This window comes from Neospora caninum, chromosome XI, assembly GCF_000208865.1.
Source record: "Neospora caninum Liverpool complete genome, chromosome XI".
Taxonomy (NCBI): domain Eukaryota; phylum Apicomplexa; class Conoidasida; order Eucoccidiorida; family Sarcocystidae; genus Neospora; species Neospora caninum.
The window spans coordinates 3,058,177-3,166,801 of NC_018397.1; the positions used below are offsets into that span (position 1 = coordinate 3,058,177).

At 55.8% G+C, this 108,625-nt stretch overlaps 11 protein-coding genes across 11 annotated transcripts; 6 read left to right on the forward strand and 5 right to left on the reverse strand.

The window, feature by feature from the left end:
• Positions 1-2,941: 2,941 nt before the first annotated feature.
• On the forward strand, positions 2,942-3,523 carry NCLIV_056680 (hypothetical protein; the record flags this gene model as incomplete). The annotated part of the gene is made up of 1 exon (XM_003885223.1): positions 2,942-3,523. The coding sequence occupies one exon, from the start codon at positions 2,942-2,944 to the stop codon at positions 3,521-3,523; it is 582 nt and encodes a 193-aa protein (XP_003885272.1).
• A 3,405-nt stretch (positions 3,524-6,928) lies between these two features.
• Positions 6,929-9,942, reverse strand: NCLIV_056690 (hypothetical protein; the record flags this gene model as incomplete). The annotated part of the gene is made up of 6 exons (XM_003885224.1): positions 6,929-7,209; positions 7,606-7,689; positions 8,126-8,229; positions 8,771-8,942; positions 9,179-9,280; positions 9,825-9,942. 6 exons carry the CDS (start codon positions 9,940-9,942, stop codon positions 6,929-6,931), a joined length of 861 nt encoding a protein of 286 aa, XP_003885273.1.
• A 4,326-nt stretch (positions 9,943-14,268) lies between these two features.
• On the forward strand, positions 14,269-24,117 carry NCLIV_056700 (26S proteasome regulatory subunit rpn1, related; the record flags this gene model as incomplete). Its single annotated transcript, XM_003885225.1, has 15 exons — positions 14,269-14,292; positions 15,009-15,110; positions 15,644-15,713; positions 16,322-16,476; positions 17,010-17,090; positions 17,547-18,513; positions 18,760-18,915; positions 19,665-19,858; positions 20,138-20,270; positions 20,687-21,192; positions 21,786-21,963; positions 22,535-22,614; positions 22,943-23,094; positions 23,478-23,854; positions 24,038-24,117. 15 exons carry the CDS (start codon positions 14,269-14,271, stop codon positions 24,115-24,117), a joined length of 3,255 nt encoding a protein of 1,084 aa, XP_003885274.1.
• A 1,809-nt stretch (positions 24,118-25,926) lies between these two features.
• On the reverse strand, positions 25,927-30,516 carry NCLIV_056710 (conserved hypothetical protein; the record flags this gene model as incomplete). Its single annotated transcript, XM_003885226.1, has 5 exons — positions 25,927-26,132; positions 26,611-26,667; positions 26,875-27,073; positions 27,962-28,824; positions 29,250-30,516. The coding sequence occupies 5 exons, from the start codon at positions 30,514-30,516 to the stop codon at positions 25,927-25,929; spliced, it is 2,592 nt and encodes an 863-aa protein (XP_003885275.1).
• Positions 30,517-35,022: 4,506 nt separating this feature from the next.
• On the forward strand, positions 35,023-56,209 carry NCLIV_056720 (putative nucleoporin FG repeat-containing protein; the record flags this gene model as incomplete). The annotated part of the gene is made up of 11 exons (XM_003885227.1): positions 35,023-39,164; positions 39,803-40,237; positions 40,542-42,243; positions 42,639-50,524; positions 51,107-51,413; positions 51,900-52,478; positions 53,149-53,244; positions 53,748-53,953; positions 54,405-54,648; positions 54,943-55,238; positions 55,840-56,209. The coding sequence occupies 11 exons, from the start codon at positions 35,023-35,025 to the stop codon at positions 56,207-56,209; spliced, it is 16,263 nt and encodes a 5,420-aa protein (XP_003885276.1).
• A 1,957-nt stretch (positions 56,210-58,166) lies between these two features.
• Positions 58,167-59,162, reverse strand: NCLIV_056730 (conserved hypothetical protein; the record flags this gene model as incomplete). The annotated part of the gene is made up of 1 exon (XM_003885228.1): positions 58,167-59,162. One exon carries the CDS (start codon positions 59,160-59,162, stop codon positions 58,167-58,169), a length of 996 nt encoding a protein of 331 aa, XP_003885277.1.
• A 3,442-nt stretch (positions 59,163-62,604) lies between these two features.
• Positions 62,605-65,088, forward strand: NCLIV_056740 (hypothetical protein; the record flags this gene model as incomplete). Its single annotated transcript, XM_003885229.1, has 1 exon — positions 62,605-65,088. The coding sequence occupies one exon, from the start codon at positions 62,605-62,607 to the stop codon at positions 65,086-65,088; it is 2,484 nt and encodes an 827-aa protein (XP_003885278.1).
• Positions 65,089-66,851: 1,763 nt separating this feature from the next.
• Positions 66,852-67,283, reverse strand: NCLIV_056750 (Ap4s1 protein, related; the record flags this gene model as incomplete). The annotated part of the gene is made up of 1 exon (XM_003885230.1): positions 66,852-67,283. One exon carries the CDS (start codon positions 67,281-67,283, stop codon positions 66,852-66,854), a length of 432 nt encoding a protein of 143 aa, XP_003885279.1.
• Positions 67,284-70,140: 2,857 nt separating this feature from the next.
• Positions 70,141-78,084, forward strand: NCLIV_056760 (putative helix-hairpin-helix motif-containing protein; the record flags this gene model as incomplete). The annotated part of the gene is made up of 12 exons (XM_003885231.1): positions 70,141-70,199; positions 70,811-71,389; positions 72,059-72,148; positions 72,307-72,361; positions 73,126-73,264; positions 73,410-73,455; positions 74,219-74,334; positions 74,659-74,774; positions 75,058-75,738; positions 76,564-76,626; positions 77,169-77,390; positions 77,959-78,084. The coding sequence occupies 12 exons, from the start codon at positions 70,141-70,143 to the stop codon at positions 78,082-78,084; spliced, it is 2,292 nt and encodes a 763-aa protein (XP_003885280.1).
• Positions 78,085-81,628: 3,544 nt separating this feature from the next.
• Positions 81,629-95,175, forward strand: NCLIV_056770 (conserved hypothetical protein; the record flags this gene model as incomplete). The annotated part of the gene is made up of 20 exons (XM_003885232.1): positions 81,629-81,734; positions 82,235-82,253; positions 83,075-83,176; positions 83,571-83,616; positions 84,042-84,112; positions 84,556-84,651; positions 85,199-85,285; positions 85,960-86,046; positions 86,568-86,636; positions 87,224-87,313; positions 87,866-87,922; positions 88,536-88,707; positions 89,317-89,607; positions 89,960-90,004; positions 90,223-90,283; positions 90,656-90,849; positions 91,345-91,425; positions 92,056-92,186; positions 92,462-92,536; positions 93,012-95,175. 20 exons carry the CDS (start codon positions 81,629-81,631, stop codon positions 95,173-95,175), a joined length of 4,044 nt encoding a protein of 1,347 aa, XP_003885281.1.
• Positions 95,176-97,468: 2,293 nt separating this feature from the next.
• Positions 97,469-108,008, reverse strand: NCLIV_056780 (conserved hypothetical protein; the record flags this gene model as incomplete). Its single annotated transcript, XM_003885233.1, has 5 exons — positions 97,469-98,894; positions 99,287-105,454; positions 105,714-106,469; positions 106,892-107,143; positions 107,980-108,008. The coding sequence occupies 5 exons, from the start codon at positions 108,006-108,008 to the stop codon at positions 97,469-97,471; spliced, it is 8,631 nt and encodes a 2,876-aa protein (XP_003885282.1).
• Between the last annotated feature and the right edge of the window lie 617 nt (positions 108,009-108,625).

The window sequence follows — 108,625 nt, forward strand, 5'->3', positions numbered from 1 at the left end:
GATCAACCGAGTTCGGCTGCTGGTGTATATCTTGAATGTCTCTGTTTACGGGATCCAAGTTCTCTCGAACATCGCCCCCTAGGTATGGACTACATGTTGATCTCGTACCAGGATGCGACAGCCAGATGCAGGAATTGAAGGTGGGAATGTTTGGGGAGTTCATGGCATCAAGTGTGAAGACTGATAACAGGTGAGTGGTAGCCTCCCTTTCCGTCCTAGGTAATACCGTGGGAATTGGTTGCCCGAGGGCATAAGCTGACAGGCGAAATACGGGTACATGTGTTCGGTCGACTGCAGGCAGTTGGATTCACAGAGATCCCCTCTGCGAGTAGACAGTTACGCACCGGTTGACCGTACGGATGAGTCCGCCTAGGAGACGTTTCTGGTGGTCTTTCTGTGCTCAGGCAAACATCAGATCCAGAGAAGATCTCTTCTTGGCTTTACTTCTCCGCATCATCACGTACTACCCTTGAAGCTGTCTTTCCCGCTCTCCTGTCTCTCCGTCTTAGATGGAGCACCCCCACATTCCTCTCCTGTCTCTTCGTCTTAGATAGACCACCCCCACATTCCTCTCCTCTTGTCCACGGAGAATGAGACACGAGAGGAAGGTTGATCTAATGTAATACGGGTTCGAACTCTCTTTATCTTTGCTAGCTTGAAAATCGCAAATGTTGTGAAAAGCCTAGCCCACGTCCCCGAAGAAAAGAGAGTGACCTTGTATTCCAACCCATAAAATTAGCGGGGTTTGATGGAACTTTCACACCCAGATAATTCCATATCAGTCAGAAGGTTCGTAACTCCACTTCGTATCGTACTTGAATGGTACTATTTAGCATATTAGACGGCTCAAGCCTGTCACGAAAACCTAGCGTGACCGCATCTGTTTGACGCGGCATCGCTAAACTTCTTTTTGCATAGTTTGCAAAACGTCAACTTTTTGAAATGGGGTGCTACGAATAATTGTGGCAGCGATGAGAACGGCAATGCCTGGAACAGGAATGCTCAGTGGTGAACGAATCAGTCTAGAGGCTCACCAGTCTGCCTTCACACCTTGTGTGGAGTTTTATTCCTCAGTCAAGGCTGTTGCGGTTGTTCTTGTGTGGGTCTCTTGTATCTGTGAATATCACCCACTGGAAATTGTCATCTAAATACTCTTGCCCGTATGCGTGAAGTATCGGCCAGGCGATAGGCATGGGGAATAAGTGCAGAAGACTAGACGATAATCCGGCACTACGGATGGTATACTGGATGCATGTTCTATTGTATTTGCAGAGCATAGTTAACATGGTAACCATTGTGGAATTCTAACCAACTGAACAACGAGTAACCCGAAATCAAGAAAATCGGGGTAATGTGGGTTCTTCCTTGGCCGAGAACCTGGTAGATTACACAAAATATCGGTTCAACTCCCATTCCCTGGTCTACTCATGAACTATTCACGCGCTCGATGACTGGACATCGTTTCCTCTCCGCGACATCAGGGGAACCCCATATAGCGGCATTAGAATGGCAGGTGTGAGCGCCGGAACGGGGGAGCGTGGTCGCGTCCTGGTCAAGAAATATGGATTTCACGTATCTCATACTGTACGTTACAGAGTGACGGTCACCAAAGAATGCCGAGGTAGGTGGTTCTCATATTACTGTTGGGTAGCGGCCCCAACTTACCCCAGGCCCCTGGGCTTGTTGTGACACCATACAGCAATTCCTTTGCGTAGGCAATCAGTTGTGCACTAGAACTCTGATTCCCCTGAACGTGTATGCGCGGCGTACAGGGAACCGCATGCGTGTTATCCTATCTAGTGCGATATCTACTCCCACCCCGTTTGATTTTGCAGGCAAAACGAGCGTCCCTGCGTTCTTGCCGCCTGAATACGGCTATGTTTGCCCGGTGGCAAATCGCCTAAGGTGGCTGTTCAATCCGAATCACACCCCTATCTTCCTTCGAAAGCAACAGCACACACATACGAAGAATCTCTGCCGAAGGACAACCGGCCAAAGCTGATGATGCCAAGCAGGAGTGACCCTCAATTGACCCCCGAATTGCCGGCTTGACTTGTTTGGGCACGACTGGCAGACTTCCAGAACTAACGGAGGAGTGACTCGACAACAACCACTAAAGACGTAGGAAAGCATCAACCCGCGGGTGTATTTTGTATTTCATCGCTCAGGCGGCGAGGAAACGCGCGTAACATGTGCCGAGTATGTGCTTTATAATCTGCGCTGTGTCTGAACGCGCTGCCGCACGGACCCCGGTTTCCCTCGGGGCCATTCCTTGAATATTTAGTAAAAACGAGGAATCTCCACTAAAACACATGTTCGCCCAACTGATGGGCTACGGCTGCCCTAGGGGTCGTTTTCGGTGGATGGACCCGTTGGTGTAAGAAGGCTGTTTTCTTTTCCCCAGTGGAGTGACTCTTTTGAGGACATTTACGCGGCGTGGACGTGGGAACAGTCCTACTGATTTTGGCCCTTTTTTAAGCCGGAGGGGACGTTGTCCACGAATCTGCCTCGAGAGAGGCCTGCGGAGTCTCGAAAATAAGCCGATGCTCGAGAGTTGCATGCGAGTGGGCTGGGGACTTTTGCGGGCAGTTGTGGAATGCCAGGAGGGCGGGGCATCCTACTTCTCGCGTTATCCCGTGGAGGATTGTCGGAAAACGGCGAAGCAAGTTTGGGTTTTCCTTGCGGTTCACTCGCACAGTCGGGCAATAGTGTGCTTTTGTGTGGATTGTGGAACGGCTGCCGACGCCCTTTGTTTTTTGGCGCCCCTCTGTGCTCTCCCCACGCTCCCGTCGCGCATGTCTCTTCGTCGTGCTGCCGCATAGTTCCCGCACTCGACAGGGGCGTGGTTCCTGTGTAGAACGCTGAGTGGTGACAAGAGCAAGATCTTTGTTGCTCGTTTCCACAGTTTACCTCTTCGTTTTCGCTTTCTTCTCCAGTAAAGATGGCGCCGACCGCAGCAGCAGTGGCAAAGAAGAGGTTGAGGGCCCGCAAGCCCAAGCGGCAGCTGTACAAGTCGCCAGCAGGGGCGGCGAAAAGAATGGCGAAACTCCGATCGTCAATCACTCCGGGCACCGTTTTGATTCTCCTTTCTGGAGGCCACCGCGGCAAGCGCGTCGTCTTTTTGAAGCAACTGTCGCCGTCCGGACTGTTACTGGTTACCGGTCCGTTCAAGGTGAACGGCGTGCCGCTGCGCCGGGTCAATCAGCGTTACGTCATTGCCACCAGCACAAAGGTCGATATCTCCGGAGTTGATGTGTCGAGCATCAAGGACGAGCAGTTCGGCGCCTCCAAGAAGGAGAAGTTCGCGGAGCGCAAGCTGAGGAAGAAGCAAGATGAGGGAATGTTCGTGCAGCAAAGCGACAACAAGGCCAAGCAGGCTCTCCCCGCGCAATTCAAACAACTTCAAGACTCGGTCGACAAGGCACTGCTTGCTTCGCTTAGCAAGGACAAGCTGCTTACTCAGTACTTGAAGACACGCTTTACTCTCCGGGGCTCGATGCGCCCCCACGAGATCAAATTCTAATCGAGACCCGCGAAGGTGTGGTACAGCCTCTTGCGTGGAGCAACTGGAGTTCCTCATAACAGAAGGCGAATGGAGAGCAACTTGGGGGCTAGTGGTTAACCGCAGGCTTCCCTTTGTGCGCCGGAGAACGAGACCTACGCGCGGGGGTTTCGGTGTTACACGAGCGTCAGGTTGGCAGCCGTTGCAGGGGAGAGAGACTGGGTCTGAACACAAGATGTAAAGTTTGTCCTTGGCGGGTCCGCTGGGGACGACAGTGAGGACGAGGGCAGGGAGCAGGGCTGTTCCTGCTGGCGCGAAGCGTCAGCTGGCCAGCCGCGCGATGGGGGGGGGGAGGCATCACAGTCTGACGACTCTGCATGGTTTATTACGTCTTTCGTAACAACCGAAAACTCTGACGTGGAACTCATTCTTGGTGACTCTCTCTCAGGTTCCCCTCGTCTCTCTTGTTCTGAGGAAGTGCCTGAGAGATTCCGTTCCAGCCGACACCCCGCTGTGGCGAGGACCGCGAGACTGCTCGGTTGGAGTGAGCCAAAACAGATCGTGGGAATTGACTACGCGTGGACAATGCATTTTCAGACAGCTGTAGAACGATACAGAGATGATGCAGACGCGGATTCACCTTTTGCTGACATCGAAGCAGCAACCGTATTGTCGCCGGCCGTGCGCACTTCACAGCGCACCGTCGGTCGGTATCTAGATGTCTGAGCGTCTCTTCACAAGAGTAGCTTCCTCACAAACTGGTTCCCCTTTGAGCGGTACGCGGTACACTTTTAACACTCGAATCGAGTTGCGACTCCCTTCGCTGAAAAGAACAACCGAGACTACGCTCTTCACACTGGATGTGCTTAAAGGTTATCGGCGAGGCATTGGTGATAGACCTTGGGAAAAAGAGTAGGCAGTTCCAACGCAGTCGGAAGTTCCATGTGTCTGCATATACGTAGCCGGAAGTGTGCATTGTATGCTCGCTTTCTTGCCGAGGCCATGAATCCATGTCGAGCCTGTATGCCGACAAGGCGAGTTGACGCTCAGAGAAGAAAAGCGTGAACACGTTAAGCGGAACGTGAACGTGCACTACAATCGGCGAAGAATTCGCCGCGCGGCACCGGTTGCTACCAGTATCCACGAATTTAGAAAGTTCTATTTGATGGTGAAAGTATCTTCGTTGATCACACTCTGACGTCCGCCCCGGAAACCCTTTCAGTTGCTCTCTCCCTCTGTGCAGAAGGAGCACAGATTCCGCACGGCAACGACGGAAGCCTCAGTCGTCCCCAGAAGGCTGCAGAAAAACAAAATACGCGTTCCTTCTGTACACCTCTAAAAACGTCACCAAACTTCTCATTTGCGTCGCAGTGTGTCCCTGTTCCATTCCGCAGTGAAAGCAAAAACAGGGCGTTACGGGGAGAAGTCACCTTCCCCGACACCAGCAAAAACCAAAAGCCGCGCGAAACATCTGTGCACACGCACGTGTGACGATTTTTGCCCTATATGTAAATAGATAGATACATTCTCGAATGAACACGAGTAAACGCATCGTCACCCCTTGAGAATAACCACCATTCGGAGAAAGGAAAAAAGATTGTAGCGGATGATACCGCCGGGAGCAGACAGAAAGAAAATCGCACGTGGCGCAGAAACGAAGGCGCGAGACATTCCCGAAACGGCGAAGAAGATGTGCCAGAAAGAAGCAAGGGCCAACACACGAATCAAGCATATCAATGGAGATCCGTGTCCCTTTGACTTGCTCTCACGCGTTCATACCAGGAGGGATCGGATTCCAATATCTTCCCTCTTCCTGACGAGAAGGGAAACACTATCAGCTAGGCATACACACACACACACGCGACAGCGGCGGCAGAAAACGCTGTTGAATATGGAGATAAAAGCATGCAACTGCGGTGTTCTATCCACAAGTTACATCGCCTCAGCAGCAAGTTCCACAAGAAATTTGATGTTCCGCTGGACCGTGTCCTGCAAACCGGTTCCCGCCGTTCATTTTGTCCATTTTTAATTCAATCTCTCTGACTAGCCTCGGATACATGGACTACGTACACCTGTGTCGCTTCGCCACAAGATCCCGACCATCACATGCATGGGAAAAGGGACGTTCTAGGAAAGGTGGGCATTGCTTTCGCGCGTGTCTCGTTGACTCCCAAACCTAAACGGTCGGACACACGGGAAACCATCTGCTATCGGAACATGCGAGAATCGCCCTACACATGCGCAGGTACATCTTTTCCGTTGATCGCTCGAGTGGGCACCTTCAATGCAGGAGGCGTCGACTCCACACACCCCAAAGTCGAAGAAATCCCAGGCAGTCTGCCCGTCCACATTCACACACGAGCGAGAGTCTCACGGCAAGGTGATCACGTCTCTCTGCTGAAGCCCCACAAACACGTATGTCTATATGTGCACGGTGTAACGCCTTCGTTTGCAGGTCCGTGCTGCGGGAAGTCTCTATGCATTGCTGCAGCACACTTTCAGAAAAGCGCCGGAGAATTCAGTCTCTTCTCTGCGCAAGACGGCATCACTGAAAAATCAGTCCCTTCTTCACACACTGGATCTACAGAACCCCGCGTCAAGATCCGTTCCCTCTTGTGCGCGCCGTCAGCATCCACTCAACAGCGACGCTCGCCTTTGCTTCCTCGCGAGGGAAAACACGACGCCGCGCGTCCCCGCATGCTTTTTCCCCCGCTTGTGCGCGGCGTCCAAAAAAGTCCCTCCTGGCTGCCGCCTGGCTGTACCTCTACACGACAGACGGGCCGATCCCTCGTCTGCTGACCGGGAAAAAGAATCTTGCCGTACACCTTTCCTAGTGATACACAATTGACCGCGAGTGACTGTGGCGAGAGGAAGACGGAAGTTGTACGCGGCGGACTTGACCTGTCCCGTCGTCTTCTTCTTGTGTCACGGATCGATGGACGGTGCCTGTGTGCGTGCGCGCATATCGCATTGACGCGAAGCAGAGACAAGGCCAAACGGCCGCGTATACCGCCAGAGACACTCTCGAAGCACGACGCCGAGCGCAAAGAAGAAAAAACAGGCGCAATCCACTGGGCGATCACAAGGCCAAAAAAAAACAGACGCCGCAGTCTGGTCCACAAGCGTGATGCGACCACAACCGGCGAAAGGCACGCCGCCATCGCTGCACTCTACCACGAACGCAAAGGCGCCCGCACGCTGGAAACTGAAGACACAATGGGGGGGCAAGAGGTCGCCCGAAGCGCGGAGGCGAAGCACCAAGTATGAGAGCCTCTCTTTGTTCCCACAGCACACCGAACCTCAGGAAATAAGGCTACGGACAACACAGAGCAAACAACACACTTGCTGATCCCTGATCACACAAACTCTATCCAGAGACGCACGCACGACGAACACGCCTATCGACGTGCGCCGAGAGGTGGATGCTCAGATGTCGCCAGATTTACAGTAGACCTGCAGAATGAAGTCGTTCTTCCGCTGTAGCGGATTTCTCTGTGCGTTTGCACGGGCAAACTTACCATCTGGCTGGGTCACAACCTCCTCTGTAACCGTTACCCGCCGCCCGTTCACGATGCGAGTTGAAGTCGACGTCGACCGGCTGATGCCTCCTGGACCAGTTCGCGAGGAGCTGCTGGACGAGACAAAAGAGCTGCGGCTCATGTGGGAGGGACCGAAGGCAGGGCTTGAAAAGGAGTGCACGAAGCTCCCTGCAGAGAGTCACGGAAGCGCACACGAAAAGAAGGCCTTTGCAAGCAGACACCTAACAGAAACGACGCACGAGAACACGTCTCCACGAAAAACACATCCAGAGAGGAATGCACCTCGACGTTCTGCTATCTTCATGCCTCAAGCTCGTTTCTAGCCTCCTCGAGCTTCGCATGTGCATACACACGGCTGCGCCTGAGGCCTTTGCTCCTCGAGGACACAGAGCTACCGAGAACGGCATTGCGGGTTTTCCAGCACCAAAACGCAAGACGATTGGAGCATCGCAGGGGTGTAAGAGAACGGGGTACCCCTGACCACAACAGCGACAACGGAAGACAGCCACGTCCCCCCCCAAAGTCTGCCGAACACCCCCCTCCCTTCCCTTGCATGCGCCTCACCGCCGAACGGATCCCCTCCGAAAAAATCTGCGAAGGGGTCTCCACCAAACAAGCTTGCGGAGAGGCTTCCATGCCCACGACGCACTGCAGATCGGCAAAGAGCAGAGAACACAGGGAAGGCATCGTGAGAAAGAGTATGCCTTTCCCTGGGCATGCACGCACGCCGAAGAAATACGCGACAGAGCTGGAGCTATAGGGGAAGGCCGAACGGACAGCGGCGAATGCTCGACATGAGCGGTGTCGAAAAACACCGCGAAATCGCGTCATGTCAACAGAAGGGAAATTGACGGAAACGGCAACTGTCGACTCCGTCCTTTACGCTTGAAATTCTTGTCCTTGTAAGTGGAAGACAAACCCAGGACAAGACGCGTGGTGACTCAGAGATCTGGCAGTCTGTCGCTTCTGTGCTTCTGAGTCTTTTCCCTCAACAGATATTCGGTCGGGCAGGACAAGGTGAAAGTCTAGGCTTTCAGTTCGCGATACTTCCTCTGGGAATCCCGGCGACACACACTCGACTTACTTGCACCACCGTGCCTGGAGGAATGCCCAGCGCGAGCCAAACCAGAAGGGCCGAGGCCGAAATCTTGGCTGACCGTGTGGAAAAGATCATCACCGAACGGTCCTCTGCAGACATCGGCAAACAGTTTTTCACCAGCAGAACAACACTCCGTCTCTGTTCAGTCAGCTTGCTTGGTGTACCAGCATCCCCCACTCGACCGCAGGTGTACGTACACGGGGAGACTATTTTCGGTGTTTGCACGCAAAAAATTCGCGGCCACGCTCTCGCACTCAACCTCTCCTATTGAGCTCGAGTCTCACATGAGGCCCTTTTACAGAGCAGCTTTTCTGGGGACGCAGACGCTTGCATGCACGTGTACGAAAACGTAGGCGTGCACCCACGTGGAACACGGACAATCTAGAAACGCATTCCGTAAGTACTCGTTTCTCCGCATTTGAAGGGAAATACTACCGAAATGGGTAAACACCACACACCCGAAAATTCCAAGACATTTTACACGAAGAAGATGACACAGACGGCAGTGCACACGTTTCCGTGTACGTACATGTGCGCCTCCCACGTAAACATATATACACATAGTGCGAATTCATCCGCGTAATCCTACGAATACGTGGATAGACATCTGTGTGAGGCAAACACACTTACCCCGGGCCGAATGCCATCTCGAAAATACGCTGGGCATCGGCGAAATGGAAATTGCGGTGGAAGCGTTCGAATTCTGCGGCGGCCGCAGCGGCCTCCGCCTCTGCTTGCGCCGCCGAGTATCTGCTGCTCGTTCGTCTCGCGCGAGAACGGTGCACGCCGAAGTCGTCCGAAACTGCGCGGAGGGCGGAGCCGCAGACAGCGCGACACATGAATGTGCAAAAGCCCAGGCACAGTGAAGAGTGCACTAGACGCTGGGTTCGGAACTGACAAGACAGAAACAATAGCGCTGTCCGCGACGGAAAAAGGAGAGAAACAGAAAGTCTGAGAAACCGCCCTCGACAGAGGCATCCATCCGGGCGGGAACACACAAAGTGTAGCAAAGTCTCAGCGACGTCCACCAGCGCTTACGGTCGTATCTCCGGCGCTTCTCGGGATCAGACAGGACCTCGTAGGCTTCGGAAATCTCTTTGAAACGCGCCGTCGCTTCATCCTTTTTGTCTATGTTCTTATCTGCACGGTAGCGGACGCAAACAATAGGCACCACCGGTGTCAGCTATAAACCGTGATGAACGTGACGCCGCGAGCATCTCTCCCCCTATCTGGTGTATATACACGTCCGACCAGAACAAATAGGAGGCGCTCTCTTCCGACAGGAGAAGCTGGAAGCGTGGGTCCATCCACATATGTCAGGTTCCTCCATTTCCGTGTTTTTCCCCGCGGAAAGATCCAACCCCTTCGAACAGCCGGCTCCTTTTCGATGCAGGAGGCAGCCAAAGTCTAAGGGGAACATTTTCCCAGTTTCCCCCTTCTCGTGGCAACAGGGATCCAAAGCCACGCCAGATCGCTGCCATTCCTTTTCTTCCAAGATTCCATTTGTCCGGCGTCAGTTGTAGAATCCATCTGGCTCTGACGCCAGCACCAGCATCGAACCATTGGTAAGTCCACGCCAAATTCGGAGGAAACACGGGCTTCCATTGACGAACTTTACGAGGAAACCCGTTTCCTTTAGCTTATGAATCGAGCGAAATGGCCGGCACAGAAAGCCACAACATACCTGGGTGCCATCTGATTGCCAGCTTCCTGTAGCTTTTCTTGATTTCGTCTGCCGTCGCGGTCTTCGCGACACCCAAGACCTCGTAGTAGCAACGAGGGGGTGTGTAATGCGAGCTCATTGTGGCTAGAACTGTGCGATCTTCGTCCAGAAGCTCAAAACGTTAAAAAACAAGGTTTCCGGGTTGACAGCCTGGAGGAAAAAGCTGAGGCGCGCAAGAGGCAAACAGCAAGGCGGGTACCGAGCAAAATAACGGCGGCCGAGCGCCGCAAACTTCAAAAGGCGCCGCGATGATGAGTAGCAGAAAGGCCGGAACCCAAAAAACTTTTTAGCGACGACGACGGGAGAAAGACAAAGCCGGGCAGCCAGCGAATTTGGAACGCCAGAAGGGGAGAGAGTCACAGGACAGTGACAACCAAAACCCACATGCAACAAAGAACGCGAGGGCTTCCGGCGGGAAAAAGGACTTGCTACCCGAATTTGCTCCTCCTCGACGGGCAAACAGCATTTTCGCGTGACGAACGCTGACTTGCTCTCTAACTGCTTGAGAAAAGAACCGAGAGAAGAAGAGCCGCGTCCCATCATCTACGGGAAATCACTCGCAAAGACGCTGCGTGCGCGCTGTCGCTGCGTCCGTTTCATCGTCCTCGACGTTCCTTTTTATCTGTACTTTTTTCATCAAAATATGGTATGCGTCAAGCGTTGTTTCCATAGGGAACGTACCGACGTTTTTTGTCTGCCAACAAGAACTGAGTTGCTGTAGAGAGCACTCGGCCCTCTGGTTGACATTTCCATCTCGATACAGGCCAGTGGTTCACGATGTACATGCCGCCAACGTTTTTTATCACGTGTCTGTGCCAAGTTTGAGTTCGTTCTAGACTGGATATAGAGCGAAGTCTCCGTGCTCTTTCGAAGGGTTATGGGGTGGAGGAATAAAGCTCAGGAGCTTTTTCGGAACGTCGAAAATCTCATCGACTCTGAGGAGGTGCTTGTCAGCTCAAAAACGTACGGGAAACACGAGAACCAGCCTGATTTGGATTATGGTAAAACAAATGGATTCAGGAGACAAGGATGCGCAAGGGGCCAGCAGTAGGACATGGATAGTGCCTGCTGTTTATAGTGTCAACACGTTCCACAGTAAACACCTGCTGTAGGTTGTTGTGTGATTGAAAAGTATCCGACGACTGTTTTATATTCAACTTGAGAAAAAAACAGTGGTGCTCCGCGGATATACGGCCCTCAGTGGACATGTCCACTTTTCTTACCTTAAGGGCCGCGTGAAGTTCAGCGTCTGCACTAACGACTTGAACGGCAAAAATTGTGAGATATACGAACGGTTTGCGAAGGAAAAAGATAACCATACTAGCACAAGTGTCCGTAGGTGTGCGAGCGTTTTGATGCACCAATGTATTTGAACCAGCGTGGCAGGCGTAGTATCAGGAAAGCATTAGCGTTTCAAGTTCCCTGAAGGATTGAAACGCAAAACGTAGTCGGTTTTCAGGACCAAGCACCGCCGTACAGGACAATGCCACGGACCACCGGTGAACTTTTACTTGTGTGATTCCATAGTAGGTTGAGTTGCAATCATCATAACGACGAGGTAACGCTTGAGCCCAGCCACACCAGCTCGCCGCCTCAAGCGCCTTCGCTTTCCTCTCCTCGGTGGCAAGGAAACCCACTGGAGGAAGGACCATGCAGTTAGGAACACAACGCTACGGCACACTAGATACGGTGGAATTTGAGGAGCTGCTTTGTTGGACGGCTCGTCTTCGCCAGTGTGAGACTGGACCCGCCGATGAACACGATCACACGTCCTTCAAACTTTTGTTGTTGCTGAAATCCTGGGTGCAAAATCCACTGCCGCAAAACGGATATGGTCACTATAGAACGAATTTGACGCAAAACGCATCCTTTCAGAAAGCTCTTGAAATTATTCGCACTCGTTTCCTCGCAGCCCAAAAAGTAGGATTTCCTCGGTTTGCTGCTGGATTGGGTCTTCTACGCGTGTCCCGGTCAGCCGGAACTTATTAAACTTCTTGCTGTTAACCTCCGTATTTCCTTCTCAAGTCCAACATAGCCATGCTCCTTCAATGTTGCGCCTGCGACGAACTTGCTCAATCGCTGAGCGATCCGGAGACCAGCATGACAGAGAATTTTACCTTCATTTACTTTTTCTAAATCATATTTTAACTATCTCGTTGCTATCCCTGAAAATCCTACGAAGGCCGACGTCAGTTTGCTCTTTTTTTCACAGAAGATTCGTGGAGCTGAAGTGGGAACCCCGTCGACTCGGCGCAGCTGGCACCCATCGGCTCTGGTGCCATGCCAGTCTCCTCATAACAGAATTTTTTTAGTACGGAACGTATGCAGTAAACACATAACGAAACACTGCATCCCCAAATACGCTCATCATTGGACAGCACTAAGGCACCCCAAACTCCAGGCTCACTATTACTGGAGCGAGACTTTCAACGTTGGAACACTGTGTCCTGAACAGGACGTGAAAACAGCAATAAACCTGCTTAACCGTTAGATGCCACAGCTGTACCATCTGGCATTTTGGTGCGTAGCCGTTGTTACTGCCAGGCGATGATATGTACGCGTACTCACCCGCATGTGCTCCTCAAGGACTCGTTAACGTCGCGCGCTACTGCGTTGTCACCGTTGGTAGAAACAACAGTAGAAAATTCAATGGTGGGATGTCGCCTTGAGACGGGGAAGAAGACGATCAAAATCCTCTTCTGCGGCTGTTTCCGCGCTCCCTAAACGGTGACGCGTCCGCACATTCGGTGTGCTGGTACGGTTCCGTGTCCAAAACATGGCCTTCCCGGCACCCTCCGCAGAGAGGATCGCCCGAGGCTATCTCTAGAATGTAGCTAAGAGCAGAATGCCTTTTCTCGGCAGGGATTTGGGTGCTATTATGCCAGGCGGTGAAAACTAGCAGGCAGGCGACCTACGAATTCGGCGGCCTCTCTGCTCAACTTCCGTGCTTCCCCACTTCAACAAAGTTGAACCATCTTGAACTGCGAAGAACTTGAAAGTGCCGGCGTGTCAAGGCGAGTAAGGAAACGGCGAAAGGAGGTGAGGGATTCTCACCTGGTGAGTGACAGGGGAAGGCTCGGGGTTTGCCGTAGATTTACAGCGGCAGGATTCCACTAAGTTGCCGGCAAGCCATCTTTTCCGTGGATATGGACAAAGGAGCAGCGGAAGCCTGCGTCTATGGGCGACGAAATTTCTCTAACGCGTTTCTTCTTCTCTGTGCTACGTGCCAGTCCTCCCAGAGCGTTAGAGCACATCTTCTGGGGGAAGTCGGCGCGTGGCCTTTTTGTGACGGTAGTTCTCGCAGAGTGCGCTGTGACGTTACAAACGAAACCAAGTGTACCATCCGCCCCCCCGGCGACATGGTCACGCGAGGCAAAATGAGGGTCGCCAGAGATTCTTAGCACTTTTTCTTTTCTCATCCTTGTGAAAGGGAAACACCATCTGTGTGTGTTTAGTCAAATTTCGTCGGGACGCTCAGGGGAACACTTCGTTCCTTCCAGGCCTCTCTTGTCTCCTCCTCCCGGGGTTCGAAAACCCGGTGTCCTGGTGGTGGTTTCTTCGCTGCGGACCGCTTTTTCTCCTTTTTGCGGCGCATGTTGCTGCTGCGGCTCATCTGCTTCTCGGGTCTTTCGCTCACGTCTTTGTCCTCTTTCGCCGTTTTCTTCTTTTTTCCTCCGTCTTCCTCTGAGCCTTCTTCGTGTTCCGCCTGCGGCAGAGTCTGTGTGCCCCAAAATTTGGCAAACGCCTGCGCCCGGTCAGCCCTTGCACATCAACTGCTGCAGCTGTTCTTTGGCGTCCTCTCGAAAAAAGGGAGCACAGCCACTGCGCTTTTCTTGGTGTACGGCACCAGCAGTCTCTCATCTTCTCGTGTTTGTCTTTTCCCAGTTCTTCTTGCTGGTGGCTGCAGGAAGACAGAGACTTCACTCGCCCGTCCACTGCGCAGGCGACGTCTGTCGCTGTTCAGGAACCCGCTGGGAGGCACTGCTCAGCTGGTCCTCTTTGCCCAACGCTTTGACGGCTGAACCGAAAAATTCGAACTGAGGTAGAGTGACTGAACGGGAAAAGGATTCAGCGGGTGCGCTTGCTTCCCGTCGAGGCGCCGCGCCTTCTCTTTGAAAAAGGCACCGCAGTCGGTAACTCGTTGCATGCGGGCCTTCACACACACTGCGATCTACTGACATTTTGCTGGCCGTTTTTCTGGGCCAGCAGGGAGGACACACAATCTCACAGATGATCAACGGTACTGGAAGGTCTTCTGCCCTCCAGAGCAAAGACAGTCTTTTGCCAGTCCTCATCTTTCGCTCTCGGGGTTCCTTGCGTGTGCGCGCGCGCGACAGTCGTTGCGTTTTGACCCGACGCGCAGCGTCTGTACACTCGAGTCCAGTTTTCTGCTTTTCCTCTCACCATGGCGAATGACGAGGACAAGAAGGTAGGCCACCTTTCCGCCGTTCTTTCCTGCTCGCTCCTCTCTGACCCTTACGGACCGATGCCCGTTTTCGTGTAGAGCACTGTAATTCGGCAGACACAGAGGCGATTTCCTCTCCTCAGAGGCGCCTCTCTCTTCGAACAAAACGAGTTCTTACGCACGTATTGGCCGTTCTCTTTTCCGCGTGGCCTTGCGTGATTCTGCCGTCGGCCATGCTGCGATGCACTCATTGTGATACGTCACCGTACGCAGGAATCGAGGTCTTTTTTAGAGTCTCTTTTTTCCCGAGGGTCCACACGTGTTTACTGTGTACTGGACAAGACATGTACGCTTGCATGTACATATGAGTTCTTTTCCCTGTCTTAAGCCTTTTTACCGGTGTTCCTGTGTCTTTTTCTCCGCTCACGGAAGGCGATCCGTGTGCATGTCCACCCTTCTGCCTGCGGATGTGTTTGCCGTTGTGAATCCCCACCCCCACAAAACTTCTCGGGTATACCGCTGCTTTTTTTGCTCGCGCTTATACTTGAGACTTCCCTCGAAGACCGGGGCCGTTTACACCCGGTACTTATACTCATGTAGATATATATATCTATATGCAGAGATACGCATATCATGCATATATCCGCATGCATCTGTGTGACAGACAACTGCACGCCTCTTCTTTCTTCTCCCTTCAAATTCGACACTCGAAAGTTGCCTTCCTGCGTGTCTCTCTCCAGCTCGTGACGATCCAGGCGGCGGCCAAAGACCCTGCGCAAACAGGAAAGGAAGGGAAGAAGGAGAAAGATGGCGACAAGAAGAAGAAAGTCGATGACGAACTGGTACGCGCGCGTTCTCTCTTCTTTCCTCTCCCTCGACTGTCTCTTCTCATGTTTGTTTGAAATACCACAAGGACGCGCGAAATACACCACCACTTGGCATGGGAGCGAACGGACAGAAAGAGAAGTGGGATCTAGATGGCGGGAGTGAGAATCCATCTTTTTCTAGCTGAGTTTCCCGATGGTTCCCTCTTAGTGCATCCTCGCTCTTGACAGCACGGCAAGATCAGACGCTGCTTTCCTCGTGTGGGCAAGAACGAGGGCACTCGAATGCGAAGGAGTCACGTGCTTCTGGTCTCCTTTTTCGCTGCTCACTGATTTCTCTCCGCCGTTGCATCTAGGTATATCGGCTCGCCTTGCTCTCCTCCATTGCAGTCATATATATATATATATATATACATATAGGTCTATTTTTCTGTGCATTCGTGTGTATGCACTTTTACTTTGAGTTTATACGCGTGGTTTTGCAGGTGCACGCACGTGCATGTCCGTGTATCAAGGGCTTTTTGGTTCGCGTTGTGCCGTGTGCTATGCAGACAGAGGAAGACAAGAAGATCAAGGAGGACATCGAGCTCCTTGTTGAAAGACTGCAAGATCCGGAACCAGGTGAGCGAACGCTCAACTGCACGCAGAGAACTCGCGTTTTCCCCGCGCGACGTCCACGAGACCCGTTGAGCCTCCGCATGCAGACTGGGGAAGCGAGGATAAGGACACGTGCGGATGCTACAGCGAGATGCGGACCTGCGAAAAAGCAGCTACATGACTCGGGAAAAGTACCGCGCTTTTGTCAAAGTGTCAAGCATGGCATTCTTCGGCATTTGTTTGCATGCACTCTGCAAGCCATTGGTGCCTCGCGTAGCTGGGTCTCTCCTTCGCTCCACTGTTTTTGGTCTGTATTGTTCGCGTGTGCACGCTTCTCGCGATGAAATTCCCCGTTGTTCTGAAGCCGGTTTTTGCGTTCCGTTCTCCGTCCCGCCGTTTTTGTCCTTTCCAACTCCCTTTGGTGGTCCTCCCTCCTTTTCTGTTCCCTGTCCTCGCGGTAACTCACCCTCTGTCTCCGCACCTGTTCACCAATACTTTTGCTGCCTCCTCTTTTCCGTTCCCCTCGGACCTCTGGCTTTTTCTTGAGGTTTTCCCCCCCGTTCTTCTCTGTTCTTCGACGCGTTCGACCGCGCGCCTTTACACGGATGTTGTGCTCCTTTCCTTTTGCTCAGGCGTCGTTGCCCTCGCTCTCCAGACACTGTCTATACAGCTGAAGGCGGCCACGTCGTCGATGACGAGCGTGCCAAAGCCTCTTAAATTTCTGCGGCCTCACATTCCGGTTCTCATCGATCACTACCATCGCCTGGCGGCTGACGACGCAATCAAGGTGCGTGGGAAGAGGAAACTCCGAAACTGCGTTTCTGGTGCCTGCGGGCCCGCTGGCAGTTTACATGCTCCCGCCGTTCGCGGCGTGTCTCTGTTACTGGACGCCCTGAGTACGGAAACGGCCGGAACTGCCAAAGGGCTAGCATGTAGACATTTGTACAGCGTGTAGGGATGATCACTAATCCATATTTACATCGCTCTAGCACCCAAAAGACCCGTCCTCCTCAACACACACATTATACATATATATATATATATATATATGTATACGTGTATGCTTGTGCATTTTGTGTAGACCGACGTGTAGTCGCATGCATATCTGCTTGCATCCGAAAAGGGATGCCTGCATGTGTACGTGTCATGTGTCGAAGACGTTCAGTTGTCTTCTCTTTCGGCCTGTCTTTGTCTCGACCTCACAGCCTCCATGTACCAAGCTTGTCTCCTGTCTGCTTCGTTTCCTCCTTTCTCCATTTTTTGTCTTTGCCGTTTTCTCCTGCCTTGCTGTCCGCTCTATTCGGCGCGATCGACCCTCAGCCGGACTTCGCGATGGTCCTTGCGGTTCTCTGCACGACATGTGGAGACGGCCAGAGGCGCTCTCTGCACTTCTGCTTGGAGGTAAACGGAGAGTCTTCCAACAAAAAGACTTCACTGCATATATGTTTATGCATGCGGAGAGGACGATGTGGCATTCTGTGGTGGATTTTGGACATCAAAAAACTCGATCCCCCGATGTCTACGTCACACCCAAAGCGCGCGTGTAGATGTGTCTCTGCTTGCCTCGACGCTTCTCTCTGTCTCTCTCCCTTTGTCTCTCTCTCTCTCTCTGTCTCTCTCCCTTTGTCTCTCTCTCTCTCTCTGTCTCTGTCTCTCTGGCACTGTTTTTTCTCTGGCACAATTTGGTGTGTCTGTCTCTGCACGCTCGTCTCCACCCTTTCCTTCCCTGTTTTCTGACACTGCACGTCTCACTTTTCCGCGGCGCTGCGCCTCCTCACTTTCCTGCAAGAGTCTCTGCCTCTTTGCTGGCTCGCTTTCCTGCAAGAGTCTCTGCCTCTCTGCTGGCTCGCTTTCCAGGGCGGGTGCAAGGATATTGCGAGCTGGGGCTTTGAGTTCCTCCGCAACCTCGCGGGGGAGGTGGCTGCGGCGTACGCGGAGATCCACGGCGAAGAGAAGAAGGCGGGCGCTGTGGAAGAAGATTTGTTGGCCGAATCTTCCGCTGAGCAGCGGGAGAGTGCCTCAACCTCGGCCGATCGCCCCTCTGGGGACAAGGCACAGGAGGCGAAGGATGCGGAGGCGAAGGATGCGGGCGAGGCGAAGACGGCGCCGTCTGGGAAGAAGACATCTATGGCGCTCCAGATCTCGATGGAGGTGCCGTTGCCGACTCTCGCGCAGCTGAACCAAGTGGTGGATTTGATTGTCCCTTACTACATGGCACACAATGCGGAGTGCGACGCGATCGACTTGCTGTCGGAAGTCGAGCGCATCGAGAGCGTGGCTGCACACGTGGACGGCAACAACTTCCCGCGCGTCACGCTGTATCTTCTGGCGATGGCAAACTACGCGGCGTCGCTCGACGAGTACTCACGCTTCCTCACCGTCGCCTTCACGATCCTGTTCGATCAGAAGCAGTGGTTCGACGCCATGCGTGTGGCGTTGAAGCTGCCGAATGCAGCGACTGGGGAGAACGAGAAGATCAAGGCCGTCGTCGAGCACTGCCGCGCCGACGACCCGCTCATGGTCAAGCAGCTGGCCCTCCTCCTCGGGAGACAGGGCGTCGACTTTGACTTCGAGGACGAACAGACCCAGCGCCTGAACAGCGGCGAGGAACTGTCCAACTTCTTCCTCCTCCTCGCCAAGGAAATGGATGTGCTGGAACCAAAGGCCCCCGAAGACGTGTACAAAACCCACTTGGAAGACCCCGCCTCGAGCCGCAGGGGCGCGACGGGCGCTCTCGACAGCGCAAAACAAAACCTCGCATCGACCTTCGTCAACGCCTTCGTCAACGCCGGATCCTGCAAAGACAAACTCATGCTCGCCGATGGTACGGGACAGAAAAGAGTTAGAAAGAGACACAGAGGGCGGCAACGAGCACAAGAAGGAGGTTATGGAGGAAAGAGAGAGAAACGGAGAAAGAAATGCGGGCAAGAGAGTTAGTGGAATTCAGAAAGTCGCTTGCGTGTGGGGACAGAGATTGTTCACAAACCGCAATTTCCCTTCTGGTCTTTCGGTCGGCGTTCCGTCCCAGCTCCTTTCCGCTGCGGGGCTCTGACTGCTCGCTTCTCTTCAGGAGGTTCCTGGCTGTACAAGAACAAAGATCATGGGATGATCTCTGCGGCAGCTTCTCTGGGGGCGATTCTTCTGTGGAACGTCGACGAGGGATTGTCGCACCTGGACAAATACCAGTACTCCTCAGACGCGAACATCAAGGCAGGCGCCCTCCTGGGTAAGCAGGCCGACGGCAGAGAGACGCTGCCTGCGGGGCATCTGAAGACACGGGACGGTCTCACAGCTTCCTTCGCACGTTCCCACTCAGCGCTTCAGCCACGCGCGGCCTCAAATGGAACCCTAGGGGGACACTGCCCTTCTCGCTGATGGCGCGCGTCTGTCTCCGTGGATCGCGGGGCGAGGTGTCTCCGCACAAAGAATGCATGCGCTTGGGGGGGGGGGGGGGCTGATTTTTTTTTTGAGCCGTGGCAACTGGGAGGGGCTACGACCTCCCTGACAGTTTCCGACGTGCACAGGCCGGAAGCTTCTCATGCGACGCGAGGGCTTCTGCCCACAAGCTGAACTTCACGTGCCTGCTTGTCTTGCACACGTATATCTCTATGTATGACTATCTCTCTACAGCTATCTCTTTACAGCTATCTATCTATCTATATCTATCTCTCTACATATCTCTATATATAATATATATGCGCTTCCTTTTGGAGTCCAACACTGGGTCGCGGAAGAGCGTTCTGCAGCGGGCGCATCTGAGGCAATTTTTCGGTAATGAAGTCTGATGCCGATTGGGGCTTGCCTCACCACACATCCAGTTCGATGAAGATTTTCGCACCGACAAAAACACCACTAAAACGAAAAGGCGCCCAAGCATGTAAACACACATCTGCCTGTATGTACATTAATATGCACAGAGAGACATAACTCTGAATGTACAGAACCACACCTTGTCTTTCTGGTGCGTTCGCTCAGGTTTCGGCGTCTTGAGCAGCAACGTGCGCCACGAGTGTGACGCAGCGTTTGCTCTCCTAAAAGACCACCTGGAAGATTCCGCCGAGGGTGGCCGCAGTGCGCCGTGCCAGAAAGTCGGGGCGGTTGTCGGCCTCGGCTGCGCGCATGCAGGCACGAAGCGCGAAGATGTCATGGAGGCTGTCACGGTCGTGATTGTAAGTCTGTTTCCTGGGCACCCGGCTTGTCTCCCGAACTTCCTGGCTTCGCGTGGGCGCTCCGTTTTCACACTCTCCGCTGTCCCTGAATCTTCTTGTCGACGTCGGTGGCGATGTCCGTATATCTGCTTGCATATTTCTGCCCCACTTTCTTTGCATAGTTGCATGCGGATCCTCCGGTCTACCTGTCCATTTATCTGCGAACAAACGCAGAGCGGATACCGAGGAACGCCAGCGTCTCCATCGTTCGGCTTATAGACGGATGTATTTTTTCCTCAGGTCGATAGTTCCCTGCCTGTCGAGTGCAGCGCCTTCGCGGCTGTCTCGCTCGGCCTCGTCTTCGTCGGCAGCTGCAACCAGGAAGCGGCGGAGGCAATTCTCACGACGCTCATTGACCGCTCGTCTGTCGAGAGTGAGCCACGCGCTGTGCAGTCCGCTTTCACGACTCGAGCTCGAGACGTTGCGACACGAAAAAACGTGCACAAACCTGCCACGACATACCCGACAGACTGTTGCCGAGACAATTCTCAGGGATACCCACCACCCTCATGTATACATATATATATATATATATATATGTATATATAAATATATATATGTTCAGTAATATATATAGTATATGTGTAGGTATCGGATGAAAATTTGAAGATATGGATAACCTGATTTTGTAGGTATGCGGGTCTGAAGCTCGTTGTGTGTCAGTCTGGTGGGCGTACGCGTGTGGGGTGTGTGTTCTTTCCGTTCTTTCGAGCGTTTCCTGTCTCCTGTTTTTTTGCGCTCCATTCGCGGGTGTCTCCTGTGTGTCCCCTGGCACGTGCGCGCTCTCAGAGGGACTGGATTCGCCGCTGTGCTGCTACTTTGCGCTGGGTTTGGGTCTTCTCTTTCTCGGCGCCCGAGAGGCCTGCGAGCCGACGCTGACTGCCCTGGAGGCGCTGGCCTCTGCGGCGCCGGCGTCGGAGCCTCAGCAGCTGCGGGCGTGTCTCCTGGCCGCCTACGCCCAACGGACGGTCGAGGGCCTCGCCTACGCCGGCAGCGGAGACGTTTTGAAGGCCCAGAAATTCTTGAGCGTCTGCAGCGAGACGCGCGACAAGCAGTACTGGAGCGCTCTGCTCGGTCCAAAGACGGGAGAGGAGGGAGAGGGCGAGAAGGAAGAGAAGGACAAAGCGACGAAGGAGACCGACGCAGCGGCGGCGCAGAGCCGAAACCCCGAAGGGTCCGCAGAAGACGACGATGAAGAAGATGGCCGCAAATTAGACCAAGCTGTCGCTGTCATGAATCTGGCGCTCCTCGCCTTCGCCGAAGATGTCGGCGCCGAAATGAGTCTCCGCATGTTGGTAAGGCACCTGTCCTAGCTACAAACATCTACCTATATGCGGAAACATATTTGGAAATGCAGGTATACTGCCCGGCTTGATGTTAAAAATCAACTTCTAGACCGACGGTCATCATGTGATGTGCCCACCACACTAGGGAACCTAGGATAGAGATGCAACCCATTGCTATCGAATATAACGGTATGCTCCTGAATGTAACGGTACAAGCTGTAAACAAAGGACTCCCATGCATAGGTATGTACGTAGATGCCTGTAGGGAAGGGGGATGGGAATGGTCTTTGTCTCCTAGACATTTTTCGTTCTCATCGTAAGGCTTTTTCTGAGCTCGGCTTCCTCTCTGTTAGGTTTTCGATTCGTCCCCCTTTCCGCATTCTGCTCCCTTTTGTCCTGGTCTTCTTTGGCGACGCCGCCCCCCGTTCTGTCCGTGTCTCCGACTCCTCCCCGCTCTTCGTCCTTTCCCGTCTCGTCTTCCGGGGTCTCTGTCTCTCATCTCGTGCTTCATCTCCTCTCGTCTTTCTTTTCTTCTCGTCTTTCTTCTCGCTTGCTGTGGCCCACCGCTCGCGTCTTTCCTCTTCTTTTCGGCGGCCTTCTAGGATCATCTGCTCCAGTACGCGGACTTGCCTCAACGCCGGGCTGTGCCTCTCGCTCTCGCGCTCCACTCGCCTTCTCGCGCCAAGCAGGGAATCATCGACACACTCTCGAAGCTGTCCCACGACGTCGATGCGGAGGTGGCCCTCAACGCAATCTTTGCCATGGGCGTTGTCGGCGCAGGTAAACCGCACGAGAAGAAACGGCAAGAAAGGGAGAAGAACAGAGACTCTTGGACCTCACTTGGAATGCATCCATTCACAGGCTTCGGCTCAGCAGCCAAAAAACAGGGGCGGTTGAAGAGATCGGCGCTCTCCACGCTGTCTCTCCGCGGGTGCATGCATCTTTTTGGTGCTCGTTTTCGCTCCAAGGCTGGGAAGCGGAGGGAAAACGCACGGAAAGGGAGACGAGAACACTCTCGAGAGAAGTGCAAGTCGTCTCTGATGCGAGGTTTTTCACGCGGTTTGCGCGCGCGTCTCGCCTTCGATAGAGAGAGTCGGAGCAAACCGCGAGGGGTTGTCCTAGGATGAGAGAAGAAACAGCAGCAGCTTTTGCCTGCCGATGCCGGCTCGAAACGTCCATTCCGGGCCGTGAGAAATCGCTGGCGAGGGCACCCGCACACTTAACAGTTAGAGCAGAGCGTTCTTCTCAGTTTCCCTCTTCTCCGCATGTTTCCCTTATATGTGTATGTGTGCGTATATCTGTTTCGTTGCATGGACGTGTCGATGCGTTTCGACGCTTTTGTTTTGCTCAGGCACAAACAACGCGCGCATCGCTGGCCTTCTCCGCTCGCTTGCTTCCTTCTACGGGAGAGATGGAAACGCCCTCTTCGTGGTAGGTCTTTCTGTGCACGGCAAATCTGCAGATCCGCAGGTCACTTTCTCCAGAGACAGGAGAATCGGCCTCGCTTTTTGCTTTTCCCGTCTCTCCCTTACTTCTGTGTCGCGGCCTTCTCGCGACTCGGTGTGTGCACACCGGTCGTTATCTGTTTCCTGGCTTTTTCTCGCCTCCCAGAGTCTCTGTCGCCTCTGCTGAGTTTCGCTCTGGACATACACCGGAACCGGAGGAACCTCTGCTTCGCCCCTCTCTTGACTGCTCGACCTTGTTCTCTCCGTTCGCCGCTGAGCGTCTCCCGTTCTGTGCGTCTGCGCGCGCCATTCAGATTCGGCTCGCCCAAGGCCTTCTCTACATGGGAAAAGGCCTCCTGACCATCAATCCTGTCCACTCGGACAGATTCCTCGTCAACAATGTTGCCCTCGGCTGTCTCTGCGTCATCATGCACACTTGCCTCCACATGCGCACGACCATTCTCGGGTGAGAAGAACTGCCCCGCGCCGCTTTTTGCAGAAACCCGTCACTGCCAACATAACCAGAGAACTCAGCTTCGCCCAGAAGACACACACCCACACACAACGGTGCCAGGACGCACATTTTCAATCCTACAGAAAATATATATATATATATATATGTATGTATATATGTAGACTTGCAAAAGTATGTGCGTCTCACAGTCTATGCTGATCTAGGTCTATGCCTGTCTGGGTGTATATACATAGGTGCATAGATACATAGCTGTCTATCTATATATGGATAGATAGGTACACGTATAAATTCGATGTATGGGCATGTGTGTGTGTGTTTGTGTGTGTGTTTGTGTGTGTGTTTGTGTGTGGTTGTGGTTGCGCGTGTTTTTTCAGGAAGTACCACTATCTTTTGTATTACCTCTTCCCGGCGATGCAGCCGCGCATGCTGTTCACTGTTGCACCGATGAGTCAGTTGCCCCAAGCCCCGTCGAGCTCCACGGAGGGCGCGTCGGCGTCTCCTGAGGAGACAGGCGGGGCGGCAGGCACAAGTGGGACTCCAGAGGCACCGGAAGAGGCGATGGGCGAGGAGAAAGAAGTGGATTTGTCTGAGGAGGAGCTGAGGATGGCGTGCCTCTCTGCGAGGGTCGGAGAGGCCGTAGACATCGTCGGACAGGTTGGGAGACAGCCGAAAACCATCACAGCTTTCCAGACGCATACGACTCCAGTTCTGCTAAGCTACAGCGAACGCGCGGAACTCGCGACTGACGAGTGTAAGTCCCCTCGACAGGAGCGAGGCGGGAGGCAGAGGAACGGCACTTTGGTTTTTTCGTGTTTTCCCGTCTTCCCCGTCAGGCTGGTTGCTGACGCTGTCTTTGAGTTGCGCGCGTTGCTCCTTTCTCTAGAAACGGCGAGAGAAGAATGCTTTGAGGCGTCTCCGTTTCGTTTGCATTCAGATGTGCCGTTGGCGAAGGTCCTCGAGGGCGTGGTCATCGTGAAGAAGAATCCCGACTTCAAGCCTGCGAAGACAGCCTGAGAGATGTGCAGAAAACAGCAAACAGGGAGTGAGAGAGACGGAGGAGAAAGCGAGAAGAGCGGGAAGACAAATCCAACAGAAAAGGGAGAGGAGAGGGGAGAGCCAGAGCCTCGATACACTGAGGAAGGGGCTAGACGCAGGTGGAGAGGCCGAGAATGAAAGCAAAAGGAGAGAGAGGACGATACGGCGGAAGAGAGAGAGGTAGATCAAAGAAAACTGCGAGACTGCTGGCGAAAGCAGGAGAATGACCAGAGCGGTGTAGATACGGCAGAGAGGCGGGATAGTTCGAAATGAGACCGGTACAGCAACCAGAAAAGGAAGCCGGTAGAGAGAACACGAAACGATGAAAAGGGAAAGAGTGGAGGGTGTGATGCGAGAGACAGAATGTCGGGACAAGGAAACCGGGAGTGGAGAGAGCAAAAGTCGACAGTTTCTGACCCTTCTGTTCCCTGTGAAACTGGTCTCTCCAAAGGATTCATGCAGTCCTTGGTTCAGTCGTGTTTTCTCACACGTAGACGTGCTTGATTCATTTTTTGTTCTCTCCCGTTGAGCGCGTTGCTCCCGATTTCGTATGTGTCCCTTTTTGGTTCTGAAGGAGAAATGCGAGATGCGCAGGAAGACGTGTGTGGAGAGCGGGTGTCTAGACACCCGAACTCGAAACGAGAGGCATGCGCTCCAGTCTCGTGAAGCCTCGTTTTTTGAATGTTCTACGCCATGAAGCCGCGGAGATGCCGCTAAGTGGAGAGGGACTCGTGTCCACTCTTCATTTCCGTCAGACAAAGCGAAGTACTGGTGCTTTTTCTTCGTTCCAAAAACCGCCAAACCACAGAACAAAGGCCACACACACACACGAACCACTACAGGGAACGCCTCGAGAAGCAAGGTGTTGCGTGACGGCTTCCTCGGCGGCTTTGATTCTTCCACTTTCTAGGCGAACATACATTTTTCCGTAGGACATCGCACTGCCTGCAACTTCTAACGAATCCGAAGCGCGTATGACCCTATCTGAACAGAACACTGATGCCGTAAGTCTCAGTGGAAATTCTGTGGGTGTACACTATCTCGCACTGCTCGGTGCTCTGCCGTCTTTCCTCTCCACCAGTTTTAAAAATGACTCTCTTTAGCCGACTGCGACATCCTCTCTCTAAAGGTAGCGACGTGATTTAGAGTTCCATTCGGGTGTCGTTACAATTGAAACAGCTTGAAAGGAATCGCGATGAATTTCGAAGTCCGCAAAAAGTATGGAAAAGGGAGCAGTGCTCTGGCCACCGTCTTGCTCACTGCATATCACCCGTTCGAGTGACATTTGTTCCAGGTTTGCGTGACGGTCCCGGTTACCAGGTTCTTTCTTTAAGCAAACATATCGGCACAGAAACGGGATTTTTTGACGGCTTTGCCTCCTTGAGTAAGAACCGCGTTCCACAAAGGTCTTCAACAAAGGATTCTGACAGCGAAGACAGGGAACTTAGGAATGGAATGACGAGCTCCTCTCGCAGAAAACAGGTTTCTGTGTGTGAATAACCTGTACACGTGCAAACGCAGTATGCGATTGCAAGAACATCCGAGATGGGCCCACGCATAGCTACATACTTGCTGTTGGGGGGTTTTGTAGATTTCTGTTTTTTCTTTGAGTCTAGGACGGGCGGAAGGGAAATCTACGCGCTCTGCCGGGTGTATCGGCATGTCTCTTCCAGGAAACATTCTCCACGTAGAGGCATCCGCTGAAAAACCCGCCACAGAGAAAGGCGATCTTGTCGAGCTCAGCACTGACGGGGCGCCTTCCCCTTTCCTTTGGAAACTCTTGTCTCACTAGGAGGCCGAGTCGATCAATCTCCTCACGTCAGCCACGCAAGCACAGCGAAATCTCTCAACCATCTCAACACATATGGCGTGTCGCTCTCCCTGTTTTGCAGCTGCCTCGGCCACCGTTTCGTCCCTGCTTGGCGTCACATTGGTTTGCAAATCTTTCTCCCCGTTTTCACCGCGCACGCTGCGATCGAGGCGCCTTCGACATTCTGAGACAATTGGGTGCAAACAATAGAAAGCGAATGACGGATATCCCGTCTGACGTCACACTTTCTGTCCTCACTTGTTTGCAGAGGTTACAGAATCCTGGGTATGCAACGTGTCTGCACTGCTTTCCCCCCATCACTTCCATACACGTAAAAGACGCGCATCAAATATATATATATATATATGCATATATGCATGGTATTTTGCCCACAGGTTGACCACTAAGTATCCCTCTCGGGAGCCTGTGCCCCGAGCTAGATGCACGGAGGCGGAACATTACTAGATTCAGAACCATGTGTGCATATATATATATATATGTACATATAACTCTGTAGAATTATTTTTGCTTTTCTGTGTATGCCTACTCGTATGTATGAAAACTTCAAATAGACACAGAATGTGATGCATGCTTGTACGATCGTCCTCCGCATTCACTCTCAAGCTACCGAGGGGATACAGAACGAAGAACTTTCGGCTCACCTTCCAGATATTCTGCCTTCCGTTTAACCCATTCTTTGACCGGGAGTGCGTTTCCGCCTGCACGCATCACGGATGCGGTGTGGAAACCCATCACACAGCCAAATGTGTGTTGAATTGTCTCGAAGCCTGTGCACATCTATCCGTTTTCTCCTGTATACCTGTCTCCCGTACTTGCATGTGTGTCGAGTGCGGTCTCTGTTTCGAGCAGGTGTGACCTGGAGTTTTCTCGCGTCCTTTTATTTCTTGGGTTGAGCATGCATTTACCTTTCTTGTTCCTGTCCGAGCACGCTGTGATCATGCTGTGGAGAAGCCGCCGCAGCGCGAGGTCGAGGGCGGCCAAGATTTCCCCGCGCCAGGCTTTGCCTTCTTTGTCCTTGTTCTTCTCGCCTTCCTCGGCGTCTCGCAGCCCGCATGCGGGTCGCCAGCAGCCACCGTCTCGAAAGGCACTGGCGAAGACATCCGCCTGAAGAACCAGCCACCAAAAGACGGAGAAAACAGAAACGCAGCAGTCGACTTCAGACGCTTCTCCATTCGAAAAAGACGTCCATCGAACATTTATCTACATAGCCCGGGTTAGACATCCGCATTTAACTTCATATATATAGATACAACTAGATCTATATATATATATATATATATATATATATGCAAGTTTACATACACATTAATATATATATATATATATATATATACATATATACATATATATACATATATATATATATTGTATATATAAATATATGCATGCAAAAGGAGAGGGCATATGCGCGTGCACGGGGAGAGATTGATAGGTGTGACACACGTGTGTTCTCTGTAAAGTGAGCACCTCTTGACATGTGTACACGACAGAGCGACTTTCGCAAGAAAGGATGCAGGGAAGGGAACGGTTTGCACACAGGCACACCCGAGCACAAGACTATCGCCTAGTGTATACTGTGAGAAAACACGCGACACCTTCTCCTCAAAGGAATACATATGCATACATAGAAAAGGGTGAATAGGTAAGCAAGTAGGCAGGTGGACAGCTAGATGGCTAGGTAGAAAGAAAGGGAGATAGATAGACAGAGAGATAGACAGAAAGAGAGATAGGGCGATAGGGGAGATGGAGAGATAGACGTAGACGTATCCAGGCATTGCGAGAAGAATGCATCATGGCCTTTTTGGATCAGCAAGTGGAGAGACGAGATGTACAGATGCATGCATGTGAGCCCCGAGAGTTTCTCGCGAGTCTTGGGAGACGAGAGAGGCAGAGCAAACGCAGACAAAGGAACACAGGGAGACGCTCGGGACGAGAAGCATAGAATCGTGGGCGGATACTGTCAGAACTCACGCAAATTTCAACTGGAGGTACTCGGGCTTGATCCTCCCTGAGAAGAAGCCTCCAAGAGTGGCGACACGCCAGTCGCTCCCATTTCCTTGGGCCCTCTTTCTGCTTCTTTCCCCCCTTCTTCCTGTTCTTCCCTGCACTCTTCTCTCCACTCAGCCCGCTTTCTTCAGAAGATGCACATGCGTCACAAACCATCACGCAAAATGAAGAGACAGAAGAATCTTGCCGCGACGAACTGAACGTCGGCGTTGACCCACAGAGAGAACAAGAGAAAGACACAGCGGAAGGAGACACAGAGGAAGGAGACACAGCAGAAGGAGAGGCATTTGTGGATGAAGGGTGGTCTTCATCCAGTGGCGGCGACGCTGTCATGTCCTGGCTGCTGATCTGGCCTTGTTCGTTTCCGTCGTTTATCTTCGGTTCGTCTTCCTTCATGCTCGTTTCTTCTTTGATGCGCTCGCTGGGCGACGCTCTTTCGCGAGTACCCGCAGCATCTCTACCGAGGTCTCGCTGACGGCAAAAACTTTCGTAATGTCGAAGAAGCACCTGGCGCGGCGGGGGCGCAGCCGCATGTTCGTTTCCGTTCTCTGTCCGTCGGTCGTCTTTGCTTTGTTTTCTTTCGAGCGTCTTTTCTCGTTCAGCTTTCGCGCACAGTTCCAGTCGCCCCTTCTGAACTGCGCGAGACCCCGCTGCTGTCCGACCGCCTTCGCTCGCTGCGTCGGTGTCGCTCGCTTCTTTCGCTTTCGTTCTCGTCTGGGCCTTTTGCTCTCTGCCGCGCGCAGGCTCGCCTTTGTCCGAATACCTGGCAGACGCAAAACGGAGCGCGTTCCGTCCCAGGCAGTGGTGGAGAGGAACGTCGAGATACACCTGGTGGAAGGCGCAGCGGTCTGAGAAACGCATCAGCAAGGAAAAACTCTCGCGTTCTGCCGCCGAGAACTATAACCACGGCAAACGCGTGAGAAACACAAACGCGCAACAGCAAAGTAAAGCGAATACATGTGTAGATGAGGGGGAGACGTGGAGAGAGACTGGACTGACGGCCCCGCAGAGATACACGCACACGCACAGAGAGATAGATGGCGGCAGTGGAAACCGGGCCGATGCGTGCACGACGTTAAAACTATCACGCAGTCACGTATATAATTATATTTGGCTAGAGAAGAACAAGTAGGCAGCAACTGAGGCACACGCACATCCGCAGTTCTTCACCGAGTCATGTGCAAACCGTGGCATTTCGTGGATCCAGAAAGTGGGCCCCGACGAAGGGACAGGTGCGGCGACACCTCAAGAGAAGAGTGGACGCGAGGCGTACATTGCGAAGCAAGACGGAACAACTTTTTCCTCATGGAGGTGAGATGCATGGTGTCGTCCACGAGCAAAACAAGCAAGGGAGAAGAGGCAACTGCGTCCAAGGCAGAAGGGGGCGAAGCGGCGCAGGGAGACTCAAGGGAAGATGCGCGATGATGGGCATTGCCCCGCGACTCCTCGCTTCTTTTGCTCCCACCCAAGGCGTTACCCGTCACTTCCTCAAACCTCAGTGAGGAAGCTGCTGCTGCTAATGAGACCCCAGCTTCTGCCTTCTTCTGTGGTGGTCCTCGATGGCCTTCGTCTCTCTCCTTCAGATCCCTCCGCTCGCGCCGCTCCCCCCATGTATCTCCTCGTTCTCCCTCTTCTTCTCTTTCTTCTCCTTTGTTTCCGTTCAGTTCTTCTCCTTCCTCTCCTTTTTCCTCTCGCTCTTCTCTTTCTTCTTCACAAGCAGCCTGCCGTTTATACCACACCTCACGACGCTCCAGAATGTCTCGGATGCGGACGTGGGCGACCTGCCGAGCTCGCTTCCATGTTCCGGGGTCAAAGCAGGAAATGTCTCTGTCCCTTTCCTGCTCTTCCGTCAGCGTCTCGTTGCAAGTTTCCTTGACATATGCATGCTCGACGGCCCGCTTAGACGGTTCTCCGCTGGAAAGGTCAAGAGACGCGGATCTCCTCTCTGGAAAACGCCTGCGTCTGTTGCCGTCTCTTTGTTCTCCGCGACCGTCTCCCTGAGTCACGAAGAAGGAACGCAGGGGAGGAGAAGAAGGAGATGGAGAGGAAGAAGAGAGAGGTGGGGAGGAAGAAGATGGAGAGGAGTGGGGGGAGGAAGGCGCGGAAGACGAAGCAGGGAACGAAGATGAAATGTGTGGTGAGGAAGAGGAGGGGGAAGCATCCGAGCAAACGGCTACACACGAAAACGAACCGGACGGGACGTGTTCAGAACTTTCTTCTCGTTTTGCTTCGACGGGACCCTGCGGCCGCTGGACGCTTTTCGCCTGCGCATGCAGCACGTCCTGCTCGATGGCGTCGAAGCAGATGTGATGAATGGTTACGTGGCGCCGACACAGATGCCTTACGGCGCCTTCAGGATTTCCTTCGATCCCAAAACAACAAGCGTCGTTGAAGGAGCGAGAGAGGTTTTCTGCGAACTGAGGAGATGTTGAGAGAGCCCTACACAGGGTGGTCTTCCCTGACGCCGGCAGGCCGTACACCACAATCAGCATGCAGCTTGTCCTCCGGCCGGAAGGGAGAAAGGGAGACAAGCCTCTCATTCTTGAAGAGAGGTGCGGGCCAGGGATCTATTCAGCCGGAGAGACAGTGGACATGAAGAACGCAAAAACATCTATGTGCAAACATACTGTACACAGATGCTCAAACACTTGCTATCTATGCATATGTTCGTGCGTTGACAGTTGTCGTGAGACGTGCGGATATGTTGAAGAAGACATGCACACGTACACAGAGTTATGGATGATTTTACAGAGGCACATATGCGTAGGCAGGGATACTTGTGCAGCTCTGTCGATGGACAGCTTGAGATGTACACGCACTGCAGGGGGGACACGGCGACGCATATATCCTTCGTTTGGAAGGCATGCGTGGCGCCATAATCCATCCAGAAGCATGCAGATCGATGCTCGGCCTTTCGACTGGAAGCCACCATGCGTACGGGAACTTGACGTGAATTGCAGATTGAGCCACTGACCCTAAACCGTATACACAGGCGCCGGCGTCCGACGCCGCAACGGCAGAAATCATGGAGGAAGAATCCAAGACGAAAACTGTCAGAGGTCAGGGACGATACGTCAAATGCCTCAACAAGCCAAGACTTCTGGGGAAAAGGGATTTTCAGGTTAGGCTCGGCGAGCAAGCGAGATTTTCATTTGATGCTCCGCTATTTTTCGCAGTGTACATACAGCAAGACGTCACGGGTCTCGTCTCACTAGAATACCTACGCTGCGGAAGGAACGCTGGAGGCGCTCGGTTTTGTCTCCAGAAAAGGGAGAAAAAAAGTCCTTCTGCAGTCACTGAGTTAAGAAACCAATCGAAACGAAATGCGTAACACATGAGGAGACAGCGACATCGAATCATTTCTTGATCCCTGCCGCATTGCCGCTATAGGCGAGTTTGAAATTGGCGGGATAGGTGACCCGCGGCAAAGACTCTGTCTGCGGCGGGAAAAGTCGGAGTGTGCCGTGCCGTAGCCACAACGAACTGCAAGCAGTCATTAGTGGTGGTCTACTTGTTTTCACGCAAGTTGGTTCTAGACGAAAAGGACTTCGGGCCCAAGAGGGACGAAAAGGAAATGTGGCGCAGGAAGTGTGAGTTCCACACCGCAGCGACCTCCCTAGAAAGCGCATTGCCCAGCCACGATGGGGACCAGGCACACCTGGAAGCGGTCGACAGGGTATCATGGTAACGCTCCACCGCGCGACAACCAGCGCTCTTACCATTGTTCCCCTTACCCCTGGTGCACAGACTGATTGTTTGGTTAGAGTGTCAGAGGCAGGAGCAGTAAACTGTCAGATCTTGCTGCTCCGAATTCAAGGCCTTGCCAGGAGGTGCTCTGTCTTCTTACGCTCCCTCCCAGGCCCACCCAAAGCACCTTCGTGCAGGTGCTTACTGCCCATCTTCAGAATGGACATTTTCGGGTTTCCGGGACGGACGTAAAAAACACAGATTCTCGCCCGCGCGTAATATCTGGAGTCAATCGGTGTCGTCCAAACAGCTGCATTCCGTTCGACAGCGGCAGTTTTCTCTTGTAAGCTTGCTATATTCCGCAGGCGTCCTGGATCGCCGGTTCCTACCGTGTTCCATTCTGGAGCAAGTTATCGAGGATACAAGTTCTGTGCTCTTTTCAACGCATACTAGACTGCCCTGATGGAGTCACCAACAATCTTTCTCTGGCTACTCGCGCATGCACTTAACTCCGAAACGACTTGCACTAGCAGAGGCGGTGCAAGGAGATTTCTACGAAGCTTTCACTGAAGGATATAGTGAGCCTCGTTCTTTGCCCAGTCCTAGGAACATCGTTACATCGAAAGGCACAAGTTGCAGAACACCCCTCCGTTCTTGAGGCATTCCAGCTGTGTTGCTTGACGCACACAAACGTTCAGCGGAGGTCAACTGCGGGCTGAAAGCACACGTGTATTGGGGTGGGCAATCATATGGGAATTACTCCACTCGACGGGGGATGCGCTCTCCTGAGGTAGTGTAAAACAAGTCAGGAAGGCTGTCGGAGCTGTACAGACAAGGATGTTGATTTCCTCAGTTTGACGGGAGCTTTGAACGAAAAGAAGTCCTGTTCCGCACAGCTCAGGGGCATGCAAACGGATCATGATGAATGATCTGCCCAAATGCTCCGAATTGGAGTTTCAAAAACCGTCACTTTTTCCCAGGAAATCCATGTGGGAGACGAAAAGGCCCCCCCCCCCCCCCCCGCCCCGAACCGCTGTTTGTGCTGCACTCGGTGAAGGCCCGTTCGCTCTAGCAGTTTAAGCTGACACCTCACCGTTAACGAGCAATGGATGATTCTTCCACTACGAAGTTGGTAGGGCCACAGCGTGCGGCCGTTGCCTAGACATGCGATGCAGTCGGTGAAGGCAGAGGGGAAGTCGGAGGAGGAAGGACGCTGCGTGACACTATATCGACTCGAAAAGGGGGGAACATTCGGTCTATCCCGTTCACACGGAATTCGCGCGATATACGAGAAACCAAACGCGTTTCCGTGGTCTGCATGTAGTCATGCTGGCTGCAGCTCACGTTCGCTTGCACCGAGAAAGATGTACAAATTCTTTTTTTACCGATGTCTTATTGCCAGGACGCTCTACGGAGTGTTGACCTACCAACAAGAAGGGGGACCCAGATCGCTCGTGTTGAAGCTGTGCGAGAAACACACACATTCGAGCAGTCATGTGGCAACACGAACTCTCACAGAAGGGCTGTTAAACGCGTGCTTTTTCAAGATCTGATTCTTGATCGCTCGGCGCCTCTCTTCGCTGTCCGGTACGTTAACACCTCTAAACGCACAAACCATTGAGAACGTGCAGTAAAAACATCAGAGTCGGCAAAGAATTTTACGTGACTAGCCCTCTCATTCTCCTTCTCACAGTCGTCATCCTTTTTGTGTGCGGCATCGGCTGACCACGCCCTCCGGCCACAACCCAGATCGCGGCAAGGATCAGGTGCGCGTAGGCCGCACGCTGAAGAGTTCATCGTATAGTCAGTCATCTCGGGCTGAACCGCCTTTTTTTTCTAACAAGCATCGGCTTCCTCGTTATGTGACGTGGACAGCGGTTGCCCGTGAGGTTTTCCGCAGTTATGTCTCGGCTCTGGTTTGACATCAAATGGAGGTGTTTTTTCTGCAGCGTCAGGAACCAAGGCTGCCACGGGAAAATGCTCAAGAGGATGACTCCTACAAGGACGCGAAACGCACGGGATGCGACATGTGCTCGCGTGGAGTCAGGTGGAAAAGGTGAAACCGCCGTTCCTCAAAGCTTCCGCATTATCCGTGTCCTGTCTGTGTCCTTCACTAGCGGCGCGTTCCGCCGACCAGGGCACTACTCACTGAAACGGTTTCGCACTGTGCCGCTTTTCGACACCTCAACCGTTTGAAGTCTGTTCAACTCCAGTTCACTTTGCCCACGAGGACTGACTGGCATTCCATAGCTCAGGACCACGAGGACTGTCGTGTGTCTGCTTCCGAAAACTTTATAGAGTGTCTGTGGACGGGGGGGGGGGGGGGCGGCCTGGAGTAGCTGGAGGCAGCAATGTTCTCCACTTTCCTGCCACGAATCCGGTCACGCATTTCCCTGGTTTCCGATACAGAAAAAAGGTGTTCCAATCCTCGAACTCAAGTTCGTCCACGGTGCCCTGTCGGATGTGGAAACCAGAAGGTACTGGTTCGTGCTGGATATACGTGCCCGTGGATGATATGGGAAGCAGTAATCCACGATTCAAAACCATCTACAAGGCAGGCGGAAAAGAATCGTCTTGCGTTTCCACTGTCCTTCACATGTTTCCATGTCCCAGCGCAGAAACGCGGTACACACACACACAGTTAGCTGCCGGAAACGCGTCGAATCTGTCGTGGCCGCATGTGGCAGGCGACGGCGGCGCGCACATGCACACCACCTGGTTTCCGAGATATCCGGTGGGAAGGCGATAGGCGTTTTCCTCCCGTCAATTTATTTCTCCAGGCTTCCACGTTGTTTGTCTCTTTCTTCTGAGTGTCTCGTCTTTTCCAGATCCGCCTCTTTTAAGGTCTGAGGAAAGGAAGGGCGGAAAGCCCCAACACCGTTTCCTCCCGCCTTCGAGCACTGTGTCACGACTTGCCTCCCTCATCGCATGCGGCCACGGGGATGTGTTGTCTCGGGCCACTTTGTCCTCAAAGGCGCCAACTTTCGACTCGCGCTGCCAGGTTCTGTCTTTCCTTGTCCTACGCTGCACGGATCCCTCTCTAACACCTGCGAGGAAATCCCCTGTTTTCTTCAGACCCCCGCTCGTCCTCTGCGGAGGCCCAGAGGGACGGCGGGAATCGACGGAGAGAGAAGCCAGAGGAGAGACGAAGGGGAAACGAACAGGGCGGGAAGAACAGAATGCGAAATAACGAGTCTGTTCAAGAGGCAGACGGAGACGGCGGAAGGAACCTAACAAAGGGGAAGGGAGAGGGTAGAACTGGGGAGGTGGGACAGCAGAGAATTAAGACGGACGCGAAATAGAACACGGGAGGCAGCAAAGAAAGAAAAGTCAGAGAGAAAACCGGCAGTAAGAAGAAAATGACGCTTTTCGGCGGCGGCGGAGGGCCCTCAGGGGCCTCTCCTGGTCCCAACGCCCTCTTTGGAGCAACAGCCTCAGGCACGTCCTCGGGGCTCTCTGGAGCCTCCTCTTCCTCTCTCTTTGGCGCAGGAGGCTCCTCGTTGTTCAGCGGCGGATCCTCTTCAGTTTCCGGCGCTGGATTGACTGATAAGCCTGCGCAGGCGCATGGAAGTTTGTTTGGAAGCGGAACTTCCGGCTCTTCTTCGTCCTCTCTGTTCGGAAGTGGAGGCGCGACGGAGAAGCCCGCTGGCCTCTTTGGAAGTGCTGCGTCTCCTGCTTCGTCTTCTCTCTTCTCCGGTGGTGCAGCGGCTACAACAACATCCGGCATGTTTGGCGGAATTGCTTCCACTTCATCTTCCTCCTCTTCCTCTTCCTCCACTTCCTCTTCCTCCACTTCATCTTCCTCCTCTTCATCTTCCTCGTCTTCATCTTCATCTGTTTCGCCTTCGTGTTTTTCTTCATCTTCCTCTGCCTCATCTTCCTCATCATCTTCCTCTTCATCTTCATCTTCCTCATCATCTTCCTCTTCATCTTCCTCTTCATCTTCTTCATCTTCCTCGCTTTTCGGCGGTGGCGTAGGGCCGACTGGAGTTGCGTCTGGTGCAGGTTCTTCTCTTCCGGCTTCTTCCTCTTCTCTCTTTGGAGCGGGGCAAAGCAAGGCACCGGAGGCGCGGTCGTCTCTCGTTTCGTCCCCGTCCTTCGCTCCCTCTGCGGCTGTCTCGAGCAAGTCATCTGCTTCACCGCCCGTTCTCCCCCCCTCTGGGTCGGCCACCTCGACTGCCGCCTTGGCTGCGGGATCTTCTCCCGAAATTCGAAAGTGTCTCGTCAGCTACATGCACCTCAAATCAGTTCTGATTTCGCTCTCGCTCTCGGACTCTCCAGCCCAAGTCGAAGAGCTCTTTTCCTCGCCGCAACTCCTGCAGCGCTTCGCCTCGCTCCTCTCACCCTTTGACCCTTCCGTGGACCGCGCCCTTCCCCAGAATATCTCAGCCGATCTGCATGCGGCCATCTCGGCTGTTCGAAGGCAGTTCGCCCAGAGGGCTGCGCGCCAGAATTCCGTTCCCGGTTCGGCGGCCCCGGCGGAGGTTGCGCGAGACGGCTGGTTGGTGCCGTCTGAAGCGATGATCTATGAGGCTCTGTCTGTGTACCTTTTGCGCAAGTTCAACAAGCAGCAACAGCTTCTTTCGCCGCGGTTTTCAGCCCCGTTTCTCCAGGAGGCCGTCGACTCCGAGGATCCCGTCACGATGCGCGAAGTGGAGGACATCCTCATCGACGAACAAGTCGACTTCTTCTGGTGTCTCGGCTTCATCTTCCGCACTGCGGCGTCCGCGTCGCAGTCAGCCCCGGCCGGCGACACACGCCAGGGACAGAAGAGCGAGAAAAGCGACAGCCAGTCAGGCCAAACACAGGAATCACTTTGCTCTTCCTCGCTCGAGAAGGCTTGTTTCACGTTCGCGTGTCGCTTGGTGCGCGAGAAGAACATCGAGGAAGGCCTCTACCGGACCTACGAAGACTTGAGTCGGCGCTTCGACGGGCGAAAAGCGGCGGAGCTCAGAGCGCGCGGGGCGTCGAACCCGGAAAACCTGAAACGCGAGGCCTCGCACTCTTCCAGCTCACCCCTCCAGAGGGCGGCTGAGGAGCCTGAGACCGTGAAGGCTTTGGCAGCGACTCTGCGCATCCAGAAGGCGCTTCTCGTCTGTTTCGCGGCGTTCTATCGCGCCCAAAACGTCCTCGAGGCGTGCGCGGGAGACCGGACCGTCTCGGCCGGCACACTCCACCGCCTCGCGTCCATGGTGACAGACGACTCGTTTGTCGGCGCTCTGGCGGCGAGCAGCAGCGAAGATCGCCGCCTGCTGCACAGCTCGCGTCTTCTTCTCGCCGGCCAAGAGGTGGCTGATGCCTCGGCGCTTCTTCTGGTGGCGGCGTATCCGTTCGCGCCGTTTCGAGGCGGGCGGCGGGACGGAAGCCTCGAGACGAGCAACGCGTCCCGCGAGAAGATCCTTGCGCAGCTCGGCTCCGCTGACCACTTTGCTGCTCTCCATCGCGGTGTCATGACGCCTCTCTTGAACGCCTTCAAGCAGCACCTCGAGTGTGACGGCGGTGACAGTTCCGACCTTCTCGCCCTTTCTTTCGCCGACCTCGATCCGGCGCGCGAGTCGTCACAGGCCACGGAGAGTGGAGACAAGGTCGAGAACCGAGGCGCCGGATACGCGAGTGCAGCGGGGTATCCCGACGCGCTGTATGACCAGTTCATTGCCCACCCGAGCGTTGTGCCTCTCGTTCTCTTTGCGCATGCAACGGCCCTCGCGCTCCTCAACAGCCACCAGCGCAGCGACGGCTCGCTCTCTCCCGCGTCCTTCTCCTCCGCCTCGGGGAAAACTGCGAAAGACTGCGCCCTGAGTGAGACTGAAGTCAATGCGTTTCTCCAGCCTCTCCTGCTGTGTGGAGGGCCGTCGTTTGCGGCCGCGCTGGAGGCGCTTGTCATTGTCCGCGACGGCCTTCGCCAAGCCGGCTCGGCTGCGGCCGCCGCAGACCCCCTTCTGAGCATGCAGCGGGAGATTCTTCTCGAGTTCGTGCATCTGCTGCTTCTCCACCTTCCCCTCCACCATTTTCAGGGCTTCGAGCCTCTCGTCCATGCTCTCTCCGGCCTCGTCGACAGTCCCGGTATCTCTGAGGATCTCTGGCTCCGCTTCGCTCCTCGCTCCCGCGCCTTCTTGTTCTCTCCTTCCTCGACTGCGGCCTCGGCAGCGGACCTCGCTCGCCTGCCTCTCCCAGGAGACGCCAGCGAAGGCGACCAAGCGGCCTCGCTGTCTCTTCGAGGGCCTGCCTGCTCGACGTGCGGCGTGTGGGGCGACTTTGTCAGTTCCCTTCAGCGCGAGACGCGCCTCGCTCAGGGCGGGTGCGACTCGCGGCTCGCTTCCTGCCCTCGCTACGGTGGCCTGTACGTCTTGATCGACCTCCTGCGATGTGTCACTTTCCCCTTTGGTCTCCACCTCCTGCTTCAACTGGTGTCCGCCCTCGTCCCGCGCGCCCCCGCCTCGCGAGTCGTGGAGAAGGCCTCGGACGCGCAGGCCGAGGAAGCGAGTGAAGAAGACGAAGTTGTCGTCGACGCGACCTCTCTCGCGGCGTTCCTCGCTTTCCTCACGGAGCCGCTCCCTGGCATGCTTCTCCCTGCGATGCCCGAATTCTTCTTGCCGACCAGTGACGCACCCTGTCCGTCTTCCACCTCCGCAGAACATGTCTCCCCCCTCGAGAGCCTCGAGAGCAAAGAGCGGGCCTTCCAAAGGGGCGACGGCCTGCCGTCGCGCTCAGCGTCCGCCCCGTGCAGCGTGCCCTCGCCCCTCAGGTGTACGTACACCTCAGTCGGGCCAGTGCCACTGGAACTGTGTCTTGGCACGATGCTCGGCTTCCAGGAGCCACTCGAGAACGGGGAAGCGAACGACCGACAGCGCAGGCAGACGTTCTTCGATGCGTCCGCTGTGAGCGGCGGAGCCGAGTTCTGGTCGCTGCTGCCGCGCGGCGTGTCAGCTCAAGTGCAAGGCCTGCCGGTGTGGCGCCTGACCAGCGCCGCTGCGGCTGCATGCGCGTCGACCGCGGCGGCTGTCCGCTTGCAGTTTGAACGCGAGGGAGCAAAACGAGAAGACTCGCGAAACGCGCCGAACGCGTCCTTCTTGGCGAACGCCTCCCGGCCTCCGTGCCTCGAGGGCGAAGGCTGGTGGGGTGTCTCTACAGACGGGGCTCGAGCGCAGCCTGCCTTGCGCGCCGGCGACCCCCGACGCAGCGCGGTTTCCCGCTTCGGCAGCTTCGCCTCGTGTGCCTCAGCCTCGTCGTGCGGGCCTCAACCGTCGGGCCTTTCACCGCAAGGCGAGGGCTCCTCCGACGACGCCAGCGCCTTCATGCTCCTCCACGCCCTTCGCGTGCCGCTGGGGGGCGCGGGAGACACCGAAGAGATAGAAGGAACTGAGAAGCGAGAAGGGACAGATCGCGCAGACACGCAAGAGCTGCCCTCTCTCTCCCTCTTGAGGACTGCATGGTTTGTCCTCGATGCCGGCCTCCAGTTCCTCAGTCAAACAGGCAAACCCTTGCCGGAGGCGGCAGTCAGGTAAGCGGAGGCTGATGGAGATGGTGCCGCGAATCGAACTCTTATGAGTACAGGGATGAGAACAACAGGCCATCTCTGTCTTCTAGTTTTTCTTTTTTTAGCTCGTCGTCTCTCGTTTGTTCAAGGTTGCCTCTAGGGCTCTGACGCCCGCTTTGTCGGGTTTGTTGCCTGCTTTTGCCTCTCTACTCTCTTTACAAAAACAAACCTGTCTCGTCTCCTGGTTCGCTTTCCTTCCAGGCCGTCGTTTCTCCCCTTGCTGTCTCCGTTGTCTCCGTCGCCCCGCTCTATGTCCCTTCGATCTCGCTCCGAGGCTGCCTTCTTTCTGCTGTCGTTGGTCTGTTCTCTGTCCCATCGCTCGCGTTTTCCCCCCCTCCGTTTCCTCTTCCTGGGATCCGTTTTGTCGTTGCCTCGGGTTCTCGACATGTTTGTCGGGTATCTCTCCACTTCCCACAAACAGGGTTGCATCGTCTTCGCCAACCCTCTCTCCCGTTCGCTCTTCCTCTCTCCCTGTATCTATCTCTCTTCCTCTTTCCCTGCGTGTCTCTCTGCTTCTGTCCGTGTGTCTCTCGCTCATTTTCTCCTCTGTTTTTGGCTGACGTGCTCCCACGAACTCTTTGCCTTTTCTGTTCCGTCGCCAGGGCCTTCATCGCGGCCAGCGCGTTGTTCTGCCGTCTAGCAGCCTGGCCACCCGCCATGCGCCTCGTCGCAGAACTCGTGATTGCCGAAGACGTTTACGGCCTCAGCGGCCCATCTGCCGCCTTCGCCGTCAACGCAGCGACCGTGGCTGCCTCCAGCAGCGTCCGAGAGATCCTCGCGCTCTTCCCGCGGAAAGACGTGAGCCTGAAGACCAGCAAACCTGCATGCGCCGGCCGCCGAGAGAACGCCGCGCCCGAGGCGGGAGGCCGAGCAGCGCGGGAGACGCCTCCCTCTCCCGCCTTCGACGCGTTCGACACCAAAAGCAACGCTGCCGTCGCGCCGTTCGCTCTCATGCCGCGTCTCTTCGCGCTCGCCTGCCTCGCAGCGCAACAGCAACAGCTGAGATGCATCCTTCCAGAGGTCCTCACAGGGCTGAGGTAAGCGATCGCTCGGAAGGAGAGGAAGAACAAAGGAAACGAAACCGTGCTCGCCAGTGGTCTGTCTCCCGTTGCTCTGTCTTCCTGGCCTCCTCTCCGCTGCGTCTTTGTCCCATGCACTTGAAGCACATATATCTTCTATCTGCAAAAATACCCATATATATACAAACGTACTCATATGTGGTGACGTGTAGAAGGAGCGACGCGTTGGGTTGTTTGTCTATATTTGTGCGATTGTGGATGGGGCTACGCCGTATCTAGGAGGACGATGGCCACCCTCCGCACTGTTTGTGTGTTTTTTCAGGTGTTGTTTGACGCCCTGTTCTCTGCAGAATATTTTCCATGTTTTCCGCGTTTTGTGGCCGGGGCACGGCGACGCGCTGACAGGGGCGTCTTGCGTGTCTGTGTGTCGCTCTCTATTTTCTCGCGCGGCTTCGCCTCCGGATGGGCCTCGTCGCGACACTCCGCTGGCCTGCCGCCTGCCGCCGGTTCTTCTTCAGCCGCAGTCGTCGGACCTTCTCTCGGTTGATTTGTCTTCTCCCCCAGAGTCTGTGCACTCCTACTGGCAGTTGCTGATGCTTATCGCAGTGGGTTCGCGCAGGCGTCTGGACGTGGCGACAGACGAGGCGGCTCAGTTCCTGCGGCGTTCCGCTGCGTTTCGGCGCATTTTCTCTGCCTCCTTTGCGTCGCTTTCTCTGCCTGCGTCCTCTGCGCGTTTCACGCCCGAGTTCTTCTCCCCGCCGTTCCTCGATGCCTCTCTCTCTGCCTGGGAAACCCGCAGGGACGCGGGAGACAGAGGAGACACCGACCAACGAGAGGGGGCGTTCCTGTCTCCGTTTTCCCTGCGGAGGTTTCTCCACATTCTCGGCGAGGTCATGGAAGAAGAAAAGAGCGTCGGCACGTACCCCGTTCTGAAGAGCACACTCCTGTTGCTTCTCGGCCTCCTGCAGCTCTGCCCGCCAACCGCACTGACTCTGTCTTGGCAACAGCACGCAGCGTTGAGTGCGGCGACTGTCACAGAGAGTGCACGGGAGATTGTGCTTCGCGAGCGAGAGAGAACCCGTCGCGAGGGAGAAGACGCACTCGAGCAGGAAGAACACCCAATGTTCCTCGCCTTCCTCGCGCCTTTCCGTGAACTCGCGCGCATGCAGTTCGGCGGCCCCCAGGAGGCCCAAGACAGCGGGCTGAGCGTTCGCGACGCAGCCGACCCAGAGACCTGTGGACGAACCCTCGAAGAGAGCCACTGGGTGCTGTTTCCCACGCCGCGTGCCCTCAGGCCCGGAGACCGTCTCTTCAGGGGAACAGGGGACAGAGAGACAAGCCGTGTGGGGCCTTCGGGGGCCGGAGGCGATGTCCCCTCGGAGCGGACGCGCGAGGATCTCGCCTTCCTGGATGCGTGCGCAGCGTCGCCGAGCCTCGGGGCCTTCCTCGAGCGTCGGCAACTCGCGCAGCTGGAAGAGCAGAGAGACACTTTCGGGGCTCTCTGCGAATTCCTCTTCGGCTTCGTGTGGACGCGCCTCGCGGGGTGCACCTTCCAGCACTTTGCCCACCGCGCGGAAATCGTCGAGATCCTCCTCGCCACCACCACGGAGACACTCAGTCTCCTCCAGGGCGCGAATCGCCTGCCGGTCGCGGGCGAGGAGACAGACGGCGGGGCGCGCGACGCAGATCGCTGCGCGGAGTGCGCCGGCGCGGGCCGGCCGAAGAAGAGTCGCGGCAGAGACGGCGATGGAGACGAAAGATGGTCAGAGGCCCTTTCAACCTCTGAGCGAGAGAACGAGAGAGAACCGGAACTCGCCCACAGAGACCCAGACGCGCCAGGCGCCATCAAGGCGACTCTGACTCGCGGGGGGGGCTCCTGGGCGTTCACCGCCGCCGAGGCACAGCCTCCCCACACTCGGTTGAAAGACGAAAGAAGCAACAGACTACAAGTTCTCTTCTGGGACAAACACGCAGGCGTCTTCGCCAAACGCGCTGCCACTCTCGCCGTATACGGCCACGTCGAGGTACGCCTTCGCGGTTCATCTTCCCGCTTCCGTCGCCGCTCCTACATCTATATTTCTGTATAAATGTGCCCCCATTCTCATTCTCAGATCTACTTGTGCTCACATGTACATCTATCCACATACCCACAGTCGGATCTATGCCTTCATTCATATGCGCTCACATCTTCTTAGTGTACTGTTCTGTTTCTATCTCTCCTTTTCGGGATGTGTGTGTATCGCGTTCTGTAGCTTTCTGTCGTTTTTCGCATCCCCGGTCTTCCTGTGAAGGAGATGACAGGGACGACCCATGTTCACGCGGGAGTTTGATCGGTTTCCTTTTTCTGTTTTGCCTCCGTCCGTCAGTCGGATGAAACACAACTCAGCGAATGGACTGTTGCGTGTCTTTTCCCCTGCAGTTGACGAATCGGCTTTTGGAGCAGCTTTCTGCTTCAAACTTTCTTTCGTCTCTCGCCGCGCTTCTTCGCTGCGATTTCCTCGTGGAGCTGTGTCCGCCATACGCGCGCAGCCAGCTTCCCTCGGCGAGTTCTCCCTTTCTCTTCACCTTCGTCAATTCTCTCCTCCTGTCGATGGCCTCGCTCGACTTCCACTCTCTCTCTTCGACGGCGTGGATCACCCCTTTGGCGGCGACCCTGCTGAGCGCGCCGCCTCTGCACCCTGCTCGGCCTTTGCTGCCTCGTTCGTCTCCCGCGTCTTCGTTTTCTCCTGCGTCTTCGCTTCTACTCCTTCCTCCTCGAGGCGGCTGCGCTTCGAACGACTCAAGCGCCCGAATCCGTCGATGCTGCGCATTCTGTTCCTCCGTCTCTTCCTTTTCCTTCTCGTCTGTCTCTCCGGCCTTCCCCCTCGAACCGCTGCCCGCCGATGTGGCTTCGCGAGACGCGGCTGGCGGGGTCTGCTTCCCGACCGTGGTGGTGCTTTCCTCGCCTTGTTCTTCCTCCTCCGCGCTGCCGTCTGAGGCGTACTCTCCCGCCTCGTCTCTGGGCCGATGGAGCACGCACTGGGTCGGCTGTGCGCTCCGCGAAAACGTCCCGCTCTGTCTGTCGGCTTCCGGCTCCGCGGCGCTGGCGACCTTCCTCGCGTTTCAAGCCTCTCAGGCGTCGTCGCTCGTCCTCGACGCCGTCCCCGTCCTCCTCCCCGCGGAGGCTGCTCTGTGCGCGTCGGCCGTGACGAGTCCGAACACGGATCGTTCACAGAACATTCTCTGCCTCGTTGCACAGGCGTTTCTTCACCTCTTTCTCGCGACGGCGGCCTCGCCCACGGGGGCTGCTCTCGGCGCAGGCGAGGCCGCGGGCGCCTGTGGGGCGTCCGCGGACCTCGGCGGGCTGGGGGCGCCGCGAGATGCGGAGACAGCGAGCAGGAAGCGAAAGGGAGGCCCAGTGCCTGCCGCTGCGCCCGGCCCACTCCTCTCGCGTCTTCAGAGCCAGCTGAGCAAGCTGGCGTTCTCGCCGGCAGCAACTCTGCCGGAAGACTTTGGCATCTCCTCGTCGCCGCTGTGGCCTTGCGTTCCGGACCTCCTGCCGTCGTACCCTGGAGACGTCCTCGCCGCCCTGCAAGACCAGGAGGCGTTTCTCCTCTTGGCGGACCACGGCTGCCTGTCTGCCTCTGGGGTGTCTCCAGGGCTCTGCCGCGGTGGGGGGGGCCCAAGCGCCCGGACGAAGGCGCGCGCACCTGCCAACTTTGTCCAGTCCGTCTTTGCGCTCCTCGAAGCCTCGTCGCGGCTCAAGGTAGTCGCGGCGTCGCTCCTGAACCTCCTCACTGTGGCGTCTCTCGGGCTCCAGAGGGGCCGCGGAGACACAGAGACAGGCGGCCGCGCCGCGGACGGTTTCGCGGGCGAAGGCCTCGGGCGCGGCGCAGGCCTCGGGCGCGATGGGGCGCCTGCCTTCTCCCGCTTCTCCACGTCTTCGCCATTCTCCGTCTGCCTCACGTTTGCTCCGAGCGAGATCCAGAACTTGCTGGAGAGGTGGACGGCGGCTGCGCGCACAGGCACGGATGCTGGCGAGAAAGCTTCCGAGAAGGACAAGAGCCAGGGCGCCAGTCCGCGGCGGAGCCAGCTGCGATTCGTCGACCTGCTCGTCCCCAGCGGTGTGCTGAGCAAAGGCCTGAGAGATCTGTACGCCAAAGAGCCCATGAAGGAGTATCGCCTTCTTCTGGCGCAGCTGCTCCTTCTGCTGCTCTCGGGGTCCGCGCAGGCGGACGGCCCGCCGGCGCTCCAGCACGACCTCATTTTCATCGGCGGGGGTGGCGGCCTGCTGGACGAAGAGGCGACCGAAGAGCCGCTCCTCTGGACGTCGGTGAATTTTGCGCAGCAAGTGCTTCTCGATGTTCTCGAGTCTGCTGACGCGCCCATAGAGGACAGGGCGGCGGGGTCGGAACCGAAGAAGGGTCGGGGCAGGGGGGCTGCACCAACTCGCGTGGCGTCGCTGGGCGACCTGAAACTCTTGCGGATCGCTCTGCTGCTCCTCGAACAACTCTGCTTTTCTTCCGGCGCCCAGGCGGTCCATCTGCAACTCCTCCAGCAGACGGTGTTGGGAGTGAGAACAATGGCGTCTCTCGTCCGCGGCCGAAGAAAGAACGACGTGCAGAGCGCCGGGGGCGACGACTGTCTCGGCGCTGCCGCGCTCTGGGGAGGAAAGAGCCTTCCAGGGAAAAAGCCCGAAGACACGAGCCTGGGAGGGTGGAAGCTGCTGAATCGCGTGGCCCGCATGCTGCTCGCCACCTGGCAGAAAGTCGACTGGGCTCGGGCGCGCCTCTGGTTGAACACGACGCCGGTTCCAAACGGTTCGGAGAGTCCAGAGAGAGGAGCCTGCCACGCGCCAGACTCGGACGGGGTTCTTCTGCCCTTCGCAGCTGCCGACTTGCCTTCGCTCGACCCCTGCGGCCCGACGCTCTTCTCTCGGCTGATTTCTAGCGCCGGCTTCGACGCCCCGCTGTACTCCTCGCTGGGGTCTTCGGCCGCTGCCTGTCCGGCGGCCTTCTCGCGGCGCGCCAGCGGCCTGCGCCCCACAAGCTCCGCCCCAGGCAGAGACAGTGTGAAGAAGAGTGTGGGGAAGGGCTGCGCAGAGGCCGCGGCGGGCGTCGCCGATCGAGCAGGCGACGAGGCGTCGGCCTGCACGCCGGGGGCCTTCTCGAGATCCTCGTCGTCGTTCTTCCCCAGAGGCGGCGTCGCGGAGCTAGCGAGTGGCGACAAAGGGCCAGGGGGGACAGCCTCGTGGGGACTCGGCGACGAAGAAGAAGACGAACTCGGCTTCGTCGCCAGTCTCGCAGCGATCGAGCTGTGTGGGGCTTTCCAGGCACTTCTGCGGATTCTCGTCTCCCAGCTGCGTGCGCTGCCTCTCGCGCTTCGCGTGCAAGGGAAGCGCGACGCGAGCTCCCCTGACAAGAAGGCCTCAGCGTCGATTGCCCATCTTTTCGTTACGCAGGCGCCGTGCGTCGGCGACTACCGGGACTTCTTCAACTTGTTCTCTTTCCTCTCTTCCGACCCGAGCCTCCTCGCTGCGTTTTTCCCCTCGAAATTCCACAAGGCGCCGGCGCCCCACACCCCCTCTCGCTCTCTCGGCCTCGCGCCGCTGCCTTCCACGCAACGGAGCCTCGTCCGGCTTCTTCTCTGGCTTCGCTCGCGGGCCATCTCGCCGGCCTATCTCCAGCAGGCCCAGCCGGGGTCGGCAGCGTCTTCCTTTTCTCTCGTGCCTCTCCCTGGGAGCGGCGACTCGGCCTGCGTGGTCTCTGCCTCGCCCAGTTCGTCCAGCTCCTCACCTAGCTGCTCTTCCTTCCCTACTCAGTCTGGTTGCATGCGCGGCCTTCCGCGGCGCTGTACGCAGCCGGCGCCGGGTGGGGGGACGAACTTGGAGGGGTTCGCGGACTTTTGGGCCCGCCGCCGACTCCTCAGGGCGGCGCTCGAAGAAGGCGTCGGCGGAGAAGGCTGCGCAGTCCTCCAGGAGCTGGCATCGAGTGGCGAGTTGTCGGGAGAGACGGGAGGGTGGCGAAGCTCCGCAGACCCTGTCTTCTCGCCGCTCCTCTCCGTCTCTTTGGTCCGCGCTTGCGGAGTGCTGAGCAGTCCGGAGCAGTACGGCCCCGGCTTCATCTTTGACCGGCGAAGCCTCGTGCTGCTCGCCACCCACGTCACGCTTCAGGCCGTCCCCCTGTGTCGCCCCTTTTCTTCTCTGGAGAGAGCAAAGAGGAAACGAGGCGCGTCGCCTGACGGTCGATCTCGGAGAAAAAGCGACAGGCAAGTGGAGATGTACAGGCCGACGCCCTGGGGACGGGACGCAGACCCGTTCGGCAACTCCCACGAAGGGCGAGACCGACCGGACGCGTGGGGGACAAAGGTCGGAGACACTTGCGAGGGAAGTAAGGAGACAGCCGGAAGCAGAGGCGACGGTGGAAACTCGTGGGAGTCCGTTTCCGGATCGCTGGTGAGTGAGGCCTGGGCCGCAGGCGTGTTTGCGTGCCGCGTGGGAGTCGGCGAATCCCTCGCAGACGCTCAACTCTCGCTGCTCGCCGCCTTCCTCCAGCTGTTGTGCGTGAGCAGGGAACGCAGCGTCTTCCCCCTGTACTTACTCCCAGAGAAGAAAGTGGACGGCGACGCGTCCGATGAAAATGTGCGAAACTTGCTGGAGGGCGAAACCGACCGAGAGGCGTCGCCTGGCTTGGCGTCGCGGCTGAAGGCTCCAGAGTCGACCGTCTCCTCTCCTTTGAGTGGCGTCGAGCCCCCGTTCCAAGCGGCGATCTTCCCGGTCCTCTCGACCCTCGTGGAAATCTGTGAACGCGAGGCGTCTGTCGCCGACGCTTCCTTCGGGGTCATCTTCTTCAGAAGCGAGTTCTTCCGCCTGCTTCTCGCTCTCGCGCTGCAGCTGGTGACGTGCAACTGGACGACAGACGTTCGCACAGCTTCCTCGCCGCCTTCTCGCTGCTTCTTCCGGTCGGCCCAGTTCGGAACGTCCTCGCTCGGCCCGGCATCCGACAAAAACGAGCAGAACTCTCTTCCTTCCTCGCGCCCCGCCCTGTCCGCGGCTCTGCCGTTGAGCGCAGGAGGCAACCCCTCGCCGCTGCGTCATCCCGAAGAGATCGACGATTCGTGCTCGCAACGCGGCAGCGTGACGCCTTCGCGCCGAGGCGGCGAGCTGCTCGTTTCCTTCGCGCTCTCGCGCGACTCCGCCCTCGCCTCCGGGGCCGACGACGGGCCGTTTGTGGCTCGGTCGCCTCGAGAGCGAAGCCGCTCGCCGTCGCCCTCGGTGCCTCTCGTTGGCCACGCGGAACAGAATTACTTCCTCTCGCGTTTCTGTGCAAAGATCCACCCTCTGGCAGACGCGTCGGGCCGAGCCGGACGCGCGGCCTCGCTCTCGCCGCTGTGGCAAGACGAGGCACTGAAGAGCGCAGCGAAAGAGAGCGCGTACCCCCCACTCGCTTTCCTCTCCAAACCGCTTTTCTCCGCAGGCACCGGACTGCCGTGTTTCCCAAGCGCAGAGATCCTCGAAAACCTGGTGCACGCCGCTGAGGCTGCAGAAGCCGCCGAGGCGGCAGAGGCTGGAGCACCCGCGGGAATCAGCGGCGAGGTGGAGACGAGCGGCAGGGCCCAAAAGGGAGACGGAACGGTTTCGGCGAGCTTGAGGCTCCGCATGCGGGCGAGTGAGCTGCTGTTTGCCGTGCAGAAGTGTCTCCTTGCGGTGTTGCGAGAGAAGGTCGCGCAAGAGACAAACCGCGGGGGAGGTGTCGGCGGCCGGGGGCCCCAGCCTCTCTTAGAGGCCTTGGGTGCTCCGTGGGCAGGGAAACGACGCGGCGACGCTCTGAAGCCTCGCAAACCGTTCCGCTTGTCTGCCTTCTCTTCGCTCTGTTCCTTCTTCCCGCATACGCGGGCTTCGAACTCGCCGGACGGGGCTGGGGTGCATCTCGCTGGCCCGGGAACCTCCAGGCGGAGCGGCGTCTTCTCTTCTCGCTATCCACCCGTGGAGGGCGTCGATCTCTCTGCGCTGCTCGCAGCCGTCTGCGCTCCGGAGAAAAGAGAAGAAGAGTGGGAAGAAGGCCGTGGAGGCGTCGCGACGGTCTCTGCCCGGGGTGTGCGCTTCTCCCCCACCCCAGAGCCAGACGCCGGCGCAGGCCCTAGGGCGGCGGAGGTGGAGCTCGTGAGAGAGGCGAGGGCGCATGCAGATTTGAAAGCGAGAATTCCGCCGCGGCCAGTGGACAAGTTCCGAGCGCCTCCGGAAGAGGCGGACGTTCTCGACATGCTGGCTGCGCTCGACGGCTTCACTGTGTTCTCCACGCTCTGGAGTTTCCTCTCTTTTTCTGCGGACGACGCAGTGTGCAGCGGGCCTTCTCTGCGGGCACCTGGAAAGCCTGAAGAAAACGAGACGGTCCCCTCGCCTCTCGTCGCGTTCGGGGCCTCGGGTCTCGAGACGCAACTCACAGAACTCCTCGACCAAGTCCACACAATGTGGCGAGTGGTCTCGAGGCCGCAGGCGCTGGCGGGTGTCTCTGGAGACCGCGAAATCTTCCCGGGCGCCCTCGCTGTCTCCTCGCCCGCCTTCTTCGCGTGCTTCCCCGACGCCGCCTCGTCGGTCCCCGAAGAGACGCGGATTGCTGCCCTCCTCGCCTCGACGCCCGACGTCCCCTGTCTCCTCCGGGTCTCTGCGCTGCTGCATCTCAGCCTCCCACGCTTGTTCCTGAACGCCTTCCTGGCGCTGTTGAATGCTTCGGTGGCAGCAGCTCACGCGCAAAGCGGCGCGGCCGCGCAGAGTGGAGAGCGCAGGCTCCCGAGAGACAGCCCGGAAGACAAGAAGACCGACGCAGACCCGGGTGCAGGGACACCCCGCTTTCTGCATCCGTTCGCTTCGCGCCGCGTTTCCGAAGACGCGCCTTCGGCTGCGAGTCGCAGGCCGAGCGCCAGAATGGAAGACAGAGACACGAGCCTTCGCCGCGAAGACGCAGAAGGCCCCACCCTCGAACCCGTCGCCCCCCTCGTCGCCCTGGCGCTCCAGAGAGCGCTCGAACGTCTTGCGCTGCGGTCGCGCCGGAGTCGAGAGTTCGACCCTGCAGAAGACCTCTCGGAACCCCCGCTGTCGTTGAGCGCCCCCTTGAGCGCGTTTCTGCAGCTGCCTCTCGTCCGTTTCCTCTCCATTGGTTGCGCGTTGTCGGCCCAAATCCAGCTCCAGGTCGGACTCCTCAATGCGAGCTTCCCCTCGGTCGCGCCCGTCGTGACGCGCGAGTTGTGGGCGTCCCAGCAGCAACTGCTTCGTCACCCTCTGCCCCGATGTGTGTCTCTGTCTCCGCGTCCTGGCGCGTCCCGTGCGTGGATGGGCGACGCAAGTGCAGATGAGAAGAGACGCGAAGCGGCGCTCTTCTCGGCGAAAACGCCGCTGGTTCTCCAGAGCCCGAGCTTCTTGGTGGAGGAAGTTGCGTCGCGAACCGTCGCTTCTTACTTTGCCTTCTTCGCCCTCCTCCTGCAGTCTGGAGTCGCGCCGCGAACACCTGGAGGCGCCGCCGCGCTCTTCAGCAGCGCCGCGGCGTCCGCGGCTCCTCTCCTGGACGCCGATTCCGCGGGAGAAGACTTGTTCGAAGTGCGTGCGTCTCGAAGCAGAGACAGTTGCGGGCACGCTGTGGCCGAAGACGACAAAGCCCAGGCCCGAAACGAGAGCGAGCGGACAGCCGACTCTCTCCACACACCGCCCCCGCTGGGTTCCTCATCGTCGCTCTCGAAAGCGCTCAGGACCGCGCACCCGTCGCTGCCTGAGGCGCTCCTCGACGCGGACTTCTTCGTCGCGCTTCTCACTCTCCCGCCGTTCCAAACCTTTCTACATCCCGTCCGAACGCCCGCCTTCCTGCCGCTCCCGCCCTCGCACCCGCAAAGTGGACTTGCCTCAACTGTCTCCTCCACGTGGGTGCCAGCGTACGAGTCCCTGACGCTGTCGCGGTCCTCAGAGGCGTGTCGCAGCGGCGGCTGGGCACGTCAAGAATGGACAGATTCGTCTCTGAAGGTTCGGCGATCGCCATCGCATTTGCTTTTCTGCCGCCTTCTCGGACTGCTCGCTCTCGGTCTTCGCCAGCTAGGGCCGTCGTCGTGCTTCGCGCCTGCTGCCAGTTCAGCCGAGCGAGCGCGGCCGTGGGAAGACCGCGCCGGAGACAGCGGGAAGCGACAGACATGGGGCGAGAAGGCGAGAGCGGATCGCGAGAGACGACGGGTTTCTGGTCTTCTGCGAAGTCTGCAGCTCCTCGAAGGACGCATGCAGTTCGTTCTTGGGCCACACGGCTTCGCCCAGACCCCGCAACTGGCCACACTTGAAGAGGCGGCGTTGTATGCGCAGCTTCTGACGCTTCTGCCTCCTTGGCGAGCCATGGAGACTGATCAACAGGCAAGGAAGGGCGAGAAAGAGAGAAGGGGGAAAAACGGGAGGCGAGCGAGGAGGGAGGAAAGGGGGAGACGGGGGAAAACGTCCTAGCTCATGGTCGCAAGTCTGACGCGGTCCGGACGCGTCTCGTGGGGCTCTTGGGGAGGCGGGGTTTTGGGGGTGGAAGACGGGAAGCGGAGACCAAGGCACAGGTCGATGCGGAGTGGAAAGAAGAGCAGAAGAACGAGCATCATCACACGAGAGAGATAGAAAATAATGGAGACGCTGGAGATACCGTCCTTTCCGCTTGCGATACCTTTTCCGGCTCTTTGCCCGCTGAAGCCTCTCTAGACTGGAGCGCTTCGTCTCTAAACAGAGGCTTGCGATTGAAGTGTGTTTCTCCCTTTTGGAAAGTTCCACCATTCCTGGCGGCAGCGTTTTCCTTGTCGATTTATGTGCGTCTTATGTCTGCATGCGCTGTGCTCTCAGCAATTCGTCTGGCGATGGTTCCGTCTGCTCCTGGACTTTTCCCTCTCCGCGTCCCACAGCTTGCTGCTTTCTCTCGTCGACGGCACTTGCGTGCTGAGCCCCGTCTCGCTCTTGGAGTGTCTCGCCTCTCAGCCGCCTCGCTATTCTGCTTCGTTCTCTGCGCGCGTCTCGGGGGCGAGTCGCGTGGCGGCGGCCGGCGAGGAGCGAGAAGGTGAACGCAGGAGGGGCGGGAGAACCCCGTTCCGTGCGACCGCAGAGGAGAGCAGGCGACGAGCCGGCTGGGCCGAGGGCCTCTTCGCGGAAGATCCGCGCAGCGAAGAGGCGGGAGAGGCGCGGCGCGCGGCAGTGCCCTCGACGTTCGATCAAGTAGGCGCAAACAGAGGAAAAACGCGAAAGCACGAAACAAACGAAATCTATCGGCCAAGGGAAGCAAGAAGCACCAGAGAGAAACACGAGCACAAAAGGAACTCCATACGCATATACACCCAACAAGAAAAAAGGAAACTCGGAACCCACACAAACACATATACATATATACACTTGTATATACATATATATATATGTATATGTATGTATATGGATGTGTAATTTTTGATGGAGGGTGGGAAACGGTGGATACACACCCAAGGGGTGGGGACAGGGGCCAGAGCTTTTGCCTCTCTGTGTTTGGACGCAGAGACACTCGAAGGCAGGCGGACGTTCTGCGTTGCCTCTTTCTGTGAACACAGTCAGATGTGGAAGAGCACACAAGACAGCGCGGTGGATTTTCGCCAGAACCGAGCTCCCGGTGTCTGCATGCGCTTCCTGTGCGTCTTTTCGTTCCTGCCGTCCCTCGTGTTTTTTTCCTTTTAGAGAGGCATCTACCTGGTTCTTCAAATCTGCAACAGCACCGTTTCGGCCTTTTCAAAGTTCGGCTTTCTTCTCCCGGTCTCTCACACCTTTCCGCCGCCGCCGGCCTTCTTTCTTCCGGGGTGCTCGTGCTGCGCTGCGGCGCCGTCGCGAGAAGCTCGCCTCGTGGACTCCTCGCTCTGGTGTCGGCGTGTGCGGGTCATTTCCCCCAAGAGCTATCGTCGCCTCATCACCTCGCTCTTTGCGTCGTCTCAGTGTCCCGGCGAAGGCGAGAAAGAGAAGAGCCATTCCAGGCGGGGCGGAACGAAGCAGGGCGAGGGGAGACACCTGGAAGGAGGCCGAGGCGAGTCTTCGCCTTCACCCTGCCAAGAGCGAGAATGTGGGCGGGAGAGAGAACAAAGGAACAGTCCGCACGAGGAAGAGGAGGGACACCCGCGTCGGAGTGTGGGAGAATTGGAGATTCCCCCTCTGGAGCGCGAGGACAACGCACCTCCAGCGGACGAGACCGACTCCGAGAAGAGACTCTTCAGCGAGAGACGCGAGACCGGAATCCGCCGCGGCTTCCTACCAGCTGCTCACGAGGTAAGAAGGCCGAATGAAGATCCTGGAAGCGACCAAGACTGACGATTCTAACCGAGGTATTTTAACAGACAGCAAGGGGAAGAGGGTGAGACGAGAAATACACGCTCTGAGAAGTGCATCGTCGGAAAAAGTAGCATTCTCTGAAAGGTTTTGGTTCTTTCGGACTTGCCTCGCCCGAGCCCAGGGACGAGAGACCGAAGGATAGCGCCCACGACAGCGCAGTGTCTCCTTTCTTCTACCCGGCTGGGGAAATGCTGTCTGGGAGAGCCAAGACACAAGGCAAACTCTGCTTGTTTCCTAGCCACCGGAGAAGGTCGGGAAGAACGCGTGGTTGGTGCTTTCCTACTTTGAAGAAGAAACCGACCTTGTGTCGCTGGCGAGGAAACAACCGGAGCATACCTCACCGAGAGTTGTCTGTGCTGCTTCTGGCCTTTTGGCATAGAAGTGAGTGTGAAACGTTCTCTTTCTCTTTGTGTGCTCTGTTCTCGTATCTCTTTTTCTGCCCGCATGCACGCGCGTGCTCTATGCATCAGACGATTTGCCTCTGTGTGCAGTGTGTACGTACACGGAGAGAAGATCGCTATTCTCCGTTTTCTCGTCTGGTCCACCCTTGGAAACTGGAGAATATGTTAGAGTCGCGATCGCTGTCGCACGCTTGAACGCATTTCAGGTTGCGCAAACACTGGCGGCTCTCGTCGATGTTGCGAGGTCTTTGACGAAAATCCTCGAGGAGCTGTCGCGGGAGGATCGAACGCCTCCGCTGGCGGTAAGTGGAGGATGAAGAGGAGTCGAGGAGGGGCGGCACCAGAGGGAGGGGAAGGGAACAAGTCGCCTTCTTACAGCGACGGCGGGAAGCCGGGTGCGCACGCGCTAGGGAGAGTCGTGAGAAGACGTTGGCGCTTGTTTCCACATCTGTATCATTTTTTACAGAGGAATCACAAACAGCTGAATAGACAGATGCTGTGAACATCTAGATACGTGCATATATATCTATATGAAAAGATATGAATGTAGTTCGCGTTTACGGAGACACAAAAGTATATGCCGGTAGTCAAAGCGATATATTCTTTTCTTTCTTGCAAAAGGATTGACGAGGATGTGCTGGTTGGGTAGGCTGTACACTTAAAATTTCTCGTTTTTGTCTCGGTTTTCTCACGCGCAGGTGGCCGTGAAAGTTGCGCGCGATGGGGGCCGCATAAAAATTGACCTTGATCTGCAGATGAATCCGCGCCTTTTGTCCTCTATTTTTTTTTTTGTCTGTCCCCGCAGGTTCTGACAGCGAGCGACCGGCGTTTTCTTCCTCTGTCTCTCTTCCTGCGCTGCGAGGGGCCGTACATGAACCGCGTCTCTTCTCTCTCTTCTTCGCCCCGGCCTTCCCATCGCCATTTGTCCACAGAGCATCCCTCTCTCTTGACTTCCGCTTGGGCGCGGAGCCCAACCCCCGGTTCAGTGTCTCCTTCGCATAGCAGCGTCTGGTACGCGGAGAGACAGTGCTCGCAAGGCCACAACGGCATGTGTCACCAAGGATACACCCCGACCGCACGCACGCACTTGGCGGTTTCTGTGGGGCTACCGTAGTCGCATCGTTATGGGTCTCGCACATCCCTCTCGGAGGCGCCCAGTCAGTCGTCTAGCCAAAACGAGATTTGCGGATTTCGCGTCCGATCTGGAGACCGAATCCTCCAGGAAAACATCTCTGCGTGCGTGATTGTCCACGATCTGATCCATGTCCATGTACATCGACAGGCTTGTTGGTCTTCCTGCCTCTTCTCTTCGACGTATCTATCTCTATCTCTCTTTCTCTACATCTTTCTCTGTATCTGTATGTTGTCTGTCTTTATATCCTTCTCTAAATTTCTGTCTATTCGCACGTTTCTGTCGACTTTGCGTTTTCATCCATTCGTTTCGTTTTCTGGTTTTCTGCAGCGGAGCGGGGCGTGCGAGCAGCGTGGTGAGCCTGACGGCGGGTGTGTTTTTGAACGAGGAGACTCCGCGAGAAGTGGGGCGACGAGAAGCGAAAGATAATGGCGGATTCAAAGATGGAGCACGAATCGGAAGAGACGCAGGCTCCGCCATCTCCACGCGTCGCGGCGGGAGCACAGAACGACACGCAGGCGGCGCTGCAACGCTCTCAGCCGTCTGCGCTGTTGGCCGACAACGTGCCGAGCAAGTGAGAGAAGCAAAAAGGGACAGGCTGGCGAAGCGGGAAAAAGACACAACGGAAAAAGGAAGGCGCGCAAGCGACGGAGCGACAGACGGGACAGGGCTACACTTCAGGGGGGGGGGGGGGGGGGGCTGTGTTTCTGGTGTCTCTCTAGAGTGGATGCTCTCCATAACAGGATACCCTTAGTTCGTCGTTCGATTCCTCATCAGCTGTCTCTTCTACGTTCCCTTCTTTCCCCGAGTCGCCTTCTGCTCATGCTTTTCTCCGCCTCCCACCTCTGCGTTTTTCCCGTCTTCTCAGCGTCGAAGCCTGCAGCACCGGCGGCGCGGCTCGCCGACTGTCACGGCCTGTCGTCTGGATCGCGTCGTCTCACGCGGGCGCCTGAGCTTTTTCTCTCAGAAAGACCCGCTCTGTCGAGGGGGCGGCGAGCGTGTGCCTGTCAGCGCTGCTTCGCTGCTCGGTTCTTTCGGCGTCGGCGAAGAGGACGAAGAACTGGAAATCGTCTGCCCAGAGCTGCTGCTGCAAGACGCGCTGTGGGAGCTCCTGCGAGACACGGTTGAAAAGGCCATGGCAGCGGGAACGGAGATCGTTAACGCGTAAGAAACGCGCGATTTCTGAAGTTGTTTAGTGGAAGACGTTTAAGAGTCGGTGACCCCATAGGTAGAGAGGTAGAGGAACACTTGGACAAGTAGACAGGGTGGGCACTCTATACCCAACCTGCGGCGATTGCTTACGTTTCAGCGAAGATAAGCCGAACTTGGAACTCAAAATATGCAGACGCCAGAGCGGCGGGACGACTGGGCCGCGTAGCTCCGCACGTTTGGGAGACACGTTTTTATTCAGGGATGCAGATGGCCAGCAACGAGAATGGCTGCATCGCGGCGTTCCAGCGACACCAACAGTTACGGCAGATTTGTCCACATACTCTCGCATAGGGATTGGGGGGGCTCGTCAAGAGAGAAAGAGGGAGTCTCAAGGCCAGAGGATAGAGTCAGTGCCGGGTTGATCGTTGACGTTCCTTTGGAGAGGAAACACTCCCAGATGACCTTTTGCACCAGCTGCCGATGTATTTCCGGAGCTTCGACTACGTGTTGAATGGGTTTGGCCGTGAGTCAGCGGAGACCATGGAGAAGTCGCGTCGGTCGCGCGTTTCCAATGCATGCGGGTGTTCTTTCCCGCTGTGTGCTGATGTATCAGGTTTGTGGCGCAAAATATCTTACGACCTTACGCAGACACCGCGAAGCAGTTCCTGCCGCTGCTTATCCATCTGGGTGCTGTGTCTGGACACCCGTCGCCTTCCCCCCTTGCTGTCGCTTCTTTCCTTCCCGCTGGAGCTGCTCACCTTCTGCGTCCTTCGACTGGAGCCGAGGCGAGGGGCGAAGAGGCTCCAAGAGACCCTTCAGGGGCGACGAGCCGGAACTTTTACGCGACGCTTCTCGAGTATCTGCTCAAGCGCTACGCTGTAGAAGAGAGGATCTTCGAAGCAACACAAGGAGTTGGTTTTCCGTTCCTCCTCGATCTTCGCGGCGACGCGCCAGAGAAAGGGGGAAGCGACGCTGAAAGCTAGTGAAGGCGAAGGAACTAGGAAGAAGGACGAGAAGTTCTCTTCCATTTGTGAACGAAGCCAGACACATTCGTGGACGTAGCCCCTTTGGAAACGTAAGTGGGGGCGCCGCTGTTTTCTGCATGCATCTCGCAAACGGACGGTGCGTCGCGGGGTGTTTCCCTGTCTTCTTCGCAGACAAAAAGTTCATGGCGTGTCGTGTGTGTGCGAGAGGAAACGCCGTCCGGCTTGGCTCGACGCGTTTCAAACTCAAGTACGGGGGAGTACACTCGCTTGAGCTCCCGCTCATGGATTCAGTGTCCAGGACTACCTGGCGCTTAATAACGATTCCGTCTTCCAGCTTCCAATTAAACTACATATTAAAATGAGCGCTCTTCTGCACCGAGGCTTTTGAACCAGCCAGCAAAATTGGCCACACACCAACGGAGACGTGCCCCTCTTCACCGTCTCTTTTTTAGTGAGAAGTGACAGCGACGACAGCGAAAGAAATTCTCGTGGCCACTCGAGAGTTGATTAGGAGGGTTTGCCAGTCTTCAACCTTTCGCGTGCTGCAAAGCACTGAAGCTGCGTCTGCCTGAAACTGGTGTCACGAGGCGTCCTGCCACGTGGAGGGACCACAGCGCCCCGGCGGATACGCGACGCGCTCTGGATCCGCAAAGTGCGTAGATGTCCACGCAGAGAATCTTGTTGCTGCAATTTCTTTTTTGTGGACGGGCACTGCCTGAGGCGGCCGCCGTAAGGAACCACCTGCATGCCCCCAAACCCATTCGCGTTCAGCGCACGGGTTGCGGGCGTGCTTGTGTAAGGCGTTTCTTATGCGTGCGTTTCAGACCCCCCTGGGAGAAAAGTTCTTGCTGCCTTTGTATTTCCAAATAGCCAATCACGCCTACAAAAATCTGGTCGGAAGCACGCAGGACCCGCCTGGTTCACTTGACTGTGTCGAGGAATGCGACAGCGACGTTGTTCTCGACAGAAGTAGCGAAACAATCCTTCCCGTCTCTTAAAAAACAAACGCGCGTGCTCGAGTGCACACAAGCGTGCCGTCAGGAGGTGACAATTTTCACTGATACACGACGGGAAGGTGATGCAACATGAAGGGTGCTCTCTAAATGAGAGCCAGTTTCCGGTCCACTCCCATACACTTCTCGCATGCAGTATTTCTCGACCCCGAAGTTTGCAGGCGTTGTATCCGTCAGGCAGCTACCACGACTACAGCAGCGGTACAAAAAACCTGTCCCAACTTGAGGTTTTAGAATGCAGTGTGGGAATTGCATGAATTGCGACACGTGAAGCACTGATTTACAAATATAGTTACCACCTTTGAAAACGGCGTTTGACATTACCTGCTTGATTCAGCACTGCTTGTACGCTGGAAGGCATGCTAACTTGCACAGGCGAGGACGTCGACAAGAACTGACCACCGCTAGGCAAGCAGCAACGGAATCGCTAGTGACCGTCTTCCAGGCCGAAATTACAAATGACTACCGAGCCTCCGGGTTTTCCACCGAAATTTTTGTGTTTGAATCGGATGTGGTCTCAAGTCGACGCACAGCAGTCCCCCAGACAACAGGGTCATGCAAGGGAGCATCCGTCAGCTTGTTGACAATCGCGCTGCATTCAATTGCATACAGGGCTCCGGTCCGAAGATCCATCCAAAAGAGAGCACGACGCCTGCCACCTTGAATCGTCCACGTACATGCCAGTGCGAAGCGTCAAACTCTCCTTTCCTGCTGCGGGCCTATGGTCGGGAGGTGCGTGCCGGCAGGAGCTCAGACTCCTGAATCTGTTACTGAGGCTGCGGTTGCCGCTGTAGCATCGATCTCGACTGTGCCTGGTATCGGCGCCGCGTCCCGTAGACTCTCTCAATTCAGATCACCAACAGTTTCGGATCCAGGGGCGATTGGTTCGAAGCATTACGCAATTTCAGTAAACGTCCGTCGACAACGACACGTGGTCCGGCTCAGTCGGGATGGGCTCTCGCGGGAGAGGCAGTCGACGCTTGCGGAGGCGTAGCAGGGGCCTCAGATGGGGTCGAAGCATAGTACGACGGAGGGGGATGATATCTCGGTGAAATATCGAAAGCCTTTCTCAGGTCTTCGTGTTCAACATCACTTTCTAAATCGGCCTTCCGTAGAGCACGCCTCAGGGGCGGACCTCCACTCGGTGCGACCGGCGGGCTGCCACGTGGTGTCGAAGGCGGAGGGTCGCGCTTAAGGGAGTCACCTGATCCAGAGAGGATACTTGGGTCTGTACTGACATCTGTCGAATACGGTCGCCGCTCTCCTACTGGCCGCCACATTTCATGCCCAAAGTCTAAGACGAAATCTTCATCTTCATCTCTCCCCCACTTTGTCCAACCGTACCAACCTAGTCCACACACGAGCGCAGCTGTAGCCGCTCCCACAATCACCGTAGCCTTCCTCTGGTGGCGACTGAGCCACGCGAAAAAACCTGATGACTTGTTCCTCACTTGCATGTCATCATTATCACTGAACCACGTGGAGCTTTTCTTGCGCCTGCCCTTGTGAAACGGGACCAGCTGACTCGTGGTGCTCGCTACTCTTCCTGCGTTTCCACCTTCTTCCGGTTTAGGGATCCCGGATGCAAGACGAGCGTCACTTTCTTCAGCCAGCATATCCAGATACTCTTGCAGTATCACTTCCGCTCGGTGTCTACTGATGTTTTCAGAGACGGCTGACTGCGAGCGCTTCACCCCGTCTCCCGAGTCCTCCTCACGACGAGTCACCACATCTGGCTCATACGATTCGTTCCCTCGAGAAGCCTGACCGTTTTGGGGTGGTGCCCTTGCCCCGTCGCTCTTTTCTTGTATGTAGGCCTCTGCATCAGGTCTGGGAGACCTGGAAGAGATAGTCAACGTTAGCGTCTCATTGAGAGGAGCTGCCTCCGCTCCACACAAAATTTGCAGAAAACAGCCGACGAGAATAAAGCCCACCATGCCGGAAATAGACGGGGATCGCTTTCCACAGAAACAACTACTCAAGCACTTCGTAGTGTAGTTTCATGACGCCAGAAACGGCGTCGTACAACGAGGAATGAGCGAGTGTAGGCGATAAGGGAGAGACACCCGTGTTCGTGGCGGAAAAAAGAAAAAATGGAATGACAGAAAAACGCGGGGGTGTGAGGAGAGGCGTAGGTGCTCGCCGAAGCCATCCAGCGCAGGGACCGGATAGAGTAAGGACTGACTGGAAGAAAGAGCGTATAGAAGACGGCATGCTCGACAAAGTTGCTCGCGTGTCCAGACATTCTTCGTGTCTTCCGTGCCTCCCTTGTTTTCTGAGTCTCAGTATGCCCCCCAAAGGCATCACACTAGAGTCCGTGCATGAGAGCTGTATTGAGGCGTACCTCAATCAATCCTCGCTTGCTAATGCGGCAAAACAAAGCGGCCCGTTCTCCCGAGCTTTGATCCAACACGCGCGATCGATGCAGGGTGTTGCCAGCCTTGTCAACGATGTTCGTCACAAGGCGAGTGTACAGCATATGCTCAAAAGTTGTTCGTCACCGTCAACGCTTTCATGCTCCACGGAGTCGAAAAAAAAGATCTCCGCAGTGCAACCACGTCGGCTCCCATGGGCTGCGAGAAGAGAAATCACGGTGGAGAAAGCTTGGGAGCCCAAAACATTAGCATGTCGCGCCTGTGCGGCTGGAAGAAGGAGAGACCTGATGAATAGAGACGCAAGTTCAGAAAGGGGTGCCCTGGCAGCGACAGCTTGAAGACTGTCGAGAACTTTCCAAACCTTCGTTGTCTCTGACAGAAAACTAGGCCTTAAGAACCTTTCAGCATGCCCAAACCCTACAATGTATGGTCCCCCTACAGAAACATAAACAGAAGCTCGACCCCCATCAAGCGCATATCCGAGTACTCAGAGTCTCATGATGCTGTCTCTACTGCTGTGGCACGATCGCTGTATGCCGCGATGCTTCTCGGCAGACGAAACGGCGACGCGCGAGTACTTCACGGTCTACATGGCACAAACCAAGGTGACCCCCCCGAGCACGCATGGAAAACGGACGGACCAGCACGTGTCGAGAGTAGGCGTCGACTCCCTGCTGACCTCTTCCGTAGCAGAAATCTGTGGCAGAATGCTCTGAGCTTGGAGGGGCGCCGTTCCAGAAATTTCTTCCAACATCCATGGGCACAAAGGCATGCACCCCTGTCATCGCTGTCCACGCGCTTCATACCGCACAACAGTCCATTTTGCCGAGCTACTGGCAGACGCGCGCCTGCTATCGGGCACTCTGCTTAGAAGAAGATCGGCACTCTCAAGCTCTGGATGAAAACGCGTTAGCTGATCTTAGCGTTACCTGAACCCTCGAGCCGTTCATCAGCGACTCCCAACAACCATGCTTCCTTAGAGAGCTGTCGAAAAATTTAGCCCTTGCGTGTCCACACTGCAGATTCAAACCTTCCGCTCTGAAGCAGCGAACGGTTTCCTCGAGAAAGGCATTTCTGCGGAACAGGTCTTTTGCTCCATTCTCTAGGACGCCGTAAGTGCCTCACGGAGGAACATCCGACGGGCTGCATGTCGGTCTCGGGCAAAACGAAATGGAGAGAATTAACTCTCTGTCACGGGGTGCTTCCGGATACGTGGCCTTGACTGTCCACATTCGTACCGTTTTATTCGTGGCATCGTCCCTCTCTTTTTCTCGTTTCTACACCTGATGTGCGCCTACATTTTTGCCGAGCACTATACAGACTGCTGCGTTTCCATCTCTCAGACTTATACTCCAGGCCTCCGCAACCGGCGCCGGCCGAGCCCCTGACTAAAAAGTAGCGCAAGCGGCCGGGCATTCTCGACTCCACATGCGCTTTAACGCTCGCTGTGTGCATTCGTGTGTGTTGTGTACGTGAGTGGCGTTGCATTGCCTCTGTGTGTCTGTGCAAGAAACAGGACAGAGCACAGACTCGCTCCAACGCAAACCAAAGAGACTGGTCCACACTCTGGCAGGCTTCTCGCACACGGGATTTGCGCACTTGCAGGCCGCACCGAAGGGAAACTCTCATTGGTCCCCGAACGTTGGAACTCGAACACATGCAAATTTGCTGAAGGCGGAAATCAGAAAGGTGATCTTGTGCTGGCGGGACACAAGGAAAATCACCTATCGTGAGGAAAACCATTTCGCCTCTACAAACCCACGTTGTCTTGCCCCACTGCAAGCGCGTACACCCGACAGTGGACGGACGAGGCCGGTCCTCTAGGTTCCTTGGTGATTTTGTCGGAAAACAATTCCCCCCAAACCCGTCTCTCTTGTCACACTCTTGAGTGAGAAACAAACCACCTGCAGACGCGTGATATCCGTTACGAGTTCTTGAAAACAAGGCGAACGACGAGGAGGGCGATTGATCAAAACCCCCCGGACAAGATGGGGTGTTCCTGTTTACGTTTCCTTGGTGTACGCATGCGACAAGACACCATTTCCCCCTGCAAAAAAAACGTCTGGATTCCATAGGATCTGACTTCTCCCACTCTTTCAAGCTCTCTTACAAGCGTGCGTCCTTCGAATCCAGGCGCCCAAAACTCACCAACTTTTTTTCGTGTGCTGTCCGGCTCTCTACCCAGCGACTCGCTCGCCGTCATCGGCCTCGTCGAGGAACCGAAGAAACTTCCCAGTCTCTCTCTTCTCGGCCTTCTCTCAAACCCCAAAATTCCCTCAGAAGGAATTCCCTCTTTAATTTTCGGATCGGTGTGAATAGAGGTTCTCCCTGAAGCCCCGTGCTTTGCAAGGCTCGGTGCTGCTGGCTGTGTAGAAACGAGGTCGGCTTTCGGCCCTCGCGCAAGTCCTGGCGTGTCTCCCCCGCCCCGCGTCCCTCAGACTCGCCTCGATCGCCTTCTTTCGCGTTATTCGCCGGCGTTTCCGGGTGCCCCCCTCTTGCTTCCGTTTCTTTCTTGGTCCTTCCGGGCTCCGTGACCCCAGAGAGGCAGCAGTAACCGACTGAACATGGCGACTGGTTCCAGCGTCTGACCCACGAGGCACACGGCCATGAGCGTCCGTTCCAAGCTTCCCCTGAACAGAGACGGCTCCATTTCGGGACATGTTGTGTCTCTTTGCATCCGGTCGGCTCCAGAAACGACACCCGCTTTGGGGAGATGCCTGAAGGCGCGCCCCGACTGCAGATTCACGAGTCTTGAGAGACAAAGAAACGGGGTTCTCTTCGCGTCCCATCTTAGTCTTTGCCCTCTTGTTTTTCCCTGATACAGAAGCGCTGTCGTACGCAGTTTCCTCGGTAGCCCTGTGCGGAGAGAGACAGGCACGTGAGGACAGAGCCACCGGCGTGCTTCTCTGCGCCCAATCTGGTCCCTCTCCGTGGCACGACTGTGTTTACGGGAGCCGCCACGGTGTCCTCTGCGACTCCAAACGGCCTACGGGGGAGTGATGGGATGAGCGGTTCGCAACTGTGTTCGGCTTCTCCTCTGGAGGACGAGGCTCTCCTCCTAAGCGACGACGTTTGCCTGCTTCGGCCGTCCCCGCCTTTCCTGCTGCGCAGTGGAGAGAACTCCCAGGCGGACGATAGCCAAGCCACGTGTCTCCAGAACTTTTCTCAGTCGCAGTGGACGCCAGACAGCGCACACGGAAGCTACGCGTTTTGGCGTCAAAATGGACATCCGCACCGGAGCCGCCTTCTGGACAGCCAGTTCACCGACTCCCCCGGAGATCGGGTGTACATACACCCGACGTGGGATGAGTGGACGAATGCGAAACGCCGAAAGGAAGAACCCTCACACGAAGCACAAACAAGGAACTGCGGGAAATATGCCATTCCTCCCGAAGGGGAGCGGAGAAACCCTTGCGCTTCCTCCTCGTCTTGCGCTTCAATGCTGAAGAACCAAGCGTGGCATTTGGATTGTCGTCCCTCGTCTTCGCCGCTGTGTCCCCCGAGCCGAGAACGCGACGGGGACGAGGAACCGCATGTTTCGTCTTCTTTAGCGGCTCGTCAGTCCTCGAGTGCAGCAGGACACACCGTTTTTCCTTCCTGCCAGGCGCAGGCGCCTCCCTCGGAGCATCGGGCGTCTGTGCTCTCACGACTTGCAGCGGGGCCCCAAGGAGAAGGTTTCCCGCGGCGAGTAGTTCAACGAGGGCGCGAAGAAAATGAGGGAGGAGACGAGGCAGACCCCGCAGGGGACGGAGACAGCGGCTCGGTAGGCAGTGCCAGGGAGGAGAGGAAACTGGCGGGGCGGCAGAACACTCAGCGGAAAGCGAGACCGAGAGATTCAGCCACTGGAATCATTCTGCAGCATTTCCGAGGCCTCGGATTCTCGCAGGCAATGTACACCGAAGACGAAATGGACGAGGAAGAGGACGACCATGAGGGATGCCGAGAGGACCTAGAGGAGGAGCCAGCAGAGGAGGCGAAGGAACAGAAACCGAACGAAGCAGAAGTCGAGAATGCACAGGCCGCAGAAGAGGAGAGGGACGCCGACGTGCTTCCCCTCGATGTTTCCCCGTCACGACGACTTCGGAAGCCTCGCCTCGACCCAGCTTCTCCGTCTGTCTCATCCTTTGTCAATGCGTTGCCATCCAAGTCAGCTGTCCCCTCTCCTTCTCTCCGCCCGTCGTGTTCCATCACTTCTGCAGCCTCATCTCCTTCCTCGTCGGCCGCAGCTTCTCGCGCCGCTCCTGCCGCATGCGGCTCGTCCCGTGCAGAGCCGGAATCGAGGGATAGGCTGAGCAGCGCCTTGCATGCGTCCTGGCAGGCCGACGGGGGAGACGCAGCGTGCGAAAGGGAAGAAGGCGACGACGAGGATGACAAGAAAACCGAGAAGGCCGATGAAGAGGGAGAAGAGGCCTCCATCGGGAAGCCCGCAAGCCCCGAGCGTCCGGCTTTGGCTCCCTTCGAAACTTCCTCTCACTTTTCTGCGGCGGACGCTTTGCACCTGTCTTCCTTTGCGGCGTCTCTCCGTCCATCCTCTCCCTCGTCTTTCTCTCCCGCTTCGGCCGCGGCTTTACCTGCCTCCGCCTCTCCCTGTTCGTCCTCCTTCCGTCCAGTTTCGCCGTCCTCCGACCCCTGGGGCCACGGCCTCAGGAGTGGGCGGCCGTGGCTGTGCTGCCGGCGCGACTCTGAGGATTTGGACGATTTGCTGAACGTGGATGTCGACACCTGCGATGGAGAGACCCCTTCGTTTGCTTCGGCGGTCTTCAAGGCTTCTGCCTCCTCCGCTGCATCTGCCCCGCTGCAGTCGGCCGCGTCTTCTCTTCCTGCGTCCAGCCCCCGAGAACCTCTTCCTCCCTCCCGCCGCCCTTCGCTCTCGAGGGCTTCAGCATCCTCTACTTCTCGCTCTCTCTGTTCGTCCCTGTCCTCTTCGCTTTCGTCTTCGCCTCTCCTGTGTCTGTCTTATCCGGAAGAGAAGCCGAGATTCGCTGGCCCATACGATGGCTCCAGCCCCCCGGCGCTCTCGCGAGAACACGGAAACGAAGCTGTGCCTCGCAGAGAAAAGGAACAGAGACTTGCGGCCGAGTCTGTGGTGTCTAGGGACTCGGCGGCGTGGCCTCGTGCTTCGGAGTCCCCCTTCCCTGCGAATCCCACGTCAACTCCCATCAAGCGACAAACATTCACTCAGTCTGCGGCAGCGTCTCTCTCTCCTTCTCATTGCTCGTCTCCTGTCCCGTCTTCCCCGCCTTTTTCCTCTGCCTCGTCTTCTCTCTCTTCTTCGCTTGCTTCCTCTTCCTCCTTGTCTTCTGCCCCTGCAGCTGCCTCCCCGGTTTGCGCTTTTCCTCGGTTCTCTGCCTCGAGGCCGTCTGGGGCTGGTCCTCCAGCGTTCGTTCCGCGTCACCTGCCGAGCGATGCGTGGAAAAGCCGAGATGGGAGACTGCCGGCGACGAAAACAGGAACACAGTTGCTCCAGAGTTCGGGGCTTCAGCTGTGATGCGTTCCTCTCTAGGCAGCAAAACGATGTCTCTGCAGTGCAGAAACTTCGTGCTTTTCCGGAATGCTTCTCTGAAACAATCTTGTCTGCTCCCGGGACTCAGAGATCACGAGCATCCCCCGATTTTCCAACTCGATTCGAGATGACCCGTGTATGTACACGGGGGAGGCGGCCGCGTTTAACAGCGAAAAAACGTGCGTGGCAGTCTTGCTAGTATGCCCACAATCCGAGACGCCCCAAAAATGGGGCATATGCGGACACGCCGCAGAAAAGCAAATACATATATGATATTTATATATGCATGCGGTATCGCTCCGTTGACCACTCCCACGCGTGAGCTACATAATCATATATTGTGTACTATATACAAAACGCGTCTCTATATAGGATATATGATATTCATACACTTATGTGCATCCTGGTACATACTTTGGAAGGGGAAACGCTCAGGCTGTGTCCATCACTTCACGCGCTTCAATCGAGAGGCGCGTCGCGAAAGAAGGCCTTTGTGGGATGAGAATATTTGCAGAGGCGACGTTTGTGTCTTTTTGCATGCAACAAACACAGAACTGCCGGTTGTTTCTCGCACACGAACGAGAAGGTCTGCGTTGCGAGGCGTCCTGGCCTGACACAAAAGCGACGGGCCTCAGACCGAAGTACATGAACCCAACAGCAACATATGCTTTAAAAAAAAGATATACATATATACATATATCTTCACAGAGGCGGAGATACAGATGCACACATATGCGTGATCTGGAAACAAAGAGGCCCTGTTGAGGATTGCAATCTACAGTTTTGTATCCTTTAGGGGAGGCGTGAAGACTTCAAATATGGAGGCCACACGAACGTACATAAATATGTACACAATGTTTCTCGGAAAGCGACAGGAAAAAAAAGACACCAGAAGCGTATATTCGTCGTATGCCCTACGGTGAAATACTTTACACCTTTAAACAGAGAAACCTACCCACTTGACATCTCTCTCCCCCACTCCCATATATATATATATATATATATGCATGTAAATATACACGCGTATATATATATATATATATATATATATATATGAATTGCATGCGCAAGGTCTAGGACATAGCAGGAAGAGCGACAGAGAGGTAAGAGGACGAGATGGAACGAGAAAGGCAAGAGAAAGAGACAAAGGGGACGGATGAGGGAGGCGAAAGGCACGAGAGCACCGGAGGGCGTGGACTGTCAAGCGGCAAACAATTGAGCAGGGATACGAACGGGAGGAGCGTTGAGAGCGAAGAGAACCGGCCTTGCACAGCCTCTTGCCAACGAAGGACGCAGATAGGAGAGAGACACAAGAGATGAGGAGGGACTGGAACAAGAGGAAGGAGAGAAGCGAGGAGCAAAACAGTACGATTCGTTCCAGGAAACAAATGCGGGCACAGGAGACAAGCGCTCCGCCTAGAAGAGAAAGCAAAGAAGGACGAGAAGGCGTGTAAGACCACAAAGATCGTTGACAGAAGGAGCAGAGACACCCGCGTCGTTTCCCCTGCAACAGCGCTTCCTCAAAACCGCAATCGGGATGTGCGCGAGAAAGCCAAGTAGCAAAAACGCGGCTGCGCCGGAAAACGGCGGATCTCTGAGGAGACGTACCCGCGCTCCCAAGCCTGTGTCTCTTCCCACCGTGCTTTTCCGGTCGTCTCCGTTTCTCGCCTTTCTCGCACTGTTCGGAATTCGCTTTCAGGCACGCTCTTGCTGGGCAGTGCACATACACCCGAGCCGCGCGCGCTTCGTCAGTCGAGACCGTCCAGGCGTTTCGCGCGGGAGACGATCAGTTTCGGACTTGTTTGAACTATTTCTCCGGCCTGGATGAACTGGTCGAGAAGGAAGTAAACTTTGTCGACGTGGAAGATTATGTCGAGCTCGCAGACCGTCCCGAAGTACTTGTCGAGCAGTTCGACGAACAGCTGGATGCCTTCGTACACAGCCAGGTCGTTCTCGGTGCTGTCGATACACACGACAAAGACGAGCCCCGCGTACTGCCTGTACACCAGGTGGTAGGACCGGAAGTCGAGGATGTTTGCCCACCTTCGCTGTCTCTGAAGGACTGCTGCGTGGATCCCACTCTCCACTTTCCACTTTTCCTGGTCAGACAACCCGCCTTCGTACCACCGCGAGAGGCGCGTCTTCCCCTGACGGTTGAGCAACAACACAAATCGAATCATCTTGGAGACTCAAAGAGCGAGGAGACAAGGAGCGAGGAAGCGAGGCGCGAAAACAGAGAAACGATGAGAAAGAGAAGGAGATACTCGACACGAGAGGAGGCAGGCGAGAAGAGGTGCGCACGGCACTGTAGAGACGAGAGGCGAGACAGGAGACGAGTTGGCGAAGGAAAACGAAGCAGGAGATTACGAGATGACGGTGAAGAGATGGAGGAAAGCCTCTGGCGCGGGACGAAGCAGAGAAACCCCCAGGGGGACAAGGAAAAAAGTCGAAGAACTGGACGGCGGCCGCTGCTCTGTTCTGTCAAAAACGTGGACCTAGAAGGGCGACGCACACCAGTGCATCTCCTCTGCACGCCCGAAAAAAACTGAAAAGAAGAACGGAGAAGAGGAGGCCACACGAGAAAAAAAAGGGAGATGCAGACAGCAGTCAAGAGACCCGTCTTCTCCTTGTCATGCTTTCTTTCGACGTCCGAACGCGGTGTCTCGACACAGGGAGAGAGAATGCGTTCCTCTTCTGTCTCTTTCTACCTTCTTTCTCTCAAGATGCGCCTTCTCGCCTGCTTCTGTGCCTTTGCCTCCCTCTCCCCTTGCCTCAAAAGCTTATCTTCCCAGCCTCTCGCTCCGTCTTCCCTTTCGGAAGAATGCGTGCACCTGTCTTGTGTGACAGCGCCTCCTGCGTTCTTCCACTCCCTCGGCTCTTCCGTTTGCGTGCTCGCGTCGCTCTTTTGGCTTTCAACAAACGGGTCTCGGCGCGCCCGCGCGGTCTCGATTGCATACGCACAGAGCTCAGCCTCCTCGACGCCTCCCTCGGTTTATCGCGGAAGTCGGAGGCGCATTTTCACTCGCTTTCCTCCCCTCTCTTCTTATCCTTCCTCGCCGCTAGCGTCCCTTCTCGACGCTCTCTGCCCAGGAGAGAAGAAGGAGACGAGAGAAGAAGGACAGAATGAGAGAAGGAGAGACGGAAGAAGGGGAAGGCTGCTCTCAGTAGGCAGAAGAAAAGACGAGCCTGGACGGCACGGGAAAAGACGAACGAGGACAGGTCTTGTTTCCCCGCCCTTTGGCCGGAAAACGAATGAGAGAGGGAAAGCCCGAAGTCTCGCACGGAAAAGGAGAAAAAACACTGCGAGCGAGAAACAGCTTGGGGCGGTCTCTGCTGGAAGTTACCACGAAACTTAAGAACGAAGCTGACAGAGCGGCAAGGTGTGACGGCTAGGCGCGAGAATCAACGAGAAAAGTGTCATCAAAGAACGACGCGATGTGGAGCAAAAATACAGATAAACGAGACACGGATATCAGAGAGAAGAAAGTTAGTTCAGAAACGAGCAGAACGCGATTTTTTTCGCAGAGATTTGGCGTGAGTCACCCCGTAAAGCCGTGTTTGTCGGTCTGCATGCGGTTGGGCGAAAAGCCGGTACCCAAAGTGAGAAACGCGCAAAACACATTTTCTCGGAAACGCGGAAAAGGCAAGACAAAACCTGTCTCTTGCGGGCTCTAGAAGATGCCGAACGCTTTCTTTCCTCCTGTTTCCCCCCTGTTTCCTTCAAAGAGAAAAGAGACTGCCTCAGCAAACGAGAGACGGTGGCTGGGATGTGAAGACACACACTCGAGGAGGCGCTCTCTCGCACGTTTCGATCTTGACCTCGCAGGGAGGGACCAGACGCTGCACAGGATTCCTTCTTCGCGCCCGCGTTCTCTCTTTTCTTCCATTCCCCTCTTTCTTTCATTCCCGTCTTTTCTCTCGTGAAGTGTTTTTGCGACTCAAAGAGAGGCTGCGTTTTCGTCTCGTTCTCCAGCCGCCGATCTCGCCAGTCTTCCCGATCCTTTGCGGGGGTGGAGTCACAGCTTCACTTGCAGACGTGGAAGACCAAGACGGAAGATGAGCAACAGGAAGGAGGAGCGCGAGCGTGCGAAGGAGACAGCTACCAAAGAGTACGACGGCGGGGCCTTTCGGCACGAGATCCAGCTTGCCAACGTAGCGAAACACCCGTCTCGCCGCTTCCCTCGGGAGAAATACCCATAATTGTGCGCAAGTAATCATCAGCAAAGAACTCTCCGTAATCCCACATACATATATGAGTATGTATACTGATGTATGTACACGCATATGGACACATATCTTTATTTAGCTGTATATGTGGGGTGGAAGGTGGCGGAGTCCATTGCTGTGAGCATCTCGATGTCTAGATACACCCGAAGGACCAAAACAGAACTGTGGAGAGCGCGACCGCTATTGCGGAGGATTCCACACAACGCGTGTCGCTCCGTCGAAGCGAACACCTCTCTGGCGGGGTCTTCGTGATTTGTCTGCAGTCTTGGTTGTCTTTTGAGCAGCTGCCTTTACGGGGCGAGCCCGCTGGGACAGAAAAAGAGCAGAGAGACTCTGCGAGACTCCTTCTCTGACAACTTGCAAGTCCCTCGAAATGGGGAAAACCTGCCAGAGAGAGCAACGGCAAGGAGGACGCGTGGTGTCCCAGACACCCGCCGAAACCGCCTCCTGTGTCGCTCCTTCGTCCTCTTCTTCTCCGGTCGCTGCTCGCTCGCCACTTTCGTCTCCCTCGACTTCTTCTCCTCCCATTCCTTCTTCTCCTCCTTCTGCTTCTCTTCCTTCTTCTTCACTTGCTGCTTATCCGTCCCCGCCACGCTGTTCGGCTTCTCTCTCTTCATCAGGGGCCGAACCTTCTGCATGCAGTGACGTGGAAGACCTCGAGTTGCTCAGGCAGGCCTGCGAGGCCTGCGGCGCATGCTCGGTGTATCACCACAGTCGCTTTCTTCCTCGCTCTTCCGCTCTCGCCGATTTCCGTTCTTCTCTGCTCTCGTGGTTTGACACCCACCGACGAAAACTCCCGTGGAGGTGAGAATGTTTCTGCCTCACTTCTTTTCAAAGAGCGACGCACACGCCAGTCGTTCCGAGAAAAGGTACAGAAGATGTATATATATATATATGTATATATATGTATGTGTATGTATGAACATGTCTATATATTTCCACGGATGCCTTGCAGTTCTCGCGCATCTTGTTTTTTTCCAGCTCTCTTCTCCAGGGTCTCCGCCGTGTTGGCCGTCTCCCTTTTTGGCGTCTGAGCATCGGCGGTTTTGCGTTTCCTTTTTGTCTTTTTCTTTCTCGTTTTTTTGCCGAAGTTTAGCCTCGTTCTCTCTTCCCCAATCCTTTCGAACACGTGTCGTTCACGTGCTCCTAGCGCTTTAAGCTGCATTCACTTCTTTCTGTTTTCTTCTCGCTTGTCTTCTCCGTCCCCCCCATGACTTTAAACATCTTCGTGTGCGTCGGCGCTTTTCTTCGATTTCGGTCTCTCTTGCACTTCATTTATCTTCCTTGGCCTCCGATTGTCTTCGTCTTTTATGCTCTCCTTCTTCTCTCGTCCACGATCGTGTTTTCGTGCTTCTCGGTTCGTCCCCCTTTGTCGCTTCTGTCCCAGTCCTCGAATTTGCTTTTGCATGCGCTGTGGATCCTTCTAAAACTTCCTTTTTTCTTCTCTGACTTGCTAGTTTCTTTTTCGTGTCTGCCGCAGAGGCGATTCGCCGCCCTTCACGTCGTGGAGCGAAACGCGCGCAGCCACGGCCGAGCAGACCAGCCAGAAGAAGAAAGGCGTAAACGGAAAGCCCACTCCCTCAATTCTCTCCTTCTTCGCAAAGCAAAAGAAAAGCAAAACAAACGGCCATCTACATCATGCCTCGTCCCCTTCATGCGCCTCTTCATCCGCGTCACCTCCGTCTTCTTCATCTTCTTCCTCGTCTTCCCCCTGTGGTTCCCCCTCTTCTTCCTCCTCTTCTTCCTCTTCTTTCTCCTGTTGTTCTCCCTCTGCTTCTTCCTCTTCTTCCTCCTGTTCACCCTCTTGTTCTCCCTCCTCTGGCGAAGCCTCCGTCGAGGTTGACCTGGATGCGCTTGCCGCGTCACCGGCGCCTTTGGATCCGCTGCCTTCATCTTTGAGTTTTGTTGCGTGTGCGGAAGAGGAGAAAGAAGAGAGGGCGAAGCGAGAAGAAACGAAAGAGAAGACAGAGCGTCGCGTGTCCCCGTACGGCATTTGGGTCAGCGAGGTTATGCTTCAACAGACGCAAGTATGCACCGTCATTGATTACTGGCAACGATGGTAAGTCCAACAAAATGGCTGTGTACTTGTTCAGTGCTACAGACTCTTGCAGATATCTCTCCTGTCAAATACAAACGCGCATATACATATATATACATCTAGTCGTCTTCTGTCTGCATGCTTGTATCTATCGCTGCGCCCTCAACATACATATATATATATATATATATATATATATATGTATAAAAGCATCAAACGTCCTCACGTGTGTACGCATGCACCTGAACATCAGTGGTGCATCTCGCGCTCTGCTGTGGCGTTTGTCGACACCATTTCAGCCAGCGGATTCGTCTGTGGGAAACCTCTGAGTAGCTGGTTCTAAGCCGAATGCACTGCGTCTATAGCGGAGTTTGCTAGCCAGGGATTGCACGCAGTTGTTGAACCCGAATGAAGACACTGCATACGGCTGCTCTGGCACCAGGCGACATCCGAGTCTGTGCATTGCAAATGCATGGATCCATGAAAGTCCACAGACCAGGATTTACACATCTGTATGCATAGTCTGTGCGTGGGGCTATGTATATTCCCTGCATATCTCGAGTTCTATGCGTGCAGCGATGCCTCCCTCCCTATGTGTATGGAGAGCTCCACGTGCATGCATGCCCAGAACAGTCCAGACGCATGCACTTGGTGTCAAAAAACATCTCTTTGTGATTCATGTCCCGTCAGGATGTCCCGGTGGCCGACAGTTACGGAACTGGCCAAGGCGGAAGAAGGGGAGGTGTCGCAGATGTGGAGCGGCCTGGGCTACTATCGCCGGTGAGACAAAGTGCAGAAGCGCGGTTTTCCCTCTCTCTGCTCTTTTTCAAGTTGCGCATAGGCGCGTGGAAACAGACAAAGTACTGGAGACTCCACGTGCATCTCGCGATGCATGCAAACGTCGACAGCAACTGCCTCTTGCTTTTGTTTTTGGTCAGGGCGCGGCAACTGCTGAAAGGCGCTCAGACGGTTGTACAAGACTTCGCCGGCGAGGTGAGTTGTGCCTGTTTGGCCTCGGTCTCTCTGGATTCTGGCAGCCGCTTCGCGGAGCGCCTAAAGAGAAGCTTTTCTTGACTGAGTTTCCAGATCAAGATGCGCGAGTAAACGACAGATTTCATGTATCTTGCGCTCGCTCACCTCTCGCCAGAGAGCGGGAAGAGCCAGAACGCAAGAGAGGGACGGAGCAAGAGAGAGAGGGAAATGGAATGTTCTTCGACGCAGAGGCACAAAAGCGGAGCAGAGCTGAACCGAGGGGACACCCCAGGCGTCTCCAACGGCATCGCAGGCATCGTCCCCTATTCGCGTGTATGGGGCTATTCTCGCGTTTGTTCTCCTTGGCTTGTCTCTCCCGTTTCCTCTTGCATGTCGGAGAGAAGGCACAAGGCTTTTCTCCACGCGCTCCCCCCCCTCCTTAACTCTGGATCTCTTTACTCTCGAGGGAAGACATCTACAGGCAGAACGATGGGGGCTGTGCGAGAAACCCTCTGACATTCACTCTCTCCTCCATGTTTTGTTTTTCTGAGTTTTCTCCAATCGCGATGAAAGATTGCCCCGCAAAAAACCAACCGGTACTCGCCTGCTCGAGATGCGGATGTTGCGACTGTCTCCCTGTTGTGCGTTTGCCTTGTCTCCTTTGCGTTTTAAATGCCCCTCTCTCCCCAGACACAGTGTACAGGCGAAAAGAGGGGACAGAGTTTTTTGAGATACAAAAAAACAGATGATGTGGGTTTCTGTCCCGGGTTTTTCCAATGTGGCAGCTTCCAGGCCAGGTGGACAAGTTGCTCACCATTCCCGGCATCGGGCCGTACACGGGCGGAGCAATCAGTGCAATCGCCTTCGGCAATCGAGCCGCTGCTGTCGATGGAAACGTGCTAAGAGTTCTCTCCCGTTTGTTAGGTAAGACAGCCTGTCTCGTCACCAATATAAACAGGTGTCCACTTTTGACGCATTTCGGAGCTTTCCTGCGAAAAATGTTTCTGTCTTTTGCTCTTTGACTTCCGAGCTTCTGCATTTCGTGATCCATCCTCCGGTGTGGCTGCAGGCCTCGCGGTGCCGGCCGATAGTCGCGCTCTAGCTGCCCTGTGCAGGTGAGGAAACAGAGAGAGAGACAGAAAGAGAGAGAAAGAGAGATGCAGAGAGAGCGAGGGAAAACTCCCTCAGAACTGTAGGCCAGCGACGTGCCGGACGCTTCGTACCCGACAGCGGTTCCTGTCGAACTTGAGTGCGTCTCTGTTCCAGAAAACGCACTGTCGTTGATAGGCTTGGAAGCTGCATTCGCTGTCTCAAAATAAGCCACGCAATAAAAAAGAAACAGGCAACGAAATCCAGGCGGCAACCGTGTAGGAATATCTAGCCGTACAAGCACATATATACATTGAATGTATCTGCGAGCATGTGGTTGCGCCAAATGTACATATAACGTAGGTAGGCAGATCTGTATCTGTATCTACATATCTCTCTATATATGGTTACAGTGGAAGCGTTGTGAAGGCGTAGTTGAGAGATTGTTACTGTGGAATGAAGTGAATGCGTATCCTTTTTCGCTCACATGTTTCCGTTTCCATCTTCCCAGGTGCCGCAAACTCCCTACAGTTATTTGGGTACTCGCACGTCTCTAATCGAATTCTTATACATTTGCATAGTTATCCAAGTGTTTTTGTATGTAAGTAAGTATGTATGTATATACATATCTACATATATATATATGTATATGAAGCTGGGCCGATAATGTCAGTTCCCGCTTTTGTTTGCTCGGTAGCTGTGTGGTATCTCCATTGTTGTTTCAATGCGCATGCGCAATGGAATGCCGCGTTTTTTTTGTTGGTGATGTCTTTTTCGGTGCCTCTACAGTCGGTTGATGCCTCCCCTTTTAGACCCTCGACGGGCCGGCGCGTCGACAGAGGCGCTGATCGAACTGGGAGCGACAATTTGCACCCCGCGAGCTCCCTCTTGCCTCTCCTGCCCAGGTAGAGATTCCAGCTGTTCTCGTCCACGGCGAAGAAGGAAACTGCTGTTTTCTTCCTCTCTTCCGTCCTCGAAAGGATTCCAAGCTCTACCCACAGACACTTCCTCAGACGTCTCCACGAGTATTTTTGCTCACACGCATAAATGTATGTACGCCTGTCTCTCCCTATCTACCTATATATATATATATATATACATGTATAAAGACGAGTATGTACTATTTTGTCTCTCCTGAGGCGTGCATGCGTTTCTTTAGGATAGGACCGTCGTTGTCTTTGTTTCCTTTGGTTTGAAGTTTCTCCTCTCGGTGTTGCTTTTTTTGCCAGTTCGCCATTTTTGCTTGATAAACCAAGAGGCGAAAGAGGGCAGCTCTGCATGCAGGGCGCGGCGCGAGCTCCACTCTTCAGACTGCAAGCTATGCATTTCTTTTTCAGAGGCGCAGGTGAGCAGCCAGTGCTGCGTTATCGTTTCCAAACGTGAGAGGGGAATGGAGCTGACCTCTGGCGGTTATCCAGTCGCGAGCATTTGCGCAGATGCATCAAAAAAAAACTTTTACGCAACCAGCAGCGTTGTCTTCATGCAAATCGGAATAGACAGAAATATGCGTGCGTGTGTATGGGCGTAGAGATGCATGCTTGGCAATCACGTGCAGGACCATATATGTAGCCTCATTTTTGTTTGTTTTTCTCGTGCGTATTTCTCTGTCATGCTCTCTATGTGCATAGGCTGCTGTACGCGAACGCCAGCAGGCAGCGTATCCCGTGGCAAAGGCGGCGAAGGCGCGCCCTGAGGAATCCTACGTAGTCCTCTGCGTGACGCGCCACAACGCAAGAGATCTTGCAAACACGAACGCGCGTGCTTTAGACAGATATGGACCCGCACTCAGCCCCACTGGCAGTCCGTCTGCATGCACAGACACCCGCACGTGTGAACGAAAAAGCGGGAAAGGGCCCGGCTTGGACAGGTGGGAAGTTCTCCTGAGGAGACGCCGGAGCTCCGGATTGCTCGCAGGCCAGCTGGAGGTCCCTAGCTATTTGACAGAGCGAACGGGAGGGGCCAAAACACCAAGAGAAAACGAGGACACGAGACTGAAGAAGAGGAAACGTGCCGAGGAAGAAGAGGAAGACGGAGAGGACACGTGCTCGGTGTCATCAGATGTGGATATCACACACGACCAGACAGGCACTCTTCCGCGCCTAAACAACGCGAGGGCAAAGCAGGAGAAAGAGACGAAGGAACCGGAGGGGAGACCAGGTGTAGGCCTATTGGCAGCGGCGAAGCGTGGGGGGTACATCGGATTGACGCGGGGTGCGGGCGGAAGCAAGGCAGGAGCGAAAGCGGAGTCAAAACAACCGCGAGACGACGCTGGCGACGCACGACGCACTCGTACAGACAACACACAGAAAGTAGGTGATCGAAACGCACGCATCGAGAGATACAAGCTCAGGACTTCGTCTAACCGCGAGACCCGGGGGACCGTTTCCCGGGGGGATTTTCGACTTTCGGCTACGTTGATATAGCTAGCTGTGGAGCATGCAAGTTGCAAAGAAGAGGAACTGTCTCGGTGACGATGTTTTATTTTTACGAGAGGCCACACATTTGGAGAGTTCATTTCTTTTGCAGGAGGCAGTGAGAGCGACACGAAAACCCGTAGACACGTTTGGTTCTACACAAAACGACAGTATTCATGCATACATATGCACATGCACGCGGAAATAGCTCTACATATTCTCTCACACGCAAGGTTGTTTATAGAGATATGGAGGAACAAGGGAGAGATCTTCCGAGTGAGGATACGAAAGAGAACGCAAAATGGCCATGCTGAAACGTGAAAGATAAAGTTGGCGCGCCAGCAAAAATCGCTGCTGCTTGACCGAGGAGACATTTGCACGTGAGACCTACCAGACGCCGAGACGCGAGAGGCGCAGTCTGCTTCGCCACTGCACATATTTAGAAGAGCCACACGTGCAAACACGTGTTCCGCGAAGTGGAAGCGTTTCATTTACCGACCTGCGTGGCGTTCTGTGCTCGTGCACTCTTGGCACTACCGCTGTCGGAAATTCGCGTAGACGCTGCGAGATCGCTGTCAGATCTCCTACCACAGAAAGCCGTTGCCGGAGAGCGTTTGTGTCCTCTTGGACGCACCCTTGGCGCCGCTGTTGCGGCGTGTTTCCAGGCTTTCTATTTCTTTCTGTTTTTCCACACTTGTCTCTCCATCTCTTCCTTCCTAGGCACTCCGTGGTCTTGCCGAGCGACTGCAGGCGTCAGTAGCATTCGCTGACACCCCCGCGTTTGTAAGCCGCGTCGTTCTGATACAGCAAATCCAAGTTACACTGGGGAAAACGTGTCGATATGGGTGTGCGAGCGCAGACTTTATGCCACGGTAGAAATGTGTAAACGCTTCTTTGGGAGGCTGTCTGCGCGGGTGAACCCAGTGTACGTTGGACCTCCGCGCCAGTATCGTTTGCAGGTGTGCCAATAGACTCAAGGGGACAGTGCCCATAGATAAAAGGAGACGAGCCTCGAGGTTTCGAGGTATCAACAAACCCACGACATTATCGTTGCCTGTTCCCGTTTTTCTCCGCAGCTGTCTGAGCAGCCACATGCAATTCCGTCGCCCGTATGACGCTCGAAGCATCGGGTTGTTTTGCAGGCGTTATTGAGTTGCTGAGGCTTCCAGGCCATTTCTGAGAATTTGGATTGTCGCGAGAGGTCTTATTCTTCGTATTTCCTTTCCCGCTTCCTGTGTACTCGTCACTGGATCGTGGATCGGTTCTGTCGATATCAGCTATCGTGGACAACTGTTTTTCCTCCGACTGCTGCGACGCCTTTTCAGGTCGGGGAAGTTTCTCATGCCTTCAGCCATGTGCAGCACATGCTGAAGATTTTTTGGGTAGAAAGCAAAGATGGCGAGACACCCTCCAACAGTAGAGAGTCTTCTTTCACCAGGGCCATGCCGAAGATTGCAAAGGACGAGAGCGAAACGGAAAAACAGGCGAAACCGGACGGTATCGATTGCGCGAGACAGCTGGAATGGGTCTCTCTCAACGAAGCATCTGTGAGTGGCAGGAAGCACGACGCAAGAAGGAAAACGAAAACTCTGCGAACTGTTTCAGCCTCAAAGCATTCACCGTATAGCGGCTGCTCAGATCTAGATTGGATTCCGAGACACACGCTCTGACTCCCCGCCACGCAGTGGCGTTCTCGGCATTTGGCGAAGTTGCATGCTTAAAGAGGTTTCAGAGCTCCAAACAACCGCGAGATCCGTTCAAAAGCGGTGTTGTCTCTAACGGCCGTTTTCCCACCTTAGTTGTTTTGAACAAGTTCCCCAGTGGGCAACTATACAGCAGTCCAGAATTGCCCAGCAAACCGCGATAGACCAGCTGTGTGTCACTTTGCTGCGAGGAATAGCGAACCCCCAGGCACAGCCCGTATGCGTTTCAGGACCAAGAAAGTTAGGCTGCTCGACCATCACGGAAGCCGGCAGTGGGGACTGTTCTCCTCCCTGCGAGAGGTTCACCCCAACGAAAAACCCTCTATAGAGGCCTGACTGTCCCAAGATTGACATGCGCTACTGTTCGTATGATTCGACGCAGGCTCTTTGTCACTCAACCTACACAACCAAGGTGTTGCAAGCTTTAACTGACTTTCTGCGTCTACGAGGAGACTGTTCTTCGAAGGAACTCGTGAAAGCGGAAAAAAAACTGGATACGAAGACACAGACCTCCCTGCCGAGTCGCTTCCTCCGGTGATTCACCGGAGGAAGCGACGAAGGCGTAACTGCCTAGAAACGTTTCTGCAGTCGCGCGTTTGACTCGGCTCTCGAGAGATCAGGAGTCTTCTAAGATCCTTTTGTGTCAAAATGTGTGGGGTCTCCCGTCGCGTTCCCAGGGATCTTCGGGAAAGTGATCGTGTGCTATCTGTCAGAACCCTGCGCAACGCAGTCGAGTTCCGAATCCTAAAGAACACCTTTCAGGTGGTTTTATCCTAAGCCGTTTGCGTGCCGTAGACCCAAGACTGAGATCCAAATGTTGAAGTAATGACTGTGTTCAGATCCTACCGAGTTCCCGTACCTGTGGAGATTGGCTACTAGGAGCAAAAATTCACCCCATAAAGGCAGTTTTAGAGATTCGTGGATTCTCTACGAGAACTTCCACGTATACCCCGCAACAGATGGAGACGCAGACTTCAAGCTGTTCTCATTCTTTCGTCTGCAGAATTGGCATCTATGGGAGTGTATCGTCCGGGTCTGACAAGATGCAAATCACGATAACTAGTGGTGGATCGGAGCTGCACGTCCTCGTGGACGTACACGGAATTTTCTGGTTTCGTTGCCGTCCAGGTGGTTAGGCCTCATACGCTGACTGTGTAATGTCCGTTGTTTGCGCTGGGGAACCTCTAAACATGCTTGATACAAGAAACGTGGACAAGTGTGAATCGCCAGATCTATCTCTGTCGCAGACCTTGTGCTTCTTGACAACCCCAGCATTCTAATTCCTCTTGAGAAGAACACATGACAATGGAGGATGCCTCTGTAATGAGAGCTGTGTGGACTTTATGGGGGCAGTGAAAAGGAACCGTGAAGACGTGCTGGCGTCGAACCCTACCGAAGACGAAGCTTGCGGCTTAGTTTCGCAAGGAGCATCCAAAAAATCATGGAGAAAGAACCAGAAAAGGTGAATGGCGCGAGGAAACTAGAGAGAGTTGGAAAAGCAGGTAAGCGACTCCGACATACGCAACTGGGAGTGTATCGAAAGAAAAAGGAGAGCTCGCCTTCGGCCTTGTTTGAGGGCGGAACTAGAGAAAAAAATGGACAAACACTCTTTAGGCACGGGTCAGAAAAACAGAAAACAGGAGACCGGAACGTGACCTGGAGAGAGCGGCGAAACAGCGGCGTGTGGTTTCCTCGAGCCTTCCAGAAGAGCGGAGACAACGAGATTTCCTGGAACCTCCTCTATCGCTGTAGTGACGCGATGGTACACACTGCGAGAGTCTTTTTTCTATTTTCGTTTTATGCGGCTGCTGCACATAAACCTTCCGTCATTTGTGTCCACAGTGAAAAAGGAAAAACGCGTTTTCACAGGGAAACATCGCGAGCGGTGGTATTTCTATGCTTTTGGGCATGTTTGTAGCTAGTCGCTTTGCGAATGTTGATTCCGTAAAAAACGCGTCGGTTTCCTTAATCCTTCTTTGTGTCGCCAGTGAAATTTTACCACCAGTCCTGCGCTTCGATTTTTCTGATTGTTCTGCTGGTGTCTGTGCCGGATTCAGCGACCGGTTCCAGCGTGTCTACGCCGATAGCTTTGAAGTCCCGGGAAATTCCTCGATATTTCTGGCCGTCGAGCTTTACCTTTTTTCTTGGCAGTGTTTTTTCCACCGTTATCCGCAGACAACACGGAGACGAGAAAGGAAATCTGACTCATTTTCCGTGGCTAGGTCCGCGGGCTCGCGAGTCTCGATTCTCTGCGTGCGCTGTTTTGCGCGCAAAGCCGCTTTGCCTCGAACAAGACAAAGGTCTTTTCTTCAAGCCGCACAGACTATCATCGCGGCGCGGCGAATATTTCGTTTGGACTTTCCCTCCGGGGGCTTTCTTTTTTCCGGTACATTCGGCTTGGATGTTTCTCCGTCCTATCCGCCGTTGCGCTTTTCCCCATCTCGATTTGCCACTCAGCTCTCGATTGTCGCTACACCGCAAGGGCTTTGCCTCGCCCTTTCTCTTTCCTCGTTTTTCGTTTTTCCCCAAGCGAGAGTGGCCTGTTTTCACGCGCGCCTCTAAAGTAGATGCATTCCCTTCGAAAGGGCTGGCGCCGCCCCTCAAAACGGACGAAAACTCCAGCATCGTCCGCCGCATTTGAAACTTCGCCTCTTTTCGCGCGCCAATTTAGCGCGTGGAACGGCCCAAAGCTCGACGCAAAGCCGCGACAAAGAGCGATACCGACCCGGCGTTATCAGACGTTTCAACCGACCCATTTAAAGCTGGCGTTTTCCAGGTACGCCGTGTCCGGCGTGTGTGCCTCGCAATCTGCGTGAACGCGGTTGAGGGCAATGCCTCTCGCGAACGCTCACTGTGAGCTGCGTTGTTTGCGGTTGCACGCTGTCCAGTCTCTGGAACGAGAGACTTGGCGTGGGGCGAAAACTGCCAACCCCTGCCGCTCACTCGTTTTCCCCAACCTTTTCTCCGTCCCAGAAGGTGCTCAATCCGCGACTTCCTTCTCTCTGCTGTCTTCGCACTCCACTCGCTTTAGATCGCAGTGTCGCTACGTGTCACACTTGGGTCGAGCAAGGCGGTTCTCGCAGGTGCGTGTAACCGCGACGGAACGTTTTCCCCCGTCGTCTGCATCTCCTTCATGTTCTTTCTTTCGTCTGTTCTTGTCTCGTCTAGCCTCAGAACCGTCCCGTCCCGAAAACGCAGTCTGTCCGCGCGTTGAGGCACCCTGACCTTCTCGCGTCCCGTCCAACTTTCTGAAACGACACAAGACTTGACAGACACACGTCCAGCGCTGGCCTGCTTTCGCAGCCGTGGCATGCAGGCACTCTTCCTCTCCAAAAAAAGTAGTTAGAACTGCCTTTTCATGTTGGTGTGAACCACCGCAGTTCCTCCCCTCGCCTGCTCTCTCGCTTCTCCCGTGGTCTAGAGTTTGCGCTGTCTGACGCCTCGCGTTTTGTGCTGTCGAAAAGGAGGCGCCGCGCCACTCCTCTTCACCGTATGACTTTTTGGACAAAGAGAAAAATCTCCAGGACAGCTCCCCGTTCTTGCTGTCGTCTTCCTGAGTTCCTCCCACGTTTCCCACGTCTCTCTTCTTCTCTATCCGCTTTGTTACCCTTGTCTCCATCCACTGTCTTGTTTTCTCTCCGGTTTTGATTCTCACTGTCCCCCGTCGAGTGGTGTGTCTCTGGTCTCCACTTTGTCGATTTTCCCCATAGGGCGTCGCGTTTCCCCTCGCTTTCTTTTCCTTCGTGCTTCGCACCAGTCTTTTCTTTTCGGTCTCGCCTTTCTACCCAGCGACGCAAGTCCCCATCCTTCCCCTCCCTTTTTACCCTTTTACTGCATTCCACTCCCTGCTTCCTATCTCTTTCGGGTGTTCTCTGTTCTCGAGACAGCTGCTCCGTTCCTGTCACCCCCCTTCGTCCACGCACACGCCTCCTCTCTTATTCGCTGACTTCCACACGCGTTCGCTTTTATCTTGTTTCTCCTCGGTTTCGACCACCGGGTTTGTGCGCCCAGTTTCTTCGTTTTCTCGCCTGCGAGGTGTTTCTCGAGCCTTCTTTCTTCTGTTTCGGCCAGTCGTTCGCGAAATGAAAAAGTTCACCTCTTTCGGAAGCAGCTCCAGTAGCCACAAAAAGGAGACCTCTGCAAAGACATCAGGGGAACATGGAGAACCCAACGCGTGCAAGGCAGGCGGTAGGCAGGAGCAGACAGAGAGAAAGAGAAATGGACAGGCAGAAGCGGGAAGAGAGAAAGAGAAATGGAAAGGCGGGAGAGCGGAGGACAAATCAAAAGTGATTGGTGGGAAAGACCAAAAGGGTCAACTGAAAAGAAAAAACGAGGCAGAGTGGAGACAAAACAAACCAGGCGCAGGCATAAGGGACGATGACGCTTGCGGAAGAAACAGACCCACCCCAGGCGCCGCCCAGGGTTGTCGTGCCAAGAAAGAACGAGAAAGCAACAGAAAGGGAGAGAAAGAAAGATCTGAAGGGAGAGCTAAAAGAAGATGCGGGAGAGACAGAGAGGGAGAGAGGAAGAGAGGCAAACGGACACACACAGGAGACGAAGAAATACCCTCTGCAAATACCCACCTCAGCATAAGGTTTTTGGCAAATGGACTCTGTCAATTGCCTCTCTCCGCGTTGGTCCTGTGTCTCACATGTTTTTGGCTCCGTCTTTTCTTCGCGTCCGCTCAGGTTTTTCGCTCGATTCCAGGTACAGAACAAAATGCATGTCGATCGGGGACACACAGGGGGAAGGGGCGTGGCAGCGGGGAACAGGGCGCCTCTCTGGAACAGCTTAAACTCTCGTGGCACAGAGCGATTTCGTTCCAAGGAGACGTGGGGCTCTCGGCACTGCTTTAACCACACTAAACCGTGTCGAGAAGGAGCGAAAGACAGAGAAAAGCGTCTGCCCAAAAGAAACGAATACGACGCACACACCCTGAAAATATATGCGTCTGCGCCTGGATGCTTGCGAGGACTCTAGATCCACGTTCATGCCAAGTCCCCAGAACTCCAATGCTGAGAATTCCAGCGTACACATATATGTAGTTGCGTACATACACATTTGTGCGTATGACCTGCGCAACGTGACTCCCCTGTCCTCTCAGTCCTGGTCTACTGACCCTCTGTAACGCCTCGAGCTCTCTCTCTGTCTACGGCTGTTTGGAGAGGACAGACGCCTCTGCGTTTCATACGCGACAAAGGGCTTTCTTAACGGCCTTTCGCTTCAGCCTTCCTGCGCGGTTTTGTTGCATTCGGTTTTTTCTCTAGGATGATCCTTCTTTCCATACTTACTTGTCTAAATTGTCAATCTCAATCTCTCTCTCTTTCCGGGTTGAATCTCGTTCCTCTGTGCCTCCCCCCTTTTTTTCCCGCCCCTCGCGTTGTCGCTGTTTTCATCGAAGCTCTCGCCAACGTTGGCCTCTCTCGCCGCTCTCCCGCAGCGTCTCCTCCCTCGTGAATTTCTCGTTCGTCTTGTTTTAATCGTCCTCTTTCCCTTTTTCTTTGTCCGCGTTCGTTGTTGACTCCCAGCACAATGAACGAACTCGAGATGCTGCGGGCAGAAAATGCACATTTGAAGCGGCTCATCGAGCAGAACGACGTTCAGGGGCAAGCCGCCGATGACCCTGCTAGGTGAGGAGAGGAGGTCAGAAGGCGATAAAGAAGAAAAGTAACAAAGGCGAAGGTGCCCAGTCACAGAGGTAACTTACGGGAGGACACTGGGCGAAGAAGACGTCGAGAAAAGAGGAGACCATGAGTGGGAAGGATGTATCTTTATCAAGCACGTTGGCCTTCGTGAACTAACGCTCGGGTCTCCTCCTCGGTCCTTTTCGTTCCATGTGTTCTTCTTCTTCTTCTTCTTCTTCTTCTTCTTCTTCTTCTTCTTCTTCTTCTTCTTCTTCTTCTTCTCTGTGCATTCTGAACAGCGTGATAGTCGCCCTAATCAAATTCGGAGTCCCCTTCCCCTTTCTAACACTCAAGAACCAGCAAATTGTTTTTTCGTTTCTTCTGTTTCCGTCCCTGTCAGAGCTGCGGAGTTGGCACACCTGCGCAGAGAGCGCGATGAGCTTCAGGTGCGAGAAAGTCCCACTTTCGCCTTTGCCGATTTTGCTCGTTTTCCCGTCTCTGCCAGACCCCTGCCGATCTTCGCGGATTGATTCTTATGCCCGGATGACCAATCTCTGTCAGAGAGACGCCTCGAAGACAGAACCTGGAAACAGAAATCCACCAAAACAGAATTCAACACAGTCTGAAATAAAGAAGCGCGGTTGTCACGTCTCTCGGGCGCGCGATCGCCAGATATCCGTTTCAAGCGTGTATCATTGTACCTTGCTGGCTTTCGGCAGGTCCACACCGGGTTCACGTGGCCTTTGTTCTCAAGATGGAAAGGAGGTCTGACTGGACATTCTCCCCTGTTCTCCAAAAGGCCAGCGACCGCGTGCCCAGTTGCGATTTCCACTTTTCTGGTAGTCTCGTCTTGTGGCTTGCGCGCATGCAGCGGCAGCTGGCAAACCTCCAGAATGACTACGAGGCTCTCCAGAGAGACTATGCCAATCTGCAGAGAGACCGGTGAGTTTCGAAACGCATCGACGTCAAAATTTCACAAGCACGACACTATGAAAATCCACACCGGCATACACATGTCTATGTTTATTTTACACATCCACACATATCCACAAATACACGCATATATATATATATATATATACATTTCATAAAGACATACACACGTATACCGTTGTGTTGAATTTGTCAGTGTTTGTTTTCGGTGTGTGTCGTTCTCTGGACTAGGGGCAATCAGAGTTTGGGGCGCGATCTGCGCCGTTGTCGTCTCGCTGTTTGCCGTGGACATTGTTTCTTTTTTTCCCACTTCCTCGTCCATGGGGGAATCGTCTGCGCTGTGAGTTCCCCGCTGTTCCTCGTCTTGGCGCGCACCTTCGAGCTCGTTTGTTGTTTCATGCGTGTTTTTGGTTTTGTTTGCTTGCGTTTGACGTCTTGCCTCTCCGCCGCAGGCGAATTGAAGTGAACGAACATCATAGCGAGGCACGGACAGTGGAGGCTCAGATCGAGTTCATGAGTCAGCAACATAAACAAGAATTGCAAGAGAAGTGAGGCTTGTCGCCATCCCACCCTCTTCTTTTCGTCTCCTCGCTTCACTTCGTCATCAATCCTTTCCACGTTGACCATCGTTCTTCTGTTTCGCATCTCTCTAGCCTTGTTCACTTTGCCCTTCGATCCAGAAAGACGCACTTTGCGTGCTTTCTGGGTTCACTGTCTTCTGTGTCTCTTCCGTCCACGATTAAGAGGAACCCGCTTCTGTCCCTCTTGTTTTAAAGAGGAAGATATTCAGCGCTACGCGTTCCCCGCTTTGGCGCTTTCAGCATAAACAGGCTGACCTAGGACACTTCCACATCGACTATACCTGCATATATGCAAATAGATCGGTATAACTCAATATTTATATATGTCTGCTTATTCATATGACTCTATTTCTATATATTCCTATGTATGTACTAAGATAGATGTGTGTACATATATGCCGATATACGTTTTGTGTGTGTGTTTGCACGTGAAGAGATGTCTTGAGAGAAACTGGTGAGGGCTGAGGTTGGAGGGATCAATCCTCTGTGACTGCGTCGTCATTGTTGTCTTCAGGGAGAGTCGCATTCGAGAGTTGGAGATGAAGCTTGTCGACTTGGAGCAGGAAGTAGAGCTCGCGCAGAGTCCCACGAACTTCATCCAGTGAGGCGCAAGACAAAAACTATGAGAATAGTTTCAAGAAGATGCGTGTATCTGTATCCAGACCTACCTAGGTTCACCTGTTTCTCTCTCTCACATTCTCTCTCTCTCTCTCTCTCTATATATATATATATATATATATATATATATATATCGGTGTACATTTATCTATGTCAATTTATATCTCCATCTGAGTATCTCTCCACCGCGTTCTGTATCTATACGTTGATCAACGTGTGCCCATCTGTGTTTCGGTGTCCGTAAACAGGGACCGCTACGGATCCTCATGTATTTTTCTCTCCATTGAGCTATCGGTTTGCATTGACACATTTCTTTGTCTCTCCCTCTCTATCTAATTGCTTTGCAAAAAATATCGACATGTGAGTGAATACGATCTCATCTCTATCTCTTTAGTTTTGTTTCTTTCGTGTTTTAAGGTCGCGTGACGCGTTTAGCAAACATCACGAAAGCGAGACCTTGTGGTGGCATTATCACATAAGAAGCAGATAGTGTCTCTGTACCATTGCTCCCCGACCCAGAACCATACTAACTTGTAGCTCAAAACGAGTAAAAGAGAGAAATGTGAATTCCGTAAATAAAAACAGTCCAGATCTAGACCAGGAGGACACGTGAACCGGCCATTTTATTTCTTCGGCCTCGAATCAACTGTGTGACAGAGTGCGATCGCTCGACCTCGATGAGATGAAAGAGAGAGTCGCGGATCTGGAGAAGCGACTGCAAGTGGCAAAGGCCGACAATCGAAGGTGAAGAGAGTTTCCTTCTGTCCCTAGAGAGATCCGCAAAAGACGGTTTCGGTCGACTTTTCGGAACCGTGTTCTTTTCCCGTTTTTTGCAGCCTTCCGTTTTCCCTGCTCTCCGTCTCTGTTTTCTGTTTCCTCTCGGTCGAGCTTCTGTCACTTCTCCTTCTGCTTCTGTCCTTCGGACGCTTTGTGTGCCGCAAGAAAGTTTCACATCCCTAGCTGTGCAGACTCTCTTTTATGTCCACCTAGACAGCTCTAGATCGCTAGATATCCACATGAGCTCGGGCAATTCTCTCTCGTACTGTTTGCCCTCACCTCTGTCGGTCTCGCTTCCCACATCGACATTACAGACACACGCCTTTATATATATGTAGGTATATGCACATACATATACGTACGTGAACAAATATCTATATATGTATATCTATCTATCTGTCTGCATGTGAGTATACCAGGATGTATGCACAGGGGAACAGGGCAAGTTTGAAGTTAGGGTCGTGGAAGTTATTTGCTTGCTCTTACAGACGCGCTGAGGAAGCAGATCGCCTTCGAGAAGAACTGGAAGAAGCGAAGGCTCGAGGGGGAGACGAGGGGTGAGGTAGAAGTTCCACGTCAATGCACGGCCTTTTGTTGCGACGTCCCGAGGGGGCTGCCGAGAAAGAAAAACATCTGTGGAAAGCACGCGATCACGCAACAGACCCAACGCAGCCACACGGATGGACAAAACTAAAAAGTGGAAATACACACGTGCACGGGATCCCGTTTTTCCGCGTACACCAGGAAAAACAGGCAGGAGACGGCACAGGTCCACTCGCGACAGGCATACTCTCTGCGAGAAGCGCGCGAGAACGCAAGCACCACGAAACCTATAACAATCGAAGAGCAAAACACGCAAGCGGATGTTCGCAATGCACGTATATATATATATATATATATATATATATATGTCCGTTCATCTGCGTATGCCCACATGCAGGCTGGGTGGTTGCTCTCTCGTCTCTCTCCTACCTTGTCTCTCAGTGTCTAGATCCTCCGCGTTATCTTATAGATTGCGCCGAACCTGTAAATCGAGCAATTGCTGCATGCAGACATCCGTGTCTTTCGCCCCTCTATGCAGGGTTGCACCTAGTGCCTCCCGAGAGCTTTTTCATGTTTGTTGTCGCTCGTCTTTCTTCTTCAGGATAGTTGCATCGGTGAACGCCGAAAGAGACTATTTCAAGGCACAGGTCGATGAGCAGGAGGCGAAGGCGCGGATTTATCAAGAAAAAGCGTAAGCCCTGTCGGCACAGATGTGCTCCTGTGTCGCCCACAACGTCGGTGTTCCGTCTCTCGTCGTGCGCACTTTTCTTTCCTCCGATTCGTGATTCTCTTTCTTGCTTCTCATGTGCTGTTCGCTGGGCCGTTGCGCGCGCTGCGCCTTTCCGTTCGTTCTTTCCTTTTCCTCTTTCGTGCGCCCTCTTTATCCACTGGTTGTTGCTTCGCAGTTCCTCTCTTGCCGTCTCTTCCGTCTCTGTCTCCTCTGAGTTCTAGCTACTTTTGTTTGCCTGCTTCCCACTCTCTTCGTTTTTCTCCAGTGGTTTATGCTCCTTTTGATTACTTATCTTTTCTCGAGGGCTCGCTTCTTCGCTTTCTGCGTCTCTTCCCCTTGGCGTTGTTTCTCCCCTTTTCTGTTTTTGGTGCTTGGGGTCTAATGATTCTTTCTTTTTTCGGAGGCTCATGAAAACCCGGGACTGCTGGCGTTCGCGTGTCCAGCTTCAGCCGCTGCAACTCTTTCAGTGGGATCTTTGCTCATCTTTCTTCTTCTTCGATGCTCCTCGATCAGGGCCGAACTCGAGGAGCAATCACACTCGCTCTCTGACGAGCTTCAAAGGAAACAAGAGTAAGGCATCCGGCGAGTATGCCTAAACGGATCCAACTATATACACTTATACATACATACGTACATGCATATATATATATATGTATACGTAGATGTATAACGATATTTGAAAGCTGAATGCATACGTACACCTATGATTCTAACGACAATCGTCTTCTCACAGGTATTCAGTATACTTACAAATGTAAAAACATATATATATATATATATATATATGCATATGTATGTCTATAAGTGCATCTGTATATAGTTGTCCTTGGTTCCATAGTGTATTCTGGCCATTCTTGTGTTGACGTGCAGGATTATAAGCCGACTGGAGTCTCAAATTGCGGACCTTCGCATGGGGCAAGTCTTCAATTGGAAGCAAAAATGTCACTTGTTCTGCTTTTGCGTCCCACCTCAGAGTGGCTGTCACCTACAGAGGTCACCTCCCTCCTGTTCTGAGCATCTGTCCTCGTCTCTCGCCGTGCGGTGCGTCGCGTGGATTCGTCTCTCGCTGCCCTATTCTTCCCGAGCTTCCTTTCGGTTTTCCTTTCGGCTCTCTTTTCCGTTCCCTCCTCTCTCGACACCTCGTTGCATTGCCTCGCTTCTCTTTCCGTCGCGCCTCGCTCAGCGTCTCGACCGGTGGCAGGCTCGACGCTTCAGACGGCGCGCCAGGAGGCGGAGAGGCGTTGCCTCAGGAGGTGAAGGAGCTGCAGCAGCTGCTGAAGGAGAAGGAGAAAGCCGTTTGGGACCTGAGCGATCGACTGCTCGTCACAAGCACAGAGAAGGACACCATGGAACTGGTAAAGACTCGACTCGAACATCTCCCGTTTTTCTCGTTAGACGCAACGTGAGAGGAAGGAAGCGAAGACCCTACGTGGCTTTGTGGGGGCGGACTGTTTTAGTTCACACACAGGCGGCGGTTCTGCATGGTGTTAGAGAAGCTGAAATGGTTCGATCCGGGAAACGTGGAGCCTCATGGTGTCTCGCAGGCCCGACGGCAGTGGCAGAAGAGCAAAAATGGGAGAAAAATGAAAAAACACGGCCTCTAATCGACCGAAAGCCTTTCCACCAGCAGGCGGAGATGCAAAAGCGCCGAGCCGCCACCGTAGAAACGGAGAGAAAGAAGGAAATGCGGATGCCGTTCTGCGTTCGCATTTGTGTCTTTGTGTCACGATTCACCTCGGACGGTCTCCCTTTCTCTTTCTTTTTCTCCGGCGTACCATCGTGTTTTTCTCCTCGTACCCCGCCTTCCTCTCTACCTATTTCTCAGTAGTCTCTGTGTCGCCTTGCCTCTTGGTGGAACTCCCCCTTTCTGTTTCTTTCCACTCTTCTCTCTCTCTGATTTTCACCGTCTTTGATCCTTCTTCTTTCTGATTCCCCTTTCCGCCCTTTGGCCTGGGTCGTCGCAGGAAAACCGCCAGCTTAAGGCTCAGTTGGAAGCTGCGCAAGCGAGTTCGCAGCCGCACACGCCTTCGGGAAAGAAGAGCAAAAGCAAGGGCGGGAGCGTCTCCGACGAGGCGTACAGACAGGTACAGACGCAGCTAGCGGAGCTACAGTCCCAGCTAGCGGCCTCGAACGCCGAGAAGGAAGCGAGCGAGCGACGAAGAAAAATCCAAACCGTGGAGATGGAGCAGAAACTTGACGGCGCCGAACGCAACCGCCGACGCCTCGAAGAAGACAAAGACCGTCTCGAATGCGCAGTACGTGAGAAACCAAGCAAACACAGAGACAGAGAAAAGACAGGAAGAAGAGAATTGCGACAAGACCTGCAGGGACAGAGAAAAAGATGGACGGAAATGCATGTAGCAAGGACAGAGGCAGAAAACATTGACGGGCGTGTCTTCGTCGCACGTTTTGGTTTCCTGGTCGAGTGACGAAGCGCCTCTAGACGTGGTGATATTCGAGCGCCGTTCGGTTCACGGGTCCGCGCGGTAACTCGAAGAAAAAACCATGCATGCGGAGCTCTTCTGGAGGGCCTTCCGTCTCTCCGTTGAAACCCGTTTTTCGTCCTCGCGTGTTGTGAGGCCGGATCGGCTGCTTTGTCCTTCTCAGCTGAAGAAGAAAGACGCAGAACTCGCTGCTATGGCAATTTCCCAGGTACGACCTGCGGGGGCTCGGCCGGCTTCTCACCCTCCTCTCGCCTGTTTCTTTTTTTCTTTACCAAAGACACCCGGGATCGTCGCGTGGTCGTGCCAGAGTTTCGCCAACTTGCTCCGGATCGTTTTGCATCAACGAGGGCGCACTGTTTTCTCAGTTCCTCCGCTTTAGTTTTGAACTCGCGCGATGTCTCGCTTTCTCTCTGGGCGTCTCTGCAGGATTACCGCGCCCATGCTCTCGCGGTTGCTCGCGGCGTATCGCTTCCGCCTCTCCCAGGAAGTAAGCCTCTTTTCTTTCTTCCCGGCCTTATTCTCCCTCTGTCTCCTTCTCTTTTTCCTCTGTACCTATCTCTCTGGCGGTCCCGCCGATTGCTTTGTCCCCAGTCCCCATAGCCCTTTCTTCTCCCCCCTGTTCTCTCCTTTGTTGTGTGTCGCCCCTCGTCTGTCTGTCTGCGTCTCCATGTTTTCTCTCGCGTTTTATTCCTGAGCCTGTGAGGCAGCCAGCGGAAGAGCCGCAGGGTGCGCGCGATGTCAACTCGCCCTCACCGCCTTTTTGTCTCGTTTTCTAAAATGATGATCTGACTATTCGCTTGGCAATAATAGAGAAGATGCAGCTTTTTAAAAGCCTTGTCTTTGCCGATGTGTGTTGTAGAACTCGCGGCTGTCGAAGGGGCAAAGGCAGACGGCAGGCCGGCGGAAGACGATCTCCAGACGGAATTGGCTTTGAAAACCGCTGCGCTTCGCTCGCTCAGCGTCAAGAATGCACATTTGAACGACGTCTTGCAGAGACTGCGCCACGCGACCAGCACAGAGTACACCGAGAAGGAGCTAGCAAAGACCAAGGAGGTGAGGCGAGACGGAGACGGACACCGGTTTTTGGTGTCAGGTCCGATGCAGGGGAAGACGTGCACATACTGGCAAGAAAGCTGCCAGCTTCGTCGTTTGGACAACCCGCAGTAGCGGAGGGAAGAGAAGAAGAGATTCGCACAGACCAAAACAGGCACACACAGACGCACAGCAGTGCCTATTGCGGCTACCGAGTTCGGCTCTCCGAGGTGCACGTTTCGTGAGTATCTCTGTCCATTTCACTGTCTTCGCGGGTTCCTCTGTTTCCTGACATTCTTCCGCATTCCTGCTGCGCTTCGCTCGTGGGCGGTGGTCTCTTGATTCTCATTCAGGCCTTGCGGCCTTCATAGACGTCCCGCTTTTCATTTTCTGGTCTCGTGCTTCTCCGTAAGCTTCGTCCGTTCCTTCTTCCCTCTCACACATCCTCGTTTTTCTCCCTTGCATTGCCCGCGCCTCACACATCACTGCGCCCGTCGCGCTGTTGGTTCCTCGCAGACCCTCCACGAATCGCATTTGCAGCTTTGTCGAGTGAAAGACGATCTGCAGAAGGCGCAAGCGACGAAAACGCAGCTGGAAGTGAGTCTGCCTTCCTCTTCGTTTCTAGAGGTCGGGCGCGTGTGCATGCGGCGTGGGAAACGGTCTCTCTTCCACGCCGTCACCGGGTTCTTTCTCCTTCCAGGGTCTTCGGTTTTCCTTTCTCTTTCGAGGTCACCTTGCTCTGTTTTTTCGCTTTCTGCGCCTCTCTTTGCATGCAAGACGTGCATTTCCTCTGAGTGGTTGTGCTCCGCCGATTGAACGTACACTCAAAATCGTGCCCGATGCTTCTTTCCCCCCATCCGATTTAGGACTGCAATCGCTACCTCGAACGACGTGTGCACGGCACGTCTGCACTCCATGATTCTTCAGTGGGTTTTTGCGCGTTTTTCGTGTCGTCGATTCTCTCCTTCACCGCCCATCTCAGCGCGAACCTCTCTGTGCTTCTGGTTCGCTCACCAGTCTGCTCGGAAGACAGCTTGTCGCCTTTTTATTGCTTTTCTCTGCATATGGTATTTCGCATTTTCATCCCCGCTTATAGCGCGTCCTGTTCCCGGACTTTCCTGCGTGCCTGTTCCCCGTCCTCTTGTTCTTCTCCACCGTGGCGTTCCTGTGTGTCTTCTCTCTCTCCGTTTTCACGTTTTCTTTTTTTCTGAATTTTTGCTTCTGCAGACGCGTCTGTCTCTCCTCGAGACCGAACTCGACGTCTCTCAAAAGGACTGCCGAGTCGCGAGAGAGGCACTGGCTGAGGCTCAGACGCGCAACGCGCGAACCGCTGAGCTGTACAAAGCTCAAAATGAGAAGTGAGTGCTCTCCGATGTATCTGCATGAGTAATTGTGTAAATACATCTTTGCCTGGATTGGAACGAGTAGAGCTACCCTGGGTTGCATGTGAGCATTCTTTTCTACGTTTCTGCATTTTTTTACGAGTATATACCAATTTATATCTGTCGACGGGCGTAATAAATGGATTTGCCCAGCCCCTGTGGCGTGCACAGTCCATATGCCCACTCCGATTGACGTGAGCCTTTGGTACACCCACATTTTCCTTTTCCTCTTGTCCTCGTTTCCTTGACAGATATTCGTCGATGCTCGCTCTGGCGATGGCGGATGTCGAGCGCATGCAGAAGGAGCTGACGAAGGAGCGTAGCACGTGAGGAAAGCCGGACCAGTTCGGCGAATCTTCTCGAAAAGAAGCAATGACAGGCCTCAACATTTTGTCTGTTCCTCGAAAGCAAAGCGACTACGCATCTCTTATTCGCACACATATCATCTATATATATATATATATATATATATATATATATAATATGTATATCTATGTATATATATGTATATCTATGTATATATATGTATATCTATGTGTATATATGAAGCATTGAGAGAGCTGCACATAGGCAGAGATCAGTGGTTCTCGAATAACTGAGGCACAGAGGTCTGTACACCCAGCTTTGGGCCTCTTGTTTCGTCCTGCGTCTGCGCATGTGTAGGTGTCTCTGTGACTGTGTCTCTCTGTTCAAATTCCTTCAAATATAGATGTACAAGCAAGTGGGTGTTTATCTTCATCAATGCACATAATACCCGTGTCCATAAACGAGCGCATGCGCCGCTGTGTTTCGTGTGCGCAGTCGCCGAGAAGCGTCGAAGGCCTTTCGCGAACAGATCAGGCGCTTGCGAGCCTCGAAGGCCCGTCGCCTCGACTTTGCGGCCGACGACCCGCTCCAGTCTCTTCCTCTGCCCAGCGATCCGCCGTCTTGTGTCTCGGCCGAAAACGCAAGCGACGCTCGCCAGACTCTGAGCAGCTGCGCATCGCCGCAAGAGACCCAGGCGCCCCGCGACAAACCTGCAACGACGGCAGTGCAGACCGACCGAGACGCCTTCGCGGGTCAGCGAGGCAGCGCGTTTTCAGGGAAAGCGCTTGCGCCTAGAGAGACCTCGACAGAGACGCGTGGGACAGGTTGTCTCGTGTCCGCAACGACAGAGAGGACGGGGGGACCGAACGGAGGATCTCCGCTCGTTGGGGAGTCGACGTTTCTCGCAAACCCGTCAGGCGTCTCGACGGTGTGGCGGCGCGAGACACGTCCGCTGCCGCGGCCTCTGGGCGACGAGGAAATTCCTTTTCTTGCTTCGCCCCCGCTTTCCGCTTGCCAGCGGTCGCCGGTGTGCTGCGGAGAGGACGGCATTCCGTGGCAGGGGTTCGCACCGCCTTCGAGCCTCTCGCCGGGCGTCTTAGCGAGCGAGCTGGGAGGCGCCTGGGCCAGTGAGGTGTATGCACACCGAGTCCCACATGCCGACGCGGGCGCTGCGGCCTATCTGTCGGACGAAGAGGTGTACTACATCCTGGGAGAAGACGGCGCTGTCCACTGCGTTCCTCGCGTGTATGAGCCCAAGCAAGGATTCGACGGGAAGGAACTTCGCGAGGAACAGACGCTCCAAGTGACGAAGGAGGACCAGCAACGAGCAAAGGAGATCCTCAGGAGCTTCATCGAAGAAGACGAGAGACGAATGCACGATGCTGAAAACGTCCGAAACTCTGCAAGACGGAGCGAGCGCCATGACGAGGAGAGAAGACTGCGCGAGGGCCACCGTTCCAGAGTGGGGAAACCTTCTTCCCCCACCAACGGCACAGAGAGTCGAGATGGCTCGTCCAGCTGTCCGTATCCTCGAACCTACTCGCGTCCAGGTCAGCGACACTCACCCTCTTGCAAGTCTCCGAGGCGACAGCCGGCGCATGCGCTCGGCGCGATCTACCTCTCACCTGCCGTGGACTGGTCGAATCGGGAGTCCTCGGCCGGTGACGCCGGCGTCGGCTTGTACTCCGAGACCCGCTGTTCCTCGAGGCCCGCGACGTACCGGACTGAAGCGCGACAGGCGGAGAGCCGCCCCGTCCAGGCCTTTGGCCACGAGCCCACTCAGCAGACGCTCTTCGTTCTTTCGCCCGAAACCTCGCGCCTCGTGAGCACAGCGAGCGACGCAGGCCAGGCGCTCGACAGGTTTTCGTCTGCGAAGCGCGAGCCTCCAAACTCGGACTGCCAGGCCGAGGAGCCCAGTGAGGTTCCCGGCCTCTGCTCGTTTGAGGAACTGTTTCCTTCTGGCCCTTTCGCCATGAATAGAAACCTTTCGCCGGCAGCCGAGCCGCGTCTGACGCCGCGGTCGCAGGCCGGGGTCGTCTCGGAAAAGGGTTTCGTTTTGCGGGACAGCCCGCTGGCGTCGGCGCCTTCGCCGGGGGATCCTGGAGAGGCGCGAGGGGACCCGGAAGGCGGTGAACAAGGGTTGGGAAGGGGTTCGGGAAAGGAGACAGAATGCAGGCGAGAGGACGGAAAGGAGGGACACTCCCCGCGCTCGGCTGTGCCATCGGAGCGCTCTAGCGCCTCCGCTGAAACCTGCGAGGCCGCGAAAGAGAGTCGGACGGCGCACGAGAGCCAGGGCGAAGGCCAGGCGACTCGAGCAGGGGAAGAAAGCGAAGCCAGGGACGGGGAAGAGAGAGGAAAAGGAAACTCGAAAAACGCCGAAGGAACACAGTTGAAGCCGCTACCCTCGCGAGCCCATGCACGAGACGGGAGTCTTGCATGCATGGAAGGGGGGATGGCATTGCTGCCGGAGGAGAAGAAAGAAAGCACCATGGATGTTGCCCACTTTGTTGACCGCCTTCAATCCGTTAGCGAGAAGGGGAGGCACCTGTTTGGGAAGGCGAAGAGTGAACAGAGAGATCAGATGGGAGACGAAGGCCCGAAACAGGACGGAGAGGCGACGGAGGAAATCGCATCCCTCGACGAGGTTGATTTGTCTTGAGTGTATTTCACACACAGAGCAAGGGGACGGGCCGGGCGTGTGCAGCCCACGGCAGGACAGTTGCACCTGTGACAGAACGGTGAATCTTAGGTCGAGATGCTGGGCGTCGCGTTCTCCACCTCGGCGGTAATAATTCTGTGGTCTCACTATCTCTCCAGAGTATCTACGGGGCCCTGGAAATATCGTTTTGTCTGCATGCACACACGCACTTGCATGTATGTCTGCATACACATGGAGATCTGCAGCTCCCTCGCTTGCTCGTTCTCTCTGTAATTATGTAAAAGTCCGTGTTTAAATTTTTGTTTGTGTACACATTTGTACATGCGACAGCTCGAAACGGAGCGGGACAACCAGGCAGACAGCGACACTTTCGTGCGATGGTTGGTACATGCCGTTTTGTTCCTGAGTTCAATGGGAAAACGTTTTGTGTGTGACTATCGCCGACGCTTCCGGCAAGTGATTGTGAGCCGCGGGTGTGTTAGCACTGGAATGGTTTGCCTGTTTTCCGGTATTTCGGAAAGGTGTACGAAACGCCAGCTCTCTTTTGCCTTCCGCAGAAAAGCCAGGCGTTTCTCGAATGCAACTGCGTCTCCTCTCTGCTTCCGGAGACGAACCCTCGCCAGAGGTGTAGACTCACTTAACGTAGATTTTGCGCACACAGAATCGCTCTACAATTTGGCGAATCACAGCGCAAACGGTATCACGACGCGCCCGCCCCTCCAATTCGCGGGAGAGAGCAGTGAGACTCAGAAAACAGCCAGCTCTTCGATTTGCAACTGTGTGGAGGCCCACTGAGCCTATCCCCAGTCGGCGAGACTTGCGTTCTCTCTACGCATAAACAGCTACGCCACACATGTGTGTGTCGACTCAAAAAGAGCGGATAAAAACGTTTCAGACTTCACGGGTACTCTCGGGCGTTGCTCTGGGGACTCCAGCACACGACTACCCCCCGGGCCACGCGGCCGCAAAAAACCATGGAAATCTAAACTTCGTGTGCTTGTGACGTGTCGCTGCCTGTGCACACTGACCCCGTCGGGGTTCACATGCAAAATGACGAAGCTGAATGCCAAAAAACGGTGGTGTCTGTGTCTTGGAACCGAGCCGCATTTCCGAGGAAACGAGGTGCATGTGAACTCAAGCGAAAGCCGCAAACGGAGTGTCCTGGGACCGTAACTCGTGCTTTTTGTCTTGCATGGGGGTTTAGGAGTTCTAGTCACCTCGATATGCCTCGCGTAATCACGCTAGTATAAAGAGAAAAACGCAAAAAAATCAGCGAAAGTGGCGTCCGCGAGCGTCGCCTGCGGAGGGTCGGGACATGCAGACGTGCGTAGAAAATCGATCTCGGGCAGCTCGACCAGGAAAGAATCGGTTTCAAAGCACGACAAAGAAAGAAGCAGTTTTTTGGCGCCTTGAGTCAAAAGACCCCCCGCCTGGGGTGTACGCGTTTCGGATGCTCAGTCTGTGGCGGGGTTGCCATCTGGATGGTCCGTTTCTTTTTCTCCCGTACAACTTGGATTGCGTAGGCACGAACAGAGAGTTGCTGTCTTTCCCACAACTTACCCTCGAGGCGGAAACTCTCAAGCTCTCACGGCCCAGAATGTGCGTACGCATCGCTCAGCGACGACTTTGGAGTGGAGCCGCCGCACAAGATACAGAGAGCCTGAGAGTTGGCGGAGCATATCTCTCTCTTCGCGCCAAAACTTCGAAGCCACCCTCACTCTGGCACGGGGACGAAAACGCGCGAATAACGCGTCTTCGCAGCCCCTCATCTATTCAGCAAGAGGCGTTTCGCTCTCTCAGGTTCGCTCGGTTTCACACTGGTCCCGAGGGTCTAGACTCGTTTCGTCTGAGAGACACGGACGCAGGCACGCCTCTCTGTCGGCGAGCCTTGCATTACGATGCGAGCCGCGTCCTAGCAGGCCAGCGCCGTTGACTGGGCCGGCATGGGCGACGCACGTCTGAAAGGCGTCATTTCTTAAAACGCGATGGGAAAAACGTAGATTATGGGCAACCGAGGAGCACGAAACAATCAGGCGTAGACATGGGTACGTGCATCTATGCCTAAAGAGCTGCGCGGTTCACGAAAACACATCCAGACCGATACCCGGCTCACACGCATCCCCGGAGCGATATATCCACAAAACGTCTCGACTCGCAGGCCACTCTGAAGACGGCTGTGGCCATTTATCACCAAGAGAGGGGAGTGAGGCGACTCCTAAATCGTAGCGCAACCAGTGGGGTGTGGAGAGCGCCTGATCCACCTCGGGAACGCCGACGGGCTCCTCGCCCCTCATCACTTCTTGGGGAGGTCTGAGGAAAGCGATGTGACTTCTCGCAGGCTTTGAAGAGCCGCCGACAGATGCTGGAGACTCGCTTCTTCGCGATCTCGCGCCTCGACTTTCTTCTTCATGTTCACGGCTCCTCGGTAGAATGTCCCCGCCGTGTCTCCTCGGAGGGGACCTCCGTGCAGTCGCCCATGGGTACCCTGAAGCGCAAAGCCGTGCTTGTCTTTTGCTTCTGCCCACGAAGGGACTGCCCGCCCCCACCCACCACCTCGCCTTCTCGCCTCGTCGGCCGAGTACGCTGCGTCCTCTTCTTCTCTCCCCTCAGCTTCTCTCTCGCTACACCCGCCCTCGCCTGCACGCACGCGCCGTCCAAAAGCCTCCACGGCTTCTCGGCGTCGCTTGGAGTGGCGCACATCGCCCCCCGCATCGTCTCCACTGCCTCGCACGCTCGCTCCTCGGCTTCGAACCTTACGGTGTGTCTCTCGGCGCCTGTCCCTGCCTTCGGTCGCGTCGTCCCCTTCGCCGTGGTCGAGAAGAAACCGAACTGCGGACGGCGCGAGAGCTTGCAAGGCCTCTCTCGTCTTGGGCTGCAGAGCCACCCTCTGCCCCAGCGTCCCCCACACCTCTGCGCATGCGGTGAGGAGGGCGAGAGACGACGAAACCGACGCCATCAGAGGCGGCGTAACGAGAAGAGAACTCAGGAGCGAAAGGAAGGCCTGCAGTTCCCTCTCGAACGACTGGGGGAACACTGTGAAGACATCGAATCGCGGGAGAGACGGTGAGGGAGGCGACACCTTTGACCCCGGCTTTGGTCCTCGTGGTCCACCCCTCTCCCCCTCGAGCTCTGCCGTTCCCTGCTCTTGCTCGGCGTCGGCGCGTTGGCCTTCGCCTTCTGGTTTCTTCTCTGCTTTCTTTTGCGCGTCGCCCTTCCTCGCCCAGTAACTGCAATGTGCGTCGAGAAGAACTGCGAGAGCTCGCGCACTGTAGAGAAGCGACGAAAACTGAAGCGACAGCCGCTTTACCAAGGGCGAGTGCAACACTCCCTGCGCGTCCGTCTCTTTCTCGTCCCCGTCAGCTTCGTCTTCGCCTTCGGTTCTGCTACCTGGCGCACGCACCCCGCCTCGAGCCCCGGCGGGTTCCCGCGGGAAAAGCGAAGTGAAGGAAGAAAGAAGCTTTTCACTTTGACGGAGAAGCGCGAGCGTTGCGGCCCGGAGGAACGCCGCTGTAGGGACAACTGTCCACGGGGGACTTCCCGCAGAGACAGCGGAAGCGACAGGCGAGGCAGCAGGCCGAGACGCGGCGGAAACTGAGGCAACATACGGAGGAGACTTCTTGCCGTGGGGCTTCACAAGAAGTGCAATCGGCTGCAAAGTGTGCTGGAGCTGAACGGGCTCGAGGTCGAGGAGATGGAGAGGACACTCCACTGTCGCGGCTCTGCAGAAAAAACACAACAGAGACAGTGCGTCTATCGAGGCAAGGCGCCAGCCAACAGGACTGACGGACTCGGAGACAAAACCAAAGGCTCGACTCGCTTCTGCCCACGCCGCGTGCTTCTGTTCCCCTCTCTGCTTTCGCCTGTAGCATTTGAAGACCTCTCTGTGGCATTCGGGCTCTCTGCATCTCGGCTTGGCCATTCTTCTGGCCCGCGTTTCTGTCTCATGTTTTCTCCCTGCGGCCTCGAACCGGTCCATCCCACTTCCTTCTTCTCCGGTCCAGCCTCTTTCCTCAACCCTTCTTTATTTTTTGTCAGCCTCGGAAGAATTGCACGCTCTCCGTCTTCCCCCTCCGTCCCCGGACTCCTGAGCTTTTTCTTTTCGCCTGCTTACACGAGGTCGACGAGGCCGCACGTGAGGTGGGTTACGTGCGAGTTGACAAGGAGGCTGAGAGTCACGCCTGGAGGAGAGAGCCAGGAGTCGCTGAGGGGGAGATCTCGCGCCTCGATGACGCCTCTGAACGGACGGCAGAAAACGACGTCTTCATATCGCTTTCGCAGTCTCTTCTCCTCTCTTTCGTCTTTTCCGATCTGGAAAGAACTGTCGCCTTTGACCCCGTCTTCCGCCTTCTGCAGTTGCGGCGTCAAGACCCCAGTATCCCTCCCATCGCCTGCCGTCGCCTGACCATCTTCCGCCTCCCCCTGTTCCGATTGGCGGCGTTGGGCACCGGACGGGCCGAGGCCGCCTCCATCTTCTCGACCTTCCGTTCGTTCCTCCGCCGTCAGCCCCTTCAGCGCGGCTTCCTCCCCGTCTCCCCTGCGTGGAGTCGCCCCGCCCTGTCCTTCGTCGCCCTCCCTCCATCTGACAAAGCGAATGAAGGCCCCGCCAGTTGGCCGCCGGCGCTCCGCAACGAGGTAGTTCGCGAGGGCGTCCACGCTGTCTTCTACCACAACATTTCCCTCTTCCTGTCCCTCTTCCTGGCAGCTGTCTCTCCTGTCTCCATGTGTCTCCTCTGCTCCGGTCTTTGCCCCGCCGCGAGGGCTGGGCCGGACCTGCGAGAGCGGCGACGCTGCGTACGCGAGGAGGAGGCGCCGTTCCTCGTACCGCAGAGAGGCCGAAAAGTACAGCGCGAGTTTGTGGCAGAAACCGCCGGGTCTCCGCAGCGTGTCCAGGGCGAGGGTTGCGCCCCAAGGCAGAAAGTGTCTTTCGCGAGCCTGCGTGTGCTGACGATCCGCCATCTCCTGCTCGCGCGCGACGCGCTCCTTCTCGCCTCCGCCCTCCCACAAGGTCCCGTGCACGTTCCCCCACAAGAAGGAAGCCGCGGAAGCAGGCGCAGGAGACGCCGTGTGGGGCGAGGTGAAGTCTCGAGAGGGGAGGATCTCTGACGCACGCCCGGTGCGAGCCCCTTCCTGGTTTGCCAGGCCTTCCGCGGGCCTCGCCAGAGCTGCCCCACGGATCTGGGCGTCGCGCATGTTGTGCACGCAGACCTTGTCCAGGCCCCAGAGGACGGAGCCGAGCTCGCGAAACTCGAGACGGCTGATGAACAGTTTCGGCCGCGAGAAAGGAAACGACGAAGACTTTAGCAGCTCTGCGAGGCGCGCACGCACAGGCCGGCTCAGGTTCTTGGCGGCCAGCTGCGACGCCAGACGGTCTGCGAGGTATGGCAACAGCGAGAGAGAGAACAAGGACGACGAAAGCGAGAGAGGTAGTCGCGTCGCCGTCACTGCGTCATCCAGAAGCCGATCCGGAGACGAAGCCGCGCCGCCGAACGACGCCGACGCCGAGGCCTTCCGGAGGGAACAGAGGAAGCAGGGAACCGCATCGCCGTTGTTGGATGCCACAGGGAGCGGCGCCACCTCCCCCCCGGGGGCGGTCCCTATCGTGTCGCGGTCGGTTCCTCTCTCGCTTGCGCCTCGCGCTCCCGGCGTTCCCGCTTGGAACGACAAATCTGGCCCGGATTCGGTCTCGGAGTGCAGTCCTCCACCCGCCTGAGGAGCGGACGACGGAGACACAGAGGACGCCGCACCAGAGACAGATGACCAAGTGGCCTCCCTCCCACCTGCAGCTTGCGCAGGTTCTTTCTTTCTCTCATGCGCGCTGTGAAAATGGGCCTTTGTCCTGAGTTCGCTGTCGGCGCCCTCGCCTGCGTTCTCGCGGCCGTTCCTCATTGCCAGTGCAGCCTCTACGCTCGGGCCTTTGCCAGGCTCGGCGCAGCTAGCGTCAGTTTCTGAGGCTTGCAGATCTGGCGAGCCGTTCCGCATGATGCCCTCGAGGGCCTTCAACGCAGACGCGCTCGCCTCCGCGGCGTGAACGACTGATCGCGGGAAGAGGACGAGGGCGCTGAGCGCCTCTGCGACGGCAGGCAGGAGCACGCAGGCCCACGGGGACGTGGCGACGAGCGAGTCGGCAGACAGCGACGAAGCGTTTCCAGAAGATGCAGGCAGCGGCGAGGGGGCGAAAGAGGCCGCGAACGATGCGGAGCGCGACGACGAAGAAAGCAGACGTCTGTGGGACTCGCACAGGCCTTCCCACGCGTCTAGCCCCCTTCCGGCAGCCGTGGTAGCGGGGCCAGGAGGCGACGTCGACAAGGCGGAAGAGACAGCGGAGACAGACGGCTCACACGAAGCCGAGGTTCTCCCAGGGGACGGAGTCAGCTGTGGGGTCATCCGAATAAGACAGTGAAGCAGGAGACAGAGGAGAGGCGGTTTCCAGGCGAGAAGAGAGAGAGTCGGCGAGGACGGACGCGAAGGCGAGCACCCCGTCGACAACGCGAGCGACCGCAGGCCAGGCAAATGGGAGCACGTCACCTCGGTGAGGGCCGCAAAGTATCCCTGAGCGCAGACAAAAATCAGAGGTTGAAACATCGCGTGTGGAACTGGAGCTTGAGGATAAACGCACCGCGCCCATTCACGCCCACGAAACTCGCCCCTTTGTTCTTGGTCCGAAAAGGCAAAGTCTTCCCGCATCTGTGCAGCGCGAGATCTCGCCCCGCACCCGTGCAAAGAAGAACCACTCCACTGCGTTGTCCTCCCACCCACGGCTGTTTCTCCTACCTCGATGAGTTCTTCAGCGCGGGCCCTTTGACCGGATCCTCGCGCATCCTCGCGGGCGCCTCCCGCTTCGCGTCCAGCTGTTCCTCGCTTTCGTCCGCCGCCCCCCTGGCACGCGCTTTCTGCCTCTTCTTCGGTCAGGCGGTCTGGGCCCGACCGAGCCGCCAACGGCCGCGGAGACACCGCGTGCGCACCCGACGGGCCCCCAGCAGTGGCGAGAGGCATCGCCCGCCATAAGGGCACCAGCGCATGCGTGAGAAGGGCGAGGTCTGTGGGTGAGAAGCCTGCGAATTTGGTTTGCGTCGCCCAGTGCGTGGCGGCGAGTGCAAAGTCGAGAATCGCATTGTCGCTCAAAGCGCGCAGCGCTCGCGTTTCTTCCAGAGAAGAGGGAAGCTTCCTGCCTTCAGGAAAGCTCAGGGGAACGTCTTTCTCTGCCTCCACGAGAAGCCTGCGCTGGCGAAGGGGACTGCCTTTCTCCGTGGGGTCCTTGCCCGCCGGCAGCAGCGCGTCTTCACCTTCGCCATCTTTTCGAGTGTCCCTCAGGGCCGCCAGGGCGCCGTTGCGCTGTGCACCGCCCATCCATCGAAAGAGAAAGGTGAGCGCCTTTCCTATCAGCTGAGCGTGTTTGTTTCCGCTTTCGCCTTTTCCTTTTTCGTCCCGTAGATGATCTCCTCGTCCTGCGCCTCGCGCGGCGCTCCCCGCCCCGCCACGCCCCTCCGTCCCCCCGGCCTTGCGAGCGTCGTCGTTTCGCTCGTCTTCGCGCCTGTCTCTTGCCGCTGCATCGCCCTCCGCGTCGTGGCCCGCCGCGGCTGCCGCCTGGAGCCGCGCCGTCATCTCGCCGAGCACCAGCAGCAGCAGCTGCGGACTGTCGACGCGGTCGGCACTCACAAGGAGACGCTGGAGGAGCGAGAAGGAGAACGCGCCCGCAGGTGGATTTGGATCTCCGCCTTCGAGCGCGGACGCCGACGCGGCCTGCGTGGGGCGGCTGGGCTCGTCCCGCGGCCGGAGCGAGAGCCGAGAGGACGGCGACGCGGAGAAGACCAGTTCGAGAAGCTCGGTCTCCAGGCGCTGCAACGCCAGGTTGCGTTTTCCGCCTTCGTTTAGTGATGCCATGAAACAAAACAGTTCAGCTTTTCGAACGGCTTCTTCGAGTCGACCTTCGCTCGCTCCGCTCTCTGCGGCCGCTTCGCTGTGGTCTGCGTCCGATCGGCCCGGGGCTTTGTGTCGCCGTGTGCTCCCTGCAAGCGCAGTTCGATACAACAGCGTGTTTTCTCTCTGAACGTCTCTCGAATCTGCAGCGGCTGACGCCGTGTCGACAGCCGAAAAGAGCAACCAAAGGTGCTTCACTTCCGACTCGTCGAGATCCGACTCGTCGAGATCCGACTCGCGCACTTCCCTCTCCCTTCTCGCCACCCCACTCTCGCGGCGCGCGCCCTCGGGCACGGACAGGCCCCAGCGGTCGCGCGTGGCTTTCTGCGGAGGCCCGACCGCGCGCAGCAGGCGGCTCGCCACTGCATGCGAATTGCCATGAGCCGGAAAAACTCCCCACCGACCCGCCCGCTCCAGCGGTCTCTGCCCGTCGCGCTCGCCGTCGCCCCTCTCCTGCCACGGCCCGTAAAAGAAGGCCTCCGCTGCATCCCGCAGAGCTGCAAAGTGACTCAAGGCCTGCGTGCGACGGCGGTCCATGCGAGCAATCAGAAGAAGGAGGAAAGACAAACTCTTCATCGTCTGAGACTCACACAGCCTCCACAAGGCGACAGAAGCTGCGAGCTGCGGCGGTGCGGCCGACGTGGAAGACGCAGAAGAAGGAGACGCACAAGCAAAATCCTTCTCTCCACTCGGAGTTTCCGGCTCCTGACCCAACGGGGGAGCGCTCACTCGCAAGGTGGCAGTCGAGCGTTTCCCTGGATTTGCCTCGCTGTCGCCCTCGTCTTCTTCGTTTTCTTTGTTTCCGTCGCTTTCCCGGTCTTCGTTGTGTTCTCTGCTGCCCACCAGACTTTCGGGAATCTCCTCTGAGCGGCTGGAGTCGCCTAGCGGCGCATGCGTCTCTGCGAGCTCCCCCTCTCGCCGGCGTCGTTCCTCAGAGAGTACCAGGAGCAGCAAGCGCTGGTGGTGGAGCGCTATGTTGACCAAACGCGAAAGCGAAGCAGGCGACGAAGCCGCGAGGTCAGGGGAGTCGCCGACAGCTTGGAGAAGAGGCAGCCACGCGTCCCAAGCCTCGAGCAGTCGCCGAGCGGCATGGGCCAGGTCCGCATCTGAGGCTTGAGTCACCTTGGACTGAATCAACTCCACCCGCGACTCGCTGTCTTCTCCAACGTCTTCTCGCCACACTCGTCGCTCTTCTCCAGCCTCTTTCCTCCGTTCTCCTGCCTCCTCTTCGCCGTTCCAACCTCTCCCTGTGACTCCCAGTGCGGCCTGGGAGAGACCCGACACTCCCCGGTCGTCCTCCTCCTTTCCCCACTCGTCCTTCCTTCCAGACGCTTCCGTTCCTCGCACCTCCAGCGCCGCCTCTGCCCTCGCCTCTCGCACCTCCTCCCGCTCCTGGCTGTCTTGTTCTCGCTCCACAAAGCCTGCTTCACGGAGAGTCTCCTGCGGCGCCGAACGTGAAGACCCACGCGAGAGAGACGCTGCCCCGCTCCGCTGCGCCTGGCCGTGGCACACAGAGACGCTGGGGCTCGCGAGCCCAAACGCAGCGTGGCTCGCCCCTTCAAATCTGCATGCGGCGATGTCGAGCGCTTCCGCGAGGTACGTGGCGCTGGCGGTGAAAACGTCCGGTGAGGTCGACGACGGAAACGTCTGCTGAAGAAGCAAAATCAGACTCTCGATCTCGGGCGCGGCTGCTCCAGGAGAGTTTCCTGGCTGTCTAGAGGGTGTACCGACATCGCTGAGAGTCGGCGCCCCGGCAGGACTGCTGCTATCTCCGTCTCGGCGTTGGGGGGAATCTCCTACGAACGAAGCTGGGGCCGGATGCCCACCTGCGTCCCGAGACAGAGAAGAGTCATCGCGCGAGAAACCCGGAAAAAAGACCACCTCGTGCATGCGCGAGCGGCGTGCTGGCCCCTTGGCCCTTCCGGTGTCTCCGCCGGGGGCGAAGGGCCCGAGCCGGCCCGGCTTGGGCGACAGGCCCGAGCCCCAGCGCTGCCGCCCGGGCTTCCCGAGCCCAACGGCGGGCATCTCCACGGCGCCCGCGTGGGCCCACCAGGGACGCGGGGCAGACGGGGACACCCGCGCGAGGGGGGCGAGGAGCAGCAGAGAAGATCGAAGGAGTTCGTGAGAATCCAAATCCGCGGCGACTGCAGCGAGGCGGGCAAGCAGCCGAACGAGCAGACTGCGGATTCGGCGGGAGAACCGCAACAGGCGCGCGGGTGGGTTCGGCGGAAATGCACCGAAAGCCGCGGAGGCGAGGGGGGCGGAAAACGGGGAAAAGGGCAACGAAGAAGGCGGGAAAGAAAGCGAACGCGAGAGAGAAACCAGAGCGAAGAGCAGAGAGGTCAGGTCCGACGCCTGAAGGCTGCGAAGCGGGAACGGACACCAGGGGAGAGCGAGACGGCTAGCTCGACGGCGCGAGAAAAAGAAAAAAGGAGATATGAAAAACACGAGCAGATCTCCGAGAGATGAAGCCACCCACGGCGGCGAAAAAGGCGCACATGCACATCCCAGGGAGGCGAACGTTTCGACGGGGCGTCAGGTTTGGAAAACGCTTCTTGTAGGCGAGTCGTTTTCTTGAGCACCCCCGCAATTCCGTTCCCTTTCGTCGCCATGTGCCTTACCTCTTCAGGTTGCTCCCAGCGATTTCCATCAGACGCTCGATGAGCTGCAGAGAGAGACGCTCCTTCGTGCCGCGCGTGCACGGCGGACCACTTCCTGTGAGTTGAAAGAAGAAGTCTTCTCGGCCACGTTCCACGCGGTCTGCCTCCGTTGCGTCCGTTCTCGTCTCCAAAGCCGGCAACGCCTGCGTTGTCTCCTGGTCTCCGCGGTCGCGCCCTGGCCACAGTCCCTCTCGCTCAGGTGTCCCTTCTTCGCTTCCCTCGGCTTCTCCACCTTCTCTGCCCACCTCGTTTCGACCCTTGTTCTCCCAGCTCGCCCCTGCACCCTCCGCTGCCTCCACTGCGGTCCCCACCTCCCCGGCCGGTTTCCGCTCTTCCTGCGCCCTGTTTTTCCCGTTTCCGCTGCTTGCCACGTTTCCCGCCTCGGGCCCAGCTGAGGTTGCGGCGTCTCTCTCCACCTGCGCACCCGGCGCGAGGGGCGAAAGAGGAGACGGCACGTGCACGAGCCTCACCTCGCACTGGTCCAAGTGGGCGTAGGTCGCGAGGCAAGACAGCGCAGCGACCGCTGTTCGAGGATGCAGTGAAGCGTCGCGCGAGCTCTCGGACGGCGCGCCGCGGTCCACATGCGCCTGGGAGAAAGGCCCCGCGATGGGAGGCGCATGCGGCGAAGCGCCTTCCAGTTGGTTGACGAGAAAGGAGAAGAAGGACGAGGCGTCGCTCCGGTACAAACGCTGAAAGGCTGCTCGGAGGTTCACACTCCTGCAATCCACAAACCCAGGAAAAGATCAGCCTCCAAAGATCGCACGGCCGGTGCCGGTCCTCGAGGTAGCAGGCACTGAAGTCATCTTGCACGAGCACAAACATGCCGACAGCAGACACATATTTACACAGCAAAACGACTCTACAGAGGCGAATAGATTCACCCCTGTTCATTCACAAGTAGAAACAATCTGCGCCTTCACTGAGCACTTTTTCCCTAGTCTCGTCGGGCGTAGTTCCTGCTGGGCCGCTCTGCAAAGAGACGGGGAAAGCCGCTTTCATTCACGCATGCTAGGGAAACATGTCTCCGCATTTCGCGCCTTTCGTTTCCGCGCTCATCCCGTTTTGTGTCCTTTGTCTCACTGCTCCTCATCCGTTTCACCTTTCTCTTCTCTGCTTTTCCCCTCCCGAACGACGCTTACTGGAGTGTCTCGACAGCCGGGAGGCCGCGGGCTGCGCATGCAGCTGCGAAGGCCTGACGGTCTGCGGGGGACGTGCGCCGGACGTCGAAGATTTTCCGTTCTCCAGATCCGGCCAGTTTTCGACTCTGCCTCTCGCCTTCTCTCTCCACAGGACGCTCGCTGTCTTCCCGCATCTCCGTCCTTCCAGCAAAGCGGCCCGGAGAAAGCCGACCAACTTCCCGCCCTCTCGCTTCCGCGCCTCGCCTCTTCGCGCTGAGAGACGGAGACAACGAGGACCGCGAGATCGATGACGGAGACAGCAAGGGAGAAGATGGAGACGGCAGTGAGGAAGGTGACGAAACCTCAGACGAAGCAGAGGAGGCTGATAACGAAGGAGGTTCTCTCTGTCTCCGCAGGAAAGATCGGGACGTCAGCGATGCGCGGCGTTCGGCGACTCGCCTTCTTCCACGGAGAAGTTCTCGTTGCGTGTGGGATGTTTCGGTGTCGTGCGACGAGAAGAGAGACGAAGGCGCACGTCTCTCAACGTCTCTTTCCTCGTGCGCTTTCTCCTTCCCTTCGCCTCGGCGTGGGTCTCTATAGGGAGGCCGAAACGTTCTCCCACCTCTCTCGCCGATACGCACTTCTTCCGCCTGCTGTGTGCCTCCTCTGTGCCGGCCAGCGTGCAGTCTACTCTCTGTACTCTCTGGCTGTGTCGCCTCTCTCTTTCCCTGAACGTCTCTCTCTCCTCGCGCCTGCGTTTCGTCTTTCCTCTCTGTCTCTCGTCGCCCTGTCAGAGAGGCTCCAGGCTTCCGGATTCCCTCGCTGTCCTCCTGGCTGGCTATACGCCGCGGCGAGACGGCGGCGAGCAGGGTCAGGCTTCTCTCCGACGCTTCGCCTTTTTGAAACACCCCCCATGGCATGCCTCCGCCACGTGCCCCCAGACAGGACGGAGTGAGGACACCAGGCACAGAGTGCGCGCCCAGACGGGACGGCATCACCCAGCTAAAAGGCGAGACAGAGAAATGCTTTCTCTCCTTTCCTCCTGCCTTGCCCCACATCCCAGGACGACCCTCAGAGAATGCGGGGCGGAACACGCCCCAGCCACTTACTTGCCTGCGTCCCGCGATTGTCCCCTCATCCGGGGCAGTGTGAACCGTGTGTGACTCTCTCCGTCTCTTTTGGGGCGCCGAAAGAGAGAAAAGGCATCGTCGCTCCGTCGGGTCTCCGATTCCCGGCCCTCCACCGTACACGGCAGCACTGGCAGAACCCCAGGCGGAAAAGGAAGAAGACGGAGTCCCCGAAGAGAGCAACGAGGAGAAGTAACTGGGAGCAACGAAGAAAAGATCAGTTGATCTTCTCCGCCATCGCCGTGCTCGTCGCTCTGCGCTTCCCTCTCGGGTCTCTGCTCTGTGCGGATGTCGCCATTCAAATCGATCAAGAACGGGGGAAGGCGACGAAACGGGAGAAGCAGCAGCCGCGGTGGAAGGGGAGAGGTTGCGACGGCCGTCCGCGTCCAGCTGGGACACCAGAGGAAGGAACGAGAGACACTTCCAGGTGCGGCGCGGCCTTGAAGGGTGGATAGGCAAAGAGGCGAGAAAAGGCGCCTCCCCGCCGGAAAACGCAGACCCTTTCGCGAAGACGTCGGGGCCTTCGCACGGGATGGAGAAGGGGGAGACTCCGAGCGCGTTCGCCACGAACAGAGAAAGAAGCGAATATAGAACGAAAAAACGAGTCCACTTCTGACGATTTACAAAA